The following is a 125,487-nucleotide window of genomic DNA, read 5'->3' on the forward strand; positions in this document are numbered from 1 at the left end:
GGTTATAATGCCGCAGAACCACAACAGAATAGCCTGAGAAATCCTAGTAGGGAAGAGGCATCCAGAGCTGAAAGGTCTGAGTTAGGACTACATGTTGGCTGGCTTTATTTATAGCTTTATGATAATTTTCACAATGAGCTAATCACCTGCCAAAGGGCGTCATCACTGTGTCTGTGCCACATCATCACGTTGTTACCAATCCACTCAGTCATCACGTAATTACAGAACTAAAGGTCTCAGGTTTCCTTCAGTTGTATTCACTTATCTATTCACTGGTTTGATTGCTTACTCACTCTTCTTCCGCCAGTTAGCTACCCAACCAACTTTTATGAGTGGGACGGGCAGGCATGATCAAACTGATGGAGATGTGAAAGACAAGACACGTTGCACAACCACGTAGTACCTGCCCTTCCAGGTATGGAAATGGAGATGTTGGGGCAGAATGGACTGACTGAAGCTTTGCCTGGGAGAGTTGAGAAGCCTCCACTGGATCACTGTCTTAGAGAAGTGATGGAGGGGAAGATAAGAACTGACCAGGAAGAAAGGGCATTCCAAGCAGACGGAACGATAGGTATAAAGGCAAATAAACATGGATAGTCTTGGTATGCTTGGGGAAGGGTGGAAAAGTTCAATATGCTTGGAAAGAAAGCATAGGTAGGGATGAAAGGGAAGGGATAAAGAGCCACCAGGGAGTTGGAGGAAATGAGACTAGAAAAACAGGTCACTGTCCAAACTGCTTTTCCACTTACTGGTTTCTCAGCCCACTGTGATATGGCCTCAACCCCACCACTCCTCTGAAAGTACAGTTGTCAAGGTCACCAATGCCCTTCTTATGACTGAATACTTAGGTCATTCTCAGGCCTCATTTTGCTCACCATTTTTGCCAGTAGCATACCAAAGGCTGGAGAGTAAGAGTGGTCAACTCTGAGTACAGGCAATAAGGGGGTGCCTTGTCTATAAAGAATTTAAAAACAATAATAAAAACTGATAAGTTTGGTCATTTTATATTACCACAAGGTACCAGCAATTGATCAACAAAATACTCCTCCCCCTACTTTATAGCACAGGGAACTATATTCAATATCTTGTAATATTCTAATGGAAAAGAATAGATATTTATATATACATATAACTAAATCACTTTGCTGTACACCAGAAACTAATACAACATTGTGAATCAGCTATGCTTCAATTAAAATTTTTAAAACATTTTTTAAATAAATTAATTAATTTTTTAAAAAAGGATTAAAAAATACTCCTCCCCAAAACTCTTTTATTGATCTAAGTTCTAGGCAATTGCTATTACTTTTGCATTTTAATAATATATATTATTATTATATATGTATATTATAGTATGCTATATTATATGTATATACATATGCACAATTCAAATAAGCACCTTTTTATTACTTATCCTTTAACAAATATCATATTCTATCTGAAAGTTAATTTTAAGAGTCCACAGTTAAACAGTTCACCCCAGACACAGGTGGACTCATTTCAAGAGTAAATCCAGGGACTTCCCTGGTGGCGCAGTGGTTAAGAATCTGCCTGCCAATGCAGGGGACACGGGTTCGAGCTCTGGTCCAGGAAGATCCCACATGCCGCAGAGCAACTAAGCCCAAGTGCCACAACTACTGAACCTGCGCTCTAAAGCCCGCGAGCCACAACTACTGAGCTCACGTGCCACAACTACTGAAGCCCATGCGATTAGAATCCGTGATCTGCAACAAGAGAAGCCACCGCAATAAGCCCACGTACTGCAACGAAGAGTAGCGCCTGCTCGCCGCAGCTAGAGAAAGCCAGCGTGCAGCAATGAAGACCAAACACAGCCAAAAATAAAATAAAAACATTAAAAAAAAAAAAAAAGAGTAAATCCATAATGATTCAGAATCATTCAGGCTTGCTTTGGTCATTGTGTCTCCAACCCTACAGTACATGTATTCCTATGTTTAATCAGTAGATTCAAAACATACCATGTCAACAGAGAGACTGTAAAGACAAAGAAATAGAAACTGAGTTCATTCTGTCATTTTTATGTTAACACATGTTAGGAGTTTTTATTTGTATTTAAAATCGAAAACAGCAAATCAGAGTATGAACTTTGAGGTATTTTTTATTTGCTTGGCAAGTACAAACTTTAATTCATACATGAACTAGTTTACTGAGTTTGAATAATATCTTTACAATTGAAATTCATTTTTTAAATGGCGCTCATTTTAAAATTAAAGACCAAATCAAGAAGATGTTTATTGATTCTTACATGATGATGACTGAAATTTCACCATATGGAGGAGGGACTCTGCCCTGAGTATTAAATGCACTCGTTACTGATCAAGGCAACGTTCACCACACTATCTTTCGTTAAATACTCTTTTCTTTTGGTTTCCATGATACACAGTGTCCCAGTTTTTTCTCACCTAGTAGTCTCCTTTGCAGGATTTTCTTCTTCTCATCCCTTAAAGCACCATATTCTCAGGGTTCTGCCCCAGGAGGTCATCTCTTCTTAAACATACAAAGTGCTTTGGGCAATCTCTTCAGCTTCAAAGCCTTCAGTTATCAACTGCATGCTAACAACCACCCTCAAACCTGTACCTTTGACCTAAATCTCTCCTGAAATAACTTGTTTATCCAAACTCTATGCTTAATATCTTCCCTTGAACAGAGCTTAGACATCTTCAATTCATTTGTCTGAAATTGAGCTTCATTAACTTCACTAGCAATTTGGTGAAGTCCGGAAAACCTTAATATATCCTTCTCCTTTTTCACCCATGCCTACTCAATTACCAAGGCTGACACATCTCTCTCCTAAATACCTCTTGTATCATCCACTTATCTGCTTCCTCACCATCACTACCATTCCCTGCGCCACCGTCACCTCTTGCCACGATAGCGCCAACAGCTGTCTTGTGCATTGTAGACCAAGAGCTCTCCCTAAAGGGAAAATCGGACCACATCACTAAACTGCTTAACATCATCTAACAAGTTTCGTGTCTTTACTTTCAAGATCCATATAAAGAGGTCTCTTTCTACCTTCAGAACCTCAGCTCTCAGCCATTCTGATTCGATTTCAGTTACTTTAATGCTTTAAGTTCTCTCCTACCTCCAAACCACTGCTTATGCTATTTCCATCCTCTAAATTTCAAAGAAAATATCGTTTCCTCTATAAAGCCTGACTGCTATTCAAGTTTGGGTTAGATGCTTTCCTGCTGCACCCTATCACGGCACCAAGGCTGTCTCTCCTAGTTTTTAAACTACTTAGATTTCAGTTTTTTTAAGAGCAGACACAGATCTGTCTTACTCCTCACTGCATTTCTAGGACCTTACACAGTGCTGTTATAGAGTGGGCACTAACAAATATTTTGTTAAATGAATGAATATATGCATGAGTCGCTTTTCCCCTCACAAGAATTTCTCTACACCATGGATCATGGCTGCTTTGTCTAAGGCTTACAGCATCAACGGCTCTATTTTGACTTATTTAAAATCCACCACGTGGGGATGGAATGCAGAACCTTCAACCAACATTAGAACTGCCCTTCCAATTTTAAATCTACTTATCAACAGAGATGGTCATTTTCAGTCTCTCTTGGTTCTGAGCTTCAGGGGAGAGTGTGTATAGAGGGGATCTTTTCTGATTCCAGATGAAGAGATATACACAGAAACTACCAAAGTCAAGGCACTTCTTAAAGAAAAGGATGAAGCTTTCATCACTGGAGAGACCCAACTAAAGTCTAATGCCAAGGAAGAGAAGAAGAGGCCGAGTGAGGTTTTCTAGCCAGCATGACCTTCCCTCCCTTCGTGTTTGTCTCAACAGCAGCAGCTGCCTATTGGTCCGGCGTTTACATGAAGATGAGAGGCAACTGGATGGATTCTCTGTCTCCATCCTGCCCCAGGCGGAGCTGAGAGCAGCAGGTAACAGGCACCTGGATGGGGCTCCCCACGGGCCGTCAGGGCTTCTAATCAGCTTCTCTCAGCCGGCAGATTTCGAACAGTGGGTATGTTCCAAATGTGTCAGGGCCTATTTTTCAAACATCACTGCAGATTCATTTGTTATGTCTTGCCTTTTTTTAGACCTTGACAACAAAGGGACATTTTTAACCAAGGAAGGGAAAGAGAGAAGCTAGTGTACACTGATGTCTTATGACATGCTAGGATCCACAGTGAGATTAACCTATTTCTTTGAGATCTTTGGGGCCCTATTATCTATGACTCCTTGTTATTTTCCATTCCAGGACTGCAATTATATCTCCAAAGGGGGAAGATTCAAACTATGCTTTCATGTTTATGTGGTCTGAATTCTGACATATTTCAAAGTGTGTACCTTAAGGTGGACTTTGAGGAAATACAGGGATCTCTACTCTGCTCCAGGTGTTTATGTGTGTGTGTGTGTGTGTGTGTGTGTGTGTCCAACTTAGAATATAAATAACACAAACATGAGAATCTTTGCTTTATTACTCTCTAAAGGACAGTGAGTGCTTAATACTTAAATTTTCACACACACATAAATAAAACTCCCAAAGCTCTCTAATGTATTTTGTGCATGTTTACTGGAGCCTGCACCTACCCTAGGAAGACACTTGAGGAAGAGAATTTGGAGCATTAAAATGAACTCCTTTGTATTTCCTTTATTTCCTATGCGGCAACAGAATGATGTATAATTTTCCCAGAGCTGCTGTAACAAATCACCACAAACTTGGTGGCTTAAGGCAACAGTGATTTACTCTCTCACTGTTCTGGAGACCAGAAGTCCAAAATCGGTTTCACCGGGCCAAAATTAAGGTGTTAGCGGGGCCACAGTCCTTTCAGAGACTCTAGAGGAGACTCTTCCTTGCTCCTTCCGGCTCCTGGTGGCTCCCGGCGTGCCTTGGCTTGTGGCTGCGTCACTACTGCCTCCATGGCCACATTGCCTTCTCTTCTTCTGTGTCCAATGTCCCCTTAGCCTCTCACTTGTAAGAACTCTTGTGACTGCATTTCATACCTGTCTGGATAATCTGTGATAATCTTTCCTTAAAAGCCTAAACTTAACCATATCTGCAAATCCCATTTTACCATGTAAAGGAACATTCATAGGTTCCAGGGATTAGAATATGGCTATCCATATGGGGGTCATATTCAGCCTACCACAGGTGGTGCAGGCATCACCTTACTAAAAACGAATTTCTTCTGGGGTACAAGCCATTCAGGGGAAATCAAAGGTGAGAGGCACAAGCTGTGTGACAGCAAGAACCATTCTCAAAAAAAAAAAAAAAATTTATTCTGACTCTGATTCAGAAGTCAATGAGGAAATGGGTTGTTGACTTTGGAAAAGGATTGTGTGCCAAAATTTTGTGAGGCAGTTCTGTAAAGTTCAGATCTTAGAACACTTTTCTACAGAAATAATGAAGCTTAAGACAGTTTTGATTCTAGTAAGCCACAAAGAGCTAATTCAATGTAACCGAGGTACATTGAAGTTGTACCTTTTGTCTTCTTAAACTCTACTCTATGGAAATCATAAGAAAAGCAAAACTCAAAATGTGTGTGCAAAGATGTTTTTGGCAACACTATGTATCATAGCATAAAAAAAGGTTTGGAGAGAGAACCTTAAATAAGCAACAATATAGAAGGGTTTTAATAAATTATAGAATATACGCATAATGGAATGTCATTTAGCCATATTAAGTTGATGTAAAAATTGTTAGACATGAGAAAATGTGCATACGAAATTTAAGTGAACTGTCATGACAACATGTGTTTTGCTTGTGAATCTGTAATTTGGGCAAGGCTCGTTGGGGACAGCTTCTCTCTACTCCACTTGGCATCGGCTGTAGCAGCTCAGAGGCTGCAATCATCTGAGGGTTCACTTACTCATACGTCCAGCCATTGACGCTGTTGGTCAGAACACCTACACATAGGCTCTCCGTGTGACCTAGGCTTCCCCTCCTGGTTTCCAAGGGCCAGTGTCCTAAAAATGAGAGCCAGGCAGAAGCTGTATCACCTTTTATGACCTAGCCCTAGAAGCCATGCAACATCCCTTTCACCACATTCTATTGATAGAGGCAGTTGCAAGCCCCAGCCAGTTATATGTGGAGGGAAAATAAGACTCTATGTGTTGATGGAGAGGCCAGGTTCTGGCACCAGAAAATATCTGGTGGCCACTTTTGGAAAATACAGTCTGCCACACAAGGACAGAGCATAATCCTGACAATGTTAAACACAAATACGTAATTACTGGCAGATTGCAAGAAGGTAGTAATAGCATTTCATATGAATAGAGATAACTAATAGTATTTATGTCTTGGGGGTAGAACTATAGGTGATTTTTGTGTTCTTCTTTGTGTACTTTTCTGAATTCCCCATAAATTTTATGAGTAAATATAATTGTTATGACTGAAAATATCGACATCCTTTTTAGAAAAGAGAATATGTGAATAGCACTTTACACAATATTTTCATGTGTAATACATCATGTGATCCTAGCAATAGTCCAGTGGGCAAGAGGTACTGAACAAATTTTCGGGCCCCAAATCTGAGACTAAGACAAATTCATGCTAGTTTTGGGGGGAGCTGAACTTCAAATTCCAGTCTTTTGATTCCAAAGTCTTGTTTTCCACTGTACATAGTTTCCATGGTTTCTCCCTTAAAGTGGGTTGGAAATTGCAGTTAATATACTTACAATCTAGGGGAGAATCTCTTCTGCTATTTTCTTGCCCCTCATTGCCACAGTGACAGAAGGATGATTCCTCCTCCCTCTTTATACCATCTTTTTTGCTCTAGAGGTAAGTGTTGGGAAGAGGTAAGATTAGAAACCCTTGAGAAGCTTCTGAAAACGTGCAGGGAAAAAAGAATGGGGAATGCAGGAGTTTGGGATGGGGACTTGGGAGACTTCTCTTGCAGTGGGAAACATCAACCAGGGGTACAGGGATGACTTTGGATCCTGTTGCCTAGAGGCTCAAATAGCGCAGGTAGGGACTGGCCATGTCTTGATCTTTACCACGTGATGCTGAGACAAGATGCATGAGAAAAAATGAAGCAGGGCTGACTTTCCCAAGGACATTAGTTTCCATAAGAAAGAGGAGAAGTTTCTGGGGATGGAGTAGTAAAGGAGTGAGTACTTAGTTCTAAGAGCTGATCATAAATAACTACAGGATTTTCATAAATTGGGTGCTGGTAACCCAAATTCCCAGCAAATCTGGGAAAAGAAGGGTGCCTAGTTAGCTAAAGGATTCAAGAGCAATTAAATGGATTTGAAATGACCTCAACCAAAATTGTCTTCTCAGTTGAAATTTGTTTCAAGATGTGTTTAGGTTCAAATGGAATATCCAATTTTGGAAAGAGAAGAAAAGCTTTAATCACATAAATAAACTAAAATGATAAAACCAATAAATGTATATGGATATAGTTATGGTGCCTGGTTCTGACACCACGACTGAACATCTCTCTATTGTTACACGGAGCTTACGTGAAAAGCATTCATCCTCATTGGTTTTGAATCCTTCAGTGTCAGGGGTGCCAACTCTCCAGCATGTACTAGACTTCATGCTCAACTCCATCATCTTCCTTAGAGTCAGCCTGTAGAGCTTGTGGCAAACCTAAGCTCTTTCCTTAGGATTAGTAGATATCATTTGCATCCTTAAGTTTTGTGAATTTTATCTTCTAGTCCATAGTGTGAAGAGGAAAGGCAAACATTAAGATATAATCAAATTAAATTTAGTGATAAAAAGAACATTGTTCTATGCTCAGGCAAATCCTATATTAAAAGTAGATATTACTGAATGTTCATCCATGCTTCTGGTTCTTCTTTTTCCAGGTATACCACGTACATAGTTAAACTTCCTACTATCTTGAAGCTAAGCAGACCAGTGCTTTGGTTGGTGCAACGTGAGGAGGTGTTAAGTCTTTTAAATTTGGTGCTCAATTCACCATGTTCTTTCCCCTCTGCCAAGGCAACCAGTGACACTCCCAGAGAGTGAAGGCACCACCACCCTGGATGAGCATGACCATGAGCAGAGCCCGCTGCCAACTCAAGTTGGACATGTCGCAAGAATATGAAATAAACCTTTGTGGTTTTCAGTCACTGAGAGTTTAGGGTTGTTCGGTACTGCAACATAACGTAGCTTAACCTGGTTGGTACATCTGGTGAAACTGATGGGCTTGGAATTGATGATTAAGCATTTCTTAAGCACAGGAGTTGTGGGAAATTTGAATTATTGGGAAGGTCAGCTCTGCCCTCTTAAAACACATATCAAAAAAGAAAAAGGAAGAAAGAAAAATGAAAAAAAATTATATAAAAGTATATCAGAAAAAATAAAAATCCCCCCAATTTTTAAAAATTTTAATAAAAGAAAAAATTTGAAAAACGTCCACATAAAAGCCCTCACAGCAGCTCTACTCATAACTGTTGAAACCTGAAAGCCACCAAGATGTCCTTCAATAGGTAAATGGATAAACAAAATGTGATATATATACATACAATAGAATATCATTCAGTGGTGAAATGAACTTAAGCTACAAAGGGACATAAACCTTAAAATTGTATTGCTAAGTGAAAGAAGCCAATCTGAAAAGACTACATACTATATGGTTCCAGTTACATGACATTTTGGAAAGGGAAAAACTATGGAGACAAAGTGATCAGTGGTTGCCAGGCCCCGGAAAGAGGTGGGAGTGAGCACAGGAGTGCATGGGAGGGATGAATAGGTAGAATTTAGGGAATTTTTAGGGCAGTGAAACTGTGATGATACTCAAATTGTGGGTACTTGTAATTATACATTTGTCAAAACCCATAGAGTATATAATACAAAGAATGAACTTTGTATTAAAAATACAAAGTCCAATACAAAGCCCAATATAAACCAAGGACTTTAGTTAAAATAATGTATCAATATTGGTTCATCAATTGTAACAAATGTACAGCACTAATACAAGGTGTTAATAATAAGGGAAACAGAGGGGGTAGCAGTGTGGAGGTGTATGGGGGAGCTCTATTTTTTCTGCTCAATTTTTCTATAAACCTGAAACTGCTCAAAAAATTAATTTTAAAAAATAGCATAAGAAAAAAAAACAAAGAATAATTTTCCTGAGTTAAATACCAAAGAGCATTTAAATGATTACAAATTGAATATGTAAGTAGTGGCCGTTTGTTGCATTGAGTTTGGTCTGTTGGGTTCAATTGTGTAGCATTTGATGGCAGGAAGAGTTATGAATCGGAATATTATCCAAGGGAGGACATGAAAAAAAATTAAATGAAATTCTTGGAGAAAAGAAAATAGATTTAAGTAAATTATGTTTAATAGGAGGTAAGAAAAGAGTCTTTCAAAATAGCACGCGATTTAGTCCTCAGGGCCAAAAATGTGTCATCCTATGGGTAGAAATAATGCTGCAGCGCAACATTGCTTAAGTAGGTTACCCTGGAGGAATGTGGCTTTGAGTCCATTTATTTGTTGATGAGAAATAAGGTAAGTAGGAGGGACCCACTTTGGGAATGGCAGCATGAGGAGCTCTGCAAACCCGTTCTCCAGCAAAACAACGTAACTGGTAAAATTATTTTTAAAAAATACTCTGCAAATTTTCCTAAAGGAACACATCAAATGAGGAACGTTACGCAAGAAAATCTCTTAAGTCTTGCTAAGAACATTTGAGCCATGACCTACTCCTTCTCTCTCACCGCAGCTTAGTGTGATGGAAGATCCACTCAAGCTGCGTGTGGCCGAGAAAATGAGGACCCCTCTCCCCAGCTTCAGTTAAGGGTGTCAATATCTCCTTGGATGGGCCAGGTGACCAGCATTTCTCATCCTCTGCAAAACTCTGGGTTACAGAGGCTACTGTCGACTGAAAAAAAAAAAGCATAACCTAAACATTGAAAATTATGTTTTATTCAGTGGACTTCCTGGGGACTCAAGCCCAGGAAGCAGCCTCTCAGCTCTGAGGAACTGCTCCGAAGAGGTAAGGGATGAGCCGGGATATATAGGAGTTTTTGCAAAACAAAAATCCAGGGAGTCAGAACATCAAAAGATTACTTACTATTAATTAAAGAAAAACCAGACATCTCAAGTTAATGCATTCAGTGTTTTTCTATGTACGGGAAGGTGCAAGAGTCTGGGGTCATTGAAATCATTCCTTTGATATGCACCTGACTATCTAGGCCCAGCATCCTGTTTTTCTCCCTCCTGAATCGCCTCAGGGTGCACAGTCCAGCTGCAGTGGCTGCTGCCTTGATGGCTATAACATCCTTTGTTTACTGATATGGCAGGTGACATTTTTTTGTCAACACTACCTTCCAGGTGAGTGCCACTGAAAGTCACGGGCTTTCTTCCTCTACCGAGCTTCTTCTCTAAGGGCAGACGATCTATCTTAAATGTGGCAGGGAAGAATAAGGGGCTTTGATTGCCCTAGGCCCAGCTCATTCATAGGGTAGAGCTTCCCCACTGGGAGTGGTGAACTGAGAAGACCCAAAGCTATCATCCTCCCCCAGCACCCAATTCGTAAAAACAGGGATGCTACTCAGAGAGAAACGGGCCACTATCTCTGTCTTTAGCAATGGAGCAGTGGCTCAGAAATTTTGACCAGGGGTTGAGACAAGCCATAAAAACGGAGAGCTCTGAAGCTCTCCCTTCTTTTAGAACAGAGTGTGAGAAACTTCAAGCCTAAAATATTCTTGAAAACAACAAAGATCTTGGTGGTAAGCAATTGAGAGGAGGCTGTTAGCTCTGAGAACAGTAAGCTAAGCCACAGGTCAGCTAGTTTACCAGAGGGAATCAGGAAAGGAGACAGCTAAGAAGAGCCCTCTGCGAACAGAACAAATCTCAAAGACCTGCCTCAAAAACCACACTTGCAAAAGGGCCCAAATGTAATTGGGTCAGACAGTGGAGATATTTATGGCCAGGGCATTGTCAAAAAAAAAAAAAAAAAAAAAAAAATATATATATATATATATATATATACACACACACATACATACAGAGAGAGAGAGAGAGAGTAATGAGAGGACAATTACTGGAGCCTAACAGCTGGGTGTGATACCTAAAGAGGCAGACAGCAGAGAGATCAGGGAAAGAGCCAACTAAACAGGACCCTGCTAAAACCAGCGTCATCCCAGGGTGACTCCGTTGGAAAACATCAAAGAAGACCTAAATATGTGGGAAGACACTCTATGGTCACAGATTGGAAGATTTAATTTTGTTAAAATGGCAATACCCCGCAAATGATCTGCACAAATTCAACACAATCCCTATCAAAATCTCAGCTACCATTTTTGCAGAAATTGACAGTTTTATCCTAAAAGTCATATGTAAATTTAAGAAACCAACAACAGCCAGAATAATCTTGAAAAAGAAAAACAAATTTAGAAGACTCACACTCCCTGATTTCAAAAATGGCTACAAAACTCTAGTGATCAAGATGGTGTGGTATTGGCATAGGATAATCCCATAAATCAATGGAAGAGGACTGAGAGTCCAGAAATGAACCCCTACATTTACAGTCAATTGACTTCATACCCTCATACTTCATGTGTGGCAATATCCAAACCACATGTTGATTGGTTGTCCATCCTGTTTTTGATGAGTGACTACAACAACGAAGTTCACAGCACAAATATTCATAATAGCTAAAAAAGAAAACAACCCAAATGTCCATCAACTGATAAAATGACATATACATACAATGGGAAATTATTCAGCAATAAAAGAGGAAAGTACTGATACATGCTATAACATGGATGAACCTTGAAAACACTAAGCTAAGGTGAATAAAGCCATTCACAAAAGGTCACATATTGTATGATATCACTTATATGAAACGTCCAGAACATGTAACTCTATAGACAGAAACGATATTAGTTATCTAGTGACTCCATGAATATACTAAAAATCATTGAATTGTATACTTTAAATGGGTAAATTGTACAGCATATCAATTACATCTCCTTAAATCTATTCCATTAAAAAGAAAAAGAAAAGAAAAAGAGAGAACGAGAGAAAGAGAGGAAAGAGAAAAAGGAAGGAAGGGAGGAAGGAATAAAAGAAGGAAGGAAATAAGGAAGCAAGCAAGCAATCTGGTAAGTTGGATGATGTGTTTGTGCTCTGGCCTGTATTCCTGCTTCAGTAAGACTTCACTTGGTGATGATCAGAAACAGCCTCTAAGTACTGTATGGTCCCATTAATCTAGTGGCATCAATGTCACTGTTATTTTAAAAAGTTGCACTTTGACTATTGACTTTAAGAGTTGCACTTTGGCTTCTGGGAACCTTTCTTGCATTACTATCAGTTAACAATTTGGAGCAAAAGCGAGTCCTGGAATACAGCTTTAGCATGATCACCTCACCCTTAATACTGTTTTTTGCTCATTAAGGCCAGTTGGGTAAATAAGCATGATGCTTTGATGGTTGTTAGGTTGCTGTCTGGTTTGGTTTTAGCGGAAATGTTAAGTTCATAAGCTTCTTATCACTCTATTCCCTGGTCTCATATCCCAGTTCTGCAAGTCTACAACCTTACCCACGTATGAAGAGATGCTGGGGGAAAAAAATAAAACCAAAAACAAATAAAAACAACACAAAAAAACCCCACCTGATTTTAAATATCCAGACTCACAAGAAACTCCTCACCTTTGATGAGAGTATGAGTATGATTATTTTCTATTAATATGGTTAAGATTAGAAAGTCTTCTTGATTCGCTTAAGCTAGAAAGGAGCTCATAGGAACAGAACAGCTTAGGGAGGGTCCCCTCTTCCTTAGAAAACTAGGGACACTGTGCTTCAAACTCCTCTGTCCTCTAAATATGTCTAGCTCTTTCCACTGTCTCTCTAATTACATAAAACATCCACTTAAAAATGTCCCCTTTATTTGAGACAGAGGTTTCCATGTTTCTTCTCCATGGCCTTATATCAGGTAGAAATCATGAGTCATCAGTCCTTGGGTAGGGAAAGGGGGCTATTTCATCTCCACTGAAAGCCAATCTCCTCCTCCTGAGTATGCTCTGCATTTGGATTTTCCACTGCCATTTGGACATATGATAAGAGCGATTTCATCTTAAGACTTTATTCTTTCTCTTGGGGGTTGGGAACACGAAATGTGGTTTCTCAGGACAAATAAAATGCAACAGTTTAAAAAAAAAGTTTATTAGATTAATTTTATGTTATCAGAATAAAAGGAAATTAACATCTCTCAGTGCACCTCCACACATATGAAAGAGATGAGCTTCTGCTGTCACAGTGATTTAGCACACCTTTATTAAGGACCTGCTGAATCACTGAACATGTGTATTACTTTTCTGATACTCTTAGAACCTGTTGATGTGGCTTTCGAGGTAAGTTGCCACTGTCAAAGCCCTCTGATGAATGTGGATACGTGTGCTGGTGGACTAGTTCATCTGTGGCTCTGGTCTCTTGCATTTCCACACCTGGAGGGACTCAGATTTGCCTGAGGATCTGAAATAGCCTAATGCTAAATCCAGGTCCTACCCTGGTGAGGGTCTTATCATCAAGGAGTTAGTTGTACCACACCCACCAAGAGAGCATGTTCTGCTTGGGTTTGATTCTGGATAGTTCAGGAAGAGTGTAGCCCTCTGCATCATGAACTTATTCATGATTGGCAGGAGAGGCCATGGATTCTTGCCTCAGGCCTATCTCAGTGTGATGTTTGGAAGGGTTGGTAGCTTCCCTGCTAAAGGCAAAAATTCTAAGATGCTCACTGCTGTTTGTAAGAAGATATGGTACAACAGGTAATTAGACCTACACTGGCAAAACCCCCAAAGTTCCCTTCCCATTCTCAAGAACCAGCCCCTCTTGTTAGGAATCTCTCAGCTGATAGCATCTCTGCAGATCAGAGAGGACAGAAGAAAGAATGCCTGGCTTGGCCTACCGAGATCATGAGCCCTAGGGCTAGAGGTAGCCTGGGAGACTGGGCATTGCTTCAGGGAAAGGGATGTATCCCTACCTTGTAAATTACTTTGTTTCCCAGCCCAGGGAAGGGGAGGCAGCCTTTCAGTTTTTGTGTGGGGAGAAATCAACCTTCTTTCGTTCTTTGACTGGTCACGCATTTACTGAGTAACTGTTATGTATCAGGATTTGGACACACTTCACACTTCTTGCCTTTAGAAGGAATACAAAGGATGTTGTTAACCACTCTAATGAGTGAAATTGAGAGAGGTCTACAAAAAGCATTATGGGACTGCAGAGGGCTGAGGGACACACTGCCTGGAGGAACTACAGAGGGTTCTTTGAAGGGGCAGTATTTGTTAGGTTTTGAAGGTAAATACAAATTTACAAGGCTGCGGATGGGGAGGTGAGGGCAAAGGAAGGAGGTATTTTAGGCAGAGAATGTCACACGGTTGAAGGTGATGGCCAAGAAGGCATCTTCTTGATGCCAGGAAGGCAGATGTGCTCAGGAAACTCAATTCCTACTGGGAAGGTTTTGAACACTTAGAATGATTGGTGGTGATGGGCAGAAAGGTGTTAGATGGTGGGAGAATGAGTTGAAAATGTGAAAATGCAGGCAGGGCCAGAAGTCAAAGGGCACTCTACCAGATGCAGCAAGGCCAGCTAGCACATCCAACTGGGTGCTGCGAGTCTTATAAGGATTTGCAGCTCATGGAACGATTAGCTACAATGGCCGCTAGGGGCAACCTGGGAGAAATCTATAGTTTTCTAATTAGAGTGAAGTCATCTCACTGTTCTATCCTTAAATTACCATTTCAAATCAATTAGCTAAGGGGAAATACAATCTCAGAAAACTTAACCAACACCGAAGCTCTACTCTGGGGCCCCGCTGGTGCAGCTTTCAAAAACTACGGGCTATGAAACCCATACAACGTTAGGCCATTTCCTTTTCCAGATGTGCTCGGAGGTGAATGCTTATCAGCAAAAAAGAGCAAAATGAACAGTCCCAAAGGATTGTAAACGTTTCTTAAAGCTCAGAGCACCTACCCAATGAAGTTTGGTAAAAGCAAAGGCTGGACGGTAGAAGGCTGTCTAGGTCTTTGTCAGTACAAAGGCTGTAAAAGGACTGTTTGGAATGGCTGAAAAATCCTCTTCTGACTACAGAAGTATACTATTGATATTTTAAAATTTGGCTATTGCCGGAAGGGTTTATGTATTTACCTTTAGACACTCAAACAAGGGCATCATAAGTGCAGCAGCACTTCGCCAGGACTGAAGTTTATGGGATTTGAATTTTATTTCCAGTTATTCTGCTACCAACTAAAGTTTACATTAACTCTGGTTTTTTAGAGCAAGGGTCTTTAACTTACCTAAGACGGCATCTTTAAAATGTTGTAAGTATTATCGTGCCAACCATTTAGAGAAATGTAGCAGTAAATTAACGCTAAATGGTGCCGATAGATTCCTCCACCAACCCTTACAAGGTGCTAGCGTCAGATACTTCTTAAGTTTGATGGAATAAATGAAAAATGCCATGCTTAACATTTAAAATCTATTTTCTGTTACCAAATAGGTCACAGTTTAGTGATAATAGTGGTAGGAGAAAACTTGTTCAAAATTATTTCTTTGTAAAGGAGATTTCCACATTAACAAGCTTGAAATAGAACTTGGCACAGAGTGGGTGATCATAATCTGATTAGATTATGAAAGACTTTCCATATTAAAGTCATTGGCACTAACTTATAGTCAAGAAGAGTTACTAACTGGGGTGGTTTTCTTCTTAAAAATCCCTCATTTTATTACATGATGAGCTTGTTACGCCTTTTTACCGTATAAACCAATAAACGAAACAAAACATGGCTGTGCATCTCCGGTTCCGATGACAGTGCCTGTACAGACAGCAGAGCGTAACTTTTCAACATTTTAGTCATGTAGAACAGCTGTGTGTATTTCTGTAATTACCTGGGTGTTTTTTTAGACAGTGTTTATAAACTTGTTAGGGAGAAGCTGCAAAATTTTCAGATTTTAATTTGAAATTTTAATAGGCCTATTTTAGTGTCAGAAAATAGAAACTGATCTTTGGGAAAAGGCCTTCCTCTTAGATTATTATTAATATATTTGTAAAAATAATGCCCTTCCCCGCCCCCCCACCCCACCCCAGGCCGTCAGTTCACAAGTATAGTTCTTCTTCCTTTTTCTAAATAAATTGGTCTCTATTACCTATTACATATGGACATTGCTTATCATTCTCAACTACTTATTACCTATACACATATAGTATACATACACATGTGTGCAAGCGCACACATTCATTTTTGCAAAACGTTTGGAGACTTTTTAAAAAAATAAATTTAACACCCGTTGAAACTTGGATAAAAACCTAATAAAATCCTATCTTAAAACAAGTTTATATCAAATCAACTTTATTTTTGAACACTGTACAAACTTTTTCCCACTTCAAAAATCCATGACCATCCCAGCTGCACACCAAGCAACAGAATCAAGGCTGGGTAGAACAGGCTATATAGGCTGATTGTCTTTCTGAGCTATGCTTCAGTTGCCCTGTCCCTAGATATACTAACTTGCCGGCCACCTTCTTTTTTTTCCCCTTTATTTTTCTGAGAAGGGCAAAGCATTCTTGAAGACTTGTTATTTTCATGACCAGAGACTTTTATGTTTATGGAAAACCTGAAAATCAGAGACAGCCCAGAAAATAACAATCATTTCAAACCAGAGACAATGCATTTTTTTCCTCATTTATTCAAATTCACTGCAGGAAGTAAACACTAAAAGATTAAAAAACAAAACAAAAAATTCACACTGCAGTATGTACAGTTTCATGACATCACATGAAGAAATTAAATTTCTAATAAAAATGACAAATTATATTACTGAGCATATCGCATCAAAATTGGTTGTGTAAACCCCAGAATTCATACCGTGAATGGTAATGTGCCTGTATTCCAGTACACTGGAATACTCCTGGTATATTATTATGTTTCCAATGGGATTAAAAAATTCATGAAAGTAGTTGTGTGAGTTCTTTATGTTGAAAAGTGGTTGACTTGATTTAAAAAGTTTTAAGACCCTTGGATTCAAAGCACATTCTTTCACAAAGCTTAAACCACGGAAGTCATGTCCAGAAATGGAATACTGTTATGTTGGGATGAATATCTGATCCGACTGCTTAAGACATTTTGCCAAATGCACAGATGCACAGGGTCCCCCATGCACTTTTCATGCAGCAGGTAATCACAACTTAAATAAAAGGCTTACTCTATACATTTGTCCAGACTTGCAACTGTATACACACATGCACAATTTTTAAACCTGTCCGATTATATTTACACTTATACATGGAATATACAGAAACCAAAGAGATTAAAAGGCTTTTCTGTTGTATTAGAACAATACAAAATATGTATTTTTCATTAAGGAAATCACTATTTACATCACCTTTAAAAACCAATTTTAACATCTTCATGTAACAAGTCAATATATATATATATACATATTATATATATATATATATATATATATATATATATATATATATATATATATAAAATATATACTCTCACCAGTTTACTCTTCTGTAAGATGCAGCAGAGAATAAACAGGTAATGCTACCTTACTGATGTCAATGAGAGCTGTAGTACCCTTTCACAAATGACTTTATTAGGAAGAAATTGTCTAGATATCTAAAATAGTCCTTGAAAATGTGTATATGTGCATCCTTGCATCTACATATGCATAAATGAAGTGCATTTATGGATGTAGGCCCTTTCTCACCGCTTTTCTTTAAAATCATACTAAACTCAAATTGGGGACACTCTAGTAAATCAGAACAGCTTTCTTGGTGGTCACGTTTATTTATATATGACATACCTTCGTTTCTTTGACTGTTGACAACAGTAATAACAACAAAAAAAACAACTGACCAACCAAAGAAACAAAAAGAAAGCAACGCTGGCCCTTGATGTTCTTTTTCCTGACCTAAATTTCACCCCCTTGTAAAAGCCCATTTTCCCCTAACCAAGGGGGAGTATCAGTATTTTCTTCTAGCATACTTCTAAGGCTCCAGACCTTTCACAATGGCAGAAAAAAATGACTTGTTTAAAAGCTTATTTATACAGTGTAGACAATAAGATTGTCACAGAATAAAGATGGGATGGAGCTGAATATCTTCACTGGCCAGTGGAATTTTCATGATGTAGCATAATATTCACTCCTATTATTTTATAATATATCCAGTAACTATTTACAAATTATTTTGAGAAAAAAAAATAATCATTTAGGGTTTTAGATCATATTAGGAAATAACGCCCATTTTTAATATAAAAATCTTAGAAACAACCTCAAGTAGAACAATTTCAAATAGATTTCCTTCTAATTAATAGTCGATTATATAACAATTTTTGATAGGTCAGTTGCTATGACTCAGTTCACAATTAAAACCAAAAATATCTGCTGAAAGAACTGTGGATTGTAAAAACTGAACTGAAAAGCATGGACTTGTTTCAAGATAGAAACCCCATGCGGCTCAATAATACATTAAGTTCTTCCAAGAAAACATCAATGTTTACTTTTAATCACTATTTTAAAATAACAGATCCGATGGAGTGACTGTGTACAAATCTGTCATGTATATGTGCCCTTTGTACTTTTTTGTTTAGTCAATCTGAGCTCAGTGCCTTTCTTGGGTTTGAAATAAATGTTTTCATCTTTGTCAGCACTGTTCATAGGACGATGGTTTCAATAGAAGTTAAGGATGTATTCAGGAGGAGTTGCCAAACCATCCTGGAATCACCTGAGTTTGGTAAGTGGCCCTGTTATTCCATCCCTAAGGCTAATTAAGTAGATGTTACTCATTAGAACACACAAATAATCACAGATTTTCCTGAGATGTTGAGCCAAATATGAAAGTTGTCCCCTCCACCCGATTTTTTTTTTGTCATAAAAAGTATTCTGAACCCGATTTCCAAAGACATAACAGTAATATATGAAGTACAATATTGCAAATTTTGAGTTGATGTGTGACTGTACTGGGGAAAAGATAGGCATCAAATAGTTTGTTCGCAATCCTGTGTTGAGAAAAGTCATAGGCGATGGTTTCAATTTTCAAAATTCAGATTTCAGTGTGCAGAAGAAAACACCTAGGGAGTATATTAAGATGCAGAAGGAAGATTCCCAGGTCCACTTAGCAGAGATTCTTGTTCTGTAGATCTGAGATGCTGCCTAGGAATGTGCATTTTAAAACAAGTGCTCCAGATGATTCTAATGCAGGTGGTCCGAGTCCAACCTTAAGAAACCCTGGTCATAAGACTCACAGGTACCACAGAAACGGTGAGAAGTAGCTTTTACAAGAGATGGTGAAAACTGTCCAAAGAAAAGCCATTTTGCTTGTTAAAAACAACTTCTTATTTCAACTATTCAGGAAACCACCTGAAGATACAAGTTAACTTTCCTAATTCTGTAAAAGGAGGAATATTAATTTAGTAAAGTAGTTAAAATACAAAAATGGAAATCTGCCTTTTTTTAAAGATCTATCAAACTTCCATCAATTGTAATCAATGTTTACTAAGTAGTACAAGGTTGAAAGAAATATAGTATATTGAAAAGGATTGGGGTGGGGCAGACACATTGAGGAACCACAAAACCCCTTCCAAGAATTAAAAATAAATGTGTTTTTCTTTTTTTTTTTTTTAGCAAAAGTGAAAAATGTAAGCATATTTTTTTCTAATTTGTTTTTGAACTGAAAAAATGAATCAGTATTAGGTTTTTTGATTCAGTAATTATCCTTTAAGGAGTTATTATTTAACAATTTGGACTTTAAAAAAACGTGTTATGTAGGCTGACTTCTGAAAAGCAAAATAAAGTACCCTAATAAAGGCAGCAATGCATTAATCCACTGTGGGTGGAGATTCACATTTTAATTTACGCCTATTATTTATGATTAAAAAAGAATATCATTCATGGGCTACTCACAGTTGTTGTCTGATGCATAAGAAGGTGTTAAACAACCAATTGCTAGTTCAGCAGCTTCCTCATGACATCTAATGTAAAGCAAGAAGTAGTATGCATATTTAAACATCACAGTAACCAATTCTTTTCAAAATGAAAAAGTTTCAATTTATACCATGCTTTTCTCAAATCATGCGCTTATTTATACAGATCTCAAGTTCATACTAGTTAGTTTCAAAAAGATCCAAAGATGGATGGCAGGTACATTTTACTCTGATTCCTTTTTTATTGTTAGCATGTTTCCCAGAAGTCCATAAACTTCTCCATTTGCACTGTGTGGGCGAGAGGCGTTATTTCCCATATGGCTATTGTAAGTGCTTCTTAAGTTAAAGAAAGAAGCTTTAGTTTCTGCAGCAGGAAGTAGCTCTTCTTTGATTGTAACCTGTGAGATACTTTCAGCAGATGAAGGCTCCCTCCAAATGTCCTTGTCCTGTGTTTCTCGACTGGTAACAGAATTGCCTCCTTTCTGGAGCATGTAATACAGTATTGGGTTAGTTTTGGTCAGTCTCGGAGAGTCTTTCTCATACTCACTCTTATCCACATCTGTGATAACCCACTTGATGGGTCCCTTCTCGCTGGGCACGGAACACCCATTCGCAAGCCCAGGTTCTGGTCTAGACCCTGCGCAGCCCAAGTGCTCAGGGAAAGGGGGGCTCACAGGAGGCTTTCCTACACCTGGGTATGGAAATGTCCTGTGGCCCATGCAGCTGCTGGGCTGAGCAGCACTGTACATCAGTCCGTTTAAAGAAGAAACGCTGAATTCAGGCTTGCTATTGGTCACACTGTTTCTGTGTCCTTTTTTTTTGCTGTCGACGAGAGAGTTACTCCTGTGCTGAGACAAATCTCTCACACAGTTTTCCGAGAGAAGCAGCTGTTTCAGAACGTTGAAGCTTTTGCTCTCTCTGGCCCAATTCCTGTGCTCACTTTCACTGGCTGAACCATGACTGGCAGGATATTTAAACTCAAGATCGTTTCTGCTAAGCTTCAGCTCCTGCTGGTTAAGCAAGGACCCATACAGCACCTTCGGGGCACTGTGGCTGTTTGCAGCATCGACTATGTTATTTTTCATCTTTTTAAATGGATTTTCTAACGGCTCAGTATGAAGCTTCCTTTTCTTAGGGACCATGCAAAGATTCTTTGACTCTAGAAGTGTCAGTTCACTATTTCTGTGACTGCTGTCCAGGTCATCAGCCAGGTGACTCTCTTGGTTTTGTCTCAGCAGTCGACTTAGCAGACCGTTCTTAGAGAAAGAAAAATCCTGAGGTGAGACGGGCTCCGATTTGAAGTCCTCGGATGCTGGTAAGACAGCTGTGCTTCCCGGCAAGGCAGGAGCCACGCCTAAGAAGGGGGCGCCCTGAGCGTCGTGGCTCAAGGGCACATTTGTGGTATGCGTATGCAAGTCATCGCAAGGCTCAGATTTTATTTTCACCATCAGTATTTGTTCACCTAAAGCTCTATCTGTATGTTCCTGAGTACTTTCATCTCTTAAGGGCATCTTCTCTCTCTTTTCGGGCTTCCCTTTGTTGGGGTTTCCCAGCAGCAACTGGAGGACGGTGCGCCTTTCAAGCAGATTTTCTATTTCAGAACCAGAGAGTCCTGGTTCAGGACCTGTTGCGTGACTGCCGAATGCTTTATTTTCTTCAACTGCATTGGTTTTATTTGAGAGCAGAGGGCTATTTAGTCTATCCGTCATACCTGTAGGTTTCTCTGTGCTTACACTCAGCAGCTGTTTACTGGGTCTCTGCTCTTCCCCCGACACGGAAGACTGCATTCCACATTGCGCTAAATTTTGTAACAGTTTACTGGCACTGAAAGTGGCAGAGTTTTGCGTGCCTTCAGTTTGGACTGGTTTCTCCCCTTGCGATTCTTTGCTTTTTGTAAGGTCCATCAAGTGGTTCGATGCGGTATTCGCTGGCTTTTCGGACTGAGGGCCACAGGCATACGGTGGGGAATTCCATTTGATGACCAGAGAGTGCTGGGAAAGGTTGATGGGAGACTCGGCTCTGGTGGATGCAAGTAACGGTGGAGTGCTCACCGGAGGAGTCCTGCTGGTACTAGGGCTTTCTATGACAGAAGTCCGCGTGTAATTATGTGTGCTGAACTTTGTCCCATCACTGTGTGGTTCCTGAGGGCTGCTGTTTCTTTCTACATTTTCTTCATTCTTATGGCCAAGTAGCAACTGAAGAAGGGTTACTTTCTGGTGCGCATTTAGCTTAGAATTCTTTGAGGTATCTTGATCTTCTTTGATATCTACTTCGGGGACTTTTGGATCCCAAGTGTTTAGCAAGGACTGAGTTAAGTTATCCAGAGAAACAGGCCGGTCAGGTTCTGGTTTTTCGATTCGGTGTTTGCAAGACAAGTCTATGGGAACACAGTTGGAATAGGAACTTTCATCACCACTGCTATCATCTGTAAAACTAGGATTGTTATCTGAGTATTCATCAATCGTTGTAGGTGTACTGCCCGCCTCAAAAAGGCTTCCTTTCTCACTCTGATTGTGTCCGTTCATTGGCTTAGGTGTGGTCTGGCTTTTAAGAAGATGTAAAAGCAAACTGTTATTAGCAGCTTGTTTTGCATTGCTTCTTTCCAGTGAGTTCTTATAGCCTGCATTTTTGGGGGGAGAAGGAACAATACCCATCGGATTTTGAAATGTTGTACTTTTGCTGGCCGTTAGTTTGTTTGATGATGCTCTTGCCTGACCATTAAGATGGCTCGACATTCCTTTTGAGAATTGGAAACTGCCCACATCCTTCTGGCCATTTTCTTGTAATCTGGCCATAGCAGCAAGTCTTTCACTTGCCGCCTGATTTGCATTTTGTGTTTTTAAAGCGTGTTCTCGAGAATACTGCTGTAAATGGGCTTCGCTTGAAAGGAGTAATGCTAATTGGCTACAAGCGACACTTGGTTTGGGTGAAGTGGCAGGACTAGCCCTCTTTTCCACCATGCTTGCGACAGCCTGTAATCTTGCAGCACATGACAAGGGCTCACTCATGACCTTTGTGCCACTCTGTCCCACATGATGAGGTGACTCTACGAACCTATCTCTGATGAGGTTCTTAGTTACGTCAGGGAGACTGGTGTCAGGCTTCTGATCTTTAGCTTTACTTTTCTTCAGCAAAGTTTTTAAGTGGCTTGATGCGACACCGTAGCACCTTAAATCTTTCTCCACTTTTAGAGAGTTATGACTGAGGGCGTATCCTTGCTCCTTGAGGCTCTGCCTAATCTGTTGTGACAGAGCAACAGTCTGCAGCCTAGAGCTGAACGACTGAAGCAAAGAGGCCAGTACCGTGTTATCCTGTTTGCCTTTAGGCACACTGTCAGCCATGCCAGCCAGCAAAGCTTCCTTCTTTACGTTTAAATTTACGATGGAATCAGACAGCCTCTTCCGCTTCGCTGCATTCCAGTCCTCAGAAGACTGCAAGAGTCTGGCTTTTTTGAGATGCAGCATGCCAGATCCCTGATATGTATGTGTATTGAGAACTGGACCATTACTTTGACAGGTGGGAAATGCATTACCAGAAATGTTAAAGTTCTGATCTTCTTCATTACAGCCAGCAGACTTTCTGTCGATGGCAGTACCTGATCCCTCTGCTGCCTGATGCATTAGTAATCCTTCTAGGTAAGTTAAAACAATAGAATCCTGGTGCACATCAGAGCCAAGCTCTTCTCCATGAGTCATGTTCAATAGAAGTGTTCACAAAGGCTTGGTTTCTATTCACTTTGAAGAATGGTGTTCTGTGGGTGAGTGAGATGTAACTTCAATTAGCGAATGTCGGTTTCTCACCTTCCATAGTAATTAGACAGAGGTGTACTGTTCCGTTCCGACCAGGATTGGTCTGCTGGTTGGCAATGACGAGACAAAAGGCAGGCAGACTCCCAACGCCGCCTGACTGCAGAGTTGGTAACTCCCAAGCAAGAAGCAGCAGCAGAATTCCTCAACACACAGGTCTGCAGCAGCAAACAGACAGAATCCTTAGCGAATGTACTGCTTCTCCTTCTTCACCTTTCGTTCCACAATAAATGCAAACATCAGTGTTCTATAAAATAAATAAATAAAAAATAGTTAAGGAGGTGAAGCATTAGAATTATGCTGTGATACCTGTAAGCAGAAAAATACAGCACTTGTCAGTATATATACAATATACAGATATATGCATTGTAGTCACTTCTTTAGTAATTTATGTTATTGTTATTCCTATTAAATTAGAAATCTCTACTGGAAATCCTATGGATTAATCCATATTGTTAAAATGATCCAATCAGAGAAGAGAAAATACTTTAATGTTACATAACTGTCTTCAAAAGTCCACCATGTTTCTGAATTTTCATAAACACCTTTCTGCAAAGTGATGTGAATGCTAAGTCTTTTCTGTAGCACCACAGCTCTGTGAGGGGCTAGAACGAGCTTCCTTACATTATGAGGAGCTTAGGAAGGAACAAGAGAAGTATCGAAAAAGGAAAAGAGATCCACGTGACATGGACTCATCTAACGAGTTTGATGTGAGGTTGAGGCCGACACAACGGATTCACTTCTGATATCATCCCCCAAACATCAGACATCCCGTAAGTGATCTGGAGAATTTCCGTTTTCAAAGAATTGGAAGCCCTAACAAGTATAAGATTCTTTTGTAGGCCTGTGCAACTTGTGATAGTCTTGGTCATACTCACAAACGTTTACATATCATCACAAGCTTATTCACCCCTAGTTCTTACCATGACTTATTAAGAACAGAAGAGTGATCCTTCAGACGCTCCTGCAGGTCTATCAAAGGCTTAACGTATGTATCTGTTTTAAAATCCCCACACATGTGCTCCATGCAGAATTTTTTAAATGAGGTCCATCCCTAGCAGATGCAGAATACAGGTTACAGGTGAATCTATAACCCTAAGTTTCTAGAATGTTCCTAATATATAATAAAATACTCCTCCTCCCTACCCATGCTATTTCTTTGTGTGTGACACTGTTATCAATAAGGATAGATAAAATGTTACATGTGATGGAAAAATTTTTTTTAAAAGACTTAAAAATGAAAGTCATTATTAAAAAAAATGTATTAGGGTACTTGCACCAATTTTTAGTTTAGAAAATGTGGGTACTGTAACACATAAAAGTGTAACTATGTGTTTACACTAAGCTATCACATCATCCTGTAGAAGAGTGGGCAAGAACCAAATTTAGAATAGATCTGAAGGAAAGAGGAATAATCGTTCTCAGAAAATTCTAAGTTAAAGTGGTTATTTTTCATTAATTTCTTTGAAAAGAAAATTCTATAAACAGCACCAATTACATGAACAAGAAGAAAAAGAGCTTTTCATAGAAACCTGTTTTTTTTAAAACTTTTTAAGGTTAAAATCGTTTGATTTAAAGCTAGTATTAACCTGGACTCATTTTCTTTCAGTGGAAAGGCAACCAACCACATTATTTTTGAATCACCGACATATAATTGGCTTACTTGATTTTACATACATATTACTTAAGAATGCTGCCAAGTGTTGAGCACTACCTGAGTACAGTCAGTTACAAATACCTAAATGTCAACACACATTTAAAAATTAGGCTCTTTTGGAGATTTGCAAGCAATATATTTAACAACTGGAATATTTTACAAAATACTGTGATTCATTAGCTTGTCAGTGGATCTACTGGTTTATTTTTAACTTCAACAATGATTTTAAATATTAGAGCTTGTATACATGTCCATTTAAAAATATTCCATACTCTCTTCATAAACAAAATAAGGAAGAGACTTGACTTGTACAGCAAACACTTGTTAAGTGATTTCTGCGGAAAGGGAAAAAGAATTATCCAAAATATTTGGTTTATGGAAGGTAAGAAGGACCAAAGGGGGAGTAAAAGTACTGAGGGAGCAGAAAAAAAATAGGAAAAAGAATTCAAATGAAGGTCTCACAAATTTTGCAACTCTCATGAGGTTTAGAAGGAAAAATTCAGTTTAGAAACTAAAATACATTAATAGCCTGTCTTTAAACATTAGGTTGGTAGGCATGACAGGCAAAATGAAGAAAGATTTCTTTAATGAACACTAAAAATACATACATATATATGTATGTGAATGGGAAAAAAATAAAACCTACCCAGTGATAAATTAAAAGCTGACTGAACAATGTCTATTTCAACTTAGCTGTCATTTTTATAGGGTGAGTCCATAAAATTTTTAGAAAAAGATTTTCTGGTTTTAACAAAAAATTTAGTGTAACATTTATTATACCAAGAAATGACTTAGTTTTGATTTTGGAATTATCAGTCTAAATCAAAATCAGCTCTTTATAATTTTAATGAATTCATTTAACCCTCAGTATACCAAGAAAAACAGTCATCACCATTTACCATCTGGGTCCAATGAACATTTCATCACTACTTAGGTCAACTTATGAATAATTTACAGAAGAATAAAGAGATAATGTTCGTTAGAGTTTTTAATAAGAATTTACACATAGCAAACCCAGTTCTTAATTCTATATTTTCCTGGTTTTGAAGGATAACATATCTGAAATGGGCAAGGCACTTTGGAACTGATAGCTCAACTACTGTCATGCATGAACCTGGAAATACCCTGTATATAACCAATTCCAGATTTCAAATACATGTCTAAAAGGTTCTAGCTTAATCATCACCTCTGAGTCTTCTTCTTGTACTTGTATAATTCAAAATGTGTTACTTTGGGAAACTTGGACAGCTCAAAATTATACTGAGGAAAGAAGGACAGAAATCTTTCTTGTTATGGAATTGCAAAATATTTTTTTATTTTTAGATTTATTAGTACCAATTACAGTGATCAATCCAAAGAATTATGTCATTTTCATGTCATCTACTTCCTTCCAATCTCTTGTTACACACCAGCCGTGTGTATTTGTACACTTCTGTTTCAAAACATGTGGGTGTGTCAACATCATAAAAGAACCAAGATAGGGCAGGCGAGGTTCTTGTCACAAAATACTGAATGAAGTCCTTCCTAATAAGCAACTAACTGGAGGAAAATACTGTATTTCCTTTTTGTCTTTAGGACTATATTGTTATGGTAACTATGTGAAGTGATGGATGTGTCAACTAACCTCACTTTGGGTAATCATGTGCATATCAAATCAGCACATTACACACCTTATAAAATATGATACGTCAATTATATCTCAATTAAGCTGGGGGGAAAAAGAACTATATTGTTCACTCATTGATCCTTGAGTTTGAGAAAATTCATCTTGGATACTGTCATCTGAAGACAACAGTCCGAGATGTTGCTTATACACTCAGTGTCACCAACCATCATCAATCATGTATAGAATGCTACTATCAGTCTCTTCGCATTCATCCAGTGACTCATCTAATTGAAGCATCTTCCTATGCCAACTTTCTTCTCTTTAACATTAGGGATGGAAAATAAAAAATACTGAATTCTCAACTACACTTACTACAAATTTAAAACAAAATAGAAAGACTACAAAGACAATCTCCAAACATTTTTTTACACTCTTGAAAGATAATACAGTATTAACAGGCTATGCTATTAGAAAACTGAAGATGATACAATAATGATGACATATTTCACTACTGCATCATCTTTCTAGGCACTTTCATTAACTTCCTTTGGCTTATAATTTTAGTCTTTATATCATACAGTTGGAAGTAAATGATGAATTAATTTCCAAAATGATAAAAGGGCAAAATGATTAAAGATACAGGAAAAATAAGATCACTAAGATTCCATAATGTATGTTAGAGTTATAAAAAGTTCCAATGGATACACATGGTAATAACAAGATATAATGTTTTTTTCTATTGAAAACACATTCATTGAAACATTAAAAAAGAATAAAAGTCATATAATACAATCCTTCCTACCAAACAAACAACTTCAAACTAAAACTGGGTTCAAAGAACCCTGACTGTATACCAAAGGTTAATGCATTTCAAGATAATTTAATAAAATTCATGTATAACCATTTTACAGTGTTAAAATTATAAATGAAATCTTCCTATTATTAATATAAAATTGTTTATAAGCATAAAAATATCTTTAAATTTAATAAAATTGAGATTTTATTGGTCCACTAGCATGCAGCAAAAAGAATTATTGTTGTGGCGGGACAGAATTATTAAAAATAATAATAAAATCAAACTAAACCATAAACGAATTTCATGCAGTCTTGGCCATATGCATAGATAGATTTTGGCAAAGATCCAAGTTTCAATACGCAGACTGGTTTAATGAAATATCTAGTAAAATGCTTGAATTTAAAGTATGTTTTTCTAAAAAGCTACATTTAAAAAAAAGAACTTGAAAAATAAGACTTCAATATAATGTAACTTTTTTCTTAGCGCTTTAATTGATAAAAGACAGTTGTAAATAATTTGCATATTAACAATTCCTAACTAGGTGTTATATTGATTCTCTAAAGCAAAATATTTCCATTGTACTGTTTTACATTTTCTATTTGGAAATGGTTTATTAAGCAAAGGGAAAATTCGCTGAATTTTTAAACAGTTTTATAAATGGTAAAGTCCAAGTAAAAAGATTTTACTTGGATAAATGAAGGACGCATCTAATAGGATTCTTATATGTGGGACTACTTTTGGTTGAAAATACATGAGAAAGGTCTTTCTCTAGCTGTATTTAAGGAAAGGATTCAGTATCTCACTGGTAATCAAATTCTCCATTAAAAACACATTTCAATGATTAAACATCTATGAAGTCACTTTGTATGCTATTTAAATGATGTCTAATGGATACCTCACGACTTCCAATTGTTTCCATGAAATCTCCAATTTCTTCTGCATTATCAAGTAACACCTGTTTGAGTATTGAATTTAAAGGTATTTCTGCAATGCCACTTTAATGAGCATTTGGATTCTTGGCTCTGGTTCCTCAAAATGCAGAAGGAACTGAGAGGCTACTCCTATTGGACAATATTACCTAAGTTTCACTGTAGAGTATTTTGGGGATGCAATTTTATGCAAAAGTAAAGACAAACATTAAGATGTTTCAGTAAGCATTAGAAGAAAAATATGTAAGTACTAAGAAGATTCAAAAGTCCTAATTATTGAAACTTTTACTTAAGCAAAACAAATCCAGGTAAATGATTCAGAGAACTCTTGGTGTTCTCCAAGGTGAGACTTTGAAAGAAAGTTTTAGGAACTGAACAGGAAAAAAAAAACAAACAAAAACAAAACCCAAGAAAAATTTATCAAGATGTAACACCAAACATTTTATGCAAATAGATGAGATTAGCTTTCTAAACCAAGGGCCGATGAAAAGTTAGAATATATAAAGCCCAACACTTAATGTCATAGAACAATAAAGGAAAGTAAAATTTCAGATAATGGTCCTGGACTTCACTGAAAAGTGAAGAATATAGTGAATCCTCTATTATAAATTAAAAGTTAGTTTTTGAAAAAAAGTTAAGAAAAATCATAAAAGAAATGTTCAATTGTTGCCATTTTACAGCTGGGAATAATAATGGGCATAGTAAAGGAGGAGGCCTGGTATTTCATTTATTAGAATATACTTCTAATTTTTTGAAAAATAAATCAGAATTAGTATATGTCCTTTCATATAATTTAAATTCCAAGATAATTTTCGTTGTAGCATTATCTATCAAAAGATGTTCAACCTGATGGGTGCCAAGAAAATACTTACCTGAAAACATTTTGCCCAACTGAGGGCCTTAACATTTAAAATTAGACCACAAGAGCTCTGGCCCTGTCCCAGGGGTTCTCATTTTAGGTGTAAATACTCTTCAGAGATTGGTAACAGAAGCTACTGACACTGTAGTGAGTAAAACAGCTGCCCAGATTGCTCTCCATTGCAACCTGAGGGACTTACATATTTTTGCCCAAGGGCAAATTTGCTCCTACCTTCCAGGCCCATCAGCTTTAACTTGCTGTCAGCTGCTTCCACAGGAGTAAAATAGTGTCACTCACTTTCCCTATTAAGAGACTCACTAGGAGACGTTAGTGCTTGACTGACTTGAGTGTTCAACAGAAGGACATACGTATCTGAGGACCTCTTCAACTCTAAAATTTTATTTCTATGATTCTAAGTAATTTATCAAACTGTAGTTGATAAAAATGACAAGCATTTTAACCAGAAAGATGACAGGCTGTCATAAAAGTTGTGGAAATAGCCCTGACCAGTATGTTCTATCGTCTTTTTAGTGAATTCTAGGGGAAGGAAATGATTTTGAAATAGCCATACACCCTACCCATTCAATCCCCCAGTTGTTTATCTTCACTACTTTCTTTACTGGGGCACAGAATTTCAAACAGATGTTTATTTAAAAGCTAAATATGAGCTTATATTCAAACTGGAGCTTTTGCTTATCTCTCAATGACTATATACTGAATAAAATGCAACAGTAAAGATTTAAGACCCTTGATGACATAGACAAATGCATGCGAGAGGTAAAAAACATTACCCTGGAGACAGAAACAAGTATCCCCTATAAATGATACAGTGAAATAAAGAAGAGCTTCTTTGTTCTGAATTATTCTCAAAAGGCTTATGTCTATGAATCAGATTCAGTAAGTCCACTATCCATTTTATTCTGCCCCTGTAGTTTACATAAAAATTTAATTTATAATCAAAGTTAAGAGTATGAAGTTAGAGATTTTAAATTAAAAAGGCTCACAGAATCAAAGGAGCTAGAGACAGAGCTTAACTGCCAAACAATTTCTACTCCAAAATGGAACACCTTCATGGATGCTGTGCTGCATTATCTTGAAAACACAGGAACTAGAATATTTTTAAATAAAATTAAATTCTAAGTGTAATTTTTAAAAATCCAGGAAGAGAATTATTATATGATAAAGAATACCTGTGATACTCAACATTAATATTAATGTCTGTTCACTGCCTTCAGTTAAACAATAGTTTCTCTGAAGAAACACAAAATAATTATTAACAAATTATTTGGTGGCACACAAGTGTGGAAAAAAGGGTTTAAACATAAAACTAACAGGGTAGAGCTTCTCCTAACCTTTTCCAATAGCTCTTCAAAGTAACTGGTACTTTCTATCAGATTTGAAAAGCATAATAATTTCCAATCTCTATCAAAATATGAAATATAATGGAAAATGGTGCTTCCTTCTCCTGGAATTGTTTGAGTGTTTATAGTATGTGTGTGTATATGTGTGTGTATATATATAGATATATACATATCTCTACATCTATATATATATATATATATATACACGTTACATATATATGTGTATATATATGTGTGTGTCTGTGTGTGTGTGTATATATATATATGAACATCCTTTGAGACTGAAGCATAAATCCTATTAAACTCAACTATAGTTTCCCTAGCCCTAAAATAGATTTGACATACAAATATAAACACAAGGTCAAGGTCATAGATCAGTAAGAAAGATTACCAACAGAACTGATGTAACAGCTGGCATTGATCCTGGGGCTTTTAGTACACTTACCAGACACTCTGCATTTACTCACAGGGGTACACTCTGTTTTAAAAATGTTCCCCATCTTTGAAGACAAGATCTTTATGTGCTTTTTGTTATAAAGTATGTTCTACTAAAAATGTTGTACTGGATCACAGAGTAAGAAAGGAGAGTAGTGTACGTATGTTTCAGAATCATGAGTTTTTATGTGTGTGTACGTATATGTGTGTGTATTCTTGGGTATTTATTTATTCATTTGTTATAACTGATCCTTGCCATGTGACAACTTTGAAACTGATTTAACTTACAGGTTCCTGAATCGACCATGCTCCCCGACACCTCTAAGCCTTTGTACCAGCTAAAATGCAAACTGTCTACTTCTCAACGTCTTGGGTCACTTCTTCCCTAATACACAGATCTAACTGCTAAAAATTGGTTCATCCAGAAAAACTTTACAATGTGTCCATAGTCTTCCATGATAATTTCCAAATTATACATATACGAAGAAACTTTGGTTATCAACAGCAGCAATGAAAGTGACTCTTAATGGAGTATATTATTGAATAGTATAATTATCTAACAAAACCATGCCTTTTGTTTCAGCTGCTCAAACAAGATACTTAATTTATCTTAAATTACATTTATGAAACCAAGAGTTATATGATGAATGTGCTTACTGAAGCATTCTGACCAAGAAATTATTTTTAAGAATGCATAATGCTGTTGGGGTAAATTTATAATATAAAAGCCTTCCTTGTTAAATTAAGCATCACCTGCTGCAACTTGACATAACTTGCAAATTACGATACATGAACATGTAAATGTTCTCAATTATCAGTTTTTTATTTTGCAAAATTATTTTTGATGAATTAAGTAGGTTGGAATGAAAATACCAGAATTATCCTATCCTAGAAGGTCTGCTAGTTTCTCAATAACAAAGGAAAAAGGGAAAAAAAAATTTATCAAATTAAATACCACTGAAAATGGAACTTCCTCTACCAGGCAGAAGCAGACCAAGGGTATATCAAAATTACCAGTAATGGGCACCCATTTGTACATCAAACTTTGATCACAAAATCTACTGACATATTGTCTAGTTTAAAACAAACAGAATTCCTTGTAAAATATACTATATTAAAGTCTATTTAGAGGAATCACTTACCAATGAATAAATATGTTCTGGGTGAAATATGTCCTGGGTGAAAGTGCTGCCTTGCTGTGTGAACTCTGACTTGATTTTCCAGAAATAATAAAAACATTATGACACCACGCTTGCCCATAATGGCCCAGAACACAAAGCTTTCTAGATTGAGGGTTTTAGTCAGTCTGTGGCAGAGAAGTATTGCTACAGACACAGTCCATGGACAGAGAGACATAGTGCTGATATGTGTAAAGGGAAGAAAGAGGTCAATGAACTTAACAGGCTCCCACCCCAGGGGATTAATGAGCAAAACAACAAGAATACGCACAATGTACCTGGAGAATTTCTATGTCTTTAAATATTGACAGGTAACGTTAACATCAACAGGTAACGTGTTAAAATACGTTCTTCAACTAGGGAGATGAAGTTACCGGCACACTGTCAGTAGGCTATCTACTTTAAGTGGTTTCATTTTGATTGTGAAACTACCACCCATACCTTTCCACAACGTCTCTCTTGCTCATCAGTACACAGAAGCAAACGTCTGAAGTAATAATCTTAGGAACTATGGCCAGTGGCTGCCGATCTGAGACCTGCTATCCGGGTGTCAGGCACGTTCAGTCCATGAGCAGGGACAGTCTGCGTGGCCCTTGCCGTGGCACCTGACACTCAGCTATAGACTGGAGTGTGGGTAGTGAGGAGGCTTTAGAAGAGGCTCCTACGAGCTGGAGAAGAAGCAGGAAGAACAGCCTATAGGTCACATAGGTCTGTGCCTTCCTGACTCCACTTACTGGACCAAAAATATTTCAGAACAACCTCTACTTTAGCAATTAAGATCATCAGAAACAATTACTACTGTCTACTATGAGCATTATTTAATACAATTATTTGAACACCAAAAAATGAAATACTTTAGCTTTGTGAGAATCTCTATCATAGACATCGTTTTTCTTGTTCCCTTTCTTTTTATTCTGGTGGAGATAGAATGATGGCACATGGACTGGCACGTATATACCATACTGACACTTCTCTGTTCAGTACTTTGTTCAACTCCAGTATCAATTACTTAAATTCTTATGTCAGTATTTCCTCTATTTATATTTTGCTTTATTGTTTTGGTAGTTATCACACTTTCAATTGTAGCACTTATATAAAATGAATAATTTGTTTTATATTTAAATTCTTGTCATTACACATGAGGATATGAGTAAGACGTAACAGTGGGAAAAATAACGTGATGTAGAATAAAAAGAACAGAATCTTCTGCTCAGTGTCCTTCCCTACCTCTTCACCCACACAATCCCTACCATCATCATCATTTGATAAAATACATAAGAATTAAAAGATGCTCCACTTACCCACAATCAAGCTAAAGGAACAAGATATCTTTTCTATTCTGTAAGTCTCAGCTGAGGGCTATACCTCCCTCCCTCCTCCCTGGGCAGCCTTCCCTGAACTATACAGGCTGAGGACAGTTTCTCATCTCTGGGACTCTACAGCACTCAGCAGATCTTTCAATCATCTCATCACAGGACTGTATTTTGCATTGTTTATGCACAGCCCTCAACTAGAATGTAAACTCCTTCTGGGCAAGGATTACATCTTTGTCACCTTACATCCCAGCACCTGGCAGAGACAGCATTTCCAGTAAGACATGCAACAAGTCAAACTCCTAGAGCCTCAGACTATAAAACGCGGGGTGTACCATAATTCTAAGGTAACTTAAGATTTGAAATGATGTAATAATGGTATTTATAATGTTTGGTTTCAAATTCAAGACATCATCCCCCTCTCTGAATATAAATTAACCAAAAAAATTAAAAAATTAAAGAGCAATAAAGTATTTTATTCTACGCAGGAAGTTCTGTGGGTTTGGAAAACATGTGTGACTAGTATTCTGCTAGAAAAATACAAGATTTAAATATTTATGAGGGTCTTTACTTTAATATCTGTTCATTAAAAAATGATCATATTCATTCAGTTTCCTTTAACCAGTGTCTTCCTGGCTAAGGTTTGTAAGACATAACACGCCCACAGACCATAGACAAGAATGAGCAAATGTTTCAAAATTCTGGTATCATAAAGCTTTTCACCATTTTCCTCTCTCAAACTACTCACTCCACAGGAAGTTGAATAAAATCTATTTACGTTAAAATATTTCATGGTTAAATTTTCTTACAATGGAGATGTATTTAAGAAATGAAGTATCACATTGAAAGATTTAATCCCTAAAATCAGACAAATCAAACTCTTCCTAAAAAAGAGTTATAATGAAATGGGGAAAGGAAGCCTTTATGAATTAACTTTGTATCATATAGTAACCACAAATGAGAAAGTATTTCTCTTTCTCCATTTGAAAAATCAATCACTGAAGTATATAATAATTATATACCAAACAACTTGAACCCTTTAAATTGTGCAATAAAGATTAAATCAGGGCTTCCCTAGTGGCGCAGTGGTTGAGAGTCTGCCTGCCAGTGCAGGGGACACGGGTTCGAGCCCTGGTCTGGGAGGATCCCACATGCTGCGGAGCAACTGGGCCCGTGACCCACAATTACTGAGCCTGCGCATCTGGAGCCTGTGCTCCGCAACAACAGAGGCCGCGATAGTGAGAGGCCCGCGCACCGCGATGAAGAGTGGCCCCCACTTGCCGCAACTAGAGAAAGCCCTCGCACAGAAACAAAGACCCAACGCAGCCAAAAATAAATAAATAAATAAACCCAAAGTTAAAAAAAAAAAAAAAAAAAGATTAAATCAAATTGGCCAAAGCTATTCTTACGACGATCTTTTTCATCTGAACCTGTATTTGCTGAAGAGCTTCAAGCATGAGCTTTTACTGTGGCTGGCTAAATAAAAACAATATCCTGCCATAAAGTGATTCAATTAGAATATGTGAAAGCGATCAAATTACTTTTAAAAGCCTATACCTGAAAATCTAAAAACCAATTCAACAAAAACAAACATTATCCAAGCAGGTCTGGAATACTGATGCAAGAAGAGTCAACATGTCATTGCCCTGCCTTTCCTACTTCTTCCATATCTGCATGCTGCTGTTAGCAGCAACGTAAAATCAAGGAAATTCACTCCTTTGACCTGTACTGAAGGGGTAAGCTTCAGGTCCCCACTTGCTTCATGGTAGGGTATCAAACCTAAATGATGTTTCTCAGGTCTGCGGAGGCTAAGAAGTCATGTAGGTCCAGAAACTATCTAACTCTGATGTAGATGGATACAAGTTTGAAAACACATTTTTCTAAAATGTACAATAAGACACTCTTTAATATATATTAAAAACAAAATATATCATACTATACTCCAAAAGCTATTTAGGCATTTGCTTTAAAGTAATCACACTATCAATTCAAACTTCCTTGTCTATCATAAAATATTGTGGGGTTTTAGGGCAGACACTTTATTCACTTGGACTAATGACTTGTTTTAAAAGCTAAACTGACAAATAGCCTAGCCTCCATAATACTGGGAATACAAATTTATGGAAGTTGTATAACAATGGCAGAACAGCTAATTTTTATGAAGAGAAACCTATTTTCCTATGATGACTCTACCACTAGCTATCATTTTCCTAACAGCAAATAGATTCTACAAACATAATGAGACCAATTTAAAAGTTAGGAGAGAGTTGAACGGTCATCTGCCTAATCAATCATCCCATCCAATGCTTAAGCACCTTTAATAATCTATTTGCTAACACTGGTCGTCTAGTTTATTTCTGAAAACTTCTAGTGACCATGGATTGTATTCCAAGGTGGTGTCTTTTGGAATCAGATGGCTCTGGGTTCAATTTCTGGCTCTTCCATTTGCCAGCTGTTTGACTTTGGGCAAGTTAACTACTCTTGAAAGTTTTATTTTTCAGTGTGTAAAAACCAATACCTATTTCACAGAGCCACTGTGAGCACAAAGCAGGTACTCAACAAGGATTACCCATTATTCAGAGAACTCATTCCATATTTGCACAACTGCAGTAGTATGATATTCTTCCCTGCCCTGGGCTATAATCTGTCTCCTTTACTCTGATCATTAGTCCTTTGTGGGGCCACAGAAAACAAGGCTAATCCTTCAATTATCCTTCAAACATTAGAAACATTATTCCACTAAGTCCATCACCTTGTTAAGGTCTACATAAGATAGTTAAATTCCACTGTTGAAGGAGTCTAGCAAAGGACAAACAAAGGAAGACACATGCACCTGGGTGCCAGTCTGCAAAGATGCAATTCTTTATAAATTCTTGACTGGCCAAAGTAGTGTACAAATGTTCCTGGGAGTTCTCCACCACAGGCTGTTGACTCCTACTGAGTTTACTATACATTAAAAAAGCCCTGCTTTTCCCCAAGTGCTTTAAGCCATACCTCCTCCTCAAATGAAATGCCAAGATATGTTTTCTTTGATTTTTCTCCTGGGGTTGGTTAATATTATATTACCTTCATTCACATTTTAACAAACAAGCAACTGAGTGATCGGTTAATTGGCCAATAAGTGGCTCGTCCAAAATTAATTTAGGGAGACTTCCCTGGTGGCGCAATGGTTAAGAATCTGCCTGCCAACGCAGGGGACACGGGTTCGAGCCCTGGTCCGGGAAGATCCCACATGCCGCGGAGCAACTAAGTCTGTGCGCCACAACTACTGAGCCTGAGCTCTAGAGCCCGTGAGCCACAACTACTGAGCCCACGCGCCACAACTACTGAAGCCCGCACGCCTAGAGCCCGTGCTCGGCAACAAGAGAAGCCACCGCAATGAGAAGCTCGCATGCCACGATGAAGACTAGCCCCCGCAGCCAAAAATAAGTAAATAAATAAATTTATTTAAAAAAAATTAATTTAGGGTCTTCTGAGTTCCAGCTTTCCCTATTAGTTTAAATTGCCACAGACTATAACAATGGTGAATTTGAAAGCATTTGGTAAAGCAAACGATTTTGTAGCACCTGGAGAACTTTGGATTACTTTTCCTACTCTAAAATCTGTGTCTGTTGTTGTCTCTTGTTTTTATTAGAAAGGCCACAAAGCACAGTGGTTAAGAGAACAGTCTTTGGATTCCTCACTCTGCCATTTGTCAGTGGGTGACTCTAGTCAAGTTACCTATCCATTCTGGGGCTCCGTTTCCTTAGTTGTAAAATTAGAATCATAATAGTACCTACCTCAGTCAAGATGTTCTATTACATGAAATATGCCTGGCATTTTCTAAGCATTAGATTAACGTTATTCTACGGACGGAGCTCCAGACTAGAGGACTTTCTCAAAAAAACGTTCTTCACTTTCACCCCACATAAAGCTCCTTGAGAGTTGGTATTGTCTTTGGCATTTGTATCTCCATGCCTGACATTTTCTGTTAAATGCTTGAACATATTCTATATATATCCTGTAAAACTAAAAAAATACTTTGGACCTGGTAATTTAATAACCTAGCTAATTAATTCTTTAATTTTGTAAGACATGTTTACTTAAACCAAAGAGTCACTCATTTCATGTACAAAAGATACCTATCATTTTTCCTTCCCTAGACTTTTCTTCATGAAGAACCAGGGGAATGGACCATGTTGGGAATGTGACTAAACTGGACCAATTCATTCCTCTCTTGGGATATGTAATTCAAAGTGACTGAAAACCTTCATTTTGGGGTTGCTTTAATAGGCCACATTTCACAGATTAGTATACCGAGGAGTCAGGATGCTGAGAGAAAAGAACGAAGTACGTGCAGAGAGAGAAGCAGAGATGAGGAAGGCAAAAAGGAAGAGAGAGAGAGAGGAGACAGCAAGGAGCTGATGAATGGTTTTCCAGTTTCAAGAAAGTGCAATGCACTCCTGTCACTGGGTTCCTGAAGAGACTGCTACATGCCTCTAATAAATCTCCCTGTACTTGAGCTTTGTTGAGTAGGCGGCTGTTCTATGCAATTGCAGCATCCCTAAGATACCGCAGTAGTACTATGTAAGAAAAACTACACCTTTAAATCCGTGGTTTAAAGACCTCTGCGCATGTCAACGCTCTTTTCCCACAGTACCTCTACCTCATGTATGGTCTACCTCCAACACATATCTCCGATGTTCAAATGGGGACAGCCAGTGACACAAAGAGGTAAATAAGATGTTCAAGGTCACACTGAGAGTTTGTAGGGACAGAGCTGATAAAATAATTTCAGATTTCTTATTCCCAGGGGCCTGAACCAACCAACATACCAGCTGCCTCCCTTGATGGTACTAAAGTATGCCAATTATCCAAACTGTGTAGGAAGCACGGACCAAAACAGGGGTTAATTGGACATTGGTTGTTTTAATTCCATAAGCAGCTCTTTCCCTGAGCTACCCTGGGAGTGAATAACATACCTTTTGCAGGGATGGGAAGGAGGCCAGCACAGGCCACCTGGCTGAACGTGTCCTTTTGTCAAGTTATCCCTGCAGCGGTGTGAAACTTACTGATGTTGAAGAACTTTACAGTTTAATTTGTTTTATCATTTTCCCTACTCTATTGAATTTAAAAGTAGGTAAGTCTTTATTTTCATATGAGCCAAGCAGTTTAACTGACTCTGAAGTTACTGAATCTACATGAATGTATATATTCATGAACAATTCACTTAGACCATGGCCACTAGTAAAGAAATGAAGACTCATTTTTTTTTTTTTCACATGAAAAGTAAAACAAAATATTGATCTTCCTCTCAATCAAGGAAAAAAAGGAACCATGAAAGAACACAGGTAGCCTATTTCCTTGTCCATTTTCCTGACTTCTTCCGCTTTGTAATTTTGCTAAGATGACAACAAATCTGGACTATTAAATTCGAGAGCACTTCCTAAGACCTCAGAGTCAGAACCCATCAATTTGTTTCAACTCATGACTCTAGTACCACTAGCCAAGGGCATAGTCAAGAGCTGTTAAAGCCCTGAAACATGTATTTTTTTCCTCCATCCCTTCTTTCTTCCTGCCTTCCTCTACCCCTCCCAACCTCTCAAATGGTCTACTTTCTCTAATTCTTCTTTCCATCTTTTAATTCCCAAGTCTTAAATGAATTCTACCTGACTTACTCATGATGCTGCTGGCGTTCAAAACTACAAAGGCTCCTGATACTGACGTGAAGACCATATTCCCTATGTTGGGAAATGTGTTTGAGGTGGGATGGGGTGGGTTATTAATACTTAATAATGCAAGTATTAATGTCCAACTGTGGGTCAGACTAGGGTTGTCCAAGCCCTATATGATGAGCCCTGAGCAACCTGCAAGGCCTTGAGAATGAATGGATGAAAAATAGGCAAGCTTAGGGGGAATGCCTTAATCTAATACACAACCTAGGTACTATGCCTATTAGTTAGAAGAGGGTAAGGGTCCATGCCAGGGAGCTATAGCAGGAACCAGATAAGAGGTAATAAAATCTTAAGGGAGGTGCTGGTATTCAAGCTATATGTATGAGCAGGCTGGAAAGTGAATTCTTTTTTTTTTTTTTTTTTTTAAGTGAATTCTTAAAGTGGAACCTAGCACCAAGGCAGGTGGATGGGTTATACTGAAGTTGGCAAGGAAATAAAGACCAGATGGTTCTTGCTCAGAGGGCCAAATAGCAAAATATCACATAAGGGGGATCTTGATTCAGCCACCTCTACCATCTCTAGCAAAATATGCCCATAAACGGTCATGGCATCTAACAGCATCTAACAGCAAGCAACATCACACTCTTATAGTGCCTGCAGTCAAAGTTCATTAGTGAAGTTGGGTGGGTGGGAAGCAGGGGTACCCTGGGTCAGGCAAGGCCAGGTTATACCTAGGGATTCCAGGTACTTCTTTAATTTCATCTGCTGCTGTAAACTGCTGGGTTTCCACCTGTCTCCAATTCTTCTTAAATAAACTTTGGTGGGGCCCTAGATAACAGCCTTGGCCCCAAATGTTTCAACAACAATTGCCCAAAGGAAGGAGCCAGAAATAACAATTACTCCATGGTGGAATAAACAAGAAAAAGAGGCAGAAGGTTCCACTGCTGCAGTTCTCCAACTATGTCTCACTCAATTTCTTCCTGTATATCAGGTAAAATGCTTCTTCCTTTCAACAGGACCTGTGTGGGATCAACATAGGGAAGACACTGAATCCAGCCACATGGACCAACTCCTGGAACTCTGGGGCTATGAGAGACAGTGAAGAAAGAAAAAAGTGACCAAGTGTTGTCATCTTTTTGTGCCTCACTTTACTCATTTAAAAGCACTAGGCTCAACAAGGTCCTCTTTAAGATTCTACTGCATCTCCCTGGCTCTAGTTATTTTAGCTCCATATTTTGAAGTCCTTCTTGAGAATGTTCTCAGTGCAGCTAAGAATAATCACTTTGCCTGCCTTTCTTTTTCTTCTGCATCATTTAGGACTGATGCTCCTTTCGGGCTTAAGTATGTGTTCCCACTCTAGATAGAATAAAATGCTTTCTTTCAGCCTCCCTCTTACCCACAGAAGGGAGACGTTTGTAAGTGTTACTCCAATTTTTTTGCAGTCGAGCTTTAGAGACAATTTCGTGGATATCAGAAGGAAATAAAAAGACCTGCATAAATGATACCAATTTTCAAAAAGTAAACAGAATAAAGAAATTAATATGCTCTTTTATGAGAAGAAAGAAATCAGAAGAAACATGGCCTTGTTCCGTTTACTTTCCTCCACAGCAATCTTAGAGCCCAGGCATATGACAAGAATTTGCCCATATACTCCCAGCATTAAAGTAGAAGATGACTACAAATGTTGTCCATTTATATCTGAGATGGTCGGAAATCTCATCCAGAATTAAAAGGCAGTTTTTCCTTTAAGACTTTCCGCCACTTCTCTGACCACTGTTTTCCCCTCTATTCTGAATATGTTACAGACCTAAAGGAACTCAGCCTATTTTTAAATAAATGACAGAGGCAAGGATGTCACTTAAACAATTTAGCCTACAAATTAAGTTTGATTGAGTTTTGTGGGTTTTGACATAGTAATAGAAATGGTTTATAAGTTTCTGTATTATACTTACATAAGAGAATACCATTCAAACTTTCCAAACCAAAAACTTAGTATTTTCCCCCCAAAAATCTAACTGTAAACACGGGTTTGCTATAAAATTATTACTGAAGTTGATTTATCAAGTAAGGTGTCTCCTCCACCTACCCCCTCACAAGTACATACACTGCAGGAATACTCAGAAGAGTGACACAAAGGGGAGAGAAAAAATTCTTTCAATCTACGAAAAACATCTACAGTGTACTAAAAAAAAAAGCCCCCAAATTTGTCAATATTTTTGTTCTAAACATATTATTCAGTAGCATAAACACCGTGCAGTAGAAATGGCTGGAACACATGTTCAGAATAAAAGGGCTAGGTGGAGTTCTGTATAACCAGCAAAATGGAAGAACAAAATTATACATTGAAAACTGCATATTGGAACAAAACTAAGTAAGAACGCGCCTTGAATCTCTACTACATAAACAAGAAAAATGGTCATCACATAGTTGATACTAGTCAAATCTTATTTGTAAAAATTATGTCTGAGAAGGGATAGAAATGGTTAAACCTTCTTAAAAATCTCTGTTCAATAATCACTTTTTACTTATTTAGAAAGAATGCCAATGGGAAGAGCACTTCTACAATTAGAGAGGGTAAGCTTTGTGTTTTGCAGTGTTAAGTATTTAGACCTGTGTGTTATCAGTGATGCGCCCGGGGACAAAAGATGACTGGAAAAAACCAACTAAAATCGAGAACAGTAACAACAAAAAAAATCAGGACTGAGAAACTCAACTTCATAAACTATTTTACAGTCCTATATTGGCTACTGACAGGACTAGACACCACTCCAATCCACCAGCCGTCAATCTTAACAATTTAAGATGAAGAAACTCTTAGAGTCAAATTTTCCACAGCTTACTTCTGAAAGACCTTCTTTTACACCTTCCAACAATCTGTATAATAAAAAATTCCTTCCAGTTTTCATTTCTAAAAGATACCATGAGCTTTAAAAATAGAAACACTGGGGCTCATCCACTAGCTCTGTAACTAGGTAATCTGTTTAAGCCTCAGTTTAATGTGTATGATACCAACTTATCTAATAGGACAGTTGTGAAAATTAGATAACATGTATAAAACATCCAACACAGCAAGTCCTCAAGAAATGCTACCTTTTTCCCTCTTTATGCTCCTTATATCTCTAATAGATATAGCTAATAATTTACGTAACTGCTTTTTTAAATGATAGCTTACTCTTTTGTTTGTTTATTTATTTATTTTTGGCTGCGTTGGGTCTTCGTTCCATTGTATGAATCTAATGACACTAACTTGTCCATTTCACTATTACTGGATGTTTAAGCAGTTTCTAACAGTTTGTATTATGAATAGCACTGCTGTGAACAACTTGTTCACATTTCTGAGTTTTTTTTAGGATAAGGAATCACTAGGTCAGAAAGTATAATACTTTTTTTTTTTTAATTTTTAAAAATTTTTTTGCTGCGTTGGGTCTTCGTTGCTGCGCGCGGGCTTTCTCTAGTTGCAGCGAGCGGGGGCTACTCTTCGTTGCAGTGCACGGGCTTCTCGTTGCGTGGCTTCTATTGTTGCAGAGCACGGTCTCTAGGTGTGCGGGCTTCAGTAGTTGTGGCGCACGGGCTCAGTAGTTGTGGCTCACGGGCTCTAGAGTGCAGGCTCAGTAGCTGTGGCACATGGGCTTCGCTGCTCCACGGCATGTGGGATCTTCCAGGACCAGGGCTCAAACCCACGTCCCCTGCATTGGTAGGTGGATTCCTAACCACTGCACCACCAGGGAAGTCCTACAGAATTGTTTTAATATAATTTTATACTAATTAAGCAAAATCTATCCTTTCCAAAATTAAACAGTACAATGGAAACTAAAGTAGTACCACATTGCAAATGTTCCGGATACTCAGGTATTCTAAACCATCTTTTTATAAAATAATACTACAAACCAAGAATCTGCCATTTCTAATTCCTAGCTAGCAGAATCTGTAATTTAAAGTAGACCCATATATACGTATTTTACTATGACTTGATACTTTAAAATATGTGACACTATTAGTGGTAACATACCTATTGATTCCACTATCCCACTATTTATAAGATCATGCATTAAAAGCAAACTGCCACGAAAACAGAAATATAGGTCAATGGAACAGGATAGAAAGCCCAGAGATAAACCCACACACATATGGTCACCTTATTTTTGATAAAGGAGGCAAGAATATACAATGGAGAAAAGACAGCCTCTTCAATAAGTGGTGCTGGGAAAACTGGACAGCTACATGTAAAAGAATGAAATTAGAACACTCCCTAACACCATACACAAAAATAAACTCAAAATGGGTTAAAGATCTAAATGTAAGGCCAGACGCTATCAAACTCTTAGAGGAAAACATAGGCAGAACGCTCTATGACATAAATCACAGCAAAATCCTTTTTGACCCACCTCCTAGAGAAATGGAAATAAAAACAAAAATAAACAAGTGGGACTTAATGAAATTTAAAAGCTTTTGCACAGCAAAGGAAACCATAAACAAGATGCAAAGACAACCCTCAGAATGGGAGAAAATATTTGCAAATGAAGCAACTGACAAAGGATTAATCTCCAAAATTTACAAGCAGCTCATGCAGCTCAACATCAAAAAAACAAACCAGGGCTTCCCTGGTGGCGCAGTGGTTGGGAGTCTGCCTGCCAATGCAGGGGACACGGGTTCGAGCCCTGGTCTGGGAGGATCCCACATGCCGTGGAGCAGCTGGGCCCGTGAGCCACAATTGCTGAGCCTGCGCGTCTGGAGCCTGTGCTCCGCAACGAGAGAGGCCGCGATAGTGAGAGGCCCGCGCACCGTGATGAAGAGTGGCTCCCGCTTGCCACAACTAAGAAAGCCCTCGCGCAGAAACGAAGACCCAACACAGCCATAAATAAATAAATAAACAAATACCAAAAAAACAAACCACCCAATCTAAAAATGGGCAGAAGACCTAAACAGACATTTCTCCAAAGAAGATATACAGACTGCCAACAAACACATGAAAGGATGCTCAACATCACTAATCATTAGAGAAGTGCAAATCAAAACTACAGTGAGGTATCACCTCACACTAGTCAGAATGGCCACCATCAAAAAATCTACAAACAATAAATGCTGGAGAGGGTGTGGAGAAAAGGGAACCCTCTTGCACTGTTGGTGGGAATGTAAATTGATACAGCCACTATGGAGAACAGTATGGAGGTTCCTTAAAAAAGTAAAAATAGAACTACCATACGACCCAGCAATCCCACTACTGGGCATATACCCGGAGAAAACCATAATTCAAAAAGAGTCATGTACCACAATGTTCATTGCAGCTCTATTTACAATAGCCAGGACATGAAAGCAACTTAAGTGCCCATCGACAGATGAATGGATAAAGAAGATGTGGCACATATATACAATGGACTATTACTCAGCCATAAAAAGAAATGAAATTGAGTTATTTGTAGTGAGGTGGATGGACCTAGAGTCTGTCATACAGAGTGAAGTAAGTCAGAAAGAGAAAAACAAATACCAGATGCTAACACATATATATGGAATCTAAAAAAAAAAAGAAAAAAAAAAAATGGTACTGAAGAACCTAGGGGCAGGACAGGAATAAAGACACAGACACAGAGAATGGACTTGAGGACACGGGGAGGCAGAAGGGTAAGCTGGGACGAAGTGAGAGAGTGGCATGGACATATATACACTACCAAATGTAAAATAGATAGCTAGTTGGAAGCAGCCACATAGCACAGGGAGATCAGCTCAGTGCTTTGTGACCACCTAGAGGGGTGGGATAGGGAGGGTGGCAGGGAGACGCAAGAGGGAGGAGATATGGGGATATATGCATATGTATAGCCAATTCACTTTGTTATACAGCAGAAACTAACATCGCTGTAATGCAATTATATGCCAATAAAGATGTTTAAAAAAATAAAATAAAATAAAAAATAAAATATTATGAAGTTAAAAAAAAAAAGGAAACTGCCAGATTTTTATGCTACTCAGCGAGCTTCCTTGAGTGTTACCTAATATTTCTTTTTCGTATTTTCATTAACTAGAAGAAATAAAACTATTAGTTTATCAAAAAGTATCAGTCTTGTCAGTGATAACAGACAAATCAATTTCAATTCTGTTAAAGACATATGATTTTTAAAAATCTTATAAATTTTCACTTGAATTTCAAAACTCGTTTGATTTTTATAGTGAAAAATATTGTTGATAGTGTAAATGGTCATTAACAGGGATACTGTGAAGATACTTAACTTCAAAGACACCTAAAATACATTAAGCTAAGAGTTCAGGTTTTGAATCTTAGTTCACATACTAACTTAATTTTTCTGAGATTCTGGAGATAATGTTACCTAATTAATAGGGCTATAAAAAAGATTTAATGAACTAAGACACGCAAAGCACATAGCATTGTGTATGGTGTCCCTTAAGTATTCATAAGTGGAAGCAGACCCTATAGCAAATAAATTTCTTTCTAAAGTAAAAAACCAAAAACAGCTCAGAAAAAAAAAAAAAAAACAACTGAACTATACTGCTATGTCTTGCATTTTTCAGTACTATGAAAAACAATCCATAACTTGTATCATCAGAGTAGTATAAATAACAGTAAGAAGCCAAAGATTAAGAATTATTCCAATTTTATACAAATTAAAAAGTGGTACTACAATTACAGCTTCTGAGAGAAATAAAACATGGCAAATCTAATTCACATTCATGCACAAAAATACATACATACACACACACTACATAAGGAGCATTTTGATAAGAGGCTATCACAACATGTACCTGAGAGATCAAAGTTTCAGCCTAGAGCCTGTCACTTACTACCCTATAACCTTCGCCCCTTGCTTAATTACTCCAAGTCTCTCAAGTTTCTTCACTTACAAAAGAGAGACAACAAGCTGTATCACAGAGAACAGTTGGGAGGGTTAAAGGCTATATAGTCCTGCGGGACCTGTGATGTCCATAGCTTCTATCAAATTACCAAATGATTACTCGAACCACAAAATATTAAGAAATGTCACAGGTTTGTCAAAAAGTTTAAAAACGTTTAAAGCTATAAATGATTTTAAAGTATTACTATTTCCATGAATTCCAGTGTTTTCGAAGCCTGGTAGGAATTTAATTTTGTAAGAATTTTAATATTCCATGAACACTGGACGAAAGAGAATTCCTACACGTGTAAACCCTAAACCAAATGCCTGCACCCATAGCTTAAGAAACTCCATCAAGAGCTTCCCTGGTGGCGCAGTGGTTACGAATCCGTCTGCCAACGCAGGGGACATGGGTTCGAGCCCTGGTCTGGGAGGATCCCACATGCTGTGGAGCAACTAAGCCCATGTACCACAACTACTGAGCCTGCGTTCTAGAGCCCGCGAGCCACAACGACTGAAGCCCACGCGCCTAGAGCCCGTGCTCTGCAACAAGAGAAGCCACCGCAATGAGAAGCCCGTGCACTGCAACAAAGAGTAGTCCCCGCTCGCCGCAACTAGAGAAAGCCCGCGCGCAGCAACGAAGACCCAACACAGCCAAAAACAAATAAATAAAATGGATATATATTTTTTAAAAAAAGAAACTCCATCAAATAAGACTGAAAAACTCATTGATGATTAGAGATCTATTTTTTATATAACGTTATCTGACCACTGTTGTGTTAAATGGTTTAGTGCTGTGTGTGTGTGTACACTACTGCATTAGCTTCCTAATTGAGCCCCCTCCAAAACATTCTCCACACTGTAGCCAATGCTCTTCGTAAAAGGTAAATCCCTTTGACTAAAAACTCATTATGGTTTCCTGTCTCACTTCAAATAGTCTAAATTCCTCTCTACGGTCTACAGGGTCCTGCATAATCCGGCTCCAGAGAATCTAACGAACCTTATCTCATGTCATTTAGTCCCTTGCTCATTACACTCTAGTCAGGCGCTGTCCAGCAAAACGTAATGAGAACTACAAATGTAATTTTAAATTATCTAGTAGTCATATTTCTTTTAAGTTTAAAAGAAAGGTAAAATTAATTTGAATATATTTTATTTAACCCAATATATCTAAAATATTACGGTATCAATATGAAACCAATATAAAATTCTTAAGATGTTTTACATCTTTTTTGTCATACTACGTCTTCTAAATTGCTGGGTATTTTACACTTAGAGCACATCTCAATTCGGACAGGCCACGTGTGGCTCAAGGCCACTATACTGGACAGCGCAACCCTAACTACACAGACTTCCTTCGATCCCAAAACAGACAGTTCTCCCCGGCCCTCCAGCCGGTGCACGCGTGGGTCCCGCTTCCCGGAAGCCTCTTCCTACAGCTGCTGCTTTGCCTCCCTCCCACAGTTCACCTGAAACGTTACTTCCCAAGACAAGCCTTTCCCAACGGCCTTCGTAAGTGGGTCTCCCCAGGTATTCCCTAGCAGAGCACCCAGGAGATCAATCGTCTTAGGACTTCTCTCATTCTGTAATACTTTTTGCTTGTTTTTCTTTGTTTTTTGTTTTTGTTTTTTTAATACTTGTTTATTGCTTGTCTTCTACTGTTACACTGTACTTACTGCTCCAGGAGGACAAGGATTAGTTTTATGCTATTTGCTACAGGCACAGCTGAGACACTGAATTTCTGCTGAATAAGTGGATGTCTATACATATTCTTAGTTTCTCTCTGACCGCTTAATTCTATACGTAATACTAAAAAGCGACTGGCAGCATAGGAAATACATATACAATTACTTACATTTACCATGTAAGCCAAGTAAAGATGATTACAAGGTATAACTTTAAGAAATCCTTCTGATTTTCAAGTAATACGCTTTTATAAAGATCAAAAGAAATAATCACTTCATTTAAAATTACAAATACTATATAATGAAAAAGTAAAATTTTATTTAAGCTGAGATCAAATTGTAAGAAATTTCTAATATTCCTCTATTCTGTGCAGTCCAGAGAAAAGTACTGTGTTAATTGTTGTTTATTTGGCTTTTACATTTGTTAACTCAGATCACCTCAGTGTCCTAAGGATCTGCAAAAGTCTATAACTGCTAAATAATTTCTATAATTAAAGGAAAAAAAGAAAAGTCTAGAAACTATGAGTGGCACTTGAAGAAAATGAAAACTTTTTAGCTAAGATTTAAACAAATTAAACTTTACCTTATCTGCTCTGGGTTCTCATTTTCCAAATTATTTACTATAATTCTGAAGTGAGGTCCATGATTCACTTAGACATTTTATACTGTTAGATGGAAAGGTGGTGGTCATTGAAAATTATGCACAGTTTCTGATACATATTTTAATAAAGTCAATGCTACAAATAAAAATCACATAACTGATCAAGGCAAAGAATATGTAGTTTGTGAGAGGGAATCGTATTATTAAAGTTACAGACCCTTTTTTTTTTTTTTAGTTTGAAATATGAGACTAAATTAACAGGTAAAAAATAGGAATAAGAGTTTAAACTCGGCTTCACCACGCTGCACACAGAAGATGAAAAGACTGTATCATTCGTTTTGAGATACCTGAACCGCTCTACTACATCATATTATGGTTACCTAGGCAAGTCCTCTTATTAACAGTGGTATAAAGCATACATCCACAGAGGACATGACTATCTTATAGTCAGACACGCACACCTACAAACAAATAATTATCAGATATATATAATGGTCCACGCACTACACATTGTCTTCTCATTTAATCTTCATACTAACCTAGAGAGGTTGATATTATAATAATCCCCATTTTGAAGAGAAGCAAAGTGAAGTTTAGAGAGGTTAAATAGTTTGCCTGCAAACCTTGCTCTGGCCAATTGTTGAACCAAAAAGCTAGGTGTGAATTTTAATCTACTAATAGGAGGGAAAAAGGCTTAGAAACACTTTGCTGCCATCCTTACGACTTATACACTTCATATAAACTTAATTTTGAGCATGAGTCAAGTCCCTAAACCACACCTCCACTGCCCGCTAGTCTCCCGCTGCCCCTATGCTTGGTCAATTTGGTTTTCCGACAGCGTCTCTAGTTCTTTGTTCATTTCTCCATTGGAAATAAAACCAGCCCAGCTGGATGAAGGCAAGTCTAGTCTTGTCAGGCACTGATTTTTGGATGGACCCTCTCAGTCTTTAACTTGAATACCCATCTGCCATGTACTGCCAGGACCTACTGTATTTGCAAACCAAACTCTACCCCCTGGAGTCTAATCTTTCCATGAACAATCTGAATTAGAATAGTTCTTGAATTTGGCAATTCAACATTTAATTATGTTTGCAGGGGGCCATGCCTGGCTAGTACCCCTCCTTGGAGGTCCCTACCCAGCAAGAGTCTCAGTTGGCTGCCCACTTTCTCTGCTCAGCCTGATTACACTATTAAAGAAAACACTGCTATAAAATATTAAATATTAATGGATTATAGTGTAATTATTTGAGATTGTAAATAAATTCACAAATTTATTCTAATACAGATACTATAATTGTATATATTTTCCTAGTTTTTAATATATTTCTTAAGTGATATGCAATATTTTTTGTCATTCTCCTGGAGTAAGAAGAGTACACTGGTAGAAAAAGAAAGAAAGAAAAAAGGAAGGGTACACTGGATCCACACTCAGCGAGCAATCAGTAATTGTGTGTGTGTATAATTCATAACCAAATAGACTGTAAATTAAGCTGAAAGTGTATCATTATAAATATATATAATGATATACATAAACATATGTATAATGATTTAATGTCCGTTTGCTTTAACTTACAGTCCGTTTGGTTATGAATTAAAATTACTGTGGCTATAGGTATAAGATTTGGCTAGTATCAACATAACAATTATTATTTTAGAAGGATAAAATCAGTCAAAGAGTTGACATCATGTGAAAAAATGAGCACTTTTTATAAAACTAGGCAATTTGTATTTTAGCCCCAGCTCAGCTACTAAGTAGGTTTTATAACAGTGACCAAGTATCAACCTTTCTAAAGGCTAATTTTCTCATGTGTTAAATATACTCTTTATATTAACTGATCTGTAAGGTTCTACCACTCAAAAACTCTGGTCTAAGCCTAGCTAATGTTGAACACCTAACAATAAAAACATTTGCTCATTAACTGAGCTGAGAGAAGTTATCACCCACATATTTAAAGTTGTCCTCACGAATGACTTTCATTTCATGGCTTTAAGTATTAGTAACAGTCATAATAACAAGCCAAACGTTTATTTCCTCCAAAGATTTAAATCTCTCTGACTAAAGTTACAGTGCAGTTTTCTTGGATGTTTAAAATAATTTGTTAATACTGGTTAGTAAGCATAATGTATCTAGACTCACAGAATGAATCTAAGAAGACACAGATTTCACTGCTTTAAAAATTCAACATCACAGCAGGCCAGCATATGAGGAAAAAGAATGGACGCAAAGTGAGGCGAGGAAGGACTCTAAACATGTCTGTCTACACGTGCTTGTCTGTGTTCAGAGGAAGAACAATTTAAGGCACAGTCGCTTGAACTACTCCGACTGAAAAACAATTCTGCAAACTCAGTTCCTACTCTGGTTCTGAAACACTGAATTCCCATTCCTTCAACACCTAGAATGCTTTCAGAAGGGAAGCAGATGCTAAAAACTACTACCATGAGAACAGTGGAAATGTAAATAGACAAGAGTAAAAACAAAGTGTGCGGGGGGAGGGGAGACTGGTTGAGTGTCCTTTATTCATTTGACTAACAAATATTTATTGATCAGATACTAGGTGCCAGGTACAGTGTCAAGCATTGTGGCTATTTTGGCAAATAGAGAACACAGCTTTTGTCTGTAAAAAACAATCTCCCACTCCATCAAAAAGAAGTACAACCACCACCGCAAGAAAAGAAAACACAAACATAAATTTCCTCTACTTGGTAGTACCTCCATCATCTTCCCATTCTGAGTTGTTTATATATTAAATATACACATTCCATGTACTTCTTTTGTAAGGGTGAAAGATAACAAGATTTTCAAAATTTGTAAGATAATTACAAAATTAAAAACTAAAATTTTAACTAGAAAGAGTTTAGAACATCTTTTATTCTGGAAAATAAAATATTCTGATTCTTAGTTCTATGGTTTATTTTTTCCTCTACATTTTCTCAATCCACATTTTTTCAAAAACAAAACTTCCCACAAAACTAAGTATGTAAGAGTACAATACTAATAATTTTGATGGCTGATATTCAACTGAAAACATTTAATAGTCTTAATTTTGTCACTGAGTTAAAAAGTTCTTAACAACATCTCCTTTCCTTAATAGATAACATGACCTCAAATAGTTAATTTTAATCAACGTTTTACGTCAGAATCTGGTACCGTATTTGTTAACTTCACAAATGCTTATAATCATGCAAGTAGTCTAGATAATCATTTAGAAATTTAGCTAATTTCATGTTTTTCATCTTTATAATGAAAATGGTGATATTCATTCCTTATTTCTCAAGATTATTGGTAAAATTAAAGAACTTGTTGAATAAAAAAACAAACAAAAACAAAAACAACAACAACAAAAACCAAATGCTTAAAAATGTTTCTCCATTCACACATTTTTCTATAAAAGTACCTGGGAATAGTCGAGACCAATGTCCATGGCCTCTGATTACACCAATCTTCCTTATCAGAATGTTTTTACAATGTATAATTAGTATATGCAGAACAATTACTCACACATTTAAATGGGAGTGAAATGTAATCTAAAAAATGTCAAGCTATATACTGATTTTAAGAACATAAAAGTAAACAATGGAAAACAACTTTAATTCCATCAGTGAACTATTTTGCTTCCTCTCTCTCCTAAATCAAGTGCTCTGATTATAATCGAAGGATCAGGACAGGGACAGAGGAGGCAAAGGACACTTGCAGTTCACACAGGGCAAGAGACTTGGACAAGAGGAATTTCTCCTCTCCCCTCACAGTACAGATTTTCACATAACCTGAAGAGTGCAGCTACGACAACATCTCAAGAATGCCTGAAAATGGCAAGGGGTCAGATCCCAATCACAGGTGTTTCAATCATTTTGTGAAATATTAAAACATTTATTCAATTCATATTAAGAAATCCCAAATTTTACACCGTAAGTCTCTACCCGAAAAACATTCGCAGAATTAATATATAAAAAAAAAAACTGGAAGAAACACTGCAATTTCCTTTCCCACAGCAGAATCAAACAGTACAATATTTATACAACAAAACTAGTAAAAGAATAAACTAAATACATTTCTTAATTTCTTTAATGTAGTTTAAGGTGGTATAGTGGCTACCTTTTTCTCTTCTTTTTTTAATGAAAATCTCTTTCCTATTCTCTGCGTCACGTCATGTAGGACCTTTAACAACATAATGTACTGGAAAATAATTAAAAATCATTTCCTAAACTAATTAGGTTCATAACCACCTCCCTGACTTCTCCCATTCATCTTGTGCTTAAAATTTTACATCACTAGCTTGAATTTCATCTCTGCCTGACACGTTTCAAGCAGTGAAACAGATTAGTGCCTCAGAACACTTTATAGTGTTTTGTTATCAATCAGGTTACGTTCCCAGCGACGCTTTCAGCAAAATGATCTTACTCGAATGAACTCTCATGGTCTGAAGTAAATAAAGCTGTAACCCACTGCTCTTGCATACTTTCCATTCATTTACTTCCTTTTTTTAAACTTAGACTTACAGCACGTGCCATAGAAAGAGCGCGTGTTAAATATTCCTGGAGTGTCACAATATGTAATGCAATAAAACAGATTACAACCCTACCTTTCTTTCACAGCAGTGGTGCCAAGCACAGGTACACCGGAGCAGTCAATTTGTTCTGCAGACAGTAAGGCTTTCACAGAATACTAATGGAAAATCTCTTTTCTTTCTCCTTTGCCTTGACTCCCCAATGCCCAGGTCCCGACCAATACAAGGAAGAGGGCGGTATGTCTTCTGCTGAGATAACCACAACTACTAATCAAGTCTACGTGTACAAGGGCACAGGATTAAACCTCCACCAAGCTTGAGTCAGAGTTTGAGAGCAGCTAAACATATGCACAGCACGGTCAAAATTAAACACACACACACACACACACACTCATACACCATGCACACACAAACCATGAAAATACAGATGTGTCTACTTCAGTGAACTAATTCATCACACTTTTACCACTGATAGTTTTCTACCTCAGGGGCATAAAATTATCTCCCGTTGAACTGAGGGCTTAGATTCAGCGGTACCCAACAACAATTTTTTTTTTTTTTCCAGAAAACAAGAATCATGATCAATATTTTCTGCATTAAACTGTTCACTGTTTTTAAAAGAAGGCATTTTTCTAAATTGGACTATCCAATACAGTTTACATGGACTTACTCTTTCAAGTATTAATATAGGGTTAATAGACTCAGCAAGGATTCTTAAGATTCTGCACTTAAAAAAGGGTATTACAATAGCTCAAATCCACTTATCCAAGAAAAGCATGTATATTACCAATAATGAAAAGATATCTAAAAGACCTTCATTTATCTTTTAGTTTTTACATTAAATATAATCCCATGGTATTTAAAAAATATTTTCAGGTCTCAAAAAATTACTTAAAAAACATCTTTAGCATTTTATAATTATGACAGCATGGTGGTATTTATGATCTCATTAATCCAGAGTTTTGAGGTTCCTTTCAGTTAAGCATTTTCACTTGGCTTATTTTTCTTTTATTTGAAATATGAAAAGGTATGCCAATCATTGAGTAGGGTGATGACAGAAGTTGTTAAATATTTTTTAACAACATAACAATACCTCATTTTAATTTGCCTGCCTTAATTTTCAAGTAACTCTTGAAAAGTACCGATAGTCAAAGGACTGCAAACAAACTAAACAATAATTAAGACCAAAACACTCTGGATGACTGGAGAAACTTATGAGGAGGCTTTCTAAACCAGCTCTATTTTCATGTAAACAATTGCTTTAACACTGCTAAAATACATGTGTCTTATTCTGCACTCTTCCTTTTTCTAAAAAAAAACAAAAAAAATCAGCAGAACAATTAAGAAATACTAAGCCTTCTACGAAGTATTGCAATAATGTTTAACCGAGACTGATGCATTTGTCCTTGACACACTGACCATGTCATCAGGCTACTGTCATGTGATATCATGTCATTTCCCCACCTGGCTAGTGACCTTGTCCTCTAAATGACCTCAAGCTTCCCTCAAGAGGCAGGAGGCCCCTCCCCGCTGTCTCAGCAAGGTCGTATGGGTCAGCGTGTCCTCATCTATAATCCACCACCATTTGTCAGCAGGGAGGCTGGAGAAGGCAGGCTTGCTACAAGGGGAGAATGCCCAATTAGGCAGCTGTCACACAAAGCATAGGCTGCAAAATTATCCCCTGTCAAAAGAAAGAGCAGCTGCGGGTGCCAGTTACAGCAACCTTTCAACCCTTTAGGTACTGGAAACTACACAGAAGTAAATGAAGAACAATTAGCGATAACAAATCGATGAATTAGGACAGAAAATTAGAAATTACTAGCAGGTGAGCTTGGGTCATACATGACAGAAGGGCATACCAGACTCCACGCGAGGGCAGGGATGCACAGAATCACGCTACCCATTTCCTTGCATATAGATTTCCCCTCCAGCATTTTCTTCTGGCAAACCTAAAATCCTTTAAAATAGCCATAACCTAAAAGCGTATATACCTTTTTACTTTTCATGGAGGACCCAAATACACGCCTTCTTGACAGGAGAAAATCTTCCAGAATAGTAAATCTAATCAATTCTAAACTGTTCTTCTAATACAGTCCATCAGGCTATCCCCCGAAACTTAGTTATTTGTTGGCCACAAAGTCCAAAATATCAGTTCAAATTAGTCACACTTAAAATCTTATATCCACCTTCCTGAAGTATGTGCCCTGGATCTACTCTGGTCACACTTACAGGGAAACATCTTCTTTAAGAAAGCAACAACCAAATTCTGAGAAAACTTATGTTAATATCATAATGTTGAAGTAAAGTTTCTCTACACGATGTGAGATGTGATTTTGTGTATAAAGGAATAACTGCAAGATGTGCTTCTATGTATGATACACACAAAAAAGTATCAACTATAAAATTACCTTCTCTGATCATTCCGCTCTAATCCTATAGAGGTGATATGCATTAAGTCTCAAGCTTAGGAAGCCAATTTACTTGGACTCTTTCCAACTAATGTCTGGTACTTAGCACTCACAGGTAACAAAGTAGGAACAAAATGGGGAAACAAGTCCCACAGAGGAGAGGGAGGCCAATATGGCTATTAGGTGTTTATGGACATGGTTTCATTGTGCCTCAAAAAAGTCACGTATGTTCACAAACAACTTTCTTAAAGTCCATTTTAAACTAAAACTGCTTTTCTCCCCCCTTAAGAAAAACACGTGTGTCTTTTTACATCAGTTCTTTGAAAGTTGAGAAACCTGAATGATATGTGCTATATTTTCTGAAGACCCAGGGGATAGCGATTTACTATAATTCCAAATCACAAATGTAAAAGTGAGGAAGAGAAGGTGAGGTGATAAAGAAGCATTTTATTCAACCCTCCCCAACACATTATAAATAAATCACAGTTGCCAGCAGAAAAAGTCTCTGATTCCTACTTCCTAAACCAAACCATCTGATAAAATTTCCAGGAGATAAATATTGTGGGGAGAAAACTTCTCCATTGAAAGTTTATCCAAGAATTTGATTTATAAATTATGTTTCACCCTGTTAAAGAATGGCCATTTATAAATTTTCTTAAGTTTAGAACGCAACCTTCTAAAAAGTCAGACATAAGGAATTCAAAGTAATGGCAAATAGACAGGAATGAAGGAGTTAATGCCTTTAGAATTCAGCTTTCATCATACACGGGTGACTATCTCTTTAAATAATTTAAATCCTCTCCATCAACTACAAAGCTGTTTTGAAGCCATTTAGCTTTGTTCTTTACATGTGTTCTAATTAAGAAATGACCTTGTCATCACACACACCAGAAATCCAGGATTATTTCCTACAGCAAAAATTCACAGAGACCCCAGAAAAAGAAAAAGAGGGGGGAAAAAAAAAAGACTTCTTCCTCAGTTCCTCACTAAAGGAAGTTGTTGGCTGGCTGAACGCTGAAGCAGTTTCACCGCGTAATTCTTTGTTGTTGTTCAATGTCACAGGGCGGGTTAGTGTGACCTTGAGCTGCATCAGCAGCACAGCAAGGGTCGAGATGCCTGCAGGCGCCCTTGTACTGGATTTGCAAGACAAAAACCTTCAAACTGGCTGAAGGACATCTTAAATCTCTTCAAAGGTTTTCCGAACTAATCTGGGCTGCTCTTAGCAGGATCTGTGCCAGTGTGAGAAGCAAAATTAAAAACAAGGTCTTTGACAGGATGTTGTCTCCTCTTAACCCTTTCCCAAGCAAAACAGAACAAATCACAAGCATTCTGGAGACACAGTTTACCTAGAAGCATTCTTTCATAACAAATTATGTAACCAAGCAATCACAAAGGATGAGGCAGCTATTAGTCCTTAAAACTAAACCCTCCCGTTGAATTCGGGTGGAATTTTTTTCTGGCTCATATTTTTGTGTAGTGAATGGAAGACTTGAAAGATTCTATTTGTTATCTTTTAGATTTGCAGCAAGTGATAGGTTAACATTAAGAGAGTATTTCCATCAACATTAATGTCTTGAATTTTTTTTTTTAAAGAATAAGCTTTTAGCTGGTTAAGTCATAAACGTCATGCATGTTGCATACAGCTTACTAAAATTAAAACAGGTAAAAATATTACGTGATATGTTTACTAAATTTCTTATTCCTAACATGACGAATACACTGGTAAGAGGGGGAAAAAAATCAGAATAGTGAAAGTGAACATAAATAAAACAAGATAAGGCAATCTCAGTCTTATTATAAGAAATCAGCAGGACATTTTTTTATTGTAATGTTACAGTATTTCCAATGCAGGCCAAAAGAGAGGGTATTAATACCAGCAGAGGGTGTGAAGTCTTCCCTGCAATACCCTTAAAATTTAATTTAGTAGCTACAGCTCTCAAGAAATAATCCAGGGGAACAAACAGCTATAATATTTAAAATGCAATAACTTAAAATCAGTGCATCTCCACCTTATGACATGTTAGTTTCTCATCATCAGATATAAGATATGTCATAATTAGTTGTAAAGAGTATTTAGTGTAAGGTGTACCATGTATTAAGGTCCAACAGATTGCAAATTATACCCGTTTAAAAAAATAGACTTGAGTTCAAGATTATGCTGAGTGGCAACCAAACTCACTTGAATTCAGATATGCCTTCCCAAATGGGGTAGGAAGTAACACCTGGTAGGTATATAACATGAGAGTGAACAGTACATGTGAATTTTTCTTTAGTCACTGTGCAAAAGAAGACAGAGTTTATGTGCTAAATGCTGTGGCTGAAGTTTGTAAAAAGTGCTCTAGGAACAGAGTGGGCTGTAACTAAGTTTTCAGCTTATCTGTGCCTGTGCCCTAAGTGGTGGTCAATGATGGTTAAAAAAAATGAGTAGGCAGAAGAGAACGGCAGTCACTCTAGGTTACAAAAACAGCACTTAAAGGCAGGGTATTGCTGAGTGTGATACAGGAAGCGGTGGTCCAATGTGACCAGAGATTAGGCTGAAAACGCAATCGGGACCAAGGACTTTGAATCAAGGTCATGCCAAGGAGCTGGCCTTTATCTAGTGAGCAGTAGAAGGTTTACAGGCAATGGTATGACTAAGTGCATGTTAAAAGACAAAAACAAAAACAGAAGCTGTAGAGTTGTTGATGGCTTAGAGGGGAAAAGTAATTGAAGCAAATTAGTACAGAGAAGAAAACACAGTCAAAATAAGGCAGGGGAAGGAGAGTTGAAGAAAAAGACAACTCTGAAAAACAATGAAGCCTGGTTTAAATATTTAGAAAGCAATTTATATAACATAAATAGTGTTATAAAATAGGGTATTTTTAATAGCACGTTCATTAAATCAAAAAAAGAAGAAGAAAATTATGGTGACTCAAGCCCAGGTTTGTAAAACACTGTAGTAACATGACATACGAATTTTCAAGAAAACTAAGAACTCTTGAGGAGGTATTCAACAAACAGTCAGAATCAGAATTCTGTTGGAGATTTGAATTTTGTGTATTTCAAATAGCAATCTTCATTAAGTATCGGGTAAGGATTTTGCTTAGAAGGCAGTGACATGTACTTTTTCAGAACAGTGTGATGGCATAGCTCCCTTGGCTGTAAGAGAGAGAGGCCTGGCTTAAACCATAAGGTCGTCGTTGGAGCTCAGAGTTTCATCAACACTAATGAAAATAAAATTAACTTAGCAAACATTTACTGACTGCCTACTATGTTTAGGACACAGAATTAAAAAATAAAAAGTTCCCAACATTCTATCAGCTTTGTGCTTCTAGTTTATCACTCATAATGATAAATCCCCAAATTACAGCTCACACCATGACACCACACAATAAAAAGATGATGAGTAAACAGAATATTGAACTGTCAGTGAATTAACAAGAGTCTGAATGAGCAGCCATCTTGGTGTTCCCATGCAGCTGACAGGTACACACAACGCATTCCCAAAACTCTCCGGGGAAGACCCAGTAAGTACCCTTTTAATTTGAAGAGAGTCATCAAATAGTGTAAGAGACTAACTGTCCTGCTAAGACCTCAGAAAGAATTTAACAGAGTTATCAGCCAAGGTAAGAGGGTAGGGAGTAAAAAAGAACAGGAGTCACTAGGGCCAAGTAACTATCTACCAGAAAGCAGACAGAACTTTCAGAAAAGGAGAGCCAGCCTCAGGGATCATCAGGCTGAGGCAAATGGAGCGGAAGGTCAAACAAGGGAGAGCAGAAGAAAAGATTTCGAAGGGAAGACTTCTCACTCCCCCGAAAAAGACATAAACTTTACTTGGTGAAATAATTAAGAAAATGACCAAATCTCCAAACCCTCTGGAGTAAGGAGAATCATCACAGAAGTAGTATTTGGAGGTTCATAAGTCATAAAAAGGGTTAGCACTTAAAAGCCATGGTACTCACAATGTTCACTGCAGCACTATTTACAATAACCAGGACATGGAAGCAACCTAAGTGCCCATCGACAGATGAATGGATAAACAAGATGTGGCACATATATACAATGGAATATTACTCAGCCATAAAAAGAAACGAAATTGAATTATTTGCAGTGAGGTGGATGGGCCTAGAGTCTGTCATACAGAGTGAAGCAAGTCAGAAAGAGAAAAACAAATACTGTATGCTAACACATATATATGGAATCTAAAAAAAAAAAATGGTTCTCACGAACCTAGGGGCAGGATAGGAATAAAGACATAGACGTAGAGAATGGACTTGAGGACACTGGGAGGGGGAAGGGTAAGCTGGGACGAAGTGAGAGAGTGGCATGGACATATATACACTACCAAATGTAAAACAGATAGCTAGTGGGAAGCAGCCGCATAGCACAGGGAGATCAGCTCGGTGCTTTGTGACCACCTAGAGGGGTGGGATAGGGAGGGTGGGAGGGAGAAGCAAGAAGGAGGGGATATGGGGATATACGTATGCATATGTATAGCTGATTCACTTTGTTATACAGCAGAAACTAACGCAACATTGTAAAGCAATTATACTCCAATAAAGATGTTAGAAAAATAAATAAATTAAAAAAAAAAAAAAAAAGCCAGGGTACTGACAGGGCATAACAAGGAATGATCTTACGGAGTATCCACAAATAATATGACTTCTCCTTGAGTAAGCATCTCCTTCTTACAGCCGCCAAGCCAACACTGGTAATAGGTTCCAGCACATTCTATGTCTAGACATTAATAGAAGAGTGGGTAACATGATAGACCATGCAGACATTTAAAAAGAAAAAATAGGCAATTTATTAATACGAACCCACAAACACAAAAGCTAGGCTAAAACATTATTGAAATAAAAATACAGAACATTCTGTTGGCAATTAAAGTGAATTCCTGTAAAGCAGCAGTTCTCAAAGTGTGGTCCAGGGACTCCAAGGGTCCCCATGATCCATTCAGGAGGAACGTGAGGTCAATACTATTTTCATAACACTAAACTGTTATCTGCTTTCTTGTCTCTTTCTCTCATAAGTGTACAGTGGAGTTGTCTGGGGCTACAGGATGTATGGCACTGTGTTGATGGCTACTGGAGTGCATCCTTGTGTACTTCTGTGTTTTAAAATTTTTCTCAGTTTAAAGTTCTAATATGGTAAATATCGGCTGATATGACCCTCATAAACAAAAACTCTGGGGTTCTCAATATTTTAAGAGTATGAAAGGGTCCTGAGACAAGAAGTTTGAGAACTGCTGCTGGTCTGCAGAAGTAAAGAAGTGCTTCTTGAGAAGTACAATCTTGGTTTTACTCTTCAAATGAAACCTCTACTTCCTAATTCTCAAGAATTTACATTATAACTATGACAGATAAACATTGTTCTCTGTGCAGAAATGCTTCCAAAACTCTGGTGGGAAAAGAGACGCATGACCTTTTAAAAAGCCTACAGGGGATATGAAATATCTCCCATCTTGCCATAGTCACTGCTACTCTGAATTTACACGAAGTAACAACTCCACAGATATTTATAAAGAAGCTGCTGTGTGTTGAGAGCTAAGGACAGAAGGATAATTAAGTGATAAACTAGCCTTTTGTGGACCCAATCTTGTCAGGCAAAAATATAATCAGTGACATAATGAGATACTACTATAAGAGAAGGCATGAACAAAGTGGAAACAAAGCATGGAAGGGCAAATTCTTGGGAAGAAGATGGGGTGAGAAGGCAGGCAACACTCTTTTCAGTGAAGGCACTCCACAGAGGTGGCATGTGAATTGGCTCTAACAAAGGTGAGGCTTTGCCAATTTGAAAAGAAGCGAAAAGCATCCTTTAGGCAGTGGGAGGAGCATCAGTCCCAGCAGGGAAGCACAGCAGGACACAGTATGTTCTAGAAACTTTAGGTAATCCACTTAAAGAACAAAAATTACAAGGAATTAGAATCTTTTATACAATTTGACAAAGTAATTTGATGTCTTTTGAATTTAATGATGAAAGATTTGGATGTATAATTTGTATGTTTGTTTCTTAATTTCCAATCTGCCATAGATAGAAGCTTTTTAAAAACAGAATAACAGTGATTTACTAAAATAATGAAGTGAAAACAACAAAACAAAAACTCGCCCATCGCCACAAATACTTCGAGAAGCTTAGCGGACAGGCTGCAAGATGGCAGGAATGAGGAGTCGCAATCGCGGGAGATAAAAGCTTCAAGCTAGAAGCTTGCATAGCTTGTACTATCAACAATCTCTCTATAAGTAAATGCAAAAAAGAAAATAAATAGGGTTTGAAATTTACTAGTAGATCTCCAATCTAGAATGGGGAGATTCTAAATTATCTAAATAAAGTGCATAATAAGCTCTACTGTTAGAATCACACCAATTTCAGATGTGCAAACCACAGGCCACATGGTTGAAGGGCAAATGTACCAGAGAATCAAGGAAAATTATCGGGTTCAACACGGTTAATTTAAGTAAAAAAAGACTACAGTCTGTATAAGAAGAGAAAAGTGAATTGACACTTTAATCAACACATTTTAAAATTATTTTAACTACTTCATTTGAAACCTTTCATGGGAGAGGGAAAAAAACCTTAGTTGACCCAGAGGCTTGGTATAGTGGGAATCTTCCTCCCAAAATAATGTTAGTTATGTCAATTAAGGTATTAAGTAAAAGACTTATGGAAAATCAATTCTTCAAAGACATCAAATTCAGAAAAATGTTAATTATATGAATGTTTCCCATTGTAATGGTAAATTAGGATTGATTAAAGGAGGTCTGTTACTTTTCTATGGTCATTATGCTACTGGGATCGTTGAACCATTTTGATCAAAGGAGTAACACAGCAAATTGGAGTTCTGGGGAAGATCTAGCACCTGTGAGACACTGGAGCCAGGACATCAGTATGGAGGCTTCGCAGCATAAGAGCTCCAGATGAGAAAAGAACGCTGAACCAAGATGCCGGTCATGGGAAAGGAAACTAAAGAGTGGGTGGAAGCTATGTTGGAAACTAACGACGCTTCACTTGAGCTGAACATCCAAATTTTCTTGCCCAGGTTGTCCACGAAACCAGGGAAACATCGGCGAGATAGCCAAGTTAGTTTACGGCAATCAACCCCAACCCCAGTGACTCACCCAGATTCTGGACTGATCTTGCTTTCACCAGTACCATGTCCTCACTGAAAACTTTGTACAGAAGTTTAAACACTTTTTTTAAAGTATTATTTCTTAAATTAAAAACCTTACTTTGAGGAGTGTTATATAAAGTTTGGGGAAGACTTTCCATGTTGACAATCAGCCTCACTTCCAACCTGGTAACCCAATCTGTTAGAACTCACCAGCTAACTCACCAGCCCACATTTTCATCTCTTCATATAGATACTATATATGACATAAAAGTTTTAACACTTAAGACATCTGTTGAAACAGTCATCAACAATTTAACTGAACTAGGGAAAAAATGTACAAAAAAGCACTCTTCTCAGTGAGAAATCATGAGCTATAACAAAAAAAACCTCCACTTAGTAAGAAAATGAGTATATTCAAGTGTTTTAAACTAAACTGATTTATGGTCAATTACCTAATTCTACCCCAGATATTAACTTTTGTATTATCCGTATTTATCAAAATTAGCTAATAAATGTTACACACTGAGATGAACAGAGCACAGAAAGCACATGGAGTTCTCTAAAGTACAATAAAGGGTGATTTCATTTTGTGACTTACATGGGATGACTATTTCTTTCAAAAGGGGGAGCTATCAAGTGTGTAAGGGAAATCTTGGTCTAAGATATTAAGAAGCTTTGTAAACACTTCATGTTTCATATGGTTTGCAATATTCAATTAATCAAATCCTTTTCCTTTTTTCCTAATCGTCCTCTTTGGCCTCTCATTCAGGACATTATTATACTTAAAAATATAACATGACTGGTTTCAAAGTGGAGCTGTATGACAGACAAACTATAGTAAAACCTTACGAAATATATTAGTCCAGAGTCTTCAACTGTACTCTGTCGTATACTAGCTATACGACAGAGTACAGGACTCTGTATCTGAAGGACGGTATCTCTGTCCAAAAGAACCAGATACTCCTTTTGGAGACTGACAGTCCACTGGCTAATGTAAGTCCTAGTGAACAGATATTATATACTATGATGCAACATCTCCCAAACTTATTTGACCACGGGTATTTCATTCAAAAGGAAAAACTGTTTAACAAAACACACTTTAGAAAAAACACACTTAACATATTCACTTGTAAAATCTTGAAAGGTTTAAAAATATATGTAAATGATATAGATAATCACTAATAATTCAACTTTAATTGCTTTCAAAGTTGTTCATTGTGTATTCTAAATAATCCATCTTCTATCTGGAAGAAAGATCTAGATTTGATCATTTTTCAAGGACAATTTGTTGGCTATGTATATTTACCATCTGGCTATCTACAATTTATTTACCAACTGTCAAAAGTGGTTGGTGCTTACCACAAAACAAGGGTGATGAAAATTAAGACCAACAAACAAGATACAATTATATCTTGCTGGTCACAAGAATATGCACAATTATAATCTTCATTTTAACAGAATTAAAAGTTGACAATTGGGGTTCAATATCAACTATGTTTCAACAAATATAAAAGCAGATTTCAGACTATCAGACATTACCACGTAATTATACCTGAATGAAAGAACTTTTAATATTTATAAATAAAAGTTAGGTAGATTTAAAATCTCAATTTAGAGGAAAAAATAATATGTGATTATGTGAAAAATGACTAGCAACCAACAATTACTAATAATTTTATAGCATTTTTATTTAATAAGTATAATGTTTTAAAGATTTCCTTGCTGAAATTACAAGAAAGAATAAGCAGAGTAATTAAAATAAAAGAGAAGTAGAATGATTAAAATAAAAACTTCATCACTAGATTTTCTGAACATAATCAGAACAGTGAAGGAAAAGGAGTTAGTATTATCACTGTGCCAACCATATTATGCTTACAGGTAGAGGACAAATCTGGTTCAAAGTTGCCATCCCCCTTTTGAAACATCATGGCCCATTAAAAAAACACCATGAATTTAGGATGGTCTATCTGCTATCTCTCTTCCAAACAACTAATTACGAGCGCAATAATCAATCACCGTGCCTTTTCCCAGTTTACTTGTAGTTCTTCTGCCCACGCATAAGCAGCATAAGGTCCAAGAGCTTAAGACATGACAAATTCATTTAGGCTGTAGCTATACTAGAAAACAAGCAAGTTAATCCAAGTAGAATTAGCCACCCACTCATCTCTTTCTGTTGCACTGCCCACCTACTTATGACAATTTAATCAGATTTTTAAATCATTTCTCAGAAATGCTGATATAGTATCATTTGCCTTATAAGAGGTAACCATTTTATATAATTCAAAAAGTAATCACTGACTTATACTATAATAAGCCCACAATAACCAAATATACTTCTATTTTTCCTCCAAACAATAATTAACTTTTTAAATCTGAACTCAGATTGCTATTTTCGGTTTTCTATTAACTATCCATTTTCCCTTGTTTTTGGTAAAAACAAATTAAGCATCATCAACATAAATACTATTCTTTCAAACATCTCAATCCCTCTCTCCAGAAGTAATCTACTCCTGTGAATTCTCAAGAATATTGCTTGTGTTTTTCTTATGGCATTTAAACTCTTTCTACTGTTTGATTTTATTTACCTATCTATATTTATTCTTTCCCTGTAAGTTCCTTAGCTATGAGATTGTATCCTATCCACTTAAAAAAACAAACAAAAAACAGTGCCTAATGAAGTAATTTGCACAGATAAAGCACAAAATACAAATCTGGTGATTATAAGCTAATTGATAACTAAGAAAGGACTGTCTGAAATATATTAAAGTCATGATGATTAAGCCTTAAGAACTCAGGAAAAATATTCTCACCTTCTGTCTCCAAGGATTGAGTCTCTGCTTTCTGAGAAAGGAAACTGAGAAGGCTGTTGAAAAGTAGCTCTGATGCCATTTGGAGTCTTCAGATTCCCCACTCCTCCTTCAATCTAGTGTGTATCTTAAGAAGAGGAAAAAGATAGTTTGGCATCAATTCCAGACCAGATTCTGGAATATCTTTTGTGAAGTTCTGTAAACTTTTCTCAGTATCTTTTCTTGTTCAAGTTCAATACAGAAAGAGTCACTTGACAGAGAAACATGGACTGTTAATGAAATATAAATTGATCACTAAACGAAAGCAAAAGGTTTTTGGTTTCTAGATAATACATTTACTTGATAAAAGTAGATGCTTCAAGAAAACAAACTGTGAAAAAGGTTTATAGTTGCTAGGATGCACTTATTAACCTTTGTTAATTTCAAATTGCTATCAAACTAATTCAATTAAGTTACATGTAAAAATTCTAAATCCTCCCAAGGATATATTTCCAAAACTTTTTTAAAAAGGAAGAAAAAAAATAGCCAGTTTCTTTCATATTAAGCTTTGTCTGTTTCAAAATACTACCTATGTAACCTTCACAGCACAAAATTTGGTAATAAATATCAAATGTTTTATGTCCATAGAAAGACTTGTACACCAATGTCCAAAGCAGTTTTATTTTTAATAGCCAAAAACTGGAAACAACTCAAATGCCCATCAACAGGTGAATGAATTATGGTATATCCATACAATGGAATATTTACTATTCAGCAACAAAAAAGGATATACTATTGATATAAACAACAACATGGATGAATTTCAAAACAATTATGCTGAGTGCAAGAACCCAGACAAAAAGGAATACATAGTGTGACTCCATTTGCATAAAAATGTAGTAAATGCAAATTAATCTACAAGGAGAGTAAACAGATCAGTGGTTGCCTGGGGATAGCAGGGTGGAAAGGTACAAGAAGAAGGGATTACAAAAGAGTATTATCTTAATTGTGGTGCTGATTTCATGGGCGTACACACATGTCAAAAGTTATCAAGCTGTATGCCTTAAATATGTGCAGTTTATTATATGTCAATTACATCTCAATGAAGCGAAAAGAAATCATATTTCTTAAAATGTTGTATACCCCTTGATGTAGCAATTCCAAGTATAGGATTTATCCTAATTGGAAAAAAAAAAAAAATAGAGGATATGTACAAATATCTAGCTATAAGCATATCATCATGTACTACATAACCATTAAAATGTTATATAAGGTAATTAAGTTTCATGGAATAATATACTATATTATATATTACGTGATAAAAACAGGAAACAACATTATGTTCAGCATAACTGAATTTTTGTTTTAAAATTATACAAAAATAGAGTAATTATTTTTGCAGAACTGATTTTTTCTTTTCCTTTTTCCTGATTTATATTTTCTAGTTTCTTTACAGTAAATGTGTTATTACTTTTGTAATAAATAAAACAAATTAAAGGATGAAAACAGCAACAGCCTACCACTGTCCACTCCCTAGTATATGTATAAAACAAACACTCCTAGGATGTAGTGCACATTACAGATTTCTGGGTTATCATGTCACCCTCACCAGCGACCTACCAAACAATAGTGAGAAAAGGGCAGGTCTGACAGGATGAAATGGAGTCACAATTAGTAAGCTACATGCTTTACCAGTTACAAAGCACTTTCCTGGACATGACCTCACTGAATCTTCATAACTCAGTGAAACAAGCAGAGAAGGCATTACCCCATTTTATGGAGGAGAAACAAACAGTGTGTAGGACTGATTAAGTGTCATGCCCCAAATTATAGATCCTGGACTCAAACTGAGCCTTGACTATAAATTCTGATAGGAATTCTGAGAGAGTAGGGAAAAATCACTTCCGATAATCTATAACTACAAGGCCGTACTTTACCCGTGAACTTAAAAATAACCATATTTACAATCAATTTAGTATTTCTATTAGAATGTGCCAGGGGCCTTGGAAATGTCCTAAATTCCCAGTCCCCAACCTCAGAAGCTATACCCAAGACAATCCCATCTTGCCCCTTGTCAATGTTATAATCGTTCAATTTTTAGTCACATTTCTTTCCTTCTTGAAAAAAACATGTATTACCTTTTGTTTTCAAGTTGGAAAAGAAAGTAACCATAACTATATTTATGGATGCTGGGAGGAGTAACCTACAAGTTGATGTCAAAAGGTCTAACTTAATTTACTTTAAAATACCACCTTTTGGGGCTTCCCTGGTGGCACAGTGGTTGAGAATCTGCCTGCTAATGCAGGGGACACGGGTTCGAGTCCTGGTCTGGGAGGATCCCACATGCCGCGGAGCAACTAGGCCCGTGAGCCACAACTACTGAGCCTGCGCGTCTGGAGCCTGTGCTCCGCAACAAGAGAGGCCGTGATAGTGAGAGGCCCGCGCACCGCGATGAAGAGTGGTCCCCGCTCGCCGCAACTAGAGAAAGCCCTCGCACAGGAACGAAGACCCAACACAGCCAAAAATAAATTAATTAATTAATTAATTAAAAAAAAAAAAAAAAAAAAGAAGTTGCAAAATGTAATTAAAAAAAAAAAATACCACCTTTTGGGCCGTTATCTTTTTTGGCACATGAGCAGACAAGAAATAGTCTCTAAACAGGCATATTCACCAAAAAAAATGACCAATTCCTGACAAGAGTAAAAGTAAGTATCTTCAGAGGAGCTGGCTGGTATCTGCTGACAAGGCCTTGAAGCATAAGGAACCCTTCCTGCTACCACTCTTACCAGCACTCCCGGGACTGTGAGAAACCTAAACAAAAGGTAATGACCGCTCTCATATACTGGGCAGTTACTATGAACAGACACTGCACTAAACCCTTTATATACAACCCTATGAGATGATGATTATAACCCTCATTTTATAGATGAGGAAACTGAGCTTAAGTTACCCCAAATCACAAAACTAGTAAGAACTTAAAGTGGAATTCACACTCTGGTATATTTTACTTGAAAACAAGACAGGGCCTTGGCAGTTCTCTGGAACGTAATTCCTGACTTTTTTCTAGTACCACTCACTTACCATAGTCTCAATTTGGGTAGTGCAAAACACCTGGTAATAGTACATAAAGTTCACGAGTCTACATTTTTCCATGTAGAGAGGGAAAAATATTCAGTGCCCACAGTTTATGTCTGATACTTTGCCACATTCTAGAATTGTTTTAATGGTTGGTCTCTATTAAAGCATTATTATAACCCTTTTGAGCTCAAGATATGACCACAGGGAGGATAAATTAGAAGAATACTTAAATAAAAATTAGCAAAAGATAATATAAAATAAACCACTATCATAGATTATTAGGAAATGGAAAAATTAGCCTTAAATCCAAATCAATGAAATATGCCCGATGTGTTGTAAATCATGTAGGAAGGAAGCATGTCTATGAATAATAAGACATTCAAATAACTTTCTTACAATTATATTGTGGAGTATTATGTAATCATTAAAAGATACGTTTCCAAAGAATATTTCATGACATGATACAATGATCAGAATATGACTGCCAAGAAAGCAAGATACTAAACTATATATTTGATATTAGAACAAATTATCGGGGCAAGGCACTGTGCTAGGTTTTGGAATTACAAAGTGAACAGGACAAGTGCAATCCCTAGTGCTGAACTACTTACTCTTCACTTTATTCTTTGTGTGACTAAGGCCTCCAGGTTTTTTAGATACCAGCTTTTCCTCATCTCCTCACAGGAGCTTTTCCTCACAAAGTAGCTTCTTCTCTCTCTCTCTCTTATTTTGTTTAAACTCATTATTTTGTTTTCTGTTTCCTTCATTTCTTTTTTGTCTGTGTCTATTGAGATAATCATGCAGTTTTGTCCTACATTCTTTTGATAAGGTATATTACATTAGTTGATTGTTTCAAAGTGAAATAACCTTTCCTTTCTGGTACACATGCCTAAAACTGATAGCATACTTACTGGTGAAAGACTGAATGCTTTCCCCCTCTAACACTAGGGAAAAGGCAAGGATGACCGGCTCTAGCCACTACTATTCAACACTGTACCAGAGATTCTACTCAGTGCAATCAGGCAAGAAACATAAAGACATACAGATTGGAAAAGAAAAAGATAAAAAAACTCTTTATTTGCAGGCAACATGATCCTGTACGTAGATTATCCTAAGGAAGCAAACAAAACAAAACAAACAAACACAAAAAGCTATTAAAATTAAGAAAGTTTTGAAAAGATTGTAGGATACAAGATCCATGTATAAAACTTAATTGCATTTTTATATACTAGCAACAAACAATCTAAAAATGAAATTTTAAAAATTCCCCTCACTCACAATAGTAGCAAAAAATAAAAGACTTACAAATAAATTTAATTTAAAAATGCAAAAGCCATACACTTAAAATCCAAAACACTGTTAAGAGACATTAAAGGTCTAAATAAACAAAGATCCATTCCAAGTTCATGGATTGGAAGACTCAGTATTGTTAAGATGGCAATTCTCCCCAAACTGATCTATCAGAATCCCATCATGCTGTTTTTTTGTAGAAATTGATCCTAAAATATATATGATCATCTAAAGAACCTAAAATATCCAAACGATATTGAAAAGGCAGATTAAAGTTGAAGGACTTTACCTAATTTCAAAACTTACATAAAGCTCTAATAACCCACACAGTGTGATACTGGCATAGAGATAGACATTTGGATAATGAAACAGAATAGATAGCCCAGAATAAATTCTCACATTCATGGTCATTTGATTTTCAACAAATGTGCTATGGCAATTCAATGGGGAAAAAAAGTCTTTTTAATAAATGGCAGGAACAGCTGGATATTCACATGTAAAAATAAACTGATAGATAAGTATAAACATTTATCTCACAACATACACAAAAATAGTAACCCAAAATAGATCATGGCTCAAACTGTAAGAACTAAAACTACAAAACTTCTAGAAGAAAGCCTAAGGGAAAAAAAAAAATCTCGTGACCTTAGGTCAGGGAAAGATTTCCTAAATATGACAATAAAAGCTCAATCCATTAAAAAAATGGACTTCATCAAATTCTCCAAAAGACACAATTTAGATAAAAGACAAGCCCCATAATGGGAGAAAATATTTGCAAATATTTTCTATATATATTCTTTATCATGTATACATGATAAAGAAATGGTATCCAGCATATTAAAAGCCTTAGCCCTCAAGAATAAGACGATAAATCAATTTTAAAAAAACAGGCTAAAGATTTGAAGACTTCACCAAAGATACATGAATGTTTAGTAAATAACACAGAAAGATGCTCATCATCATGACCTATTAAGAGAAATGCAAATAAAACTACGAGATTTCATTATACACCCACTAGAATAGATACATATTTTTTTAAAAGACTGAATAATTCAAAGGTTAGGGAGGATAGGGAGAAACTGAAACCTTCACACACTGCTGATGAGACATAAAATAAAATAGCATAGCCTCTTTGGAAAACAGTTTGGCAGCTCCTTAAAAAGTTAAACATAGAGTTACTATATAACCCAGAATTCTTACTCCTAGGTATAAACAGAAGGGAAAACTTATGTCCACACAGAAACCTATATATGCATGCTTATAACAACATTATTCAAAACAGCCAGAAATTAGACGTAACCTATGTGTCTATCAACCAATGAACAACAAAATGTGATAATATTCAATACAATGGAATATTATTCAGCCATAAAAAGGAATGAACTACTGATATATGCTACAATATAGATGAACCTTGCAAATTATTATGCTTAGTGAAAGAAGCCAGTCACAAAAAAACATGTATTATATGATTCCATCTATGTGAAATATCCAGAATGGGCAAATTCAGAGACAGGAAGTAGATTAGTAATCACCTAGGGCTGAAGATGGAGGAGGATAGGAGTGACTGCCAATGGGTATGGGGTGCCTTTCAGGTTCATGAAAGTGTTCAAAAATTCAATGGTGGTGCTGGCTGCACACCCGTGTGGCTATAAAGAACACTTTAAATGGGTAAATTTTATGGTATGTAAATTATCTCAATAAAGCTGTAAAAAAACCAAGATGATTAGCTAGTAATTATTAAAACATCAAAAGTAATTTCAGAGTAGAAACCTGGACTTCTAATCTGACTTACTTGCTTTTGAGCATGTCTGACATTTAATCTGAACAGGTTTTAGTATTCAACTGATTGTAACTAAATATAAATCACATAAAAAAATCAACTGTGTTTTTACACACCAGTAACAAACAGAAAATAACATTTAAAAAATATCCAACAAGAAAATGTATCTAAAGAACAGAAGTAACTTGTAAATATTGCAAATTCTATATGGAGAAAATATTGGAAGACATTATTAAATACAACCTAAATAAATGGGATGACATACCATGTTCCTGATAGAAAGACTAATACTATAACGTGATAACTCTCCTCAAACTGAACCAATACATTGAATGCAATGCCAATCAGAATCCAAAGGTTTTATAAGATGATTCTAAAATTTACAATGGGACAGCAAAAGCCCATAAGAGACAAGCCATCCAACAAGAAAAAGCATACTGTACAGAATGTGCTCTACCTAGATGGAGGCTTATTTTAAAGCTTTACCCGTTAAGTTAGTGTGCTCCTGGAAAAGAGACAAACTGACCACTGGAGAAGAAACAGACCTTCACACATAAGGAAAATGATATTTAATAAAAGTTGCATTGCAGACCACTGAAGTAAGGAGGAATCATTCAATAGTAGTGAAACAACTGGTTATTCATTTGGGGGGAGAAAAAGGAATTGGATCTCTACTATATAATATATAAAAAATAAATTCCAGAGGAATTCAAGTTTTAAGGAGAGAAATCAAGTCTCTAACATTTTTAAAACAAAATATAAGAGATATCTTTATGAACTCAGCGTAGCGAAGGTTTTCTTAGGACACAGAAAGGGTTAACTGTAAAGCATATGATTAATAACTTCAACTGCATCATACTTAAAAACTTCCATTCGTCAACAAATACAACAAAGAAAAGAGAAAAGATAAACTACAATACCACAAAGCACGTCGCCAAGAAAGATTTTGGTATCCAGAATATGTGTGTGTGTCTGTGTGTGTGTGTGTTATAACATTTTAATTAAAAGTGCAAAGGGGCATCCCTAATAAGGGGAGTCAGAGCCCAAGCAGGATGAGGCAGGTGTCCATGGTGGAGGGAGGGGACAATGTGGAAGGGTGGTTTAGGGTGGGCAGAACCCTGCACGGCAGTGGTCCAACGATGGGTGTCAACGCCTGACCAGGGTGCCCATAAAAAGATGCACGATGCACCATGCTGTGCAATGTAGGAATCCAAGTGGGGTGAGGAGGGCTTCCACATAAGTGGCTTTGAAGCTCAAATAGAACTGTGGGGTGGTGGAGGGTCAACGGAAACGGCAGATCGACCACAGACAGGGAGACTGATCAAGTAAGTAAGCAAATTTAGGATAACAATAGGCAAGTTTCCCACTGTTAGAGAGGAGGTACAAAAAAGGGAAAAAATGTGGTTTAACTCTATAATATGGGAATGAAATTGGAGGTAGCAATATGGTCGAGGAATGACATGTCAAAAGGACACAGAAGCCAACTTGAAGGGGATCCCACCGGCTAACTCAGGGTAAGATGAGCAGCAAAATAAGTAGCAACAGTAATGCATTATAGCTCATCGAATAACACACAGAAGCATGTAATCACAGTGATACAAATAAATTAATTAATTAAATGAGAGTCTGACCAGGAAGGGGATATTTACAGTTTCAAAGCACCTTCACACAAAATAATTACTAATTACAGAGGAAAAATGAGTAATTTCACAGTCGAGAAACCTGGCCAACATCCTCTGAATCAAGTAATCCAAGTGAACTTCAACAGTAACAGGTCAAAATGAAACCAGGTGCCACCTTACAAGATGAGAAGAGAAGACACAGTGTAACATCCGTGATATTCCTGCCAAATATTCATAACCTACATCTAATCATAAGGCAACAACAGACAAACCTAAAGGAAGAGACATTCTATGAAATAACTGGCCTACATAGTCTTCAAAAGTGCCAAGGTCTTGAAAGTCAAACAAAGGCTGAAGAATGGTTTCAGATTGAAAAAAAGACTAAAGAGATGTGACAAGTAAAATGCAAGGCGTGATTCTAAATTGGAACCTTTTACTATAAAGGACATTATTGGGACGACTTTTGAAAAGTGAATGAGACCTGAGGATTAGACGGTAGTAATGCATCAGCGTTAATTTCCTGATTTTAATGGTTTTTATTGTGGTTTTTAGGAAAATGTTCTTGTTTGTAGGACATATACACTCATTTATTTAGGGGTGATGGAGCATCAAATCAAATCTGCAGGGAAAAAAATGTATCTTTACTGTACTTGCAACTTCTCTGTAAGTGTGTTATTTTAAAATTTAAAACTGTTTTTAAATAACTGCATTTAATGCACGATCTTAAGTACATTAATGGACAAAAGGCATGAACAAGCATTTTGTGTAAGAAAAATACCAGTGTTGAGTATCACATGAAAAGATGTTCAACTTCATCAGCAATCAGAGAAAAGCAGATTAAGACCATAATAAGATGCTATCTTGCAGCCACGAAATTAGGAGAAGTTAAGAAGCCTGACAATTCTGAGTTTTGGCAATGATTTGGCTCAACAGGAGGTTCTGATACATTGCTAGTGGAAGGTAAATTGGTCCAAAGACTTCAGAAAACAATTTGGCATTATTTCATACAGTTGAAAATTCTCTATGCTTCTACTCTTAGGTATTTATCCTCAAGTCTTGCACGTGTACACCAGTACGCATACAAATGATTGCTGATACACACACACAGACACATCTGTATCAATGTATAGATACATCAAAATAGATATATCAAAAATGAATAAAACAAGCAAACAAAAATCTAACAACAACAACGCAGGTGTCCACCAATAGGACAGTAAATAAATTCATACAATGGAGTATTACTCAGCAGTGAAATAAATGAACTACAATTACGTTCAACAATATAAATAAATGTCAAAGAAACACAATGAAAAAAAGTCTCAGAAGACTACACACAGTATGCTACCAATTTTACAAAACTTAACAAAAAAGTAAAATTAAACAGCATGCTATTTAAGAAACCATGTGAGAATAAAAAGAAAGTAAATGATTAACACAAAATTGAAGAGTAGCTGGGGGTCAGGGAGGGCAGTAAGGGTAAAGGTATAGGCAAGGAGAGGCACATGCTGACAGACGCAACTGTATCAGTAAAGTTCTGATCCCATGCTGGTTGGTGGGTTCTCAGGAGATCACTTTGATATTGTGCTTCATAATTTAAATATATTCCTTGTTTATATCATTCATGTTTACATAATAAAAAAGTAAGCTGCTATAAGAGTTTTACTTTGACAAGAATCTGTTTAGGCAAGCATCTTAATCATTTGCACATATGAACAAATGCTAACTGCTAGGCAATAGATTTTGCAAACTCTCCTTTTTTTAAAAAACAAAAGCAAAGGAGAATATAAAGAAATACACTCCAAAGAACTTGAAAGTAAATTTGTAGATTAAAAACTTATAGCTTGGTCAATCAAAGAATGAGGCTAATTCATATCTACCATCAATTTGGTCTCAGATAAAACTAACATAAATGCTTGCTTAATTACTGTCAATTTGCAGAACTCTCTCATGAGAGATGGTCATTTTGCAAAAATTACTTAACATGAGAAATAGGTAGACTGAAGTAATTCAGTACACTTCATGTTCTGAACAAACAGATTTCCCCTCTAAATATACACATTTTCCCACACTGGTCATATAGGCCAAAGGTCATATATTCACCATGATTGGCCAAAAGTGTGATGAGAAAAGCCTCATCCATTTTAAAGAGCAATATTTCTTTGCTCAATAAATAATTTCTTGTATTTATTACACAGTACTTTTATCTGACAAAACAATTATAATTCCGTTTTCTCAACAACCTCACATTATGGATAGGGCACATTTTATCACGCGATGCCGACTACTTCAGGTCCCATAATTTTTTTAAGTTTTTAAATAAATGAGAAATGATAATGTTCTAAATCAAATTTTCTACCTAAATATTTCTTGAGCACCTATAATATGAAAGGTACTTTACAAGGTGCTTCTCAGCATTTTATGTGATGCACGCAGATTGAAAACCGTAGCTATGTGCGGCATCCTTGTTAAATGTAAGTAAGTGCAATAATCTGGTTAAAAGACATCTTGGACTAATCCCTCTTCAAAAGAAAAGCCATTCATACGGATAAACTCGCCTAAGATATACTATACTGATCTTTCTCCTGACTTTGACCACTACTGAACAATACGCCTGCGCATTAGCTATAGGCTGCACAATACTGAGGAAGTTGGGGTGTGGGAGGATAACCTGGGCAGTTAACAACACACGTCTTTAGAAGGATCACTTATTGCATCACGTTCAGAGTAAACAGACATACACTAAATCTGTACCATCGGTCCCTGTGGTATATTTCTTCTTTTAATGTGTATCTTTTTTTTTAATGTGTATTTTTAACATGATTTGGGGCTTCAAAACAGAGGTACTGACTCAAGGAATAAATATATTTAATATGCAATTTTTGAAACTAAAATATAGTAGGCACTAAATAAATGCTCAGTGTATAAATGTTTCTTTGAATACTCTATTTTAAAATTAGTTCCAGTGTTTCCCTGTATTTGTTCAATGGAACGTAAAATAGTCCTCCTCCTGCATAACACTTTATTTCCCCCTTTTGTATTCTCTCCTTATTGCTGTTGTTTGAATATGTATACATTTTTAAAGCCTTTTCCTGTTATTAATGGCCAAAGTCAGCCTTTTAAAAATATATATATTGATCTGTCTTCAAGAAATATTTATATACATAATTGTTTATTGGACATGTCAAATTTAATATGTCAATAACTGAGTTCTTGTTCTTCCTGATCTCAGATAATATCAACTCCATTCTTCTAATTGTTCAGGCCTCAAACCCTGGCTGCCATCGTAGAGGCCTCTTCCTCTTCCCACAGCTCACATCCAATTCCTCAGCACATTCTGTGGGCTTTCCATTAGAAATATTCAGAATCCAACTACTTCTTACTGCTCCCATCCTAGTCACCATCATTCCTCCTCGATTATTACAAAAGCTTCCTAACTGGTTTCCTTGCTTCTGTTTTTAATGCCCCTTTGGCCCATTTAACACAACGGCCAAAGTGATTATGTAAAAATGTTACACTGGGTCACTCCTCTGCTCAAAACTGTCTAATGGCTTCCCCCTCTGACCTCACGTCCTGTGATCCTTCCTTATTCACCCCACTCCAGCCACAGGGCGTTTAACTGGAACACTCTTCTCCCCAGAGAGCTGCATCATCAGCTCCCACGCCAACTCAGCCTTTACGCAAGGCATCTTCTGGGTGAGACTTCCCTGGACATAATCTGAAATTGCACACACACCCCATCCCACACCTCCCATGTTCCCTTCTCTAATTTTAATTTAGCACTTGTTAATAAGAGGTCATGAAATTGAATTGCTTTATATTTTTGTCTATCTCACCAATAAAATGTAAGCTCCAAGGGGCCAGCAGTTTCCCCCCTTCTGTTCACTGCTCTAGCCTCAGAGCCTCCCCCTTTCTTACTTGCTGGCAGAACACTCCACCCTCTTACCCTTAGAAGGTGGATATTGATTAGGTCAAGCTGCTTAAGGCAAGTAATGTTCACTCTGCCAAAAAGGGGTTTAGGCACAGGCCTATGATACAATTATGGCCAATGAAGTTTACTAGAAAATGTTTCTCCCCACTTTAAAAAAAAAGTAGCATGGAAAAATAGCTATCTTGCAACCATGAAGAGTGACATTGTCAAAACACTCAAGATGGCAGAGAAGAAATATGGAAAATACCTTGTGGGTCCTTGATAACGTTATTATGACAATTAATTAACGACCAGTACTCTAGACTTCCTGTTGGGTGAGACAATATACTCCTTACTGTTTAGGCTATTTTTAGTAAGGTCTTCTATTACTTATATCTTAATCAGCACAGAAACATTTTTCAAATATTCAGTTTCCCGAAATGCGTTAAGTTGAGCTAAAGTGAAGATGGATGTCGGATGTTTTCTCCCTTTTCTATGCTGCATGCCTAGAGAACATGTCATATGACAATAAACAAGATCTCTCAATGTGAATCATATTTTCTCATAGGAATGACTGTATAAACAATGCGTTTGTTCTTAACTAAGAATTGAAAATAAACATATAACCAAAGCAAAGGCATTCCGAATATAGAGCTTTAAAATACTTAAAATAATAAAATTATACTCTAAACCACTATATGCCTAGCCAGATTCTGCAAAACTATTTAGTGCTCACCCAAAGAAAGGAAGAAAGCGAAGGAGAGTGAGAAAATTAGGTGGTAACGAGGTGAGGAGGTCCCAAGGCCAAATAAAATCAGATGATGAATTAAATAAAATAATTATGTTTCCTTTGTGTGTGAACACACACTGGAAGGCAGCCACTTCATTCATTTGAGATGCACCCCTTCGTCCCTGATTGCAGAAGAAGGTGGGTTGACGGTCAGTTAAAGTTTGAGTCAAAGGGCTTAGAGTCATCAGGTTTTGCTTTTTAACTCAAAGCCAACCCATTAGTCATTAACAAAGCCCAAACTACAGCTATTGAAAACTAATAACTCTTCATGTTCTCAGTATAACAACCTACCAAACCATACTGTCTCCTCATAAAAGTCTTATGAACTGAAAATTACTATAAGGTAAAATCCCTATACCACTGAATAACTTACTCTAGACATACTGGGCCCAAAGTAGAGGATATAAAAAATTAACTTTATATAGAATACACTTAACTCTATCCTAAATATTATACCTATAATATATGGTAATTATATAATTAGCAATCTTTTATTAGCTGTCATTTTGAAAAATTATTGGACGAATTACAGCTCTAAATAAAATTATTGAAAGCTGTTGAGAAAAGCAGAGATTTCCTTTAAAATCGTCTCACCATATTTTACAACAGTAAACAAAAGCAATACAAATTATTGTGTTGGTGAAACTTCAGAAAGCAGTCATGAATCAACTTAACTGAGGACTTTAATGCAGAAAGTTCATCTGATCATCCTAGGGTTGACTATTATTGACCTCTGGTACAATCTTTGCCTCTTCCTGCTCTACCTTGTTTTTTCTTTGGGTCACTCCACATACAGGAAATGAAACAGGAAGGAAAGCAGATGCACGAATAAAGACTGGATTAAAAGTACAAAGCCATGGAGTGACCACAAAAATGGATGCTGTCGTAGGCCATTCAGGGTGCTATAATGGAATACCATGGGCTGGTATTCTATTACAAGACAACAGAAATGCATTACAGTTTTGGAGGCTGCAAAGTCCAAGATCAAGCAGAGGGCGGATTGCCTGGGGAGAGCCTGTTTCCTGGTTCACAGCCAGCCATCCCGTTCATGAGGGCTCTTCCTTCATGACCTAATTACCTCCCAAAGGCCCCACCTCCTAAAACCATCACCTTGGGTGAGTGGGTGGGAGCGCTGTTAGTATTCCAACATATAAATTTTGCGGGGGACACACATTCAGACCGTAGCAGATGCAGTGTAAACATCTATTTTTACAAAACATAAACTAGGTGCCATTTTTGCTACAAGAGATTCAGAGCATTGTAGTATTTTATTTTAATGTAATTTTAATGTAATGTATTTTAATGTAATGTATTTAATTGTAATGTTATACAAATAAAAAGAAAAAAGCATTTACTCCCAAAATTCCAACATTAACCATTCAATCAAAAAAAATTAGGAACTATATTTCCCACAAGTACTCAAGGCTGCGTCCAAAAGTTATCTATCTGTGGCCTAAAAGGAACAGCTAAAAATGACTACAGACCATGTGCCAGGAACTGCATTGCGCTTTCTATGGTTTAATTCCTTTAATTTTCAAAACAACCCTGTAAAATTATCCCCATTTTACAGATGGGAATGCTGAGCCTTAGGAGGCAAGATTACTAGCCCAAAGCCAACAGTCACTAAGTAAGTGCAGAGTTAGGATTCACACTTGTTCAAAACCATCACACACACACCACAGTGTCTCAATCCTTGTCGAATTCAATCCACTTACCTGTAAATACTGCTTTGACTTGAATATGGTTTTCTAAAGACTTTTTAAAAGCCACAAATATATTTCTATATTTTAATGACTCTCAACATGGAATGCAAGTTTTTAAAACAACTATTTGGAGGGTTAATGCCCAGCTATTATGATTAACTTTTATTAACTAGATGGCAAATAATACCAGTTATTGACAACAGTGTTAAGTCATGTATAAAATAGATATTATGTAACTTTACGGATGAAGAAACTAAGGCTCAGGACAGTGGAGTGGGTTGCCCAAAGTCATACAGCAGGTCAGGAGTACACCATGATTCCGATTCACGTCAGTGTTCCTCTACAACGCATTCCACAGACCACTGCCCAGTAAAGGCTCCACCATGGCAAACCAGTTGCCTTGGTCAACTGGTCTCCTGATCATTTCATGAAAAACTAATAGTCTATTTTCAGATCACCAGTCAAATTTTCTGCACCTAGAGCTACGCTGAAGACACAAATATATATACTAGTCCTTACGGCCCCCACTAGCCTCTTTAAATAAAAATACCTTTCTAGGGTAGACTAGTTTCTGGCAATTTCTATGAACAAATTCACCAAAAACGGTTGACCCTTGTTTGGAACTACATGGGTCCACTTACATGTGGATTTTTTTCGATAAATATATTGGAAATTTTTTTGAGATTTGTGACAATTTGAAACAGCTTCAGACAAACCACCTAGACTAGAAATATCAAAAAATTACGAAAAAGGTATGTCATGAATGCATAAAATGTATGTAGATACTAGTCTATCCTTACATAGGCATAAGGTGAGTGATATTTAACGTAAAATTAATAATGTGTTAATTTTGTTTTATAACTTTGCCTTCAAAGAATTACATAACTGTACAGTATGCTCCCCGAACATGAGTGTAATACGGTATGCCATAAAAATTTTATAAGGATTCATTCATTAGTGTATAGGCTGGGCTGCCGTGAAACAACTGTGTTGATTACACTAGGCTACCATAAAGCTATCATACTGTTCTTCGTTGTCAACGCACGAATTGTTATATCTGTAAATAAATATGAAATTTTCACGTGATCTTTTCATGTTTGATGTCTAATGTTAATAAAGCATACAACACCTATAGCATTTTACATCATATAAGACAATATTGATGTAGGTACTGACAGACAATTCATCTTAACAGATGATGTAAACTTAGCATATGGATGAATACAGCACAGTACTATGCATTTTCTCTTCCTTATGATTTTCTTAATAACATTTTCTTTTCCCTAGCTTACTTTATTGTAAGAGTACAGTACATAATGCATTTAACGTACAAAATACGTGTTAATTGACTATTTTATCGGTAAGGCTTATGGTCAACTGTAGGCTATTAGTAGTTAAGTTTTGGGGGAATCAAAAGTAATATGCAAATTCTCAAATGCACAGGGTGGGGGGCTGGTGACCCAACTCCTGTCTGGTTCAAGGGTCAACTGTACACTGTTTTTGTTACCACCACAGCATAAGCATCCTGAATTTTCCTTCCTGGAATAAAGCCTGTTAAACCTTTTTGCAGGAAAATCTGTATGACTTTCTAAGTATCAAAAAGCTGAGGAAATGTTGGTACTTTAAAATAAATCTTGACCCAGTAAGAACTGGCGCTAGGTCTTTTATTTTCTTGCAGTCAGCAAAAGTACAAATCTATAAAAATTCAAATAGTAGTTAAGGGCATGCATTTTGAAGTACTTACATGTGGGGTGAGTCATTTCACAAACTCATACGTACTGAAAAAATGTTTTTAATCTGGATATGTGAGCAGAAATCACTTTTAAAACCTATAAATGCTGTACAATGAAAGAAAAAGCAAGTCCATGTGGGGTTTTACTAATTGTTCTCGGGGCGGAGGGGGTGGCGGAAATCATTACTGGCTGTTACGCACCTTGCTTTATAGTTCAGATGCATTCAGAAGCTGCTGTTTCTAACCCTGTATTAATCTAGATCTTTGAAAATCAAATGATGGCCAGTTTAATCACCCAGCAAAAACAAGCAACTGTGTATGTGGAGGGTAAGATTAGAGGAAGTGGAGAGAACTGGGTCAGTAGGTGGCAGATGTTAACTGGTTCAAATTTGAAAGGCGTTCAAAAGTATAGACCAGAGTTTATGAAAACTCTTAAAGTGGAGGAGAAACAAAGAAAGAACAATGCAAAATGTGTGTAAGAAAAGATCCTAATTTAGAAGGGTGTGCTATTGAGTAAACAGTGGTCATCCAAAAACTTATTTCTTTTGAAAAATATAGAATTAACAACATTGTCAATAACATGTTATCTTTCTAGAACGTTACACTGGTGACAACGAACTTTATTTCCTCATTTACTTTGTGGACTATTCCTGTGATGTAGGTTGTATCCTCGTTTTACAGATCAGGAAACTGAGGCTCAGGTTAAGCAATTTGCTAGCAGTCCCCATGGAGAGCTATGGCTCAAATATAAATCTTATGATGCTAAGACCAGCATTTTCCTCATCACATATTGAACTGTGGCCATGATGGTGGCAGCTCTTTAAGTGTCTGCGTAAAGAGGTAAAAGAGAAATATATCCCTTGGGTTAATTATTTTTTTTAATAAAACAAAGAAAGAAAACAACTACTTCTGCCTTCTCTCAGGAGAAAATGGGAATCCTATCCCTAATAAATGTTTTCTTTTAAAATACAAGCTTATAAGCTAGTGACTGGTGATCATGTGATAAGCCTATCAGAATAAAAATCTAAATGCTGAAACTTGAATGTTTTAAATAGTTCACATAGATTTATTTCAGACAGTTTTGGTGGGAAATAAAAAAGCATGATAATCTTCATTCTACATTAAAGTAACCAAGAGGAAAAGACGTTACATTATTTTGTAGAAGACTTAAGCTAAAATAATAGTATTCTGTGGTCACCAGACTAGGTTTAAACTGGATGTGACTTTGTAACAAATACTGTCATGACGTCTTCACCCTTAACAGAAACTCATGGGAGTACTTAAATAAAATGAAAATGTTATCCATTTCTTATTTCTTGAAATTACCGTGAAAATGGCAGCTTAGCATGAACTCAGTATTAATACAAAAACTCCATGCACATATTTTTAATATACTTGTCAGTGTAACTTTAATAATTTTCACTGTCAGGTTATATCTATTTCTATTAGAATAAACACAGACTTTCTTTCAGAATTTCTGTCTGTAATATAAAGTAAAACCAAGCCTTAAAAAAAAAAAAAAGGCTTAATATTTTCTAAACTTTATACCCTAGGTCATAAAGTAAGGGTTCTTTATACTGACTGCCTAAAAGCATCCAGGCGGCCTATAAGGTTAACTTCCCAAGCCTCTTTAGTGGTCAAAAGAATGTTATCCAAACTGCGCATCATATCTTGTTATGAGTAAGGAAGACTCAGAAACCACAATCATTGCCTCCTCCTTACAAATTCAGTTTCTGTTACCACTTTGTGTCACCAATATCTGAGCATTTAAATACAGAAGACCATAACAGGCCCACATTTTCAGGGCCTATTTTATGTGTGATGACAGCATTCATGGTTTAAGATGCTGGTCTTATGAAACTCATCTCCCCCTGAACCTCAACCTACCTCTTTCTTTAAGCTAATTTACAGCTATCATCCAGGTATGCATGGCATTCAGATTTTGTTTTTGAGGGGAAAAAAATCTCTGAAAGACAGAAACTTCTTCTATTCCAAAATACTGTTCTTAGCACCAGAACTTATCCCCAATCAAATAAAAAGCTTTTCGCAAATTCAGTCCTGTTTAAAACCTGCACTAGCCAGGTAAGCTATTTAGTTTTAAATACTCCTAGGAAATAGAACTGACAGGGATGGGGTCACCTTTGAGAAATTTATGGAAATCTGTGAAAAGATGCCCTTCAAAAAATGTATTTAACCCCAATGTAATTCAGTATGAGGAATTAAGGATCAATTCTGGAAAGTTAACAAAAATTTTAAATTCATTCATCTTTGAAACTGTTGCAGTCCAAAAAGTTAACTCATTACTTTCACCAAAGGCATCTGGATTTTTGTTCTTGTTTCAGATGAACAGTAAAGAGATTTATTAGAATACACATTCAGCTAACATTAAATCAATCTTGCCATCATTCAGGTAAGGAACATTAAAACAACATTCTGTATATTTCACATTAAGTTAAGCCAAAGAAATTTATATACACAACAAAATACAGTTTGGGTATTATCACGAACACTTGTATCAAACTCTGGAACCTACAAATTTCTGACATACACGCTATCGTTGCATCTTCACACAAACCCCAGGCAAAAACTACTGCACAGTAAGTTTAAATAACTTGCATAATATACAATGAATACAAGATGAATTTTTAAATCCTTTGATTGTCTCTAAAGCTCCAGGGTATATACCCTGGAGTTGTTTTTTTCATCAACACTTCAATTTATCACCCTGTATCACCCTGTATATGGGAGGCATCAAGCTGTGCTTTGTAAATCACAGTTTTATAAAAGATATGGTCCCTTCCCTTCAGAAGTTTACACTCTTGCTGGAAAGACCAATAAAATAATGTCATGTGAATGGTACTCATCAACTACTGAGAAAGTGCAAGAGGGCATGTGTTCCTTTCTTTAGGGTGATCATACAAATCACAGGATGGGTAGTGTTCTGGTAAAAGAGAACTAGAGACAGAAGAAGATCACAACACATCTGAGATGAAGATGGCAAAAACTGTGGCAGTTTAAGAAGTGTGCAATTAACACGCTCAAGGATTAGGCAAATGGAATATGATGCAGGAGCCGGGTAGAAACAGGACTTGGCCTTTATCTTGTGGGCAAAGGTCTTTGTGTTCAGGGTAATGATTATGTCTTCAGAAAGTTTTATTGTGCTGTAGTGTGTAGAACATATTGGATAATAAAAACTAAAAGGTAAAAGACCCGTTAGAAAGCTACTATAGTAACTGTCTAACAGGTATGAAGAAGTACTAAAGCTTGAATTTAGAAGATGGAGGTGGAAAAAGAAAGAAATCAATCTCATAATTCTTCCTGTTCTAATAAAAATGATTATAGAAATAGTCATATACATGGTCGCCTGCTACCATGTGTTGAATATATAAAGGCATAATATAAAACCAAAAACTTGCAAATAGACTTGCAGGAAAGACTTTGCTTAAGTCATCTCATAAAGTTACCTATCCTATAATGGAATAAACATTATAACACCTCCTTTGAATGTATTCTAGAGTAGCAAATACCATTTCTTAATACTGTAAGTCTCTGTTTACATTTTTATACTATTTTAAAAACATTTATTGTAGATGACCCCGAACTGAAATTTTCAAAAACTACAATTAGAAAATATCAGTATAAAACGGAACGATAACCTATACTTTACTATATAGAAACTACTTCTTAAAAACCACAAGGTCTGCCTGATTCATACTAATTTTAGGATACCAAAATACAATGAATGTCTCTATATTTTACAGAAACACAGGATATCTCTTATAAACGTATTTCTCAAACTGATTACCAATATTTTATGACGAAACGGAAAAATGCACATATGTATACTCCAAAGATAAATTACCTGACCATAATATTACACTCTATTTGTGGAAAACCTCATATTTACATATTACTTTTAATAGGGATATACATATCAGTTTGATGAATAAACTACTTTCAACTAATTCAAATTATCAAAATGTATTATTACAAATATAACTGAAGATTTTTGTTTTCTCTTCCTTTAAATATTCCCTGCCCCAGAAAGTCCATAAAGGCAAATTTTCAGGAGTGAAAAATAGTGTATCCTCCTCATATATTCAATAAATATTTAGTCAATAAATACTTATGAGCTACTTCTAGATGTCCAGTGTTCTCTTAAACCACTTTATTGAGATATGATGTAGATACAAAAAGCTGTACATATTTAAGGTATACAACTGATGGGTTTAGATCTAAGTATACATTTGTGAAACCATCACCGTTATCAATACCATAAACACATACATGACCTTCAAAAGTTTCCTCCCGCCCTCTTTTTGTGTGACAGGAACACTTAACATTACTCTCAGCAAATTTTTAAGTATAAAATACACTATTGCTAACTATAGGTAATATGCTGTACAGTAGATCTCTAGGACTTGCGTAATTGAAAGTTTGTACCTTTTGACCAACAGCTCTCTGTTTCTCCCTCCCACACTTCCTGGTAACCACCATTCTACTCTCTCCTTCTATGAGTTTGATTCTTTTAGATTCTTCATATAAGTGGGGTCATGTAGTATTTATTCTTTTGTATCTGGCTTATTTCTCTTAGGATAATGTCCTCTACGTTCATCCATGTTGTCACAAATGACAGAATTTCTTTTTTTTTTTTTAAGGTTGAATAATATTCCACTTTATGTAGATACATTTTCTTTGCCCACTTATATGTGAATGGACATGTGGGCTGCTTCCACGTCTTGGCTATTGTAAATAATGCTGCAAAGAAATAAGAATGCAAATATCTCTTCAAGATCCTGATTTCACTTTCTCTGGATATATACCTAGAAGTAGGATTTCTGGATCATATAGTAGTTTTATTTTTAAGTTTTTGAGGAACCTTTATACTGTTTTCCAGAGTGGCTATACCAATTGATGCCCAGAATTATTCTAGGTTCTTTCAGATATATCAGTGACAAACACAACAGAAAAAGATTCCTGCTCTCAGAGCACTTTCATTCTAGAAGGGGAAAACAATCAATAAACAATTAATTTAAAAAATTCATAGTATTTTAAAGGTGATAAGTGCTGTGGAAAATGAAAAGAGAGTGGAGATGCAGCTCCCACTTTGAGTGGAGTGGTCACCAGCACAGGCCTCATCAAGGAGATGCCATGGCCTTATCAGCTAATGCAAGAACTTTAGTTTTACTATAACTGAGGTGAAGGCTTTTATAAGTAGAGGACTGATTTTCTTTTTTTAAAAAATACCATGTACTATTACAACTGGGTGCCAAAAAGTATAGTTGACTTCATTTAAAAGGGAGGAGGGAGTGCTATTAAAAAACGTGTTGGTGGGAATGGCTATAAAAAAACTACCTTATATCAGGAACCCAAAATAACCACTAACACATGTGATTATGGCCAGTATTGCTTACTGGGCTTTACCGCTTATGACAGCCCTCCACACATGACCATTTTCACAGACTAGTAGTTCCTTATTCACATTCCGAATTCTGAACACTAAAAAGTTTAAAGCAAACCAATCTGCTAGCAAAATCTGACCCAAGTTCATGTGAGACAACTGACAGCTCCTGCTTCACCTCACCTGGCAAATATATACATGAAGAAACATTAACCCTCAAAACCTAGGTAAACTTTAAATATCCTCATTAATGAAAAGTCATAGGTACATCTATATGTATACATACAACCTTTTTTTAGCTGCCCTATTTTACTCAGAAGATAGTGGAGTTACATCGTATGTCAATTTATCATATTAAAAGTAAACCAGCCATGCTCAAAAAAACAAAAAAACAAACTAAAATTCTATCTAGCATATAACCTAGAGGAAGATGGACAATGTTGATCTGTTGTTACAGATTGTGATTTTACACTTTAAAGGTATGTATTTTTCATACAAATGTCCTATAAACACTGGCTAATTGCTGTATCTCATGTTCAACCAAAAACAAAACAAAAGAACAATGTTATTTATTCCAACACTGAAGGAAACAGGCTGTTTGAGACCTACTGAAACATACTATATTAGAATCTGCATGGCATCTTTCTACTGAATTTTTTAGGATAATTTTAACTAGATATGAATTAGACTAAAGCACTATCTCTAAAAAAATCCGAGATGTAACTTTATAACCATGCTGTCTACAAGACACAGGTGGCTACTGAGTACTTTAAAACTGACTAGTCTGAACTGCGATGGGCTGTAAAGTAAAAATAGGCCCTGAATTTCAAAAACTTAGTATGAGAAAAAAGAATGTAAAATATCTCATAAATTTATACTAATTAAGCAATGGAATAATAGTTTTCAGATGTTGGGATAAATAAAATATTGTATTAACTTCACTAGTTTCTTTTTCCTTTTTTTAAACATTCCTACTAGAAAACTTAATATTTGAGCTCACATTATATTTCTATTCAACAGCTCTTCTCTATAATAAAGACTGAGAAAAAGATTAATACAAAATTTCTCAAGTACTTATGTTCTAGACTGAATAGTTTCACTTTATATCACCAAACAGAGTAATACAAACACAGATAAAGGTAGCAAGAAACATTCATCAGAAACTCAAGTGCATCTACGGTTTTAGATATTCAAAGAGGTATCCAAAAAATTCAACAATAAAGTAAAAGTCTTCATTATATGATATGTCTAATTTGTTTCAAAATCCACTTTCAGTATTTCCTTAGTCATAAGTATGTGTAGGAGGGTTCTATGTCCTATTTCCCTTCACTAGAGTTAGGGTAGATCTTAAGTTTCATGAACCAAACACATATCATAATGGAATCAGAAAACAGACAACTTAATTTTAACAGATGGGAAAATTTCATAACTGCTAAAAAACAACTTTAGAGTTTACGTAAAGTTGGAGAAAAGTCCATTTCACAATAAGAACCATCATTAGTAAAGATACAGATTGACATTTCCTAAATATCCTTAAAAGTGCTCCAAGTACCTATTTACTGAAGTTAGACATATATATACTCCACCACATAGCAGTTCCATTCCTGTGCATATACTTATCAGAAATGAATGCTTATTTCTACCAAAAGATAAAAAAAGGTCATAGCAGCCTTATTTTAACCCCAAACTGGAAAGATATTCCATGTCCATTTACTGTAGGAGGGATAAGCGATGGTATAATCATACAATGGAATATATACGACTGGGCGGGGGAGAGAGGGCGATGATACACACATGGATGACTCAAAGACATAACGTTAAAATCAAAAAAATCAGACACAAAAGAGTTCATACTACATGATTCCAATTGTATAAAGTTCAATAACAGGCAAAACTAATCCAAGATAAAAGATGCCAAAGACTGGTTTTTCTGTTGGGTGAAGGCAGTACTGACCAGGAAAGACACCAACAAACCTCCTGGGGTAGGGTGTAGTGTAGTTACGCAGGGTACGCTTACGTAAAAAAATCTCTGAACTAGCAAGTAAGAGTGCCAATTTAACGACATGAAGTTAGACTTCTGTAAAGTGTTTTTTTTTTTTTTTTTTAATAAAAGTAACTTTTTTTAAAAAAGGGCCTGACATATCATGAGTTATTTTCAAAAGAATTACTTAAAATCAATTCTTATTCAGAATTTACACAAGAATTTCTCTACTCAACCCTACAACTAAACTTAATTTCTTTGCCATTTTTTATTAATAAAAACTAGTAACCAGTTCAATTCTATCCAACCTACTCTTAATTTTGAGACTACCTGATAAATTTTCATAAATGGATAATTCCCAATGGCTTTAAAAAGTGTAATAATCTTCTCTATAACTAATAGTTATAAACTATTTGAATGTTTATATCTTTAAATATGTAATTATAATAGTTAATTCTTAGTTTAAAAAGATAACTTTAAACTCCACAAAATTCAGGGTTTCTGATCGTATCCTTTCTTTCATTGATAACGCATACATAAAAATTAAATTTAGTATTTGGGAGTTCACTAGAAGTCCTTTTACAGTCCTAATGTGTTTATTTAGATTTCTTATTTGCTTTTACCCTCCCCCTCTGACAGGAAGAGGGAGAAAATGCTGTTTTGCTAATAGTGAATAACCTTGAGCATACAGAGTTCAATACAATGTTCTATGGAAATATAAAAGACTATATTCATCCAATCCTAGAAACTCATAGTGCTTGACAAGCGATTATTTAAGAAAATTTGTAAAACTGATTTTTGTGTCATTTCATGTGAATATAAATCATGACTATCCAGTTAATAGAGTAATATGTACTCAAAGAAGTTGACCTATTCACTACAACAAATATATTATCTTATTAAATGTATGTATGCATTCTTCCTTCATCTGTGTCTATTCCAAGCAAGACAGCTGCCAAGTTTTATAAAAGACAAACACAAGACTTGGGGGGAGGTATCAAGGTGGACACCAAGAAGGAAACCCTGGGGTATGGCTGAAGGGAACTGTGTCCACCACTGACCTTAACCAAATCGGCTGGTGTATCCACACGGGCTCTTAGGGTTGTAAAGGACAGAAACACAAAACAGGTAAGTTTCTCAACTGACAATCTTAATATCCTTCCTTCCTAGTAATACATCACATGTCCTGGGACTCAGGGTCTATGAGCAGATTAATTATTATGCTGCACCAACCTAGACACATGTGATAATGCAGAGGGAACTTAGCAGATGGATGTTCAGAGGCAGAGTCAGGTGACCTGGCTGAATATGTCCACGGGCCCTGATGAAAATACAGATGGCAGCTGGTCCCTACGCTAGAAGGTAGAATTGTTATAGGCAGGAAGAACTTTAAGACTGCCTGAATGTTTAATGTATATTTCACATGGTCTTAGATAAACAGAAACTTTTTATAACTCATTTTCAAATCAAAACATTCTTTAAAATAGTACTATGCTGAAAAGGTAAAATGTAAATATCTCAGATGTTTGAAAAAGGCAAAACTGGTTCCATCTAAACCAGATTCCTTCTACTCACACAAAATTCATAATTTACCAACACTGAAATATATCCCTCTCCTCTGTTACAAATGTCAAACAACTAGTTTATCAATATCTGAAACTTAAGAAAACTAAACAATTAAATATGGCATAATATTCTTTCTTTCCTCTAACTGAAAAGGCTTAACTACATTTTAAAACGTGGAGCAGTGAGACAAAATACAATACCTTCTGGATGTGTTTCTCCCAAATGTTAAAATAATGGATCCTGAGGATACAGCTTAAATTGCTCACAATCCAAACACTCTGTGAAAATTAATAAAAATAAGTGTTACTTCAAGTTGCATCTTATCTCAAAGAATTTCAATAGCACGTTTTACAAAGAACTCTTAACTACTGACTGAAAAACAAAATCTGAAAAAATGACAAAAAAAGATGTATTGCAAGTAAAAAAATTCCTAATTATACATGTTTTCCTTGGGCATAGCTGTTGATCACATCTGATAAAAAAATACGCATTACAAAATTGTTTATACCAAAACACTACTTATCTGTCTTTACACTGCATTAAAGACTATATCACCAATTCTCAAGTGTGTGAGAAGTTAATGTCAATGACCAAGAGGAATTCTGATCAAGGATTCTGGGAGAAAAAGTACTAGAATTATTTGGTAGTCAACACAAGAACTGAAACACCTCACTTTTTTTTCTAGACCCTTAGAAACAAATAAAATGTTGAACTTGGAATTAGAACCTTCCTAGGTACAGAATGACATCAACATGTGGGGCAGTTTATACTTTTAAGAACAGAAGAGTGGGTGAAAAGGTTTTAGGCCAGCAAGACCCACAGTCCACACTTTAACACTGTGGTGGCCTTGGAAGCTGTACATTGACCAACAGGCCAACGGACAGTGAGACCAGCTGGTGATAAGACAGGTACGGTGCAAACTCCGAGGCTCCACCACAGCAGCATTCCACTCGCATCACCCACTGCATTTATGTCTGGTTCACATTTTTAGAGTTCTCAATTCCTATCCCATAGCCTACGATTGGTTCTCAAGGATTATAGCTTAGCCTCCAAATAAATCCATAAACCTAAACCTTAAACTCCCCAAATAAAGTATTTTTCATTATCACTTCATTTTACCAGTGCCCTTCAGTCTCCTTAAAACCATATACAGATTACAAATTTGAGTGATGCTTCCTTAACATCCTAGGGAGGCAGGCTGTCCAACCACTCTGCCTCCGGGTCACTTCCTCTGTATCCTGCTTACTGTTACTCTCCCTGTGACTGCGAGCCTTGCATTCATCTCTGAATCCTCCAGCACCTAGCACGGCGCAAGGCACAGAGCTGATGCTGAGTGAAAGTCTGCTCTATGAACCAACGAATCTGGGAGACTTTATCAACTGATATACCATGCTGAGGTAAAAATAATACCAGCAAAGGAAAGCAGGTAGTTATATGAGCCAACTACAATGAAGAATACTCGCCTTTTTAAAAATTTCATACTTCATACATACACACACACACACACATACACACACACTCAATTCTCATTCTCTCTCCCTCTCCGTCTCCCTTCTTTCTCTCAGTTCTTCATTAGCAAGACTCTCCTGGTATCTATGTCAATACTCTCCCACCCCCTACAGACAATCAGCCAGCTGGTGGCAGGGCTCCTTTCTGCCCAGGTGAATTGGGATTCTAGCCCTGCTGTCTGAGGTCCTGCACCAATTGGCATGGTAACTGGACATTAACACAAACCCTCTAGGCAGGCCATCAGCAGCTCCTAAGCTACCCTCCATCAGCAGCTGGCAATGTCACTTATATGTGTAAGTCAAAAATACCCAGAATCATAACTAAGGCAGAATATTCCTAGAATTTTATTAGTAGACAGCTGGCATCGCCTTAAAATAGAAAAAACAAACAAACAAACCCTGAAGAGACCTCCTAGTGATTTAAAAAAAAAAAAAAAAAAGCCTTATCATTTCCTATTAGGACGCTACTTTTTCAGCAACTAAATAAAAACATTACCAAATCATTTTATGTAATAAAATTTAACCTTACTTTGACCTTCCTCATAAAGCAAACAAACCTCTCTATCCAATAAAGTTCCATCTGAACTATGTAAGATGATAAGCAATACCTTAATTGCATTCATTTACATGACTCTGAAACTATTCTGGGCTGAAGTCACTGACTGCAAGGTCACAGAATACAAAAAAGTAAAATGTACGCAATTTACCGAGGAGGGGGAGGAACGATGCACTTAGGCAGTGGGATAGTCCTTCTCCCTCCCTCCTCAGGAGACACCCAAAGCTTAATGCAATCAACAGGTGCAGCCATCTCTAACATCTCTATCTGAAATATATCATACATATACACACTGAATTTATAAATATACATATAAAATATAGTAAGAATACGTATTTGATAAGTCCACCATATATTATGGTTTTCTTATTAAAATCAATCTCCCTGAATAGAGGCAAAGGGCAATTCTGTGCCTTAACAGCATTTAAAATCAAAATATGAAATAGGGCTATTACTTTTTCCAACGTTTCACAAAAATTTCTAACAACTAAAATTCAGGTTATAAAGCTGTAACAATTTTTAGGGCAAACACAGGATGTTAAGTATACTAAGCATTTCTGCTTTCATTTTTCATAACCTAAGCAAATACTCAACTAATTTGCTTAGAGGAGCAGACTTTTATGTCTCAAAGCCAATAATACCACATTAGTAAAAGTAAAGAAATACAACTGACCGACAGAAACTGACTACCATAAATGACGAGGGATCACGTGTATTCCTCAGAACCCTAGAATTATATCATAACACACAAAAACAACTTAATCCTACAAAATATTTCCCTTTAGTAAAATTCTAACACAAACTAGATGTTATTGGCACTTGAATTTACTGGAGAAAAGAGAAGGAAACTAAAAGGTTAGGATCTAGAGACCTCTAAAAATGTCTGTAATATTAGTACAAATGTACAGCCTCAAATATTTGTTTTCGGTTTAAGATAACATCACCAGGAGATTCATTTAAGAAGTTTCTGCCCATTAAATTAGATAAATCTCCCACATTTAATGTACTACCAAAGCATTTCTATACTGCTCAAGCCAAACTTCTGCAATTTAAAAATGATTTAGTGAAAAAGAAGCAATGATATTATAAAATTTATGCTTCTTCACCTTCTCTCCCTACCTAGAAGGGCAAGACTCTTTTCATGTAAATCTGAATTAGATCCCAATCATTTCAGTTGATGCTACCCCACAAAGAACACAAGGATGAAAATATATTTAAATACTATATTCTTAAACAAACTCCAACACCTTGATGCCACTTTGTCCTTTTTTTTTTTTTTTTTTTTTTTTACTTTGTCCTTTTTAAATGAGAAATAAAATAAAATCTCAATTTCTCTCTATAAGTTAAGCCAATTCACTTTGGAATACCTTAGTAGTAAAATAAATGCATACATGTATTTTAAAAAGTACTAGTTACTATTACGATCCACATATAACTTTCAGTGACCATATCTTCTTTAGATATTTTAATCCTTTCTATAAGAAATGATTCAGGCTTTAACATGATATAGATAATCTGTATAACTATGTAACAAGCAATTCATGGTTCACATATCTTGACAAGGATAAAAGCACTGGGGCCAATCAGCATCCTCTAATATTGCTTCCAGTGTTCTTGGTCACATTTTTATCTGATTTCAAATCTCAGGCTCACGATAATTTTCTGATAAATATAACTTTTGTTATTTCTCAAACACTTCCCTCTGTCCATCCAAAAGACTGAATGCTTTATGTTCCTAAAGCTTATTAATTATGATCACAATATTTATCTAAAGTTCTATTTCATACACATAAATTAGCCTTTCCTTGGATATTAGAATATGTTAAAACCAATTTCTATAACCACAGTCTAGCCTTTGTGTGTCTTTAAATGAGCTACAACCGTGAACTGAAAATGAACTATATTAATGGCATCACTCTTACAGCTCTCAAAGTTGAGGAAAAGAGTCCAAGCTTAGGTTCTGACACACTTCATTTTAACAGCATGCATCAGCCTCAGGTGAGCATAGTAAATCCTACCCACGTAGCAAGCATGCATGTGTGTGCTCCTCTTTCCATTTTCCCTTTTCTTTTCCTTACCTCTCCCTAGGAAGTCAATGAACAAAATATTACACACTTTTAAAATATATACTGTGGTACAAAGATAAATGATCTATCTTGTCCAAAAAGGAGGTACCTAAATAAAGAAACTTATCAATTCTCAATGTAAAGTTAAATCCTGGACTGACAGGTTGCTCAGATAACACTCAGAAAAGAACAATATGACTCAACCTGTAAGGAACAGACCAAAAACACTCCATAAGATGAAGTGTATCTAGAGGAGACCGTATCTCCATTTGAAACGCTTGCTATGGAATATGTTAATTGACAATTCCATCTAGGAAATATTTTTCTTCCTCTCTCACCTGTTCCCCCACCCATCTTGCACTCGACTCCATAAACAGCAGTTATCCCCCATTATAAAACAGTTGACGGTTAAAACAATGAGCCAACGAAGAAAGTACAATACTCTGTAACTGACATTTACTGCACTGGCCTTGGACTTCTAATCTTTACCAGACGGGCACACAAATCAATCCATCAGCTCATAAAGGTGTGCTTTTTTAACCTCTAAAACAGATGGGATTGGCCAGAAGTGTCTGGCATGTCAAACTGCTAATCACTGCTGCCCTTTGCACAAAATAACCCTCTTAAGTTGAGGCATGGTTGCACGGGAACCGACATTAGTCTGTGGGAAACCCATTTAACTGTCACACACTCCTGCCACTCCTGCTCTCCCTTAATTAAGCCTAATGCCTTATGCTTTGACCTTTTGTTCTAGCCTATTAACCCTATCTAGTACAAGTTCAATTATGTTAAACTAAAAACTTTGCTGTAAAATATTAAATGCCAAGCTCAAAAAATCATGAGGGACATCCTCACAGCCCTTAGTTCTATGCACCCTGTTACTCCACGCATGTGACAGTAAAACCTCACTTTTGAAGTGATACTGATTCTGATAGAGTCTAGAAGAACCAAATGATCATTCTGGTTCACCCCCTTATTTTACAAACTGAGGCCAGAAAACATTAAATGACTCACCCATTTCACAGCTTCAGTTGAACCACGCTGAAACCTATCTGATCTCTAGCTCTGATCCTTTATTCTCCATCGTGTCTCTGATTTATAGTCAAACCACCCAGGAGTGTATTAAGGATACTAGTATTTTCAACACATTATTACTTTTCACCACCCACTAAAATTCACTACACAAATAGGCCTAAAGCAAAACAAATGAGCACGTCAACAGAGTTTTGAGGTAATATTTCCTTTCCTCCCCACACCAAAACTTTCTATCCGCTCACTACTTTTCTTCTTTTTAAAAGGAATAATGGCCATCTGAGAACTGCTAAATTCTGCAACACTCCCAAGGCAATAGGTGCAAGTACAAATTTTTTTCTTCACTGATGCTTCATTTAAGTATTCAATAGAACAAATGACTGAAGCTACAGAAAGCAACAACAACTTGCTACTTATCCTCAAATGGAAAAAGCTGGTTATCTTTAAAAATATCTTTTTTACACCTATATGTGAACTGATTGCTGTTCAACATTTACCAGAATCCCAAAAAATAAAATCAAAAAAGTTTAAATTCCACTGGAAAATAAAATCAAACACAGTCCAAACTAACATGCTATGATCACAGGGGAATTTTAGTTTAAGTGCTATTCCTCTTTCCATTTACTTCATACAACTAGAAAAAACTGTTTCACCACTCTCACTATGACACATGAAAACAAACATTAATAACATCAAACGGGGCTTCCCTGGTGGTGCAGTGGTTGAGAATCCGCCTGCCAATGCAGGAGACACGGGTTCGAGCCCTGGTCTGGGAGGATCCCACATGCCGCGGAGCAACTGGGCCCGTGAGCCACAACTACTGAGCCTGCGCATCTGGAGCCTGTGCTCCGCAACAAGAGAGGCCGCGATGGTGAGAGGCCCGCACACCGCGATGAAGAGTGGCCCCCGCATGCCGCAACTAGAGAAAGCCCTCGCACAGAAACAAAGACCCAACACAGCCATAAAGAAATAAAATTAAAAAAAAAAAAAAAGAACCGTGTGCTCTGACATATCTCAAAACGGTTCCTTTTAAAATAACATCAAACAAAATTTGGATTTCTACCTGTGACTCATGTGAGGAAATGCATATTAATTTCAGATTTTTGAGAGATTTAAAGTCAGATTTTAATTTTATCCTTTTATTGACTGCCCAGAGACCCATTTTTATCTATTTTCAGTATTAACCAATACTGTTATTTTTGCCTTTAGCCACCTGGAACCTTACAGGTTAAGATAATATGCCATTAAGTGGAACATATAACAATTTTCAAAAGAAACAGTGATGAACAACTTCAATGACAGAATTTACTACTTTTTAAGGGGTAAAAGTAGAATGTGTACAAAAGTAAAACTCAAAGTGAATGTGCTTATGTTATTAGAATGGTACTTTCTTGGCATCATCAGAAGGATTATACACAAGAATTTATAATATGTAGCATACGCAGGTGGATGAGCAGTCAAAGGGAAAACAAACACTGGCAGCAAGAACAACTAGCAGCAAACTAATGATTCAGAGTCTCGGTCACCTTTTTTTACTGCAAACGATATTAATGTTAATTTTTTTTACATATACACACACACACACACACACACACACATATATATATATATACATTCTTTTTTATATTCTTTTCCATTATGGTTTATCCCGGGACATTGAATATAGTTCCCTATGCCATACAGTAGGACCTTGTTGTCCATGATATTAATGTTAGTTTAAATGAGATATCATGCCTTAATTACAAGAGTCAGCTCGTAAAAACAGAAATTAAGTTTGGGTCTCAGACACTGAGGAATTTAACAGTGGGAAAGTTATACTAGTGCATAGAATCCACATACTCTACAACATACTGACTGACACTAAGGAACAATTGAAAGGAAAGAGCAGTTCAGCACTGATGCAAACACAAAGTAGAATATCACATTAATAGTAAATGTGCTAATTTTTCTACTATTCTACTTTGGACAGTAGTCCATTAGCCTGTATATCTTCTTTTACTATGATTTAAATGATTCACTGCTATTTACTTGTGAATAGAAAAATATATGAGCCCTGAGAGGTGTTTTTTCTGTTTACAAAAAGCATCTACTTCTAAGCATGCATAAAGTTTAGTAAAAACTATTGTCTTCACAAGCAAGAAACTGGGTTAAAGTCATTTTAAGAGCATTTGTTAAATCTCAGTGCTGTATATTTATGTCCCAGATAATCTACACATTTTCTTTAGCATTTGAGAATTAATTGCTGGTCTATAAATTTCTGAGCTCCATTTTAAAATAATTTTCTTTTCCAACTTAGCATTATTAATCAAGTTGAACGTGATAATGTTCTAACAGTCAGAAAATTCACCTCTAGTGAAGAGCAAATCCTAATTTTACAAAATAACAGAAGGGCTTCATATACTACTTAAGGTCTATAATTTACTAGGTTTTGAATCATCAAGTCCTTCCTGATACCTTCTAACTTTTAAGATTACTGAATGTCAAAATTAATGCTAAACATGAGATTCTGAGATGCCTCCAGTGTCCCAAGCAGTCAAATTCAATGCAATTAAATGTGCTGAGCTGGTGGATCCTTATGACTACTGCAAGTGAGGCTAAGGAAATTGCCCATAAGGCTCTAGAAATATTGTTTCATTTCTTTAAAAAAAATTAAATGTTGCCCCCCCCCAATTTCGCTGAACATGCATTCTAATATGTTATAAATTGTGTATTTTTGAAGAAACTTAGTATTACAGAACAATGCCAAATGCCAAGTAATTATAATGTCACCAACAGTTTCACTTTTTCCTTCATAATAAATATGCCTGGAAAGAAGATGATAAATTTCAAGGAAGAAATATTATTTCTTATAGAAGTTCTAATTTAAATAGACCAAAGAAAAACTGTAGAACAGCAGCTATTATGCATAAGTTAGTCATGATATTTAGCAGTTTTTAATGTATAAATACATAGAGGCCCCATTCCTAACCCCCAAAAAAGCCAGATTTCACCAATAGTTGGGATTGGTACAGTTCAATTCAACAAATGTTTTAACAACCTTCTGTATGCCAGGCACCTACAGCACCAACAATACACTGATGAATAAGCTCCTATTCATGGAACTTACCCTCTATTGAGGAGGACAGACATTAAACAAGTGTGAGACTATCACAATCAGGGGTACAAGGAATTGTGAGAGACAAATCTGATCTTGTTAGAGGCTTGGAGACTGTACTGAGCACCTACACTCTCTCGTCCACTGTCCCGTGACTGAGAATATTCCTTTCCAATTTGCTTCACCAAGGTGAGGAATGTGGTCAGTCTGTGGCCCACATCAACGGCTACCATTAGGTTTCTTCTCTCTTGCTCTCTTTCTAGAGGGGTGGACCTCGGTGCACTTGGTTCAGGGCACTGATCACCCCTGGTCTACACAGTGCCCTTGCATCTGATATGCTACCTTTTCAAAGGAGAATACGGAGTGGGGCCCATAACCTCTGTATTCTGTTCCCAATTGAACCAACAGACCCAACCACCTCCACTAATGGTTTTAGAATATTACTCTTCGGTAGTAAGCACAGCTCGCCTGTGATTGTTCTGACCACACTAGTCCACTAAAGTTAACCTGACTCTGTTAATCGACACATAAAAGTTCCCCTACTGAATTTTAAATAGAACTCAAAAATGTCTATAACAGGTAGAAACAAAGCTAATGCACGAACAGATGTGCACCTGTACTGTAAAGCTTCTCTTCTTAAATTCTCACCCTAGAAAATACATCCCAAGTTCTAGAATATCAAATGAATCACAAGACTGTCCTGAAGACCATATTTTAATAGCATGAGAAGGAAACAGGCTACAAAAAACAAGGATGATATGGCTGGCCCTGCTCACTCCACTCCTTCAGACCCAGTCCTGATTATCAGAGGTCCTCCCTTGGGCTTAGCTTAGACTTAGTATACTGCTGGATCCATCACCAAAGGTTATTCACTATTTCTTAACACCTGGTACAGAAAGCCCCTCTTTCTGAGATTGCTTTAGTAAAAACAAACAAACAAAAGAGTGTGAAATACATCAAGACTTGATTTCTCACCCTGGGTTCAGCCAGTTGCCAGCTGTTGGTTTTAAATTCTTAGGTGCCCAGTGTCCTCCTCTGCAAGATGCAGACAAAAAAATATTTTGGAAATTTTAAATTAACAACAATGTCAAAAATGTTGGAAGATAAGTAATCATTTACCCTACTGTGTCACATGGATACCTAGCCATTAAAAAGAAGAGAACAAGTGAGAAATTAAGAGAACAAAAGGGAAAACAGGGGAAAAAGGAAACAAAAATAGAGGAGGATCAAGAGAAAAGAAAAAGGTGTGTAAGTGAAATAGTAGCACTTATCTCTATTTGATTTGATTTACAGTCCACACCACCTACCTGTCCTATGTGCTTTTCTGTTAAGCAACATGCCTCTATACACCGACTTGCTTGAAAATGAGGAAGTAGGACAAGGTACCTCTAGAACAAGTGCACTTAAACCCAGAAATTCCATAGCTTCTATCAAATTTCCTTCCAACCTGATATCTAAGGATGCTATGAAAGTACTTCAGTTTGTGAAAGCCCAAGCAAAAGGAAAAAAAACAAAAAAAACCAGAAGAAAACATAACGTTGATTCAGGTCAGTCAAGGATCACCAAGACAGGTAAGAGTAGCATTTTACTAACAAAGTGAACAGTGCACTGCTTTGAGTTCTGCCTCAATAATACCAAACATCCAGATATTGGGAAAGAACCAGGTGGTGAATAAAAACCTTCCATCTTCAATCCCTGGCCTCATGCAGATTCAGTCTATTTCAATTAACTTTTTAAAAAGGCATGGATGTGTTAGGGAAATAATATAAATACATATCTGAACTCCAGAAAAATTTTTTTACCCAGATTGTTCACTTACACAGTTTCTCTCTTATTTGGCCAGATACAATATAGTTTCTTAATAAAAGATCATAGTAAAATGTTCCTTTGCAGCTTTTATACAAGCTTTTTATATAAGCTTTTGTTTATCCAACATTTACTTGGCATTTCAAAATCCAAAGCACACTAAAAAATATTATGTATATGAGCATTATTACTCATCCTTGTGTCTCCAATATGGTTTCAATTTGACTACCTTTTAATGTAGAGGGAACCACTCAGCTTGAGTTTTTTGGTTCAAAGTTCCATAAATTTTAAATGAGGAAAGTAAAAAGAGGTGGAGAGGTTTATAACTCCATTTCTCACGGCTCCAACAATAAAAGAACATGCCTGACGTGTACTTCAAAATACATGATGTGCTTCAAACCTCCCTAACTCAAAAACTTCTTTCCTGACCATGGTCTACTCCCAAAATGAAGCCAAATACTACTCATCTCTTGATTTCTGCATCCTTCTGATAAATTCACAAATGCATTGTCAATTTCCTCTTCCTATTACAGAGACTAGTTCATTAGCATAGCACAGTCTTTAAAATAAAATTACTGGGGGTGAACATACGACAATAAAAATAAAAATCATGTTAAGAACCATAACAGTCAAGAGATTTAACTTTTCAACCAGGAAAAGCTATGGCTCTGCATTTGCTACAACTGCTCCTTGAAGTGCACAAACATAATTAGCCTGGGGAACACTTGGATTAAGACCATGACAAGCTCTTTTAATGAATTATATCAAGAAACATAGTTGCTTTCTCTGCCTCAAAGAACACTGTAGCAATTCTGAGGTCCACTTCACAGGAGCTAAGAGCCCGCACAGCTGCCCTTGGTGACTACATCTTCCTTATGCAAGTGCAGGAGCAGGACATCAGCTCTCTGAGAACTCACAGCAACTGCGGCAGAAACATTTCTTGGAAACAGGGTGCCTTCCCAGTGGGACTGATCTTTGAGAAGCCAGGCTGGGTGAATGCTGCTTGAGTCCTGACGCTCTCAGGCTGGGAGCAGGGATTTTTTTAAAAACGATTTTCTAAAAATCAGAGAAAGACTGGTTTTCTCTTTAAAAGATGGCATATTCTCATGGAAAAGCAAATTTTATCAATGAAATTAGCTGTGTGACCTCAGGCAAATTACTCAGGCATCTCTCAGACTAGGTCTCTGTACCTGTAAAGTAGAGAAAATGATACCTATACGTCACAGGGGAACTGTAAAGCAGCCAGCACCATGCCTGGCACAAAGCAGGTATCCCCAAATCCTCTTCCTTTCCCTACTCCTCCCCGCAGTAAAAAAGGAAAAGGCAAAAGACAGGTAACTAAATAACCTTTTTATATTTCAAGTTTTGACCCATCATCTCTACTCCTTTCAAAACCGTAACCTTGAAATCTTTACTGCTTACTGTCAACAGCATATATTGATATACAGTCAGAATTTCAGAATTTAGAAATGAAATCTAACCTCCCTGTTCTACAGATTCTACACATGTTTGCCCAGAGATATAAAAGGCCTTTCCTTTCATCAGTATCATACATCGATTTAGCAGCAGAACCTAAGCTAGAAAAATATGTGTGGAATAACAAAACAGAAACACTTTTTTAAAATATGCTTTTCAAAAGTCATACCTGAGCCTATATGACCCATTGTGTAAATATTCCCTTTAGGGGAAAAACTGCAACTGTGATTAGTTTCATTTTGAGCGTATTTCTTATATCCCATTTGTGAGTGTTTCACATGTTTTCAAATACTTTTTCTTGCTGTTCTCCACCTTCTTCTGTCCTCCTTCCTTCCCTTAATTTGCTTCTTTTCCAGGGTATAAATCTACCACTCTACTGCAGATTACTATAAATTCATAATTTCGGGAATCAAAAAAAAATTCTTAAAAAGTATGCTTTTTAAAAACCAGTTATAATCCCTTAAACGTTTCGTATCTCTCTATTTCTAGGTAAATTCCTCAAGACAGAAGTCTCTTTTAAACTTCTAATCCTCAAACTTTGATTGTGTTCTGCTATATGTCAGGCTCTCTTAACCACATTATGTCATTAAATCTCCAAACTTATAGTAATATTCTAATTCCAAGATTGCTTATAAACATAATTTCCTTTCTTACTATTGCAATGCTAAATTATCATCTTTTTTTAACGCAGTAACATATTTAACATGTTCACATGTTATGTACAGTACAGGCAAATTCAACAATTGAAAGCACACAACTCCAAGAAGCTAGCTTAGCCGCTACGTGGCTTAGCTTTTCTCTTACCTAAAGCTAATCACCTTACTTTTACCTAGTACCCTCACATAGCTGGTAAAGAAGGTAAAAGTAAAATAATCAAAGCAGACTGCAAAAAAAAACCCCACAAGTTCCAAACTCCTTAGTTCCTGAGCTATCCTCAATCCATCAGCAAATTACAGATCTGAAAACAAGGAGTAGCCCTATCATTCAACAGGAGACTGAAAAATGACTTTCTTAATGAAAAGTCCAAGGGTGAGAGACTCCTTTCCACCAAAGCTCTGAATAAACACCAACATCAGGTCAATCAGAGCTGTCCTGGTCCCAGTGGTATCTTAAGCTGATGACTCAAATTCCCAGCGAGCTTCTAGTTTAATATTTCTTGAAACTCTTGGCTTAGTCACACAGTGACCTGGAATTGAAGGCAAATAAGCGTCTCTTCCTTCCATCCTTAAAGATATTTTTGCTGAGTGACGCAAAGTTAAAGAGGCAAGATGGGTTTAGAGCTTTTTAGAGTTTTTACTCCCTGAGGTGTACCAAGTTAAAAACTTGGGGACAGTGAACCACGCTAGCTTTGAATTTCAAACACAACTATTAACCCTGTCAGAGAAGCAAGTCCATTCCCAAGTTTTAACAAAATGCCTTTTTTTTAACCCCAGCACTGTTTATTGAAAGAGGAAGGAAAGAAGAATGAAAGGGAGGGAGGGAGGGAGGTGAGGAGGGAGGGAGGGAGGTGAGGAGGGAGGGAGGGAGGGAGGGAGGTGGGGAGGGAGGGAGGGAGGTGGGGAGGATGGATGGATGTCACAAGCACCTTCCTAGACAAAGTTTCAACATATTCTGGAGTTCTTCTTGAATTTGTTTCAATCAAAAAACATATAAATTATAATTTCTTTAACAGGTAATTATCCATACAGTATCTTCAATAACTATCTTAAAATCTGGTTTAGCTTTAAAAAAAATCTCAGTACTACTAAGTAAATACAGTGGAGTCCTTTTTTTCCATAACTTCAAAGAGTAATTCTTTTCTACATTTCTGACTTGCCAGTCTTCTAAATGCTTCAAATCCGCTTCTCATTATATTACTCCTAGAGTTCTAGGCTAAATGTTATCTCTAGCTTGGTTCAAGGTGCTAATTTTAACAAAATCCTAATAACAATGGTAAAATGTATCATCTTTACTTTTTCCTCATCCTTGTTCTCAATGTTTTATGAATTTAAGAAAAATTATGTTTCAGGTGTAATGATATCCTGAAATGCTATGTTTTATTTGTAGTATTTGCAAGATAGTGTAGGGATCAATTTGAATTTTAAGGTTCATAATGCAGAGTATGTAATATAACAGTGACAACAATTAGTATATCATCCTACTTATCTCAATACCTATACTTATTATGAAAAATTAAAATTACTCTTCATACCTGTAGCAAAACAAAAGGAAATTTCTATTCTAAATAAACTCTAATTTTTAGAATCCTAAATATTCAGTTTGAACATTAAGTTTCAAGGACCAAAAAACAACAGATGGGCAACTGTATTACAGTTTGCAAAAAAACCTTGCTAAGATTTCAGACGTCTCTTTGGTCCCAATTTTCCCCCTACCCTTGAATCACAAGATAATGTGCTTAAAGAAAGCATTCTTTCTGGGGTTATTTACATGAAGTTACCTTTATCAGAAATCTTATGAAAGAGTTCTCCAGTTCACCACCCAAACCTCAGCACTCTGTTTTCCATGTTCAATAAGACCCTTGGAAAACACCACATCTCAAAAGAATAAAGAAAAGGTGGTCTATTTTTAGTTCATTTCCTTCCAAATAAACTATTACTCCCTAACTCCTGGTTCTATGCTGGTACCCAATTTTGACCTTCCAGTTTAGATATATTTAAGAGACACTCAAAAACAGTGTACACATGCACAAGTGGGGAACCTGTCATTTCTCCCCCTCAGACCACCACTATTTTTATAATATTGATGACCTCATAAAAGGAACTCCATTACCATCAGCAAACATGTCCCTGCTTCAGCACCAGATGCAACCAGGATATGGAAACAAGATCTCTCTCCTCCATTTACTTTTTATTCATTCCAACCTCTGGATATAACCCTCAGTTCCATTCCATTGGCCTGCTTCACCATCTGACAAGCTTGATTTTTACCTTCTCAAGTCTTAGTGACCATCCTGGTGTCATATTTCCCTCATTGTTGTGTTAATCTAAACATTACAGAATGAGTTTGCTCATTTTCCCCCAAGACAGTCCCCTCAAAAAACTGCAACTTAAGGAAATGCATCTTGAACAATTTAATTCTCAGATTCATACTCATTATCCTGAAAGCCCTCCACCCCTCCCCACCCCATATTCTGTTCTGAGTGTTTCTCTGACTTTTCAATAGTAATCAAAAGTTGCTTTTCATAAAAATATTTCTCTAGTTGGAAGACGGGTACAAAGGGTTTTGTTAGAACAGTAAATGCTTTTTTCCCTAGTCTTCATCCATGTTAACAGTAAATCACTATGAAACCAACCAAAACAAAACCCACCCTCACTGTGTGTAGCCACGTGAAGGGGCATATGGAAAAAGCTCAAGAGTAAAGAACCTTCATCCCAGCACAGCCAAGAAGGGAAGCTACAAATGAAGGCAGTTTTCATGGAAGAAAACATCCACAGATGTAGAAGCTACTTATTTTAGAAAAGGGGACAAGAGAGCAAGAGAGCAATAAGGAGAGAGAGAGGTGGGGTATAGACAGACAAACTGGAATGCCTCTTCTCTGTTCACCTACACTTTAAAACCTGACTGTATCCGGCAATCTAAAGTTTGAAAAGCAAAACTAAACCTATCACAATTTAAAGTGAACAATTTTCTCCTGATAAAAATTAGCTGTTTTGAACTTATTTGGGGCAGAATTATTTTTGTAACCTGATACACAAAGCTATCATTGCTTTTTCAGAACAACACTTCAAAATGACCTTTTAAGTTTCTTACAATCGTAAAATTTTAAAACTAAAAACCGAATCCCTTTAACATCATATATCCTAAGCCACTCTGATGTAAAATTACTTCTATGCCACTGTCTTCTAGTACTGGTTTCCAATGGAATCTGTACAATGAATAATACCCTTCTTCCTTCTCATCTTTCTAGGAAGCCAAGAATGACATATCTCCTTATCTCCCTATTTGTGCCATTAGACTGACATATTTTGCCTCACCTGTCACCTTCCATAAAACTCTGCTTTCAGATATGAGTTAATTCGTTTTTAGTTGTCCTCAATGTTCTAAAATAGTGATGTTTGACAGAATTAATACAGTGCTCCAGTTCTCTCTGTTCAACTGGTATTTAATTAAAGATCTTGGAGGCATCTTTGTCTCCAGTTACACCGCTTAAAGAAGGAATGTTACTTCCTACCTGCACAATGTGCTAAACCACATGGCAACAGAGCTGCCTTCCTAAGGTCTCCCATTTAACAGATTGCTTTACTGTGTATAAACTACTAGCAAGACAGATTACCACTTTATTTCATGTTGATTTTACTTTTCACATCTCTGAACCACAACTCTACTATAGCCTACATTCTCTCTCACCTTTAAAGTTGCCAGCATTTCTGGACTTGTAATGTTCCCTTATATTTTTATTTGATCATTGCTTTTGTTTTACCTGGACCTCAAAAAGTCCTAATGGTATTTAATTTGTAGGATTTCTTGAATCTCTGGTAACCATGCAGAGAATCTTTAAGCAATGAGAGCTACCTGGAGCACGAGCAGAAAATTTCTTGTTTTAGACACTTTTGAATTAATATCTTTTGGTGAATAGCCCACTCAACTTAATATGTCATAATTTTCAATTGTAAAGGTAGCATGGATAATTTAAATTGGCACTTGCTATTTATTACACAAATAACTGTTCTCTTAGGATGCGTTTTGAAAGCTAGCATTTCTCAATAATTCTTTGGCTATATCGGAACCACAAGAGACATATCAATTTAAGCAAACTTCAGGAGCAATAAACTAACAAACAAGACTCTAGGTGGTGGTATAGGTTATTTTTTTATCACGATGTTTTGCTCTTAAAAAACTGCAAGAGTCAGAGGAGCCTTTAGCCTCTTTTACAGACACCTTTTTACTGCAACCTTACAAGATTTTAGGGTGTTAAATTAGTAAAAGTTTAGAGACACATTCAGGAAGTGGGTCCAGACATTAAAACTGGTTTTCAACTACCTCAAAGGCACTGTAGAGAGCGCACTGGAGTAAAACCAACAATGAGTAGTCCTCTTTTTTGTTTGTTTTTAATACGTATTTTCCTCATGCTCCTAGGGCACTTTCAGGGCTAAGTATGCAAAGAGGTCTTTCCCCACCAGAGTGTATGAAACAGGCTAAAGTAACAATCCTACAGCCTGCAGGATAGGGGCTGCTCCATTGACTGAATCTTCTTTGTCTCTAGGAACTAATTCCAGGCAGAAAAAAGTTAGCACTGGTGATGAAGCCACTACTCTCTGAACCAGCTAAACTCAAACCACATTACCAAACTGCTGGGCAAAACCAGAGCAACTTACTTAGAAGTTGAAAAACACTTCAAAATACTCCAGGCAGCAACCCACACTTAGGTGCCAGGCAGATGAAGCAGCATTTGTTTGAAAAGTCCACTTACTTCAGTGTCTCTTCAACAAAGGTGCCGAACTAGTGATTAAACATTGGATAATCACATCAGGAAGATGCCACCCACTTGCTAAAACCATGATTCACTAACAAGCAGGTTCAATGCAATTCATAACTTTGAAGAATGAATTACCAAAGCTCTTTGCTTCACAAATACCACTCTCCCCCTACCCCACCCCCCAAATGTAAACAGCAATCATCATCTATAAACGGACAACCATTTTTACTTTGGACACCTATGGATGGTCTCTCTTCCTCTAGAAACAGTTTTTCCCGCACAATCTCACATTTAATCATTTACATTACCAGAGACAAACTCCAACTCAGTTCCACCAACTGAGTGAAAAATCCTTGTGGCTAAGAAGATCTTAATTCTTTTTCAAAATAAAAATGCTCTATTAAAAAAATTTAAAACGCAAAACTAGTTATCATTCTGTTCTTCTACTATCTTCAAAACCCAACTGCAATCCCTAACGAGATAGAAGGTAGAAACTCCTGTAATGCTTCAGAGATCAACATGTGTCACAGACTCCCAGCTTGTTCGCCTCTAAGACACAGTTGATTCCTTTGTTCCTTCAGACTGAACACCAACTCTTGATTAAAATTTGGAAACTACTTTGGAAAGGATATGACGGTTTGTAGAATATTTCTAGGGAAACCCTTCATAAAACAACAACATGCACTAGTAGTAGAAGAGGACACAGATATAAGAGTGAAAAACAAGCCTCCCGAAGCCTCCCAGGACCTGCACGGAGCTCACCCTAGATGTGAGCCCGGTTTCTGGCTCAGGGGTAAAGTGATGGTTGAGGCCTCGGGTCGAAGGGGCCTCTCCCTCGGGAGGGGAAGGACAAGTACCGACGGGCTGGGCTGGGCTGGACCCGGGGGTCCTCCGGGGGTCGGAAGCGCGGTCTCTTTTCCTACCCACTTTCCCCGGCCCGGGATCCGCGAGCACAGAGCAGGGAGGCACCCGGGTGAGAGGCGGGGAGCTGCGCCCGGCGCCGCCCAGGACGCCCGGGGCAGCAGGAGCGGCGCGGCGAGAAGCGCCCGGGGCAGCAGGAGCGGCGCGGCGAGAAGCGCCCGGGGCTCGGGGCCGAGGGGGCAGCCGAGCGGGGCGCGACCCCGGCCCGCGCCGCCCCCCCACGCGCCCCGGCCCGGCTCAGGGGCCACCCGGAGGCCGCCCCCCGGCCCACGACTGGCACGGACGCGCCAGTGAGCCCGGAGCCAACTCCACAACTTGGCGGCCCCGCTGCCCGGGCCCCCCGAGTTCCCGGGGAGATTCGGACCCAGCAGGAGAGGCGGAATTTCCCCGGAAACTATCCCCCCCCCCCAACCATCTCGCCCCGCCGCCAAGCCCACCCCGCCGCCTGCGTCCGCTCCCGCCACCCGCAGCGCCGGCCCCGCCGCCCCGACGCCCCCGAGGCCCTACCGGCCAACGCCAACGCCGCCGCGGGCCGCGATCCCGGCTGTTTCCGGCGGCGCGGGCGGCCGCTCCTCCAAGCCCCCCAGCCGCGGCCGCCACTCACCCGAGGCCGCCGCGGCTCCGAGCCCGGGGCTCCGGCAGGCTCACTCCGCGAAGGCGCCCCGCCGCCCCGTCCTCCCTCGGCGCCCCAGCGAGCTCTTGCCTCCGACCGGCAGCACTGCCGAGCGCAGCGGCGGACGCGAGGCCACGGGCGGGCGTGCGGGCGCGCGGGCGGGCGTGGGGCCGGGTCGTCCCTCCGCCTCGGCCGCCGCCTCCTCCTCCGCCGCCGCCGCCGCCGCCGCCGCCTCCCGAGTTCGGGGCTCTGCTGCAATGTCTGCGAGGCTGACTTTGAGCGCCTCGCTCGCCGCCCGCCCGCAGCCGCGCTCCTCCCTCCGCCGCTGAGTCCGCCGCGGCCCAGTCCCTCCCCTCGCCGCTCCACGCCATTCAGCTCTTCAGCCAAGTTTCTTAACCCTTTTTTCCCCTTCTTTCCCATTGTCACCGGGGCGGGAGGAAGGCGCCCGGGTCCCGGAGGCTCGCGGGAGCTGAGGGGCCCCCTCGGTTGGCTGGTTTTTCCTTCTCGCCCGCCCTCCGGCCGGCCGGGCGGGGACTGCGGGGCCCCGAGGCGGCGGGAGGACCGCGGCGGCTGGGAGAGGTGGGTGCTCCACGCGCCCGCGCCGTCCCCCGCGGCTCCCGGCTCTGTCCAGCCGCCGCCACGGCCGAAGGCGCCCGGACAGCTCCTCCCGGGGCCCCGGGGGTACCGATCTCGAGACACAGGCCAAAGGCTCGTGCTGGGGGCACAGCCTGGGGGCCGGGACTCCCCGGGTCCCTTCCTGGGTGCCGGCGCCCTAGGCGTCCCCCTCCTCCCATTTCGCCCCACGACACGCGTCTCCTTGGCTCCCTCTCGCCCACCCCCAACTTCCACCACCTTGTAATCTGTGTGTCTTGCTTTGATCTTGGGGGGCACGGGCACTAACTGCGGGTCACTTTGACCCCACGCCCAGCACGTAGGAGGCAGCCAGGGATAAATGCGGAGTGAGTCCGAGAGGAAAACTGGGAAGGAGACCTGAGGAGCGCCCCATTCAGCTCCTCGGACGGCGGAGGACCCGGGAGCAGGGTTTATCTTCAGCTGCTTTGTCACTGCGAAGTCTCCAGCGGAGTCAATTCTCGAATCTACACCATCCCCAGGAAGAATCTGACCCTACAAGACGAGGCAGAAGGCACCGGGCTGCCACTTCTCGGGCAGCTCTCCGCGGTTCAGGCTCCGAGTAAGAAATAACAAATACATCACGAGGCCGGGGCGGCAGCGCCGAGGAGCCTCCCGGTTTCCTGCAGCCTGATCTCGCTGAACCCGCCTCTAAACTGGGGGGCATACGGATTGGTGAAGAGAGAAAGTGGAGGGAGGAGAGAGTCATCCGAAACCATCATTTCCCCCTTCTCCCTGTATTTGCTGTTTTAAAATCTTGTCCTCAACGCTCCCCAAACATCTAACTAGAACTATTAACACCCCCTCAACACCTCCGCAGATGTCAGGTTTCTTTTTGACTCTAGCATCTAGCATTTAGTAACTCGCCATGAAAAGAAAAAAAAAAAAAAAAAAAAAATTACCAGGGGAAATGAGGACCGTTGCTGAAATTGTTTTTGCTTGCTACGAAAACGCTAAAGTACAGCTTAGCCTCACTGTGAACTCCGAAATGGCATGCCTGTGTTCAAACACTTATTACACAAAACAAGTGAGTGGATGAGACACTCCATTCTTACGTGTAGGTTTTCAGACCCTTAAGAATTCGATAGCATTTGAAAATAGAGTTGCTAGTGCACTTAAAAAAATAAAAAATAAAAAAGAACTATCCAAGTCGTAAAAAGTATTCTATGCCTGTTATGTAATGGCTGTGTTGTGCGTGTAAAATGTCATTTAACCTTTAAAAATATGAATGAGAGTTTGGGGTTACCTTCACAATCTTAAAAGAGAAAGCAATTTTTCAAATTAATGCTTAATAATCCAGCCCATAGCACAGTGCTGGGCACATGGTAGGAAGATTTTGCTTCATGGTGATAGTGCATTTTAGAACAATTATTTTACATCACCCTAGTGATTCAACTGTGCAATCTGTTGCCGTCTTATATAGTTTAAACCTCATATGATAGCTTATTATTTGTATGTAGCACCGTTTTAAATCTGTTTCAGGCAACTTAGTAAATTCAGCTATTCTGTAGCACAACATATACCCAGGATTGATGCAAAGCAACTGTTCCAGTTAAGTGATGGTCAGCATAATTGGAGCGTGGCCCTTTAAGGAGTCAAATTTCTTTTCTTTAAAATCGTTTTAAACTGTTGTTAAAGATTTTCTGAAATGTATTATAAATATTTCTGTCTTCTTAAGCAGTTTGTTTGGCTTTTTCTGGAGAATTCAGGGTTAATTTTATTTAAAGTATTCATTCTAGTAGGTGTTAGTGGATTTAACAAGTACATCAAGTTCCTGTTCTCTATCAGGCTTCTTCCTAGGTGTTAGGGATGCTCCCAGGAGGTGTATAAGCCATAAATCGCTGCCCTGAAGGACTCCAGGATACTATGACTGATTATCTCTGCCTTTTGTAGTTTCTCTCTCTCCCCCTTCCCTAACTGACAATCTGTTGACTTTTCTCTCTGCCAGCGAGCCTGTCTCCAACCTTCTCCTCTTCTGATTGGCAGCTTCTAGTCTGGTGCAGGCTGAGAATCCAGATAGCCTCACTTGTCACAATTCAGTCTAAAGTAAAACTAAATAGGTCCCGTGTAAGGAACTGATGTGCTTACCAAGGAGAAAGGCACATGAACTTTAGTGCATAGACTTTGTGACAGATATTTGGACTACTCAAATGTTGCTTTGAAAAGCATTCTTTTTGCTTCTTAAGTGGGTTTTAGATCACTGCAGTTGGTAGATAAACAAACTCCAAGTAAGTAAGATTACACAATTAATACAACAAGCCGAATACTGGTCCTGCCCCTTTTAGCACTAGTGTTAAAAAGTCTACTGCAGTATGTTAGATGACTTAATAAAGCTGCTCACCTCATTATTCATCTGTCTTCTCAACCCCACAGAAATCCAGTCACTGAAATCCTGAACTCTTTTTGATAGTACATTAGTGTTAAGTAAGTTGCACACCTTTCATGGGATTCATTTTTACTTAATCATTCTAATTGTGTTGGGGCTATTTTGTTGTTCTTTGTTTTTAAAAAATCAGTACCTCAGTTTCCTGGCTAAGAGAGTCATTGCAAGGATACTGGGGCATATATGTAATATAAGAATACCTATTCAGTAATTGTATTTTGAAGACAACTCTCATTTTAACTGATTGTGATGTGAAAAAGATGCCCTTGAGATTTTACACTTAAACACAAAATTATTTTTATGAACTCAGGTTCCTATGGGATCAGATACGTATAGTTCAGGCTCAATATGTTTATCCACCACAAAGAAGTAGTCTGGGAGAGGCATGCTTATGATGTACTCCCTGAATCTCTCCCGTTATAGCATTTTTCACACCAGTTGGTGACTGGGTGTTTACTTGTCTATATCCCATTCTAAATGCAGGCACTCTGGGCACAGGGTCTGTATCCCTCTGGTTCACATACGGACACCTCTACCACCTATCCCTGTGCACAGCAAACAATATCCAGTAGATATTGGGCAAGATACTGTCATGAGTCCCGAGGACAGTCTTTGTTTCTACTTGGGGTACAGGTGTGGGGTAAGGGAGCTCAGAGAAAATTTTACAGAGAAAAGAATGCTTCAGCTGCCTATTAAAAGGTTAGAATTTACCAAGTAGCCAAGTGGGAAACAGGTTCTCAGGAGAGGGAAAAGACTGTTTAACAGTGGTGAGGTGTGAAGAAAACAAAAATATACATTGAGAAGTATTGAACTCACCTTATACACTATGAACTAGTGACTAATGAATTATGACAGCTGACAGAAATATATACAGATGGAATTCCAGTGTAGTTACGCTGCTGTAGTCCCTCAGCCTCTAGAGAAGCGCTGTCCAATAAAAATATAAAGCAAGCCACAAATGTGAGCTACAGCTGTACTTTTAAATTTTCTAGTAGCCGCATTTTAGAAATACAAAGAAGCAGGTAAAATTAATTTTAGTAATATATTTAACTCAATATATCAAAAATATTATTTCAATGTATACACAACATAAAAAATATTCAATAAATATTTTACATTCTTTCATTCACACTAAGTTTTCAAAATCCAGTGCGGTTTTTACACTCCTAGGACATCACCTTCAAGGGCTTAGTAGCCATGTGTAGCTAGTGGCTACCATATGGGGCAATGCAGCTCTAGAGGACAAATGAAATCTTTAATAGTACAGTTAAAGGAAATTTTCTTAAGATGAAAATCTGAATCTTATGAAGTCTATGATCTTGTGTCGATTACTGGTGTTTAGCTCTGCTATGTTATAAAGACCACTTTCTTCTGTGTAGGCTTTTGTGCCAATTAGAGAATCAGCAAAGTTTACATTTTATGTACTGTGTCTCCGTTAACCATACTGTGGTTACAATTACTTTTATTTCTGTTAACTCTGGTGGTGGACTGTAAATGTAAACTGGCTGTACAGCATTAAAAAACACTATAAGTTTGGGGTTGAATAAACTTTTTAAAAAAAGTCTTCCTTAGATCACAGAACTACTTCTATGCTAGTTACTGTCAAGCATCTTCCTGGCTATAGAAGCCCAGGGTTTTGCCCTCCAATTCTTCCATGCCCACTTACTTAGGGAGTATAAAATCCACCCAAGCCTTTGTTTGAGGCAGTCACCTGTCTGAAGCTGCAGCAGTAAGCATGTGCTATAGCGCCCTGAGTACCGAGAAAGGTCTGAAGAGCTAAGAGGAAGATGTTTAGACACCCTGTCTGCAGGTTACTGTGCCATTTCCCCTAATGAGATTGGAACCCTTTTGCTTTCGGTGGAGCATGAATGCCAAGGACTGGCAAAACCAGGGCACTCAATTTATTCACTAAAATGAATCCTGAAAACCGGATCTTAAAACCAAAAACAAAAACAACCCGAAAATGTTTGCATAGAAGCAGCTGCAAGTGTGCAAGGAAAAGGCAGATACCTTAATGAAAGGCAAATGTGGACGATGCCTTCTCATTCCCCAAAAAAGAAAATGTCTAGTATAGTTAAGGTGTCCAAAAAGCCAAGAAATCCCAATGAAGCTAAGGAAAACCTGTCAGTTTTGATGATATGTCAGCTTAATATGTCTGTGTAAATATTACATGGAATCCTCTCCTTTTATGTAGAAATGGGTCGTGTAGATCTCATTAAGCAGACTGTCATAAATGACTACAACATTTCAGGATTTCACAAACATACATCTATATAATAAATCAATTGGGTAAAACACGATCCTATTAAATTTTAGAGATTTTACTCAGATAACCTTCAACTAAAGCCAAGTACATACAGTCAGCCCTCCATATCTGCAGATTTCACATCCACAGATTTAATCAACCATGGATGGAAAATACTCTTTAAAAAAAAAAATCCAGAAAGTTTCAAAAAGCAGAACTTCAGCTTGCCGCTTGCCCACAACTATTTACACAGCATTTAACATTGTGTTTACAACTATTTACATAGTATTTACATTGTATTATCTGTTGTAAGTAATCTAGAGATTATCTAAAGTATAATAGAGGATGTTCCTAGGTTATATGTAAACACTACTGCCATTTTATATAAGAGACTTGAGCATCTGAGGAGTTTGGTTTTGGGGGGGAGGGGTTCCTGGAACCAATCCCCTGCAGATACCAAGGGATGACTGTGTCTGTTTTCCTAAATTATTAAGGATTCTGTGGGGAAGAAAGCTATAAAGAAGACATGATGTATGCTTGCCATTTGTGCAATTGTTTGACTCTCAAAAGACATAGACTCCGACAAATTTGTTTCAGATTTGTTTAGTTTAAGAAACATAAAATTCTTATACAGTTTATCTTTCCATAAAACCAAATTAAAATTACCTTCGCCCTCAAACACCCAAGCACACAGACATATACACACACCCGCCCCCCCCCCCCTAAGATTTCACACAATGCAATGGGGAAAGAATAGTCTTTTTAATAAATGTGGCTGGGACACTGGATGTCAAGATAGAAGAAAAGGAAATCTGACCATTTCTTTGAACCATACACAAAAATTAACTCAAAGTGGATCATAGACCTAAATGTAAGAACTAAACCATAAAACTCTAAGAAGGAAATATAGCAATAAATCTTCACGACCTTGGTTAGGCAAAGCCTTCTTAGGCATGACACCAAAAGCACAAGTGACAGAAGGGAAAAGAAGTGTACTAGACTTAAATCAAATTAAACTCTTTTGTGCTTCAATGTACACTCTCAAGAAAATTCAGAGGCAACCCACAGAATAGGCAAAAAATTTGCAAATCGTATATCTGATAAGAGACTTCTATCTAGAATATGTAAATAACTTACAACTCAACAGTAAAAAGACTAGTACCCATTTTTTTTAATGAGCAAAGGATATGAATAGACATTTCTCCAAAGAAGATATACATTAAGGACATGGGAAGATACTCCCTGTCAGTAACCATCAGGGAAATGCAAATCAAAACCACAATTCAATACCTCTTCAGACTCACTAAGAATAGCGATAATCAAAGAAAACAAAACACAAAAGAGTGAAGAACAAGCATTGATGAAGATACAGAATAATTGGAACCCTCGGACACTACTGGTGAACATTTTAAATGTTGCAACCACTTTGGAAGAAAGTCTGGCCGTCCCTCAAAAGGTTAAACATAGAGTCACCTATGATCCAGCAATTCTACTTCTAATTATATACCCTAGAGTATTGAAAACTTCTCTACACGAAAACTTGTACATTAATGTTTACACCAGCGCCCTTCATAATATCAAAAAAAGGGAAAAAATAACCCAAGTATCTATCAACTAATGAATGCATAAACAAAATGTGGTATAGCCTTATAAGGAAATACTACTCAGCAATAAAAGGGGAATGAACTGCTGATACATGTTACAACATGAATGAACTTGAAAAGATTATGCTGAGTAACAAAAGACCACATGCCGTATGTTTCCGCTTATATGAAATATCCATAATATGCAAACTTACAGAGTACAGTAGTGATTACCTAGGGCTGTGGAGGGGTTTGGAAAGAAATGGGGATTAACTGCTAATAGGATTTCTCTTTGGAGTGATAAAAGTGTTCTAAAATTGATTGTGATGATGTTTGCATAACTCGTGGATACACTAAAAACCACTGAATTTTACACTTTAAATGTGTAAGCAGTATGGTATGTGAATTACATCTAAATAAAGTTGTTATGTATTTTTTTTAAAAACAAAATAAACAATAAAAAACCTTTCTATCTTCTCCTTTTGAAAAAAAAAAGAACTTTGACATGTATCAATATATAAAGTCTGTAAATGTTTTAAAATATGCTACAATTCAAAATTATTTTTGCTCAATAATATATATATATATACACACACACACACATATATATGTGTGTGTGTGTATATATATCCAGAAAATTACATGTTGGATATTAACTTTGGCTGCTTTATGATTCTTAAATGACACAGTACAGTAAGGATGAAGGATAGTTTTGTCAGGAAAGCCCAAGTGTCAGTAATTTAGTGTACACCGTACTAAGAGAGAGAGTGTGTGTGTGTGTGTGTGGTCTTCCATCAATGCCAATATAGAATTCCAGAGGTGACCTAGGTAGAGAATTCTGGATAAACAGCATATACCACTCATGTCCCAGAAAGACTTATACCAGATACATAGCTCAATAATTTACAGTAGTAACTACTACTCCTACAAAGCTAAATGATTTATCCTGTTAGGTAGTTCAGTGTATTATATTTCCTAAAATCCAGATATCCGAGAAATCTAATTCCAATTTCCATCAGCAAGTAACTGCTTTTGGCTGCTAGTAACAGAAACAAGAACTAACAGTGACTTAACCAGTGTAGAAGTTGATTTTTCTCCAATGTAAAAAAAGGTCACAAATGCATTTTGGGGTCTGTTTTGATGATACCATCATTATTAAGCACCCAGGTTGCTTCTATTCTCTCATTGTTAGCTCTTGGCTTTCATCCTAAAGTTTGCCTCATGATGTTAGTTGCCTACTGGAGTTCCAGTCATCAAATCTGCATTCCAGGCAGGAAGAATGTGGGTGGCCTACCACCTTTTAAAGGAGTTTTCCTGAAAGGAGCATCCAACAACTCCTGCTGACATCTAATTGGATGTATCCAGAGGGAGTGTGAGGTATATAGTATTTTAGCTAAAAATAATACTCAAATAAAATCAAGATTTGGTTTCTAAGGAAGAAGATGAGACTAGATATTGAGTGAGTATATTAGTTGTCTCATGCTAAGTAACAAATCATCACAAAAATTAATAGCTTAAAACAAGAAACACTATAATCTCAAAAGTTTCTGGTAGGTAAAGAATTCAGAAAGAGCTTAGCTGGATTGTTTTGACACAAGGTCTCTCCCGTGGTTGCAGTCAGGATATTGGCAGAGTCTGCAGTCATCTGAAGGCTTGCCTGGAGGTGGAGGACCCAATTTCAAGAAGACTCCCTCACAAGGCTGTTGGCAGGAGGTCTCAGCCCCTCACATGGCTATTGGCTGGAGGCCTCAGGTCCTTGCCACACAAACCTCTCCATAAGCAGCTTGAGTATCCTGATGATGTGGCCTGCTACCTACCCCCAGAGCGAGCTATCCAGGAGAAAGCAATGATGAAGTCACAGTGTCCTTTATGACCTGGTTTCCTAATTGACACAGGATGCTTCCACTTTTTTCTATTAATTAGAAGTGAGTCACTAAGTTAATTCCACTTGTAAGGGGAAAGTCATCTTAAAGGGAAGCATATCAAATTAGTTGTGGACGTAGTTTAGAACCTCCAGATTAGGCTGTTAGCAATTTTCTGTCATGGTCTGCCTCTTTGGTTTTCCAAACCAACATGCACACCTTTGTTTTCGTAAATAGATAGTCTCACTGCCTCTCCAATGGATCAAGACCTAAGTCTCTTTCCGTTACTGTTGTTTCAATAACTGATATGCAGCCCTCTCTAAGAGGCCCAGATGGGGCTCTTGTAGGCTGGTAACCGATTAACTAAGGCATGTTTTCAGCTACCAGCACACATAAGTTTTCAGTGATGGAGAAGAAAAGGATCATTGCAATAAGCCTGTCCATTTGGTGACATTAGTTACCATTCCATTATAATTATCAAAACCTACTGAGCAGGAATAACCAGGACCCTCTGCCTCAGCATTGCAGGAAGTTCCTTTGTTGGCCAAACTGGAAACTCCTGGTTCTTTCTCTTGAATGTTCTCCTTCATGCCTTGTCCTCTATTGCTCCTGGATCTGCCCCTGGGAGGTTCATCCTTGTCAATTTTCCTCAGCAAATATATCCGAGGTGGGCACGATGAGAAGGTCGCCCTTCTTGGAGACTTCATGAAATTTGAAATATTGGGGCATAGGAATTGTTTTAAAGTTTTAACAATCACAGACCATTGCAGACCAAGTTTGGGGTTTCTTTGGGAAGATAATTCCTTCAAACATTTAGCACACTTGATTTGTTTCGATTCTATTCCATGTACAAACTACCATAGCCAAAAGACTTGCCCAGACATGGTTTTTGAACCTGCAAATTCTCATCTTTTATTTACTGGGCTCTGTTCTCTGCCCATACCTCTGGCCCTTAAATTAATGGTGGCTACCTTGAGAGCATCTGAAATAATAGGCTTAGGTGGGGAAGCAATACAGTTCATCATCTCTTGCCAGTAATATCACTGCTGCTTTATGACAAACTAAGAGACTTACCTCCCGCTAAGACTGTAGTTTCAGGGCTACAGCTTAAAACTTCTTCAAGTTCAGATACAAAAGCAGATGAGTTGTTCAACATTGCAAGTTCTAAATCACTGGACTCTCCATCAGTGTAGTTAGTGGGCATGGGCAGAGAGTGCCTCTCTTAGCAAATCTTTGCTTCTTTCCACCTCTACTGAGTTCATCTAGTTCTTAAGATTTTGCTAAAGAGAGCAAAAATGAACCACCACCTACCAATACTATGAATTTGTTCTACTATTTCCCTGAACATTATAGCCTCAGTCAGCAAACATCCTGCTTTTTAAGGTAAGCAAGTGACAGATCAACCAAATATTTGACCACCACATTAAAATTAGACCCTCACCACTTACTCCCAACTGCTTCTACTAAATCAGTATTACTTGTACTTTTCAGCATCTCATTTCTGGTACCAATTACTACATAGGTCATGGTCCCTGGTTTCAGAAAGCAAAATTAAATTTTGCTAGGTTAAGCAAAAAAAGGTTTATTATAATGTAATAGATAATTTACGATATTTTTGCTGGGCCCCAGGAACCAGGTTTAGAGGATACATAGGAGAAGTGTCCAGCTGTACAATGGGATGGCCAAATGGAAACTCCACTCATCATCTGTCACTTAACACTAATGAAGATACAGACTAAATCCTAGATACCCCATCATAGTTCTATAGAAGAACCAAACTCCTCAACCCCCTTACTTGCCAGAACAGCCCCATAGATTCTGTCTCATGATGTTCATATCCACCTTTCTTGTCTTATACAGGTGCATCTGGTTGGTGGAAACCAAGTCATATGTGAAACTCTGGCTTCACCTGAGTCTGAGAAATGTCTATAACATTCACCTTTCTGGTCTCTAGTAACCAGAAAGCCATGCTAGAAAGAGAGAGAGTGGTGTTTAGTGTGTTATTCTGCAGTATTTACTAGAGGTGAAAGGATTATTTCTGAGTTTTAATGACATTTTAATTAATAAACTTAAATTTGAGGAAAATTGTAACAGCATAATATAATAAAATTAATAAACAGCATGAATTAAGTTGACCCAGTATGCTTCCCATTTGCTCTAGGGTTCTTTTCTTGTTTTGTTGTTGTATGTTGGCCTACCTTTCTCTTTTAAAGCCAGTAATAACATTTCAAAAATGTTTGATATATACCCCCTTATACAGATGAATCAGTAACTGCTCAGTTCCACTCCCACCCTCTTTCATTCTAATCATGTGGACCTCTTGGTTCCAAGTGGGGCACTAGCAAAGCTTATGTGAATGCCTGAGGAACAGGACTGTTTGGTTGTAAGAAAAAAACTTGTGTGGAGCTGAAAGTGGGTCAAAATCAAGAGAGAATGTAAAATCAAGTATCCTGCAGAGTGCAAGACCCAAAGTTTCTGAAGCACATGAAGTATTTTAGGTTGTAAAATAAACAATAATTCATCCAAGGATCATTACATTTGGGTAAATTTTGCATGAATCATATTTCATAGTATTCTAGCTCTTGGAAAGTTGGTCAACCACATTAGCCAGTATACAATATCATGATCATGTTGGGATACAAAAAATGTACTCACTCTTGGAAAAAGTGTTTTTGGTTTTAAGGAAGAAAAGCCTATTCAATTAACTTGAGAAAAAAGGAAATTCCAAGGGGTAACGTATATGGAATCCAAGAAAATGTTGTCCCACTAGCTCTCAGGAGACCATTGCCCTCGATCCTGGTGCTTCACCAAAAATGTGCCTTCGTTATCCGCTTGTTCAGACTGTCTATTGGTTCAGTTCTCCAAAGAGAAAGGTTGATTACCTATAGACCAGCCAGTGGACCACTCCTTTCATGGGCAAGTCTATCAGCCCTGGTCTATCAGCCAGAGCTAATGAATGGAGGTGAGGGAAAGTTCACTTAGTACAAAGGATTGACATTCCCAAGACTGTGAATAGGGCTGATAAAACTAGAAGAGTAAGATGGGGTGTAGTAGATCAATAAACTAATGTTTCTAGTAAGGTCATTATCTTTTACACTGCGAAAATTGACTTCTAATATTGTAACAGCATGTTAATCTTATTTACAAACTGCTTACAAATTAATGTGTGTGATTCTTACATATAAAATATATTAAACACATTCATTCTTTCACCAATAATTTACTGATTGCCTACTAGGTACCCTGTGTTACACTATATCAAGTTCTCTTGATACCAAATGAACAAACCAGGGTTACTGGTTTTGTGACATCCATAGAAGGAGACAGCTAATATTTAGTTTGATACATTCTTTAATAAAGATATGGTTAAGATATGTGTTATGGAGGAATGAGGCATTGGTTCATATTTTGGGTGTTCAAGGAAAGGCTTCTTCCTTTGAGAAGTCATTATTGAACTCGATCGTGAGTGATGAATTTACCAGCATACTTCTTCTTTTCCTATATGGTCATCCCTGATTCGCTTTGATAAAGCTGCTTTACTCTAACGTCCTGTCATCAAGTCATTTTTTACAGATGTTATTACCCTTCCAGGAAGCTTCACTGATTGTCAATGTGGCAGTTTTTAGGGCTAGAATGGTACTTGATCAATTAGAAGCAGATTCAGAGTCCTCCCATGGGGTAAAATTTATTTTTCTAATGCCAGATGGCTTGCATGCACATCAGAACTTTTCAGGTCTCTTTGTAGTAGCAGTTGTTGTTGTTTCCATGATCTCTTCCTTGGTATCAAGGCCAGCCTTAAACAAAGCTGTAACATGTGTCAACCTTACCTTTGTTACCAATAAACGCCCTTTTTCTAACTCACTTTTAGTACAACCTCATAGTTACATTGTATATTTATGTACCAATTTTCTTTCTCACACACCATCAACTGTAGCATGTACTACTAAGAAAGAAGACTGCAATCAGATAATAACATAACGCTTTCTTAAAACATCAATTTTAATCTTATATTTTTTTGGAAGAACCGTTTTAAACTTGTTTATATATAGATTTAAAAAATCTTTTTATCACTCTTATGTATAGATAAAAGCGAAATATAAGTAAAATACATTCTTTAGGATATTCCTAAAATGTTTTCACATTGAATCTGTCTCCTAAGAATCACTTTTTGACTCAGTCATTGATGTCTATGTGTTGTATTTTTAAAATGCAATTTAGTCGTTTTTGTCATCAGGAAGCCTTGGAGATGCAGCATTTCTTAAAAGAGTGCTCCACTACTATCTCTGATTTTTTTTCCAAACTGCTGACCTCCATTGGGCATGTTTTGATGTAGATACACTGGCAAATGACACCCACAGACAGTGACTGTGAGATACATCCCAATGTCAAAGATGTTAAAACATCAAATGATGACTCAATGGTATGTGGCATAGAATCAAAGACAGATGATATTACTTGATAACTTCCAAAGTGTTATTGATTACATCTGTCTCTTGAAGATCATAATTATGTAAGTTAAGTCAGGTAGGCATTGCTTCACACTTTACAAGTGAAGTACTGGATGTCCCTCAAATTTAAATAACTTGCCCCAATGACAGAAGACTAATAAGGAGTAGAGTTGGTAATATGTTTGGTAGAACTGGGACATTTTATTCGTAAACCGAGTCTCTTTCCACCACTTCATGCTACTTACCATCATGCTTCTTGGATATTCATAGACCTACCCCCTGATTTTCAACCTGCTACCTGTCACTTATCTTTAACCATCAAAAAGTTTAATCCAATGGTTTACAAACTATGCTCTAGAAAAATACTGATGTATCAAGACTTTCTGCTTTTCAAAATCAAATAAAGATCATCTTTTCCGAATTTGCAAGGGAAAAAAATCAGCTGTCAGATCATTCTCTAAATAAATTTTTTCTGATTTTTTTTTTTTGTTAAACCTAGTTTCTGCTACCAGTTAACCATACTCGAATCTTGTTTCATAGGGTATTTTGAATTTGCACAAAACATATAGCCATTTTTAGTTTACTGTAGCAACATTTCAGGGTGTTATGAAAAAAGCTTTGCCACGATGTTTAATTTCTTGAACAAATATGAAAACCTTTGATTTCATTCATTCTCCTAGAAGCCTGCTCTCTTCCAGGGACATAGATATATCAATGGCTCAGATATACTAATCTCTGTTAATAAGTTGGCTGGTTATTATGTTGAACTCCTTAGAGGAGCTTTTAGAAAATTCACAAGGAATGAATTGAAGAGTGGGAATTTGAGACACTTCATAGGCCAATGAAGGCTTTTTTTTTTTTTTTCTTCTTTTTTTTGCTAGTTCAGGCATTTTCAAATTTCTTCAATTACATGATGTGAACGAGACATTCTAATTTTAGGATAGACTTACCTGTGATCAACACTTTTCTTCCAGCCCCTTTGGAGGGGAGTAGCTCAATCCTGCATCAAAGAACCAAATTTACAGGTTCTTTCTGCCCAGGAAAAAGCTGATGCACTTAATTAATCTTTCCAGGAAGCCAGGCTGACTCTCACTACTTCAGCGCATTGTATGTTTAAAGCATGTAGAATTTAATCCTGTTTGAATGATGTGTGAAAGAGAATTGACATAAAATAGCGAGAAAGCTCTGAAGTGAACCGAGCTACATAATTTGGGCAGGTGCATTCTTAATATCACCTTTAAAGGAACTTGAAATATATTCGATGGTGGGAGAAATTTTAGTATAGGTTTGAAAACTATCAAACAGAATCTGTTGCCTTCTCCATTTTGATTAAAACATGCTCACAGGGAAAATGGTTTGTCTGTTAAGTCAAACACTAATGAAACATTTGCTACAATAATCTCCTTAATTTGGACGACATTTGGCAATAAAGTGCACTCATTGGATCATTTGCCTGTATTTTGATCCTTCAGAGTTAACTGAGCCCAGCTAAGTCTAATATGGTAATGGGCTCTTTGTTAAAACCTAGGCATATGCATTTCTCATGCTCTATTGTGTTCTACTCTGGTAAAGAGAGAGAAGAAATGTTATTGTGATGGCATTAAAGGTTGCTCATGGACGTATCTGAACACCATGAGCCTGAACTGTCTCATTTAGTCATGTCCTGTTTCCATATATCATATGGATCAAAGGCACCATGATTATAAAGCTCAGGTGAGTAATGAGGATTATGGGTATTAATCAAGTCATCACAAAAATAGTTGGTAATTAATATTCAAATACAGTGTATACACTTTTTGAATTAGCCTATGGTAGTTAAAATGAAAACACGAAACTTCTTGCATGTGAAACAAAATAAATCCAGTAGCAAATACCAGTAGAAAATAGAAATGATTCATATTATCACTATATACAATTATTTTGTAGAAATTAGACTTATTGTTTTAGAATTCGCATTAGCTCTTATTTCTAAATCACTGTTTTAAATATAATGTGTGTGTATTCATATTCACACACATCATCCCCAACACACACACACACAAAAACATTATGATGGATTTTGTGTTAACATCTACCACGTGCCGTAAATTAGGCACATAACAAAAACAAAACAAAAAGCTATCCTTTCAGCTTCTTCTAGCCCAGAAGGGTCAAAACCAGAAGGGTCATTCACACAGGTATACTTGAAAAAACTGACCTGAGTATGCCCTTCCAGAAGATATAAGTGGCTGGATCATCGTGTTGAAAGTCTTCATCGGTTTTGGGGTTTTGTACTATTAAGAGAACAGCGAAGTAATGACCTTTTTAGTGGCTTATGCCATTACCGTAGCCTGAGATGGTCTTTCTTTTATATTTTCTATCAAAAGACAGAGTCAGCTCAAATACCACACTCTACGTAAAATTTTTCCTTCTCTATAAGGTACTTCGTATACTTCTTTGTTAGTACTTAACTTCACCCAGGCTTGGATATGGTCGAATTTCCAAATGCCCCATACCCTGTTAGACTGTGAGCTCCTGGAAGTCAGGGGGCAGCTGTAAGCAGATCTGGGAGCAGCTAGAAGCAATGTCAGTGGGGACAGCATTGGAGTTGGTGTAATGAAGATGACATGACACATGGCAGGGGTGGCAGGAGCCGAGACAGAGGAAAAGTTGCCAGCAGCCGTGACAGTGGTCAGTGGTGAGGAAGAAGAGAAGACGTAATAGAAGTGGAACCAGAGAAGAGGTCAGTGAGATTGGCCTCAGCTCTGTCCATCAGGAACAGACTCAGATGCTGGAATATTATTTCCATGCCTCTTCCCACATCATGGCTACCACCTAGAATTACATTTTTGGTAACAGCATGTGATTGCATATTTTCAGAACACATTCTTTTATGTTGTAGAGGTGTTACTAAACTTTATCCCTTAACATTGTTTCTCTGGATGAACGCTTTATCATCTCTAACTGGATGCCAGAAACATAGCTTCCCAAGGATCTTCTAGGCAGAGGGTCAGCGACTGTAGCAGATTGGTATCAGACAATTAACTTGTCAGAGCTGATCCTATACACCAGTTAGTTGTTAAGAATCTATTTCTTCTTGGCCAAGTATTCCCAGGGATTAGCACAGTGCTTGACACATATTTAGACCTTGATAAATATTTGTTAAATGAGTGACTAATAATAAATCTGGGGCTTATGGATGTCAGACATGGTGCAAAATACTCCACAAATATTGTGTCCTTTAATAGTAGATCCTATTATTTCTATTTTATAGATGAGTCAACTGAAACTTGAGAGATTAAATAACTTGTTCAAAGTTACACAGATAGTAAGTGGTGAAATTGGGATTTGAACCAAAGGAAACTACACCCAATATAACACACTACTTCCCTATGCCTAGAGCATGTGCAAATGAATCATTGAATGTTCCACGTAAGAGACATAAGAGACCACCTTCGTCATTCTCTAGGTTAATGGTGCTCCAAGAGTACAAAATTGCTTAATGCAAGTGCAAAGGCTCAGGGCACTGCCCATCCTTATAAAGAGTTTGCTTATGAAACCACAACTAATTTTTGCTTATTTTTTACATAAAATTAGATGGAATGCTCTATCAAAATTTTCCAACTTTATTTTTAA

General features: G+C 37.4%; 1 protein-coding gene across 2 annotated transcripts; it reads right to left on the reverse strand.

The window, feature by feature from the left end:
• Positions 1 to 17,406: 17,406 nt before the first annotated feature.
• Positions 17,407 to 109,612, reverse strand: NRIP1 (nuclear receptor interacting protein 1). 2 transcript variants are annotated; one of them, XM_068546915.1, is made up of 4 exons: positions 109,574 to 109,612; positions 90,434 to 90,511; positions 65,402 to 65,525; positions 17,407 to 23,916 (listed from the first exon to the last, which is right to left on the reverse strand). In XM_068546915.1, exon 4 carries the CDS (start codon positions 23,556 to 23,558, stop codon positions 20,088 to 20,090), a length of 3,471 nt encoding a protein of 1,156 aa, XP_068403016.1. In that variant the 5' UTR covers positions 23,559 to 23,916; positions 65,402 to 65,525; positions 90,434 to 90,511; positions 109,574 to 109,612; the 3' UTR covers positions 17,407 to 20,087. The 2 variants fall into 2 exon arrangements, with proteins under 2 accessions (XP_068403016.1, XP_068403015.1); XM_068546914.1 differs by lacking the exon at positions 109,574 to 109,612 and adding an exon at positions 108,713 to 108,847.
• Between the last annotated feature and the right edge of the window lie 15,875 nt (positions 109,613 to 125,487).

This window comes from Eschrichtius robustus, chromosome 6 (assembly GCF_028021215.1).
Source record: "Eschrichtius robustus isolate mEscRob2 chromosome 6, mEscRob2.pri, whole genome shotgun sequence".
Lineage (NCBI taxonomy): Eukaryota > Metazoa > Chordata > Mammalia > Artiodactyla > Eschrichtiidae > Eschrichtius > Eschrichtius robustus.

Coding starts and splice junctions, on each gene's coding strand:
- NRIP1 (XM_068546915.1), bottom strand. CDS start 23,558: ATGACTCATGGAGAAGAGCTTGGCTCTGATGTGCACCAGGATTCTATT.